Source organism: Canis lupus, chromosome 8 (assembly GCF_003254725.2).
Source record: "Canis lupus dingo isolate Sandy chromosome 8, ASM325472v2, whole genome shotgun sequence".
Classification (NCBI taxonomy): Eukaryota; Metazoa; Chordata; class Mammalia; order Carnivora; family Canidae; genus Canis; species Canis lupus.
In genome coordinates this window covers 54,771,315-54,915,493 of record NC_064250.1, presented here as the reverse complement: position 1 = coordinate 54,915,493, position 144,179 = coordinate 54,771,315, and positions in this window count along the sequence as shown.

Genomic DNA, 144,179 nt, shown 5'->3' with positions numbered 1-144,179 from the left:
CGAGTGGTTGGCTTGTTTTAACCTATTAGGATTTCTTTTTTTTTTTTTTTGTCATTGTTGTTTTTCCACTCTGTATTAAAATAAAATTCTACTAAAAGGGAAAAAAAAGTCAGATAATATCCAATGGTAAATATATTGGCAGACCCTTATTTAAAATTCAATTCTTAAAAATAGAATTGTGAAGAAGTTAAATGCTCTTGACTTCCTGGTCTAGAATACTATTTATGAGATGCCAGTGACTCTTTTTAGAAAATGGGGATATAAATTTTATTGCTTGTCAGGACTGGTAATTATTATAAGACCTAGTATTTTTGATTTGCTAAAAATAAAATTCAAAGATTTATTCATTTAAAAAAATATTCAACTCATATGAAGCTGAAGGTCCGAGTTTGCAACTGGGCATCCCAATTCCGAAGCAGTTATTTAATTAATTTATTTTTTTTTAGATTTATTTCTTTATTTGAGAGAGAGAGAGAGAGAGAGAGAGAGCAAGTGAGAGAGTGTGAGAGAAAACATGAGCAGAGGCAGGAAAGCAGGAAGCCTGATTCAGGGCTTGATCCCAGGACTTGGAGATCATGACCTGAGCTGAAGGCAGATACTTAATTGACTGAGCCACCCAGGCACCCCTAAAATTACATTTTAATCTCCTCTTATGTTTTATTGTTTTTGATGTCACCGTTGACCTCTTTTTGTGTGTTCCTTAATTGATTATTACAATTAGTTATTTTTACTACTTTTGTTTTTTAACCTTTGTATTAGCTTTATAAGTAATTTATCTACTTTTACTGTGCATTTACTTTTATCGGTGAGATTTATATTATTATATAATTTCTTGTTATTAATTAATGCCCTTTCTTTTCATCGTAAAACTTTAACGTTTCTCATAAGGCCAATTTAGAGAATATGAACTCCTTTAGTTTTTTGGTATTATTTTTTAAAAGATTTTATTTATTTATTCATGAGAGACACACACACACAGAGAGGCAGAGACACAGGCAGAGGGAGAAGCAGGCTCCATGCAGGGAGCCTGATGTGGGACTTGATCCCCAGTCTCCAGGATCATGCCCTGGGCTGAAGGCAGGTGCTAAACCGCTGAGCCACCCAGGGATCTCCTTCTTTAGTTTTTTCTTAACTGGAAAATTACATCACTGTTCAGTTGTGAATGATAATCTGCCTGGATAGAATAAACTTGGTTGGGAGTTTTTTCTTTATTTTCTGTCCTTTGACTGTATTGAGCTACTCCCTTATAGCTTACAATTTTTTCACAGAAAAATATGCAGATAGTTTTATGGGGATTCTTCTGTATATAACAATTTATTCTTCTCTTGTTTTTCAGGTACTATCTTTAACTTTTGACATTTTAATTATAATGTGTGTTGATGTGAATCTTTTGGGTTCTTTATTTGAAACTCCCTGGGATTCCTGGCTTTGGATGCCTGTTTCCTTCTCCAGGTTAGTGATATTTTATTTCTTCAAATATATATATTTTTAACTTTCTCTCTCTCTGCTCTTTCTGGGACCCCTATAATAGGAATGTCATTCTGCTTGATGTTATCCAATAGATCCTTAAGCTATCTTCACTTTAAAAAATATATATTTTTAAATTTTTCTGGTCTGTTGGGTGAGTTTCACTGCCCTGTCTTGTAACTCACTGATCCTTTCTTCTGTTTCATCTAATATGCATTTGAACAACTCTAATGTATTTTTTGGTGCAGTTATTGTATTCTCCAGCTCCATGACTTCTGTTTGGTATTTTCTTATATTTTCTTTTTTGTTGATGTTCTCATGGTGTTCATCCTTTCTTTTCTTAAGTTTGGTGAGCATGTTTATGACTATTACTCTGAACTATTTATTAGGTAAATTACTTATTTCTAGTTCATTAAGATTTTTTTTTCTTGAGAGTTTATATTTTTTCTTTCATTTGGAATATATTCCACTGTTTTCTCATTTTGCTTGACTCTCTGTATGCTTCTTTCTGTTAGATGAAATAATCACTTCTCTGAGTCCTGAAGGAGTGACCTTATGTAGGAGATAAACTGCCCTAGCTCATGGTTGTCTCTTGTACCTTTGTTATTTAAGCAGGTTGATTTTTTGATAGGTTGCAGGTATTGAGGGTATGCCAAGATTGCCAGGATTCCAAAGGAGTCTCAGTCAGCACCTAGTTTCAGGGTGATATGAAGTCAAGACTCTCAGGCAGTCTTTTTAAATTATGCAAATAAACGCAGTCCCATGGAACTGCAATTTAAAACCCTGCTCGCCTTGAGACCAGGTGGTCAGAAGATGTCTCCTGGGCAGCAGTAGCAATAGTTGGGGCTTCAGACAAATGTATGAACTCTTTACTGGGAGGTACTGGTGAGTTGTACTGAAGCTAAGGGAGAGCACAAAGATGGTATTTTCCAGCTTACAATCCCGGAGAACAACTCTTTAATCTTTAGCTATGTGGAAAATCTGAAGTCTGCCTCCCACGTTACAGTTCCAGGAAAAACTAATTGTCCTTTTACACAGAAAGACTTGGGATATGTGTCAGTCTACTGTGTCATGCCCAGTGGGTGGTAGACTGCCAAGAATTATCTCTCTGATTGTTACAGTCCCCCTGGGACCCATGAATGCAAGTCCTCTTAGCCACAGAGCCAGTGATCAAGAAGCATCCTCTGTGTAGACTTTATGTGCCTGCTGCTTTAGAGAGATAGTGGGAGAGCACAGGGCTAGGGCACACTTGCCATCTTTAGCAGAGTCATTGGAGTGTGCAAGACCAGGGTACATTTGCTGGTACTATTAAGGTTGAGGGAGAACACAAAAATGTTGTCTACCAGCATCTGCATCCTTAGAGTTTCAACAGGTCCCTGTTCCTCCAGCAGATGCTTTGAGGTTATCAGATGTATCTCCACGTACTCTATGGGTGCTTTTCAAAGTCTATCTTTGTATTGGCCCCCATGGTGAGTGAGTTTGTGCGAGGCTCCTTTAAGGAAAAGTATCTAGGTTCCCTGCAGCCCTTTGTTTTGCCTAGACGTGAGTTCCATTGTTTTTTAAAACCAGACATTTTGGGACTTATTTCTCATCGAAGGCCTCAAAGAGTTGGGGTGCATGATGTGGAGCACAGACTCCTTGCTCCTCAGAGAGAAGCTGTGGATTTTTGAGATCCTTACTGATCGTAGGTTGTCATGCCAGAGTGGTCTTTGTAGTGAGACTGAACCTCTGCCTCTCCTACCATCTCAATGTGGCTCTTTTTTTTCTGTTTGTTTTGAAGGAGCTGTTTAGCTCATTTTCAAGTCATTTTGCAGAGGGAATTAATTTTTCATATGTAGCTATAGATGTGATGTGTTCATGGAATGAATTGACTTTAGAATTTCCTACACCACCATCTTGGACCACCCCTCTGTTACTTTTAATTGGATATTACACATTTTATATCTTATCCTCTTAGGAACTAGATTTTTTAAAATTCTTATTAGTATACTTGAGTTTTGTTCTGAGGTATAGTTATGTTACATGGAAGTAGTTTGATCTGGCTAGAAAAGATGGTCTTACTCTTAACGTTTGTTAAGAGGGACTAGAGTTATCATCACTCTAAGACTATTTTCCCCCAGGACTGAGACAAAAAGAATATGTGGGTTCTATCCAGTGCCCCATGAATCATGAGGTCTTCTAGTCCAGCTGGTGAAATTAATAGTATTCCAGGAATTATGTGAAAGCTAGGCATTTTTTTCCTGCTAAGACTTCCAGGTGGCTCTTTTCTCAGCCTGGTGTAATTTTCTCACATGCAAGTATTGATCAGTATCAGCTGAAAACTCAAGTGGAATGTTGCCTATTTCCAGACTTCTGTCTCTGTTTAGCATTGTGTGGTATGGTTGGATATACATACATCAATTGTCAAAGATTCTTTTTTTCTCAGTAGGGTAATTCCTACAGAGCAACTAACTTAGGATTTAGTATGCTAAAAAATGACTATTTTTAATATGCTATAGTATTTACAGCACATAAACCATCATCGTAGCTCTTAAAATATTGCAACAATGATATCTGCTTACCTGCTCCATAAGCTGCACATCTCATCAGCCACCATCATAACACAACTTTCACCTTAAAAAAAAAAAAGACACTGTATTTCCCCATTATCCTCTTTGTTCAGGTTTACTTAAAAAATTTATTTTGAAAAGCTGTCAGTTGCTTTAAATCTAGCAATACAAAATTAAGAAGCCGCCATCAGACACCTACATTTCAGGGATTTTATAATTTGGGTTAAAAAAGGGAAATGTATTAATATTCCTTCTTTATTTTTTTCTTCAATTATAAATGCAAACATGCCTCTTGTGACAAGTGACAAGTGGTGTAAAATGTATTTCTCTACCCTCAACCTCCCCAGGCTAAAATAAACCAAGTACTCTTATAATGGATATATTTAGTCTGTTATCCTTACACTGTTAAGTTGTAACTATAACAACAACAGAATCCTTCAGAATCCTATGATGTCACCTTTCTTCTGCAACCAGATCCTTTCTGTCTCTAAAAAGCACTTTTGGACCTAGCCATCCAACATGTTGTGCAAACATGCAGGTGATATATATATTATATATTTATTTATCTATCCTCTGAATGTATGGCTTTGGTGGCAAGAGTCTACCTTGATTGAAATAAAGAAAATTTGCCCTCAGCAAAGCCATTAAACTTCTAGCTATACATAGAAACTCAAGACTTGAACCTTGATCTTAGAAGCCATGTTTGAAGCTTAAAAACAATACAGAAAGTCTTTGATTTCTATCTCAATTGTGAGAACTGAAGAAGTCCATTAGTAATAATTCCTGCACTAAGCAAGAAAAGCAGTCACTCTGCAGTGTTTAAATGTTAGAAAAAGAGGTGAATAAGAGGACATGGGATAAAATTTAAGTGAAAAAGAAGATCCTCAAAATTCAGATGTTCTCAGACCCATAAAAGCTCTGTGATGGGGCAGCCCCGGTGGTCAGCTGCCTTGGGCCCAGGGTGTGATCCTGGAGAATCGGGATCAAGTCCCACGTCAGGTTCCCTGCATGGAGCCTGCTTCTCCCTCTGTCTGTGTCTCTGCCTTTCTTTGTGTGTGTGTGTCTCTCATGAATAAATAAATAAAATCTTAAAAAAAAACAAAAAAACTCCGATGCTGCAGAATATAATATTCTTTTTAATTCTCTAACCTATGGTGACTGAAACTTATGAGAATGAGAAATAGATCTTGATTCTTTCCCTGCCACAATCTGGGTCTTTCTTAGTGACATATCTATTTTCAAAAATGTAATTTCTAATATAACAGCCATCAGAAAACAATCCATGCCAGCATGTCTCAATAGGTCTCAAGAATCATTTTCTGAGATGTTTCCTGGTTTAAAAAAAAAAAAAAATCATTGTCAGAAAGGCTTTGGATCATCTGAATGCTAGATAATTTTCTAAAGACATAAAATGCACATTATCAAATACTGAAAGATCTTAGAGAAGTCAACCTCTATTTAACTCTACAATTTTAAATCCTTTTAACCAAAATTATATTTTTCCTATAATGTGTAACTACTATTATTGGACATTCAGGGAATGTTGCCTCAAGTCCTTCTCAGTAAAACCATTTCTTTGTATTGTTTTGTTGTGTTTAGTGTTTAATTAAAAGGAAGCTGAGAGCAAGAGGGAGGTATAGCTTGAGAGGCACTGGTTGGGCTTGAAGGACTCTTGGCTTATTATACTCAAGGCTGCCACTGCTTGACTCATTCACAATCCCCCTGCAGGCCCCTCTGGCCAGGAAGCTGAGGACTTCAGTCCCTGTCACAGCACTGACTTCACTCAGTGATATTCATATCAATAGATTGAGAAGTTTCTGACTCTGAATTATCCCATATCTGCCCCATCTAATTTCTGAGTTTAAAAAAAAGTCAAATATCTCTCTGACAATAATATTGTAGATTCCAATATGTGTTGTCAGGGAACTTGTGGGAAATTTAACCTCTTCCTAAATTTTTAAAAATATGATCTTATGTGGCTTCTATAATGAGAAAGTATAATCTCCTATTTCAGGATATGTGGAAGAGAGGATAATCTATATTCTTAGATTTGTGACTCAAGAAAAAAGTTGTATAGGAAAAAGATATGGGAGAGAAAAAATATAAGATAAAAATGACATACTGAACCTAAATTTTTGAATTTGAGTATCTTGAATGGGACCTGTGCAGATTTTATTCAGGGTATTCAGGGCTTGATGTCTTCACTTAGGTGTTCTAAAGAGCTCAACCTCAACCAGTCCAAAACTGAACTTGTATTTTTCCTGTAAATACTTTGTTTCAAACAGAGGTTCATTCCTTACGGAATAGTACCATGATTTAGCTAACTGAATATGCCAGAACCATAAAGCAGATCCTTAAAACTTTCTTCTTCATGTTCATGCCTCACATCTAGTCCAACACAAAATTTGTGACTATAGCCTACTATGTATCTCATAAACATATCCATGCCTGAAGTATTTATTAACACGTCTTTTGAGTGACTACAAAGTGTCTGCCATTGTAATAGATGCAGAATATACAATTCTTTTTTAAAAATTTTATTTAAATTAAATTAATTAACATATAATGTACTTCTTGGTTTCAGAGGTAGAGGTCAGTGATTTATCAGTCTTATATAATACCCAGTGCTCATTACATCACATGCCCTCCCCAGTATTCATCACCCAGTTACCCTGTCCCCCCACCCTACTCCCATCCAGTGACCCTCAGTTTATTTTTTATGATTAAGAGTCTCTTATGGTTTGTCTTTCTTTCTGATTTTGTCTTGTTTTATTTTTTTCCTCTTTTCCCCTGTGTACCTGTTTTGTTTTTAAATTCCATATGTGAGTGAGATCATATGATAATTATCTTTCTCTGATTTACTTATTTCACTTAGCATAATATCCTCTAGTTCCATCCACGTTGCTGCAAATGACAAGATTTCTTTTCCTTTCCTTTTTGTTTCTTTCTTTTTTTTTTTTTTTTTTGATGGCTGTAGTATTCCATTGTATATATATAGCACATCATCTTTATCCACTCATCTGTTGATGGACATCTGGGTTCTTGCCATAGTTTGGATATTGTAGACATTGCTGCATAAACATTTGGGTGCAGATGCCCCTTTGGATCACTATGTTTGTATCTTAGGGGTAAATACTGAGTAATGCAATTGCTGGGTCATAGGGTTAGCTCTATTTTCTACTTTTTGAGGAACCTCCACGCTGTTTTACCAGAGTGGCTGCACTAGCTTGCATTCCCACCAACAGTGCAGGAGGGTTCCCCTTTCTCCACATTCTCACCAATATTTGTCATTTCCTTTTTTTTTTTTTAAGATTTTATTTATTTATTCATGAGAGACACAGAGAGAGAGGCAGAGACAAAGGCAGAGGGAGAAGCAGGCTCCTCACAGGGTGCTCGATGTGGGACTTGATCTCCAGACCCCGGGATCACACCCTGAGCCAAAGGTAGATGCTCAACTGCTGAGCCACCCAGGTGTCCCTGTCATTTCCTGACTTGTTAATTTTAGCCATTCTGACTGGTGTGATTTCTCATTGTGGTTTTGATTTGTATTTCCCTGAGGCCGAATAATGTTGAACATTTTTCATGTGTCTGTTGGCCACTTGCATGTCTTCTTTGGAGAAATGTCTGTTCATATCTTCAGCCCATTTCGTGATTAGATTATTTTTGGGGTGTTGTGTTTGATGAGTTCTTTATAGATTTTGGATACTAACCCTTTATCTGATTTGTCATTTGCAAATACTTACTCCCATTCTGTAGGTGGCCTTTGGTTTTGTCAACTGTTTCTTTGCTGTGCAAAACCTTTTTATCTTGATGCAATCATTTTTATCCGTTTTCCTTGCCTTTGTAGACATCTCTAGTAAGAAGTTGCTACAGCCGAGGTCAAAGAGGTTGCTGCTTTTGTTCTCCTCTAGGATTTTAATAGATTACTGTCTCACATTTAGGTCTTTCATCTATTTTGAGTCTACTTTTTGTGTATGGTATGAGGAAATGGTGCAGTTTCATTCTTCTGCAAGTGACTGTCCAGTTTTCCCAACACCATTTGTTGAAGAGACTGTCTTTTTTCCATTAGATGTTTTTTCCTGCTTTGTCAAAGATTAGTTGACCATAGAGTTGAGGGTCCATTTCTGGGTTCTCTATGCTTTGGTTTATATGTCTCTTTTTGTGCCAGTACCATACTATTTTGATGATTATAGCTTTGTATTAGACCTTGAAGCCTGGAATTATGATGCCAACAGTTTTGGTTTTCTTTTTCAACAATCCTTTGGCTCTTCAGGGTTTTTTTTGGTTGCATACAAATTTTAGGATTATGTGTTCCAACTCTGCAAAATAAGTTGATGGTATTTTGATAGGGATTGCAATGAATGTATAGATTGCTCTATGTAGTACAGACATTTTAATAATATTTGTTTTTCCAATCCATGAACATGGAACATTTTTCCATTTATTTGTGTCTTCCTCAGTTTCTTTCATGAATGAATGTTCTATAGTTTTCTGAGTACAGATCTTTTGTCTCTTTGGCTAAGTTTATTCTTAGGTATCTTATGATTTTGGGTGTGACTGTAAATGGGATTGACTCCTTAAAATCTCATTCTTATGTCTCATTATTAGTGTATAGAAATGCAACTGATTTCTGTGTATTGGTTTTATATCCTGCCACTTTGCTGAATTCCTGTATGATTTCTAGCAACTTAAGGGTTGAGTTTTTAGGTTTTCCACATAGAGTATCATGTCATTTGCAAAGAGTGAGAGTTTGCCTTCTTTGCTGATATATGCCTTTTATTTCTTGTTGTTGTCTGATTGCTGAGGCTAGGACTGCTAATATTATGTTGAAAATCAGTGGTGAGAGGAGACATCCTTTCTGTGTTCCTGACCTTATGGGAAAGGCTCTCAATTTTTCCCCATTGAGAATGGTCAGAATATACAGTTCTAAACCAAACAGAGTTTCTGCAATCATGAGTGTCCATTTTAGTGAAGCAGAAGTCAGGATAGTAAGCAAATATAAACATATATAAACCGAAGAAAAGTGCTAGTGAAAAACTAAAGTATAATACATATGATAAAGAATGACCACTACACAGGCTCATATAGCAGTAGTCTTCAACCTGTAAATTAGAAGGAAATTAAATCAATTTAGCGGGTCAAGGATAGTATATTAATATATGTGTACAGGCATGTGTTTTGTGTTTAATTTGCAATTGTGTTCTGAATCATTTTTTAAAAAAATATAATTCCTTCCATGAGGAATCAGTAAAACAAAACCAAAAATTGAAAAGAAAAAGACTATATTGAACAGTAATGAGTGAAAAATGCCAACATGTGGGAGAAGAACATTCAGGAAATGGAACAATTTTGTGTAAAGATACTGATACTGTAAAGTGTGTCCTTGGAACATTCAAGATCTTGACAGAGCTATAGTGCATTGAGAGAAGATGAAGAGATGAGAGTATGTGGTTGGAGAGACAAGCAGGAGATAGATCATGAGGGTCTTGAGGCCAGAGGAAGGTCTTAAGATTTTACTCCAAGTAAGTTGAAAGTCATTAAAGGTTTTGAACAAAAGAATGTCACAGTCTTACTCTGTGACATAATATTCTGGCTTACATATGGGGAATAGATGTAAAGAGACTGTCTTTTTTCCATTGGATGTTTTTTTCCTGAGAACTGGCTTGAGACATGATTATATTAAAGTAAAAGCAAAGACCAGCCTTGAAAATTCCCTGAAAAGACAAAACCAGTTTAGTTACACAAATGAAGCTTAATTTAGCTTATTCTGCAAGGCTTACTTGACGGGTCATTTCTTGCTTTTGTCTCAGAAAATCATAAGTAAAACTTAACTGTTTTCAAAGGTTGATATGAGGTAGGCATTGACCAATTTTTATCATTTAATATAATACTAATATTATATCAATCATTGTGAAGAATAGTCACTGCTTTCTTACTATATAAGATGTTTTATAATAATACACCCCTGAGCATCACTCTGTTTTGATTAAACAAAACAACGGTGTATACACTGGTCTTTTTGATGTATGCACAATAAAATTTTACTAATTAACACTTCAGTGAGTCATTGGTTTTATTCTGTAAGTATGAACTTTAGATAATGGTATTTATACAAAAATTAAGAAGCCATTTGATTCTAGTCACATGTTTAAAACATCAACAAGAAAGATTTGCTAATGGATTGGATATGGAAGAGAAGTAAAGGACACCAAGAAAATTTGACCAAAAGTTAGGAGAATGAAGTTTCTATTTACTGAATAACTCTATGAAAGGGCAATTTTATAAGCAATGGGGGAGATTAATGATCAATTGAGAGTAGGTTTTGCATTGATGATTGGGCACATGGACTTAGTATTCAGGAAAGTGATTTTCTGGAAGTCGTCAACAACAATAATAACAACAACAACAAAATAGGTGGTATTTGAAGTCTTGATAATGACCAAGAAGCATGAGAAAGTGTTTGGCAGAGAAGGAAAGAATAGGAAAGGGAACAGAAGAAAAAGGAAAGGGAAAAAAGAAAAAGATCTAAGGATTGATCCTTGAGGTAATCTAATATTTAAAGGTTTGGAAAAGGAGTCAAAAGATCAGCCAATAACAGAAAACAAGACAAAATGAATTGCAGAAACCAAGAAAAAGTAGTATTTTGGGAAATTTCATTCAATTTTTCCAAATGCTGATAGGTCAAATAAGAATGGATTATTTTTAGCGTGAAAACTATTGGTGACTTTGATAGCTATCAGAATATATTGGTGGGAATTAAAGTAGCTGAAGAGAAAAAGGAAGATGGATAGTAAGCAGACTTCTTCTAAAGCTTTGCTAATGAAGGGATCCCATAAATGGAAGGACTGATGGCTAATGGAGGGCGTGGAAAGGAGATTTAAAGAACAGATAAAGGAATTAGCCTTGGGTAGGAGGAGGCAAAGAATACTGCTATTGACTCATGTAATTTAAAAGGTGATGATGGAAGTGGGTACATGTTTCTTTTTTCTTTTCTTTTTTAAAAAATCTTCTCAGTGAAATATAAATCATGGTCATCAGGGTACATGAAAAGGAACAAGGGGGTGATGGAGGTTTAAGAATTACTTATTGGGTTTTTAAATCCTCAATCAGTGTCCACTCTTGTTCCTCATTAAAGTCTTTTCTTCCAATTAAAAAAAAGTCACTCTGATAATGGTACTAGGTAGCTTAAAAACCTAAAAGAGCTCCCCTTTGTTCTTTAAATACATCTACAGTATTTAATTGCCTACAAGCCCCTTCATGAATTGGCTTCATTCCCCTGTCCAGAGACATCTCCTACTTCTTATCCCTGCTTAGGTTTCAAGATAGACTGATTCTGGAATATGATGCACTACTTTTTACCAAGGCCTTTGCAAATGCTACTGCTTAAGCTTAGGAAGCTCTTTAGTCTCAATTGTGCCTAATGAATGTACTCATCCTCTTTAGCTCAATACAAATGTTACTTTCTTGGGAAGTTCAGTTGGGAAGTTCAGAACTTGGGAAGTTCTGAGCACCACCACTACCTTCCCACTTCCGAGACTAGATTAGATCCATCTGTTTTATTCCTTGTTGGCTATTTAAAAAAGAAAAAGATTTTATTTATTTATTCATGAGAGACACAGAGCAAAAGAGGCAAAGACATAGGAAGAGGGAGAAGCAGGCTCCCTTTGGGGAGCCCAATGCGGGACTTGATCCCAGTTACCCCAAGGATCCCAGGATCCCAGGATCACAACTTGAACCAAAGGTAGACGCTAAACCACTGAGCCACCCAGGTGCCCCTCCTCGTTGGTTATTTTGTTTTTTTACCTTTAGTCCTCAACAATTTAAAATTACCTACTTTTCTCAAGAAATGTTTATCATTTCCTGTGGTTCTGTGGGAGCACTGTCCATGTGTCTTGTATTCAACTCTGAAGTCTCCAGTTAGCCTGATATACAGCATTTCTCTTTGTCATTTGAGTTATAAACTGACTGAGAAATAAGACAAAGGACCAAGCCTTACAGAGGAAAATATCACCCATATCATTGGTAAAGATTGAGTTGAAGGACATGGCTTATATCTATAGGCATATGAGCCCTTTAAAACCTACCCCCAAAACAAGGCAACCTCACCCAATCACGGTGGATCTCTCGCCCTCCCTCCCAACACACATACATACACACAGAAACAAAAAGAAACAAAACTTCATGGAGCAAGTCACTCCCAGGTATAATGGAAGAGGAAGAGTCTAAACTATATATACTCATTTTTTCATTCCAGAATCACTAATCAGATTAACTTACTGCTCCTCTTTTGAAAGGAATCATTAAGAGAGGAAGGACCTCCCTTAATGTGGAAGGAAATATCATGAGTAGAGAATCAATATTCCATATCAACATTCACCAATGAATCACTAGATTTTACCCAAATCAGTATTTTGTTCATAGTTTACCAGCAATATAACTTGCATGATTACTGAATCCATGAAAATCAATTTTTGGCTTTCTGGTTTTCAATTTTTACTCATTTTCAAAGTCTTTTTGACATCCTCAAACCCTAAGTCCATTTGTACAATCATCCCAGTCCATATTGATTTGTACTCTCTCGTAACTTAGAACAAAGATGAAAAACTGTTGCCCAAGTGCCGAATCTGACCAACCACTTGTTTTTGCAAATACAGCTTTATCAGAGGACAGCCATGCTTACTGGCTTATGTATTGTTTATGGCTTCTTTTGCACTATTCTTGCAGAGTTGAGCAGTTACAATAGAGATAGTGTGGCCAGCAAAGCCTAAAACAGTTAATCTCTGCCCCTTAACAGAAAGAGTGTGCTGACATTTGCTTTGATTCCATAAAGCTGCCTAGACATGCACTTTTAACTCTTCTTTGTTAAGCATCACTATTCATGTAGCTGAGAGATTCAAACAAATAGAGAAGTTTTCTTTTTATAACTTTGTTTATGATAATGTTCTATCCAATTGTGTTCTTAGTAATAATATCCATGCCAATATCTCTAAAGGTACCTTTTTCAAAGAAATTTAAAAATAGCAAAACAATAAAAGTGTATTTCAGTACACCTATTCACCTAATTATCTCATTCTATAGCAGGTAAGGTGAGTATCTGTAGTTTCTGTTGTAATACACCATATTATTATTTTTTTAATAAAAAATTATCTTGGAATCATTGTTTAAGCCACAGATCATTAATAGTAATACTGGACTTACAAAGTATCTCAGTGCTTTGAAAGGATGTAAATGGGAGTTGCAAACTCAGAAAAAAATAAATAATAGCTAACATTATAAAGCACTTAGAATATTCCAGGTAATTATCTAAGTGTTATCTCAGTTAATACATATAAAAAAAACACACTGTAGTTACCCACATTAAAGATAAAGATAAAGAAACATGCCCAGGACTATACAATCACTCGGTAACAAAGCTGGGAATTAAACATCTTATACCAGAGGCTCTCAGACTTTCTTTGTTCCTAGAGCCCTTGGTGTTCAACTAATTTTTTCATAGTGTCCTTGGTCAGAAGAAATGGAATACACAGTTTTGTTAAGTAGCCATGTACAAGATTTTTACTAAGTATATCCTATGAATTTAGTAGCTACTTAAGAAATAATAAACATAAATTGAAAAAAAAATACTCCATTCTTACATAATTACAATTACCTACTAATAGGTGGTGTACTCCTGTTGAGCATTACCTAGCTTTCCAAAGCTGAGAATCTGGTAGGATACTGCAACGCTAATTTCTGCTCTACATTGATTTTCAGAGAGTGCTTAATTTTTATCTCAGCAACTTCAAAAAAGTTCACAAAGTTATAGTTTCACAAGAAAGGAAGTAGTTCGATATGATCTTGAAATTGTAAATAACCTGGAGCTAACAGTGCTTGTGTGTCCAGAAGATATTGCTGTGTTTCTTTGGGAATTTTAAAATATCCCACGGTGATCTGTGAATTCACCACAGCCCCCGAGGACGCATTAGAGCATAGTTTGGGAACCACAATCTTACATTGTTTTATAGCCTCATGTAAAGTGCTCTCTGCAAAGAACAGAGTATTGAATATCAGGGATCCCAAGGACTAAACACATAGTTCTTACTTTCAGATTATACAGGAAGCTAAGAGTGTGTCTGACAGACACAATAAAAATGGGAAAATGATGGGAATGGTGCATGATAAGGAGCAGAAGCTTGGAAGTAAGTCCTAAATTTGCAGTGAGGCTCTTAATTATACTACTGCTGCTCTAAGCACAAATACGTGTCAATTCTTGCCACGTTTCAGAGGCATAAAAAATATTTATGTTAATAAAGGTAAATAATAAGGGTCAAATAAATGGTAGAGGCTATCAATGATATCCTGCCATTTCCACCTTGATAATAATTCATAAATTCATTTCACTTTGTGCCTTTCCACCATGGTTATTTAACTCAAACACATTACTTTTTGCTCATGTGGGGATGGAATTCTGGGGTCCTAGGAACATAGTTTTTATTACAAGACTACTGAAAATACATTCTGCAGACTACTGTCAGTTTGAAAAAAGTTTGTTACACTGGTCTGTGACAAGATAAGGGCATAAATTGATTTAAGAGTTTAGACACATAAAAAAAAGAGTTTACACACTTTTGTAGCAATTTGGTGAACTAATTTAATTTCTGTTGAATAGTAAAAAAAATGGGGGGGTGACATTTTATATGTTAGCTTTTCAGATTTAATTTCCCCTAGTAATTCATTTTTATTATATTTTACAAAGTGTGTGTACATGGAAGATTGAAAATTAGAGGGCACAACAAAAATGGGTTCTTCACCACAGATAGTTTGAGAAGCACTGGCCTAAAGGAGTATATTGGGTAAGCAAAGTTTTCTGGCCCTGTGGACTTCTGGCCTCATTGGAAGGATCATGACTGGGAGAGGATGACATAAGTGTCCTCTAAAGCAGTGGGCCCTTGGGACGCCTGGGTGGCTCAGCGGTTAAGCTTCTGCCTTCGGCTCAGGGCGTGATCCTGGAGTCCCAGGATCGAGTCCCACATCAGGCTTCCTGCATGGAGCCTGCTTCTCCCTCTGCCTGTGTCTCTGCCTCTGTGTGTGTGTGTCTCTCATGAGTAAATAAACAAAATCTTAAAAAAAAAAACCAAAAAACAAAATAGCAGTGGCCCATGATAGGGCCCCAGACACCCAGGCATAAGGGCTGCACATTTTATGATCATTAACCTCTGATGGGTAACATGATACAACAAAACTCATTTCTGTCTTCTCAGCAACAAGTACTATAACTTGTGCCTTAATGGCACTACATAAATCATATGTAAATGAATAAACAAATACAATGATGAAAGCACTGATGATGATGATGATGATGACGACATTTTCTATAATTTAATTGTGCACTGTGCCAGGAGCTGCATAAAACATTTCATCTAAATTATTTCTGATCTTCACCAGAACTACCAGGATAAGTATTAGGTCCTCCACTGAGAGATGAAATCTCCATTTCACAATTATGAAGAGAGAATGCACTTTTGAAAGAAGGCCTGGGAAAGTAGAAGGTAGCTTTATTGAAAAGAAATATGATTTGAACTGAGTTTTAAAAGATGAACAGAGCTGTTGGAGGCAGAGAGAAAGAAACATCCTGGCCTAAGTAGAGAGAATTGTACCAACCAAAGAATGTAAAGCACAAGGCATACTCGGGGTAAGATGGATAAGAAATACATGAAGAGTCTAGATATAAGATACCAGAGACTGAGGGAGCTTGTGATCTAAGAGAGGATGTTCACTTAAAATTATTCAGATTTATTTTTAAAAAGCAGAGCAAAACAAACAAAAACAAAAACCAAGAGAAACAAATGTCACTTAACCAAAACTCTTACAGGCTTCATGTCACGCTGGTTTTCTGAATTGTTATATCACCTCCGAATGGAATGGGCTTTCCTTACCTCTGATCTGTATCTTTTACATTGTCCTGTTCAAATTCCCTACGCAAAATCTACCACTACTTGATATGCTTTGACGTGGTATTTTCTTGTGCATATATTTATTTAGTTTTGCCATTTTCTACTTGCTAGGCTTTAAATGCAGCGAAATCAATGTTCTTATCTTTTGAATTAATGAATACCTGGTACCTAAAGATAGATCTATCACATGTTTAAAGTATCAACTGTTTTTCTACATAACAAACTAATACTTACCAACAAATAATAAGTGGTTTAACATAGTATTATATTATTAAGATCATCATGACTTAGGGGGTGGAATGGGCAGTTATTCTGCTGGCTTCGCACAGGCTTACTCCCGTGGCTGTGCTTAGGAGGAAAGTTACCCAAGTTGCAAGTCCAAAATGACCTCACTCATGCATGGCAATTGGTACTGAACTGTCAGCTAAGATGCTGCATACATCCTCCACATGGCCTCTCATCCTCCAGTGAGTTAGACTGGTTTCTTTATGTGGTATTCTCTGGGCCACACTCCAAGATGGTGATAAAAGAATCTGTGAAGCTCCTAAAGCACAGCCTTAGAAGTTGTGCAGTATCACTTCTGCTGCAAGAATTGATCAAAGCAGGTTATGTCACAAGCCCAGATTCAAGGGATGGGTAAACCATCTCTACTTTTTAATGGAAGGGGCTGCAAAATATTGTAGCCATGTTTTTAAATCAACCGCAGTGGAGGTTTGATAGGAATGCATTATCTGAACAAATAAATGATGTGATTAAAGGCATAGCCAAGAAATAATATAGCAAATTCTTTAGCTTATAAGCAATGGGTAGTCATGTGGATTCTTGAATATGAAATGACATGATCAAAGTGAAGTTTTAGGAAGATTAATCTGCCTATCGCTGAAAGAGGAAATAAATTGGGGAGAAACTAGATGCAGGAAAGTCATTTGAAGCCTGCCATGATAAAGCAAAAGTAATGAAATAAGGAACTTGAAGATTCATCATAAATTCTACTCCTATTTCTCATTTATTTACTTGGTTTACAGCAATGTATGAGCATGCACTATGCTAAATGATTGCTTGCCTAGGGACAGATGCTTGGGACCTGCCAGTATATGGCAGGAGAATAAAATGCATCCGAAAAAGAATTAGGATGACACTGATATCTGAGTGGCTCCAGCCAATTGTCCACATATCTACAGGTTTATTTTAATTTATTGGCAACTCAAGGTAGTTTGAATAACTCAAGGTAGGATGTGAGATCTGTTCTTCTCAGAAAAAAACTTCCTTGGGATATATTTTTTTTAACTCCTGAAAACATTATATTTGGATGTGGCACTTTGTATGCTAAAGTTAACTTAAACCCTGATGGCCATTTACTTAGAACTCACTGATAGTAAAGAAATCGAAATATTAACACATAACAGCATTTCAGTTTTCCTTGGAGATATCTGAGTTCTGTGTCTACTCCAGTTGCTGAAAAATGAAGAAGCTCATATATTTCAAAGTATTTTCATTCTGGATGGTTGTGCTTGTCAGTACTTCTCCTGTTCAAAGATAGATTTGAAAAGCACCCCATTTTTAGGCATGTTTTCCTCTAGGAAAAAACTATTATTTTCTTTCTTAGAAAGGCAATAGGGAAAGAATTCAAGCTTAACAGAAATCAAGTTATCAGTTTATCTGGAGAATGCTGCCTTTTATATACCTCACCATAAAAAAAAAAAAAAAAGAGGAATTGATTGAAATGTACCTGATTCCTATGCAAAAACATTATGTTTTGGAGTTTGAAAATGTATGTCATTTTAAAAATTTGTCTCAATGCACAATTAACAGAAAATAAAATCTCAACTGTAATATATTGAGCAGCAGCCTAACAATTAAAACACTTTATATAATTATGAACTCTTCAATGCCTAAAACATAACAAACAACAATGGAGATTTTCAATAAACTTTCACTAAATCAGCTCTCAAAAATAAAGGTCCTTAAATTCATAAGTATAAGAATGAGAAGTTGGCTTACCTTTTATGTATTACTCACAATGAAATTCAATTATAGCTCTAATTTGTTCTAAGTATTTTTGTTTTAAGTAGACTTTGACCTTCTGTAATAAAAAATAATGATTCAGGATTTAGATCTTATTTTTTTCCATAATTCCAACTGCCAATTATTCTACTTTACCTGGTTGAATGGGAGAGTTTTTTTGTTTTTATTGTTGTTGCCTTTTAATTATTTTTCCAGAGACCTTTAGGCCAGTGTATCTATAAGTTTGGGTGGTCAAAATCTGTATTGAAATCATCACTGCTTCTACTTCAAACATACAAAATCAGCACCTCCAATTTGTGACTTTTGATCTTTATTTTTAATAAATTATTTAGGTGACTATTTTAAACAATAAAGTTCAGATACCTGCTCTAGATTTGATGCCTAATAATTTGTTTGACATATCTTTGATTTGGTAAAAGATAGTAACTCTTTTAAAATAAAAGTCATCTCTGTATTTTATAACTACTTATTTGGTACTTTCCTTATGCTAGAAAATGCTCAAGGTGTTGGGAATACACCTTGGGAGTGTTAGATTGATTTCCTGTTTTCAGAGAGCTCTAGATCTAGAGAGATAAGGAAATTATAATACAATTAGGAAAATACCAAGAGATATGCCAGGACACATGAGAAATTCAGGGAAGACGAGGCATAGGAATATTAGGAAACATAATATGAAGAAATTAATATCACTTCCTAGTCTTAAAAGAAGGTTCTAAGAGATGGGGAGTTTTGCATTAGTGGTGAGAGGTCATGGTATTTTCTGATTCTACAATTTGTTCTTTATTACTGGAAAAGAAGGTATAAGTAGAAACAAGAGATAAGGAAGAGAAAGAGATAACAGATAAAGCTGAAGAAGGCTACTAGGGTCTCTTTCGAAATTTTTTGTTCTATGTTATTCTATAAAATTTCCTTGAAACTCATTTAGCCAATAGACCCCAGTCTATGAGGGTAACTGATATTAGTCAACTAGATTTTACTACTGTATTTCTAGAAAATATCAGTATTTTTGTTAGAAACATATTGCTACAGAGTATGGCCTTGCTTCTAAAATGAATCTTTTGGTATCTAAGAACAGCTTTTGTCCCCACCCCCCCACCCCCCTTAAAATGAGTCCTCAAGAATTTCTCATTTTAGAAAGTAATCATTCTTGACTGTGATCTTAATCTCATACCTCACATACACCCCAACAACAAATCTTCCTATCTCTACCTTCATAATATATCCAGAATTTGATGCCTTTCACTATTTGCATCATCACCACCTTGCCCCCACCCATTCTGTTTCTTATTCTGTAATTATTTAGAATGACTGAATGGCTTTTCTGCTTTCATCTGTGCCTGCCTATAATTTGTTCTCTATGCAAGAGCTAGAATAGGGTCTGATAAGGCTTCTGTCACATAATAAAGAATAAAGGATAAAGAAGGAAAGTTTCTGGCTCTCAGTTGATTCACCTGAGGGCTTTTTGCTATTCTTTTCCCCTGTTTTGATGGCAAATAAACAAATGTTGCAGGCATGGCCTAAGAAAAGCACGGTGAGTAGAGCTTGAATTCTTGTTAAAGAAGGTCTGTGTCAGCCCAACTATGTAAGTCACACAGATCAACAAAGCAATGAACAAAAGCTGGGGGAAATCTAGAAATTATGGTAAAGGAGGGAACACTGAGAATCAGTTGTGTTCTTATGGCCAGCTTGTTATAGGCTTCCAAACTACATATTATGGGATAGACCGATAACAATTAGTTGTTCTTCAATGTGCCTTTCCTCTATAATAATAGAATTTAAGACACCTACAATAATGAAAAAAAGTATCAGTTTTCCTTGTAGCAAGACAGATATATGACCAATTGCCAATAGGATATAACTGGGTTTCTTATATTATCTTCTTAGATTGCCTTTAAGGTTCTACTGTTGCTTGTCCTCTACTAATTCCCCCATCCCCCCATACCCTTCATCTCTGTCATCATTGAACTGTCTAGGACACAATCTTGGACCATAAGATGATAAGGGTCATATCTAATGTATTGTGAAATAGTCAACTGAAAGGAAATTGGGTCCCTCTGGACTTCAGAGTCCACTTTTAAATTTTTTTTTTTTTTTTTTATTTATGATAGTCACAGAGAGACAGAGAGGCAGAGACATAGGCAGAGGGAGAAGCAGGCTCCATGCACCGGGAGCCCGACGTGGGATTCGATCCCGGGTCTCCAGGATTGTGCCCTGGGCCAAAGGCAGGCGCTAAACCGCTGCGCCACCAGGGATCCCCAGAGTCCACTTTTAAATGCAATAATAGATTACTTACCTTTATTGATGTAGGCAATAAACATACTCTTTCAAGTTTAGGCTATAATTTTTGGTTTCTCTTATACCCAACTAAATAGAATATTAACTAATTTACCTAATTTAGATGTTTAGCAGAGGAGCCAAGTTAATTTGCACTTACTATTTCCTACACTATATTTTCATGCAAAATTAATGGAAAAAAGAAAAATGAAAATAATAAAACTCAAAGTAAATATTCTGTCCTCTCACCCACACCCAATTTCCTAGAACTAGAATTTGCATTTTTTAAAATATGTAATTCATTGGTAGACTGTGCCCTGTTTGAGAATTACTTTACTGAGATCAAACAAACACTTTGGCCCAAACTCCTACTATAAAAATTTATGATAATCTTATCACCTTCATTTTGTTGATGAAGTCATGTAACTCTTGACACAGTATTGATTGAATGAAATATAAAATCATGAAAGGAATGACTTTATGTGAGGGCTATAGCTGGTGGTACATAGAGGAGTGACTCATGCTAGCGTTATCCTTTTCTTAGTACCATGTTGTTTTCCACAAGTCAGGAAAATCCTCAAAATGCAGTCTTAATCTTTGATTCCTTCCTAAAAGGTAAGTAAAATATCACCTGGATATTTAAAAAAGGAGAATGGGAGCAAGGCTGGTCTATATCTTTCTCTTAGTCTTGGAAATGCTACTAACTCACTTTCTCAATCAAAAGTAATGTTTTAAAAATGCAAGAACTTGCCTGAAGCCAAACCTCTGTCTTGACTCTCAGGAGTCCTTAAAGAGCTTAAAGAGTATCCAAAGCCTGGCTATGCCCAAGGCATTTCCCGTTTTCTTTGGTCAGGGACCTTCAATAAACAAGTACCTTTCTTCTTACATTAATATTATTTATAAGGGAACTTGTCGATAAAAGGGGGCAGCCAAATTCCTTCAGGAAGTAACAATCAATATTTGCTATCTAAACAGTCAATGTATTTTATTCTGGCCCTTCTCACACCTGCAACCCCAATCACATTTTCCAAGTTTAATCTTAAGAAAATGTCACTTAGATTCCAAGCTTAAAAGTTCTTAAATTTTTATTTTGGCTCACCATGCATATGGATTTTGGTAAAGTGGAAAATGGATCCTTCCTCTACCTTCTCTCTTCTCTCCTCCAATATTTTTCCTTTGACTGAGTGCCCACCCTAATGACTCAACAATTTGAGCAATGGTGTGGGTTATCTTGCATGATGATAGCATCCAGTGGTGCACATCTTCGTTCTTTCTTGGGGTTCTGCTCTGCTGTCATTACTTTGTTTCTTCAAATCCCTGTGTATCTACATATGTTCACACATGGGTGTGCACACTCAAGCAGAATGATCTGTTTATTCTGGAAACAGTCATAGCACCATATTTGCCAATGTGAGATCACTGGAATAACTTTTGCTGATGTCTTCCACATGTTGGCTGACTATTTGATTCTAGTTTAACTAGTGTGTGCAATCTCTCAATTCCCACATATGCTGAGGAAGGCTCTTATTTAGAAGGCAGAGGAATTGCCAAGCATCTAACGATAGCATTCTGTGAAAATGTTGCTTTATCTGAAACAAAATGTGTCCTTAAGCAATCTGAGATCTCCTATTGTTAAACTAGTCATATGTGAAAGTAACTCGGATCTATAAAAACTTTTCCAGATTTCTTGGATTAGTAATAGGCAAAATTGAATGGAAGAAAATAAATAAATCTCACGATCTAAATAATTATATCATCTTTCCTCAGAGAAAAAGCTTAATGAGACTCACGAGGTATTAATTAGAATAATTCATTGGCAGAACCTTGTTTCACATTTTCTTCTATCTTGTCTCTATTTCTTGAGTAACTATTTCTTCTATTTCTTTCATGGCCATTTTTTTGCTTGTTTGTGAATAATCAGAAAGTGATAATTCTGCATGATCATGCTTCTCTTCAATTGGATTTATCTAGGTTTTGTATGCAATTTAATGTGCCATGACATTGAAATTATCTGGTTTTGCCCATTGGCATATTATTTATAATTTGCTTCAGGTCCATGCCCCAGTGATAAGGTGATTTACTTCAAAATGGGATGGTCACATTATCCACATATTTTAAATAATGTTGAGTTGGAATTTTTAATGTTTGGTATTTTTTTGGTTAAGAATGATACAGTAGAGATCTAGAGCCACATATGGCAGCTGACTCTAACTTCAGATTTTCATTGAACTTTTAATTGATTTTTAGAAATCATACTCAATTTCTTTCTGCCTATATCTCCTCATAACTCAGCTCATGGAAATTTAACCCTTGATCTTATCATTGGTAAATATCTTCTTGTTATATATTCTTGACTTTTATCTGTTAAGTTTGTGCCAAGTTCTAGTTAAATAAATTACTTGATAGAAAAGTGAGATCACTATTAGAAGTGATGTGATCCTAATATTTGGAGACTAATATTATTTATGGTGACCCAATAAACTATAGAAGTTCTATAAAACAGAAACACAAATTGTGGACTCTCTGGGTTATATAAAAATTAAGAGGTTACTTTAGTTAGGGCTATAATGGTCTTGGGTTGTGAGTTCACATACCTACCCCTCTCATTTGAAATAACAATACAGAAATATTGAGCATATGGTAAAGCAAAATGAAATTTATACTTTGCTGTGAATACAGAAGCTACCATGTCAGGGGCTCTCAGGAACTAAAAATACTAAAGTTGAAAATCATTTTAAAAAACAACCCGCTTAAGGTAAACAGTTATTTATAAACTCAACAAATCCACAAATTTTCCCTAAATCACTAAAGTTAAGATTAAATAGAGTATATCCATGTCCAGGACAAAAAAAAAAAAAAATATATATATATATATATATCCATCCTTGATGATAAAGAGCCCTTCGTAGTTTTTTTGTTTTGTTTTATTCTGAAGACACTGGTAGATAGAGGCAATGTCATGGTAGTGTATGGGCCTTTGCTGTATAGGCAACAAATAAATTCTTTACTTTTCTGAGTAACCTTATGTGTAGTCAACTACTCAACCTAGAACATATCTACTATTGATCCATTCACTCAACTCTAATCCCCACTGAGATCATAACGTCATCACTATAGTAGTACAAAGATGGTGGGAATCATGTGAACAGACATCCAGTGTTGACAACAGATGAGTACTATTTTTTTTTTTAAGATTTTATTTATTTATTCATGAGAGACAGAGAGAGAGAGAGGCAGAGACACAGGCAGAGGGAGAAGCAGGCTCCATGCAGGGAGCCTGATGTGGGACTCGATCCCGGGTCCACAGGATCAGGCCCTAGACTGAAAGTGGTGCTAAACCGCTGAGCCACCCGGGCTGCCCCAGATGAGTACTATTGTAAGTAATTAGAAATACTACTCAATTCTCAGTCTCAATTCCAGCATAACAAACACACTAGGATATTTTTTAAATTTTAGTGCACATCAAATATTAATGCTATTTACTAACACTAGTGGCAAAAATAATACTAATAGTGCCATTTAATTAGCATATTCATGTACCTTTGTTCATAAAATTAGTTATTTTCTTAGTATAAGGTTTTAGATATAGAATTGCTGGCTCAAATAAATCATCTGTAGGGGCGCCTGGGTGGCTTAATCATTAAGCATCTGCCTTCCGCTCAGGTCATGATCCTGGGATCCTGAGATTGAGCTTTCTGTTCAGTAGGGAGTCTGCTTTTTCCTCTCTCTGTACCCCTCCCCTTGCTCATGCTCTCTCTCTCTATCTCTTTCTCTCTTTATACTCTCTGTCTCTCAAATAAATAAAGTAAAATCTTGAAAAAAAAATCCATTAACCCTCAAGGATTTTGATACATCTTCCTGATTGTTCTCCAGAAATACACTATTTTATTCTCCCACTAAATACTTGATGCCTGTACAGCAGTGGGCTCAAGATATGCAGAATGCTGTGCTTTGATAAAAATTATTTTGACATCATGTGAGGAAGCAGAGGGAAAATTATTTTTTCTATCTTCCTCATAGCAAATCCCCCACTTATTTCTTGCTTATGTACCCTGATTTTGCTTATCTGTTTCTTTTGCATGGGTATGTACTTAGGGAAGGTTGTGGCAGGGGGTCCTATTCAGTTGAAAAGACAAATTATGATTATTCTTAGTCAAATATGGAAATCTCTTTCCTTTAACCAGTAATTAGTTAGGCATGGCCATGAAATATAATATCACAAAAGAAGAGGGAAGTCTACTGGGGTGGGACTCTTATGAAATTGTTTCCTCCATATAGCAAAGACATTTATGAAGCCAGTTTTTTCTGGCTCTGGATGTATACCACTATGGCAGTTCTTTTGGAAGCATGAAGACCAATCTACTACAACGTCAATATGCTGAGGATAACCAAATGGAAGATAGAAGAAAATCTAGGACCTCAATGTCCTATAACAATATTTTTTCTATATTGCTTAACCAACTTTTTTTCTTTCTTCTTTCTTTCTTTCTTTCTTTCTTTCTTTCTTTCTTTCTTTCTTTCTTTCTTCTTTCTTTCTTTCTTTCTTTCTTTCTTTCTTTCTTTCTTTCTTTTTCTTTCTTTCTTTCTTTCTTTTCCTTCCTTCCTTCCTTCCTTCCTTCCTTCCTTCCTTCCTTCCTTCCTTCCTTCTTTCATGTTATTTGATGCTGAAAGTAACTTGACTCATACCTTACTTTTAGCTTCAAACATCAAGAGTAAATTTGAATGCAGATTTTCTAGATGTCCATATTAAAGTTCAGATAACTATAGCATACTTCTTATTATCCAAGTGAAATACCAATAATATGGTGCAGAATATAAAAGGAGCCCTGGAGGAAATGTGATGATATAAAGTGTTCATGGGCTTTACAAATTATGATAGAGAGTTGGAAATGTGCAAAAGGGTACAGTGTGGCATGAAAAATGGAAATTCCATGATAAAGCTTATCCTTCCCAGATACTACCCACCAACCTCACTGTGTTGAAATAGGGCACTAAAATTCATTTTTCTGTCCTTCCCCATGCTTGTCTCATGCTCTATAGGAGAAAACACATCAAATCCAGATCATGCATCCTCCAGTGAAGTAGAACACATTTTGGTGGCTTAAAGAAGTAGTGTGTGGTAGGTATGGCTCTGTTTTGGGTTATTTGCTTAGTTTAATGCCAGATAATTTAATTATGGATTGGAAGATGAAGGAGAGTACAGAATTTCAGAATAGACATGCAAGTTTACTACCAATTTCTGATAAGCAGAGTTATGAATGGTATAGTTGGTTTCAATAGTAGCAGTTAAATCATTTTACCACAGTACTTTCCAGTTGCCTCATACTATAATCATTATTAGGTAACTATTAGGAGGATTAGAAAAAATGATCCTATCTTAGGTCTATTTCATTATATGGTCTTTTTCCATAAGGATTATTATTTGTTTAAAGATTTTGCATGGCTTAGGTTGAGACTTCTTGATTTTTCCTGGTAATCAGCTACTCAAAAGAATGCCATCTCTCTATAATATTAGGAATCTTATGGTTTAAAATCTGTAAAGCAATTCTTGCTCGTGGGGCCCCAGTAGAACTAAATGACCTAGTCAGTTTGCTTGAGTTTGTCTAGGGTCCTGTCTGAATTTTAGCAGTAAGTCAATCCAGTGGAGGAAAAGTTATCAGCTACATGAATGACTGCTTTGAGTGTTCATTAAATTTGTAAGAGAGGGTTAGAGCCTTTGCTTATATTTCTTCTCTATTTCATGTTGTCTGTGGGAAAGTTAAATGAAGTTTCTGATGAGTGTAAGGAAAAGGCATTCCATGTCAATCTCTCCAGATAGGGGTTGTAGAGGTGCTAAGGGGGGCTGGAGCTCAAGGGGTGGAGTTGTCTTTTCTCATGCAAGTGAATGACTGTGAATAACAATGACCTTTCCTGGAAGGCAGTTATAATTTTGACTTAAAATTTTTTATTTTTACTCCTAACATACTTGTTTCTAACTGGAGTTAAGTTTACTTATACATACATGCACTCACTCATCCCTATTCCTGTCTGGCACACGTTTGCTAATCACCTTTTCCTCTCACTCCATTAAACACAAAAAGAAAGAAAGTTGAAACAATGGAAAATGGGACTGCAGTTCTTTGTCACAGATCTGGCATTAAGTCTTCCAGAATTTCTCTCTTTCCTGGCACCCTGTGCACAGTTCTGTTATGCTCTCACATCCTATTTATTTATCTACTTCCCATCTAAAACTATGAACTTTTTTGAAAGCTGAGCCGGTACATTTTATTTCCAGAAGCACGGTGACTGCTACACAGTAGGCATTCAAGAAAAGTCTGGTAGAATTACATAAAAAAGGAATATTTTGAAGGTATATGAATGGCTTCACCTAAGATAGCCTCATTCAGAAATGAGGATGGTTTCTTCACCGAATAATTTATTCTGACACAATATGAAGAAATAAGGATGGTTTCATTATATTTCATTTGGCTTATTTAGGAAAAGAAACTTTGGCTCCATTGTCTGAGATATAAGTAGAAAGAAGATCAAAACACAACAAAACAACAACAACAAAAATAAAACAGCAACAACAAAACCCGAAGCCTCTGTCTTAATTGACTTTGTAAAGAAAGGAATTCTAAGATTAAATTTTTTTTTGTTCGATTCTTTGAAGGGTCCTGTGCAAACGGGTAAAACAGAAATTTAAAATAAACTCAGGGGTGCCTGGGTGGTGCAGTCAATGTTTGACTCCTGGTTTCAGCTCAGGTGGTGATCCCACGGTCATGAGATGAATGAAGCCCTATGTCTGGTTCCTTGCTTAGCATGGAGTCTGCTTAAGACTTTTTCCCTATCCCTTTGCCTGTCCCCACTGTGGACTCCCCCCATCCCCCCCAAAATAAAAATCCTTAAAATAAAATAAATAAAATAAAATAAACCCAGAGGTTGGACATGACATTTGACGATATGGGTGAAATTGTTTATTTAATTCAAGATGTGAGAACTGAGACAAATATTTGAGCTGTGCACTTTATGAAAAATTCATTTAAAAAGCACTATATCACTATTTGTTATGGAGGACAATCAATCTCACTCAACATAATGTAGTTACTAATGTACCAAAAAATATCGTCATTAAAAGGTAAAAACCCTCTCTGTGATTGTAGCTATGAATGCAACCCAAAGATATTTTATGATAATTGCTAAAGTATTTGAAAAGGTGACTTAATTTACAGTTATAGAATAATGACTAATGAAGAAGGGCTGACCAAAGTAATGAATAAGCATATGTACCTATCTATGTCTGGATATTTGAGTTGACATAATTTTCTGCCATTAACAGTCTGTGATCTTGGGTAGAAAGTATAGCCAATCATTTCTTCATTATCTTTTTTTTTTTTTTTAAAGAGAATGATTTGGATAAGTTTTTATAAATGGCTTTTTGAAAAATATAGTTATGACAAAATCTTAAAAGATTTAATACAATGTGAGTTCTCTGCTTAAGAAAGTGAAACATTTGGAGATTGGAAGATAGCAGTAGAGTAAGATCCTAGGCTTGTCTTGTTCCATGAATACAACTGGATAACTATCAAATCATCCTAAAAACTCTAGAAATTGGCTTGAAGACCAGCAAAACAAACTCCACAAATAAAGATAGAGAAGATGCCACATATAATAAGGTAGGAAGTGCAAAGACACAGTTTAGAAGAGAAATGGATTATGGCCGCTGAGGTGGGGAGGGAGCCATGATCATCAGAGGTGATAGACTATCACTCAAGGGAGCACACAGGGTAAATGAATCTCCATTGAATTTGGTTTGAAGAGTGAAAGTGGCTGAATTTTGTGACATCTGGCAAGCAGTGGGTCTTAAAGCCTGGAGTTTTAAAGGTTAGCAGGCTCTGTTGGGATGGAGCCCAGAGGTCAATCTGCTGCTCTTGGAAAGAGAGAAGACAAGTAACTTGGGGTCCTACAGTGGGGAAACTGACCTGAAGAGTGACTGAGACACAAAGGGGGGAGGTTATTTGCATATCTCAGAGCATGTCCCAAGGGGCAGCATTCAGGGAGAGATCCCCATGGGAAAAAAGGAACTGGCTGGCTCCATTTCCCTCCCTCAATCCTCAGCACAAGCACAGGGTCACCTACAGTAACCAACAATAGTACCCACACTTGCTACCTAACTTACTTATACCAAGCCCCACTTCTCCTCCCCACCCCACCTCCACCCCTCCCTGACTTTGTTGGAATAGCCCTTCCCAGTCTCACTTGCCTCAGTCCCAACTTGGCAGGCCCCAACCCCAGAAGACTGGCTCAAATCCCTGCTCACACTGTGTCTCTCAAATCAGGAGTTTTATGGAGTCTCCATTCTGGGGCTGTGGTGACAGGTCTCATTTCACAAGCAGATGAGAATACACCTAGTTAAAATGCATCACATTCAGGGCAGGAACCAAAACACTGCCCACAACAGTCAAAGAGAACCTTGCAGATGACTGGCCTGAAAGATAAAGTGGCCAGGACGAAACAACAGAGGGCATGCAGTACACATTAGAGACACTTTAGGAAGCACCAGGTTCTGGGGAACAGGGCACAATCCATAGCAGAGCAGTACAGGACCTCTTCTTCATAAGGCCATTACCCTTAAGAACAGGAGATATAGCTGACCTTCCTAAACAAGGAAACAGAGACTTCCTAAAACAAAGAAACAGAGACCTAGACAAAATGAATAGTGAAATAAGAAAGAAAAATTTCTATGAAATGAAAGAACAGGACAAGGCCACATCCAGAAATCTAAGTGAAACAGTAACATGCTTGATGGAGTATTTAAAGCAATGATCATAAAGATACTTACTGGACTTGAGAAAGGAATGGAAGACAAAAGGGAGATTCCTAACACAGAGATAAAGAATAACATAGAAGAGATAAAGAGGTCAATAAATGAAATGAAAAACATGATTGATGTAATAAACAGCAGGCTGAAGAAGCAGAGGAATGAATTAGTGACCTAGAAGACAGAGCAATGGAAAGTAATCAAGCTGAGTACAAAAAAAGGGGAAAAAAACCTTCTGCAAAATGAAAATAGACTTAGGGAACATAGTGCTTCCATTAAATGTAATAACATTCGTATTATAGGGGTCCTAGAAGAAGATGAGAGGAAAGAGGGAAGGACATTTGTTTAAAGAAATAATAGCTGAAAATTTCCCTAATCTAGAAAAGGAAAATATTCAGATCCAGGAGGCACAGAGAATCCCCAACAAATTCAACAAAGGCAGATCCACACCAAGACATAATGTAATTAACATTTGCAAAATATAGTGATAAAGAAAAACTTTAAAAGCAGCAAGACAAAAGAAGACAGTAACAAAGGAAACCCCCATAAGGTTGGCAGGGCATTTTTCAGCAGAAACTTTCCAAGCCAGAAGAGAGCGGCAAGATATATTTAGAGTGCTGTATGGGGAAAATCTGCAGCCAAGAATACTCTATCCAACAAGGCTATCATTCAGAATAGAAAAAGAGATAGGAACACCTGGGTGGCTCAGCAGTTGAGCATCTATTTTGGTTCAGGTTGTGATCCTGGGGTCCCGGGAACAAGTCCCACATCTGGCTCCCTGCATGGAGTCTGCTTCTCTCTCTGCCTGTGTCTCTGCCTCTCTCTCTGTGTTTGTGTTTCTCATGAATAACTAAATAAAATCTCAAAAAAAAAAAAAAAAAAGGAAAAAAAAGAGATAAAAAGTTTAAAACTAAAGGAGTTCATGACCACTAAACCGGCCCTGCAAGAAATATTAAAAGGGACTCTGAGTGGAAAGGAGAGACCAAGAATGACAGTATGAAGGTAGGAAGCCCAAAGCAGTAAAAATAAATATTTCCTTAAAAAAATTAGTTAAGGAACACACAAAATAAAAGGGTGTAAAATATGACAGTATCTACCTAAAATATGGGGAGAAAAAAATTAATAAAATGTGGGGAGGAAAGGAATAACATTCTCCAGAATAGATCACATATTAATCAACAAAATAAGCCCCAACAATTCAAGATTGAAGTCATGCCATGCATTTTTCCTGACCACATGCTATGAAACTAGAAGTCAACCACAGGAAAAATTCTGGAAAAACCACAAATACATGGAGGTTAAGTAATATGCTACTAAGCAATAAATGGGCCAAACAGGAAATTAAAGAAGAAATTAAAAATTACATGAAAACAAATGAAAATGAAACACAACAGTCCAAAACCTTTGGGATACGACAAAAGCAGTTCTAGGAGGGAAGCTTATAGCAAAATTGACCTACCTCAAGAAGCAAGAAAAATCTCAAATTAACAACTTAACCTTATATCTAAAGGAGCTAGAAAACAAAACTAAAACTAAAACTATCAGAAGGAAAGGAAAAATAAAGATTAGAGTAGAAATAAATGATATAGAAACTAAAAAAACAATACAACAGATAAAAGAAACCAGAAACTGGTTCTTTGGGGGGAAAAAATCAAAAAAATTGATAAACTTCTAGCCAGACTTATTTTTCTTTTAAAGATTTTATTTATTTATTTGACAGGCTAAGAGAGAGAGATGGATCAAGTGCACAAGTAGGGGCAGGGGCAGGCAGAGGGAGATGGAGAAGAAGGTTCCCCATGGAGCAGGGAGCCAATGCTGGGCTTGATCCCAGGACCCCTGTGATCATGACCTAAGTTGAACTCAGATGCTTAGCCAACTGAGCCACCCAGGCACCCTGCTAGCCACACTTATTAAGAAAAAAAGATAAAGGACACAAATAAATAAAATCACAAATGAGAGAGGAGAAATAACTCACACTACAGAAATACAAACAATTATAAAAGGATACTATGAACAATTAAATGCCAAAAATTGGACAACGTAGAAGAAATGGATAAATTCCTATAAAACATATCAACTACCAAAACTCAAACAGGAATAAATAAAAACTTTGAACAGATTGATGACCGGCAAAGCAATTAAATTAGTAATCAAAAAACTCTCAACAAACAAAAGTGCAAGACCAATTGGCTTCACAGGTGAATTCTACCAAACATTTAAAGAAGAGGTTATATCTTTTCTTCTCAAACCATTTCAAAAAACAGAAAAGGAAGGAAAACTTCCAAATTCATTCTATCAGGCCAGCCTGATAAATATAGATGCAAAATCCTCAATAAAACACTAGCAAACCAAATCCAACAATATATTTAAAAATTCATTCACCATGATCAAGTGGGATTTATTCCTGGGTTGCAAGGGTGGTTCAATATTCACAAATCAGTTGTGATACATCACATTAATAAAATAAAGGATAGAAACCATATAATCATTTCAGTAGACTCAGAAAAAGCATTTGACAAAGTACAACATCCATTCATGAAAAAACCCTCAACAAAGTAGGTTGAGGGGAAATATACCTCAACACAATAGAGATTTTATTTTTTATTTATTTTTATTTATTTATTTATTTTTATTTATTTATTTATTTTTATAATAGAGATTTTATATGAAAAACCCACAGCAAACATCATATTCAATGTGGAAAACCTGAGAGCTTTTACCCCTTGGGTCAGGAACAAGATAAGGATGTCTACTCTCACTATTGTTTTTCAGCATATTACTGGAAGTCCTAGTTACAGCAATCACACAACAAAAAAATAAAAGGCATCTCAGTTGGTAAGGAAGAAGTAAAATTTCACTCTTTGTGGATGACATGATACTATATAGAGAAAACTTGAAAGACTCCATCCAAATTCAGTAAAGTCACAGGATACAAAATAAATGTACATAAATCTGTTGCGTTTCTATATACTAGTAATGAAGCAGCAGAAAGAGAAATTAAGAAAACAACCCCATTAACAATTGCACCAAAAATATTAAGATACCTAGAAATAAACCTAATCAAAGAGGTGAAAGACCTGTACTCTGAGAACTATAAAACACTGATGAAAGAAATTGAAGATGCAAAAAAATGGAAAGACATTCTATGCTCATTAATTGGAAGAACAGGTATTGTTAGTATGTCTATAGTACCCAAAGCAATCTATAGATTTAACGCATTCCCTATTAAAATATCATCATTTTTCACAGAATTAGAACAAGCAATCCTAAAACTTGTATGGAAGCACCAAAGACCCCTAAAAAAGCCAAAGCCATCTTGAAAAACAAACAAACAAATAAAAAGTAAAGCTGGAGGCATCACAATTCTAGATTTCAAGTTATATTACAAAGCTGTAGTAATCAAATGGTATGGTACTGGCACAAAAATAGATACATAGATCAGAAAACTTAGAAATGAACTCACAACTAATCATTGACAAAACAGCAAAGAATACACAATGGGATAAAGACAGTCTCTCCAATAAATTGTGCTGGGAAAGCTGGAGAGCAACAGGCAAAAGAATGAAACTGGATTATTTTCTTATACTATACACAAAAATAAATTCAAAATGGACTAAAGACCTACATATGAGACCTCTAACCATAAAAATCCTAGAAAAGAACACAGGCAGTAACTTCTTTGACATCAGCTGTAGCAACTTTTTTCTAGATATGTCTCCTAAGGCAAGATAAAAAAAATAAAATAAAATAAATTAAAAGCAAAAAGAAACTATTGGGCCTACATCAAAATAAAGATTTTCCACACAGCAAAGGAAATAATCAATAAAGCTAAAAGGCAGGGCACCTGGGTGGCTCAGTGGGTTAAGCATTTTGCTTTGGCTCAGGTCATGACCACAGGGACCTGGGATCAAGCCCATCAGGCTCCCTGCTCAGTGAAGAGCCTGATTCTCACTCTCTCTCTCTGCCCCTGTCCCCTGCTCATGCTTGCTCTCTTTCAATAAATAAATAAATAAATAAATAAATAAATAAATAAATAAATATCTTTATAAAAAAATTAAAAATAAAAATAAAAGTCAAGCTACAAAATGGGAGAAGATATTTGCAAATGACATATCTGATAAAGGGTTAGTATCCAAAATATATAAAGAACTGATAAAACTCAACACCCCAAAACAAATAATCCAATTAGAAAATGGACAGAAGACATGAAGAGATATTTCTCTAAAGAAGACATACAGATCGCCAACAGACACATGAAAAAAATGCTCATCATCATTTACCATCAGGGAAATGCAAATCAAAACAGTAATGTGATATTGCCATACACATGTCAGAATGGCTAAGATCAAAATACAAGAAACAACAGGTGTTGGCAAGAATGTTGAGAAAAAGGAAAACTTGTGCTATTGGTGGGAATGTAAATTGGTGTAGTCACTGTGGAAAACAGGATGGAGCTTCCCAAAAAAGTTAAAAATAGAACTACCATATGTTCCAGCAATCACACATATTTGGTATTTACTTCAAAATATAAAAAAAATACTAGTTCTAAGGGACACATGCATGTTTATAGTAGCATTATTTACAATAGCCAAATTATGGATTCAGGCTGCATGTCCATTGATGGACGAATGGAATATTACTCAGCCAAAAAAAGAATGAAATCTTGCCATTTGCAATGACATGGATGGAGCCAGAAAGTATAATACTAAGTGAAATAAGACAAATGGCATATGATTTCACTCATGAGTATAATTAAAGAAACAAAACCAAAGAACAAAGGGGAAAAAAGAGACAAACCAAGAAGCAGACTCTTAACTGTAGATTAAAAAATTTTACCAGAGGGGAGGGGGTCGGGGGATGGGTGAAATATGTGATGGGGATTAAGAAGTGCACTTGTGATGAGCACTAGGTGTTGTATGAAATTGTTAAATCACTATATTGTATAACTGAAACTAATATAATGTTGCAAGTCAACTGATTAGAATTAGAAGAAAAACTAAAAAAGAAAGAGAGAACCGTATATAAATTTATGGGTAGAAGCATACGGGAATAGCCTTATGCTTAACTCACTGAAACTACACTGTGTATTAACTGTCAAAAAAAAATAAAGCTAAACACTCATATTTACTGTAAGACCTACTATGCAGTATGGCTCTCTAAGGCAGAGACTACAGTATATAGCTCCAAAATTGCATGATTCTATCTGACATTAAGCCAGTCCTGGTCACTTTTCAACCCTAATTAGACTAATTGTATAAATCAATGTAAAGAAGTACTAGGTTTTCAAAGAGGCTTACAGAGCTCAAAACCTTGCATGAGTGGAAATCATCTTTCATTATCACTTTCAAAACTATCACTTTCACTATCACCCTTCACTATCGCTATCACTTATCAAGATAAAGATAAGGTCGTATCTCCATTTGTTAACAGTTTTAATGAGCTAAAGATAAATTAGGAAAAAATTATTTCTTGAAGGTATAATCAGAGCATTGTTTTTTAAATGCACTACAATTGAATGAGTTTTTCTTCCCCTTGAAGTATCTACAAGACACTGAAGTAGATTTCACTTATTTTATTATAATCTGCAGCCAAATGTCCTTGTTCCCCAATAACATCACAAACTACAGAAAATGCAAAAGACCAGACTTGGTAATTCAGAACATAGGAAACATCTGAGAAGACCAAATACAAATATGTTGACAGGTAAGTTTATGATTTGAGAAGGAATAGTTTTGCCTAGTCTAAAACTCAAAGTGTCCTTCTTCATGCATAAACAGCAATAAATAATGGTTGAACAATGAATTTAAATGCTAGGTACACAGTTAAAATGTTCAGAAAGGGCTTCCTTAAATTTTATTAATAAAAATATAAATAACAGCTTTCTTTTTATGCCCTGACAATAGTGCAGGGGAATATTTTGTAGCAAATAGGTTTCAGTGATGTTTTACTAACATTGATTTCACAGAAGATAGAAAAATGGACTAAAAATGTAGACTAATAGTAAATGTTTAAAATCCAGAGAAAACAGTGACCATGATGAGACCTTGTATATAAAAGCCACTGTCTAAAGGGGCCATTAGTCATTCTCAATTTATAAGTTCCATTTACAATAAGTATAAAATAGATTAGAATTTGCTGTCACAGGAAAGTTTTACATTAAACACTGAAAGGATTATAGAGTAGGATGGTATTTCATTGAAAATAGAATCATTGCTAATAATCAATATTTATTGAATGTCTACAAAATCCATGGCATTAGACCCACAGGAGAACAAACTAACTCTGGCCTACTTTACACTTAAGAGAAATATTTAGTTCACAGTCTTTGAATTAATTACCATCCTCTCCGGAGCTTAAAGAAGGATCTAGATAAATTACATTTCTTCCCAGTTCTGACTCTACAATCCTTTTTTCTATGATTGGTGGTGTTAGCCTCTGGTGCACTATTTTCATTCCAAGGGAGTAAGTTCTTTCTAATAAAATTCCCCTTGCTTGTAGGGCAATTCTTCAAGCATTCTGAATCTACAGAATGGTCGTAAGAAGGTAGTTCAGCAGAAGTCATTTTTCTCCCTGAGTGCTGACTGATAGGATTTCAAGAGCTATGTAGTCTTAGGAGCACATTAGAAACATAGGATATGTTACAGAAAATTCTGTTCTATAAAAATGAAAATAATGCCCTTGTAGAATGATACTTTATAGGAGCATCTCCTCCTATTCCTTCCATCCACTCACTTGTGGAGTAGGCTTTCCCAGTTTTGGTTCCATTCAATATATCCCACTCCATTTTCCTCAATCATCACACTGCAAACATTATAGACTGTTGTTTCAGGCTCAGGCATGAAAAAATGAAAATAGTCAGTAACAGGGTCTTTGAGTTGTTTGAATCTGGTAAAACTGGTACTGTCCTAATGATTTCAGAAAACTTTATTGCTTCACTTCAGGAAATCAGTGAGAATCTAGTTTTAGGAGAGAGAGAAGGGGCTGGATCATTTTTGGGACTAACTTCAGTAAAGTTTTCAATTGTATTTTGGTTCAAACAGAAGTTCACCTCTGTCATGAAAACACCACAATCAACATGCCTAAGAAAGGCATGGTTCTAAAATGCAACCACTTTGTAACAAGTAGACAGATTCAATTAAAAATAAGGAAAGAAACTTTACAGCTCTCTAGTGTCATGGGAATATCAACTCAGAAGACAGAAACTGTTGTTTAAAATGCATTTTTAAAACCTTAGTACAATATGAATTCTGAACGAGTATTACCTAAAGCAGCTATTGCAGTACCCAAGAGACCGCAGAAAACTACTTTGATAAGTAATCATTTGTGGTTCATTGAAAGGAACAGCCAAAGGGAAATTATAGTAAATCTTTAGTTTTATGAGGCCTATGTAACTGCAAAAGAGTAAGGACCTTAAAGATTTCTTTAGGTACAGAATAAACTAGGTTCTTTAAAAATAATAGTTCCAATCATTACTGGGCAGTGGGTAAATATTAAATAAAATAATAATCCCTGTATCCCCTAATTATGCATAGTAACCAAGTTTTCTGAACAAAATAGAAATCCAGAGCTATGAGTGACAAAAATGTTATTAGCTTTTCAGCACATAGTCAGTTCATTATATTTAGTAGATTCAATGATAAAGTTTTTAAAAACATTTTAAAAGATTGAAAAAATAATGATACTATATAGGCTCCATGAAAAAGTATAGAAAAGTATTTTTAAAAACCCAATACTTTACAATAATTTACAGTACAATCACCATCAAAGACAGACATTTCTATTTCCTCTTGCTCTATAGAATATTTTGCATCTTTTCATAATTGATATTATACTGTTTATAAAATTGTATAGCCTTTTTTCACTATAAGATTTTTATCTATTTAAAACTTATAAGCATTGGGGTGCCTGGGGGCTCAGGCAACTGAGCCTTTGACTCTTGACTTTGGCTCAGGTCATGATCTCAAGGTACTAAGATTGAACCTACATTGAGTTCCATGCTCAGAGGGAGAGAGAGAATGAATCCTCAAGTAGAGGATTCCCCAAGTCTGCTTGAGGATTCTCTCTCTCCTTCTCCACCTGCCCTCCCCTCACCCATTCTCTTTCTCTGTCTCTCAAGTAACTATATCTTTAAAAATTTGAAAATAAAAATTACAAGCATAATTTTAATAGCTGCATAGTATTCCATGATACGAGTATGCTGCAATACTTAAATGTTTCCTGTAGAAATAAGCATTTATATTGGGTGAAAGTAGTTTTATCTGTGTATAAATCTTTGAAAAAAATAGTTATCCTCTTCATATTTTATTCTTAGGATTACTGGAACAAAAGGTGTAAACATGACTGTTCTTTATTCAACTTTCTTTATTCATAAAGAATATTGCTGAAAGAACTCTAAGATATATCTAATTCGTGGACGGTAAGCAACTGAATTACTATACTGTCCTGTTTTTCACCAGTTGGATTAATTCTGTAAATAATTGTTTCTCAAGAATTTTATATACAAGATATTTTTTGGATTGATTACTGCTATTGTCTCTAAACTTTTATAAATAAAACATTTTTAATATTGTTAGAGACTAGCAAATTACTTCATATTGCCTTTTGTATTACTATGGTTTAATTTCATGCAATAAAATTTATCCTGAACCTGAAACATTTAATGTATCTTCCAACAGTGATATTTTATTGATTTATTAATGTGAATTTGAGTATATCATGCAAGTTTGTCGCATAGGAAGTAACACCTTTTCCCTGGCACATGGGGAGACAAACACTCAAATGCCTAACTTTATAGAATACTTTGCAGGAGTGAGAAAATCTGAGAATGGAGAAACATTCCAGGTAAAATACAGGCTGAAGGTCAGATCAGCATTTGCTTTCTCCTTGAGGAGCACATCTATAGAAGACCTTAGTGCCAAGTATTCTATTGCTTCTAAGCTTTATTGTTTTAACAATAAAAAATTACTACATTATAGGAGAAAATGGATATTTTCAATATAGAGATGTTAATTATTTTGAGATAATTCCACCTTTAGGTGTATTATTTTATTCTGAATGTGCAGAATTCTAGGAGAGTCCTCTATTATTAAGTGAATAACTAATAATTAAAGTATTTCAACTTAATCACCTAGGCAGTTGGGTAATAAATATTGTTTTAAGCATTAATTTCCTATAAATATGCTCTATTGTCTACTTACATATTTTGGGATTATATTAAAATAAAAAAAATGTTTTGGAAACTAAATATTAAAACTAAGTCAACTGGGAGGATTCTGGGAAGATGGCAGAAGAGGAAGCACTAAGAATTTGTCTTCCATCCAGAAGCAATTGCACTAGAATTATCTGTCTGGTGTAACTGTTTTAGAACTCTGGAATCTGTTGAAGGCTTACCACTTCCAGGGGAAGGAATAAAATTACCTCTGTGGGAGATATCACCTTATATGTAGAAAACCCCAAATATTCCACACACACACACACACACACACACACACACACACACACAAAAACAACATTTAAGTAGCAGGATATAAAGTCAACACACAAAAAACAATTGCATTTCTATGAATAATGAACATATGAAAAGGAAATTATAAAAACAATTTCATTCACAATAGCATCAAAAGAATAAAATACTTTGTTATTAACTTAACCAAGGAGGTACAATATAAACTACAAAACAGTACTGAAAGAAATTAAAGAACACATAAATAAATGGCAACATTCCTCATATTTGTAGCTTGGAAGACTTAATCTTGTTAAAATACCAATACTGCAGCAATTGACCTACAGATTCAATGCACTATTAAAATCCCAATAATATTTTTTGCATAAATAGTAAAATGTATCGTAAAATTCACATGGAATCCCAGTAAATTTTTAATAGATGAAATCATCTTGGAAAAGAAGAACAAAACCAGAGTACTCAAAATTCCTGATTATAAAACTTGCTACAAAGCTATAGTAATCTAATATATATAATATAATATAATATATTATATTATATTATATTATATTATATTATATTATATTATATTATATATATATAATCCCAATGGAGTAGATAGAAAACAGAGTATAAAAATAACCTTCACATATATTGTCAAATGAGTTTTTATAAGAAACAAGAGTGGCAAAGTGCCAAAATTATGCTGTAGGGAAAGGACAGTCTTTTCAACAAATGATGCTCAGAAAATAGGATATCCACATACAAAAGAAATTTGGTCCCTATCTAACATCATATACAGAGATTAACTCAAAATGAATAAAGGATTTAAATTTAAGGCCTAAAACAATAGAACTCTGAGAAGAAAACATAGGACAAAATTTAACAACTTCGGATTTGGTAATAATTTCTTGGATACAACAACAAAGACACAGGTAGCAAAAGAAAAACATAGACAAATTTAAAAATTTTGGTCATCTAAAGACACTATCCACAGAGTAAATAGTGACTCATAGACTGGGAGAAAATATTTGCAAATTGTATATCCAATAGAGGATTAATAACCAGAATATACAGAGAACTTTTAAAACTCAACAACAAAAAACAACCCAATACAAAAATGGAAAAAGGATTTAAATAGACATTTCTCTGAAGAAGATATATGAATGGTCATCAAGCACATGAAAAGATGCTCAACTTCACTAATCATTAGAGAAGTGCAAATCAAAACCAAAGTGATATACCACCTCACACTCATTAGGGTGACTACTATAAAAAACAAACAAACAGAAAGCAATGAGTACTAGAAGGATGTAAAGAAACTGGAATTCTTGTGCCCACTATTAGTGGGTAGGATTATGAAATGATGCAGTCATTGTGGAAAATAGTATGGTAGTCCCACAAAAAATTAAAAACAGAATTCCCATATAACTCAGCAATTTCACTTCTCGACATATATCAGAAAGAATTGAAAGTAGGATCCCTGAGAAGCATTTGTACATTTATGTTCATAGCAGCATTATTATTCACAATAACTAAATCAGGAAAGCAAATCAAGGGGCTATTGACAGATGACTAGATAAGCAGAATATGGCATTGACATATAATGGAATATTATTCAGCCTTAAAAAGGGAGATTCTACAATATGTTACTACGTGAATAGACCTTGAGGACAGTATGCTAATTTAACAGACCAATACTAAAAAAAAAAAACCCAGACACTCTATGATTCCATTTATATGAGGTAGTTAGAGTAGTCAAACAAAATCATTAAGACAGAAAGTATAATGGTAGTTGTCAGAAGCCAGGGAGAGGGGAGAATGGGGAGTTATTGTTTAATGGATACAGAGTTTTAGTTTTATAAGATGAAAAGAGTTATCAGGATAGAAGATGGTGAAGGTTACATAATATTGTGACTATACTTAATGCCACTGAACTGTACACTTAAAAATTATTAAGATAGTAAATGTAATGCTGTATGTTACCACATAAACACAGAGTTCTACTTACTACTTCTATATCCTACTGCTTTTAATTAATTTCTACTACTTCACCACTTTATACAACTTTATGAAACTTTCAATTGCTTTCTAAAATTTACAAGTACTGATTTTCTTTGATCTGAATGATAGATACAAACACATTACACCCAAATTTTAGTTTCCACAACTGTTAAAATACACTGCAGGGAACTATGAAAACACTGTCTACTAAATAAATATATGTTGATGTTTCAAGTGTAATTACTTCCACGGGGACACTAAATATATTCCATAGATTGTAAGGCAATCATAAGTTAGAAGAGGCATCGAGTGTCTAAATAATGTAAATGCTTGTCTTGAGTCATGGGGGAAAACCCCAGGACCATTTTTCTTACCATTATTTCAGCAGCCCCTGCTTTTGTTTGTCTGAGAGGCGAATAATGGGAGCTACCTATGTATATCTGGTTATTTCAGAATCCCTGTGCCCCTGTCCAGATGAAACCACTACACATCTCAGCCCTTATTTATGGGTTTTTGTAATAGTGGAGTTCCAATGACCTTGGGAAGCAGTAACAGTCCCAGGGAAATATTTCTATCCAAAGAATTAATTCACTTTCGGTTATCTTGGTTTTAGTTTTGGGGAGTGTATGTACAAGCAAAAGTATTTGTTTCATGCTGCCAAAGGATTTTGACTAAACTCTCACCCACAGTTAAAATTGAGAAAAAGCAGGCTCTAGCATTTAGAAACTTAGAGCTAGAAAATTCTTTACAGAAAAAAATAGATAATTGCATTGATAAAAAGTAATAAAATATAATCAACATTTTCAGCTCATAATTTTTGTAGGCATTTACATAAAGATGAATAGTTATGTATGATGTAGTATAAGAAAAAAAAGGTGAAGCAAACTGGATTCTTTTTCCTCAATTTGGTCAATAAAACAAATATAAAGTGATATTAGGTCACAAATCAAGGGGTTTTTCTTCCATATTATCTCACTTAAATCATTACGAGTCGTATAGCTTCTTTGTATTTCAGTTACATCATCTGTAAAATATGGAAGAAGCCAGAGACTACGTTAATTTTATTTTCCACTAGGTCCTAAGATTTCCTACTGATAATATATCTATATTCTACCTCAATCCTGAAAGATTTGCTGTGCCTTGTGAAGGTAAAAACCCAAATCACATTTTTAAGTAAGGATTGAACAAGGAAAAGGTAGAAAAAATAAGGCAAGATCAAAGGTAAAGTCAATGCACAGTACTTACATTTTCTTTGTGTATCTGAATAATTTGCAACCTCAACACAGTTACAATGGACAGTTATGTGACATGCATATGCCAATAACTGATCTTTGTGATTACAGAGTGATTTAAAAACGGAATTTTAGGGAACAATTTTAATGTTACTCTTGGCCCTTAACATTCATTATGGCTTCTTCTATTTTTTATTTCTTGTTAATAGATTGCATGAAGGCCTCAATTCTTCAGCCCTCCCGATGAAGTTGACCTTTGCCATGTAAGTTGGTAACACTTCCCACTAAAGTGCCATTTCTCTGCTCCTTATATGAAACTCAATCATATGACTTTTGGCCAAGAGCATGTCGGTTGGCATGATGTTACTAGAAAAAGAACTTCCATAGAAAATAATTGTGCAATTCGACTCACTCTTGTATTTTTGTCATGACTAAGAGTTGGTCATACTTGGACTAGCCTGCTAGGGAGAGAATAAGGGATATAAGGACCAGAACTGCCTAGTTGTACACAGCCTAGATAAGACAATCTCATACTGAAAGCTGCAGATGTGTGAGAAATCAATTTTTATTGATATATATATCACTGAGATTTCCAGTACTTTGCTAAGCAGATTAACATCCGAGTATACCTAAGAGAGCATTATTATTTTTCATAGCTAATGGTACTCCGTGGCTCAGATTCACAGAGAGGTAAGTCAGTCATGTCTTCTACCTTAAAAATAACAGCCAAACTTGGAAACTGTACAGTGTCAAGAATGAAATAAATCTGCTTCCCAGTACTCGTGTTCTACATTGGAACTGAATACACTGAGTTTTTAGAGGGCCCAGCCAACCCACAGACCATTTTTTGAATGAGCTTAATTATAACAGAATATAGGCATGAGAACACCTCTTTATCACCTGCTGCTTTTATTTCTATTACTCTTGCCAGGATTTATGTTCTATTGGGATTCAGACCTACCACCAAAGTCAGCCATGAATGTTTAATTCTTAAATATCAATGTTTTAAGTAATGAAACAATTGAACATGTAGACTTTTTGATCTCTTAGAGTCATGGGAAGTAAGCCAATGAAAGCTAAGCACCTGCTTCTGATAAAACAGCTTTGTAGAAAAGAAGCCAGAGAGAAGCTGGTCCTTCCCAAAGAATGGTAACAATGTGGTTGATCAAAGCCATAACACCATTTTACTCCTTTCTGAAATGGGATGAGCTGATGGTCTACTCCAGCAGAACTGAAGTCCAGAAATAACAAATATCACCTTGTTTGGCACCAACCACATTTCTCCCACCCAGAAGCCAAGAGAATGCTACCACGGGACCAGTGGTGAGGGGACAGATGGCTAACAAATGTGAATGGATTGTTAAATAGTTCATGACATAAGCCATGAGAGCCATGACTCACATAATTTTGTTCTTTGACAGTGTGGAGAAAAGTCACATTTCTTCATGATTTTTTTTTAAATCAAGAGTTTTACTATGTAAAAATTTAACATGTTAAAATGATCTGTGCTCCCCGTAATGTTAATTTGGGTTTATGAAAGTATCTCATGACAAATTATAATTTGAATTTGAGTTACTTTCTAATTTGGCAAAATATTTGGTTAATATTTAATATGTAAGGAAGTATCATGACATTTAGCATCAGGCAAGCTGCAATTCAAATCCCAGATCTATAATTTTCTATATTGACAGCTTGGGTCAATCAGTTAACCTATAAATCATCAGTTCTATCAGCTGTAAAATGTTTTCTGAAACCACCTCACAGGGTTATGAAATATATAAAGATATAAAAAAAGCTTAGCATACTGTTTAGCACTATTTCTAGAATTATCTTAAGTTAAAATATTTAATCTTCTAGATTTAATAATTTACTATTTACTTAAAATCGAAGATGGACTTTACAAGACTTCAAAACATGAGAATTTCGCATGATGTTTTTTACCATGAGATTCAAAGATTATGATGAGTTTCCTGTCTAAATGAAAATCATATGAATTATGAAAGCTCAAGATGGCTAGAATAAATATGACAGAGTAACTGAAAAAATTGTTCTAATTCAGTGTGTTAAAAGATAAACACACTGAATTAGTTAGGTATGTTAAAGATGTTGAGTTTGAGCAAAAATCTATCCAATAAAGGCAGCATCAAAGAGGAATTGGTTAGGAACATTCTACCACAGGACATGGAGGAAAGACTTTTATAGAGAAGAGGTGGAAGCAAAGCAAGGAAATTATTTCATTGGCTTAAGTGGCTCTCTTATTTGGGAAAACATAATTGGCCGTGACTGGTTATCCTTAGGTTTCAATTTCTTAACCTTGAGGCATTTACAAGCTTAGATTTTTGATCTGCTTACATAGGCTCTCAAGGCATTAGAACCACCTCAGTCTAATGGTCTCTTTGTTTAATTAATTTAACAAGCATATCCTTCTCCTCTACTTTTTTCTCCCATGGCATTAATTCATTTCTATCATATTCTTTTTCTGTTGAGTCTATTCATTATTCCCCCTTAGATTCTTCGTTAACTTGATTTTTGTCCAGAAAAACATGTTCATTGCCAGATTCCATCACCCTCCAACACCTTAAGCTAGTACTAATGAAGATACCTTTTTTTTTTTTTTTTTGGAAAAATATTTAGCTTGATAACCTTTATCCCAGTCAAAGGCATTCATACTGGGAAGATGTACCCCACACCAATCACAAAGAATGATACCATGATTATCCATTCTAGTGGCTACAAGATAATTAATATCTAGTGATAGACACATACAAAATTTCATTAATTATATTAAAGCTTTTAATTAGGTTCCAATATACTTCTTCCATTTACAAAACAAACTGAAAGTATTCCCCAGCTCGCTATCTCTTGTTATTTATCTTCCAGGAAAATTTATCAAATGTTATGAAAGTTATGGATCAGAATTAACTTGATCTTTGTTTTCGTAGCTTCTTTCCACCTTCCTACTCCACCAATAGAATATTAATAATGAAATAATTTCATGCATTATTTACAGTGGCCTGTCTTTCATTTTTTGTTCATATTGAGACCGGTATGCTACCCAGTGAATTAAAAGCACAGAGCTAACTATCATCTCCCTCCTGGTTTCTTCAAACTCCCCAAAATAAAAAAACCTCACTCAAAGTTTTCTTTTGATACTTAATAATCATGACCAAATTACTGTGGCACTGCTGCTTGTTTCACTTGGGAAAGAAAACAGAAATACTCTCTGCTAGTTAGATTTACATGATTTCCTTTAGAAGGAAGAGAATAATTTCTTTTTAAGTGAAGTGAGCATTAGCCTAGAGGGCTATGATGGCAGCCAGGCACACAGAAGGTTTTTTTCTTTGCATTTCACACAGCAGAAATGAGAAATGAAGGTGGAGAGTCCTAGACTCTACCTTCCCATTAATGTGCTTTGAAGCTTTGGCCACAAAATGACAGGTTGACCAGAATTTAAAAAAGAAAGTCATTAATTTACAATTTCTTTGTAATGATCAAATAGAAAAAATAACGATGTAGTGGAAATGGCACTAGCTCTGAAGACTTATTATAGCCATCAACCCAAACTATCCATTCAGATATTGGGACAATGAATATTTTTGGCTTCAGCGTCCTCATTTATAAATTGGAAAAATTCAAGATGATGCCTAAATCTAAAATTCTCAATTTCTATAATCACAAAGAGATGAGTTCTTGCTGAATCCTTTAACTCAGAGTGTAGAAGTTGTCTGCTTTCAAGAGATGAATGCCATCCCATTCTCAAGAAAGGTCTCACCTTTCATTTTCTTTCTCAGCTTTTCTTCTTGATTTGTAATAGGACATGCTGTGTGAGGTAGGTGAAACACTGAAGTGATTAAGAAATCAGATTCTGTAGTCAAATTGCCTGATTTCATATTCAAGTTTTGCCACACATTGCTGTGAACTTTAGGGGAGATACTTAGCTGTTTGCTTACTTAGTTTTAGTAGAAAAAAATGGGGATAATCTTAGGGCCTGCCTTTCAGGATCTCTCAGTGTTTTGCCTGTTTCAGTACATGTAAAGAGTTCACCAGAGCCCTTGGCACATAGTAAGTGTTTCACATATACTCATGCTTTTTTAAGGTTAATTTAGTACAAGGACTAATATAGAGTCCTCTTTTAGGAGAAAGTCCTTCCTAATCATTCAAATAAAACTTGGGTAACCATCCCTAATCTAACAAAAGGCATTAGCTAAGCCATCCATCATTATAAAAACAAAAGTGAATTTCCCTTTCTCTCCAGTCCTTTTTCTCTGAGGACTATCCCCCTGGCACAGGTTGAAATGTACAAAATGTCATTGAGTTGAATTATCTGTCACTTACCTCTCTACCTTAATCGAAGGTAGAGACTTATTCTGGGGTGTGGAGTTTTTGGGCTTTGATTTCCCTCTATTTTTAGAAATAGTTTCTGCAAAATATTTATTAAAACTCCACTTTTCTAAGCATATTAAAAGATGCACAATATCATTGGTCATCAGGCAATTCAAATTAAGATAACAATGAGGTACCAGATATATCAGAATAACTGAAATCCAAAAAACTGAAGAGACTATGGAGCAGTAGGAGCTATATTTCACTGCTGTTAGGAATTCAAAATGGCACAATCTTAGGGGGCACTGGTGGTATAGTGGTGAACATAATTGCTTTCCAAAATTGTACACCCTTTTGGAAGATAGTTTGGCAGTTTCATACAAAAATAAACATAGGTGTACCATACAACCAGTAATTGTGTCCTAGGTATTTACTCAGCTCAATTGAAAATTTATGTCCACACACACACAAAAACCTGCTTGAGAATGTTTACCATAGCTTTTCTCATGATCACAAAAACTGGAAGCAACCAACATTAACTTTCAACAGATATGTGAATGACCAACTTGGATACATCCATACAATAGAATATGATTCAGTGAAAAAAAAGAAATGAGCTATCAAGACATGGAGGAAACTTGGATGCCTATTTCTAAGTGAACAAAAAGGCTATACAGTATATAATTCCAAATATATGACATTCCAGAAAAGGCAAAACTATAAAGAGAGTAAAATGATTTGTGGCTATCAGGGGATGAGGGCAGGAGGGAGGCATGAATAGGTGAAACACAGGGGATATTTAGGTCAGTAAAACTATTCTGTATGATCCTGTGATGGTGGACATATGACATTATAGATTTGTCAAAACCATAGAACTTTATAGCACAAAGAGTAAACCATTAATGTATGCAGATTAAAAAAATTCTTTAGGAGGTCAGTAGATCACAGGAAGGTGTGCAGTTATGGTAAAAGAATCTAACTGTATGACAAATGTATGAAATAAGCTCACTGAAAGGGGAGTGGGGAAGAGGTATTGACCTAAGTAACTTTGTAAATGAGTGAAATCTGTAAGACTAAAGGCAAAAGGAACTGCTCAAAAGCACTACATTCTAATTAATAAAATTATGTCCTGGGGACACCAGTTAACAATTCTAGAACTACTACAAATGTATACAGAACTGAAAATTAGATAAATGAATGGTGGAGAGTTGGAGTCAGGTTTCTCACTGTTGGAGAATTTACAGGTAAGCAAAAGAGGGAGGCTACATCACTCATGAAATAATAAATTAGAGTTGGAGACACCAGTATGCATTCAAGTTTAGTTTAATATAGATGCATATGTTTACATATAGGAATATCTATGGATATGTGTATGTAATAGAGGGAAAAAGGTATGGTATATGTGAAATCCTCTGTATTATCTTCTCAAATTTTCTGTAAATCTAAAAAAATAATTATTCTAAAAAATAAGAATACATTTTTAAAAAATTCTGCTTTTTATATTGCCTCCATATTTCTTCCCAAACTAATCCCCTCATCTTCTTCTTTTCTCCTTTCTATCTTATTGGCCTATATCAATAAAAATAAAATCAACATCAGACACATTATATATTTTACTTATTGGCTTATTGTACATAATTTCCATCAGAAAAGAGTATTTGCTTATTTTGCTCACTACTGATTCCCCAAGGTCTTGAATGTTGTCAGATTAACAATTGATTTTTTTTAATTTCCAAATATTACATGAGAAATGTTTAATGGATATTACTTAACAGTAAAAGAAAAATCATTTACTCGAAATTCAAATTCAGTGGAGTGTCCTGGATATTTGTCTTCTGCTTGATTGGTTGATTTGGATTTTGCTTAATCTGTTAACCCTACTTGCAATTTATACAACTATGGAGACTGTCTTATCTCATATAGGCTGCTGTAAAAAAATAGCATGAACTAGGTAGCGTATAAGCAATGAAAATTATTTCCCATAGTCTGGAGGGTGGGAAGTCCATGACCTACATGCCGGCATAGCTGTGTTCTAGTGAAAGCCCTCTTCTGGGTGCATAGCTTGCATCTTCTCTCTGTGTCCTCACATGGTGGTAGGGATAGAGGTCTCTTTGGAGCCTCTTTTATAAGGCACTAATCCTATTTATGAGTCACTCTCATGACTTAACCACTTTCCAAAGACTCCACCATCATCCTTTAGGGTTCATATTTCATCATTTGAATGAGAAGGGGCAAACATTCACACCATAGCATAGATCCAGTTTATAAAAAATGAAAAATTGAAAATTTGTTATATAGCCCAGGAATGGATCCATTCAAATGAGGATCTCAAAACTATATCAGGTTAAGCTTTATTAGCTTCATGGAATATCTGCTTGTCTGTAGGACAACAGGTGCACTTCTTTACTTCAGATGGAAGTTGTAGAAAGCAGATCAGAGCAGCTTTACCACTTCTTTCTGGTACCATTAACAAAAATTTCTAAGAAGCCTTAAAATGTCAATTTTAGAATTATTCTTTTGGAGACTTTGTCTTGACACATTGTAAATTAAGTTCAGCTGTTCTCACCATCAGGTCCATTATCTCTTTGATGACCACTTAACTCCAATAAATTAATGGAAACTATGTGCCACATCATCAGGAGGACAGACCTCCTTAAAAGTCAATTAGGTTTCATAAAATAGATGCCATCTAGTGAGCAGAGCCAAACTGTGATCTCATTGGTTTATACCAAGTTCTCAAATACTGGGAACTACGAACAAAAAGTTTGTACTAGGGAATTTCAAAAGATATATTCTATGTAAGGGGATATAGAAGCAAGTATTAACTTTGCAAAGGATTTCTGTCAAAAGTAAAAATCTCAGTTTTCTGGAAACAGCAACCCAAATATCCTCCAGAGAAGTAACAGCAGCAGAGGATAGGAAGCAAGACTAGGATGGAAGAAAAGCCTGGGGGATAAAGAGGATGCTTCCTAGGCCCAGTGTCTAAAGAACTTGTCATTTCCGGAATGACCTGTGGGAGAAGGGTCTCCTCCCCTCTTGGGTATAAGCCCTCCTCTTGGGGCTATATTAAATCTCCCTAGTATTAAATCTTGCTTCCTTAGCTACTACACAGTTCACAACTGAGAGACTTCCTAATAACCTATGTTCTACATGTTTAATACTGGTGTGAATATAGATTACTAAAACAGTGGAGGTTTGTGTACGTATGCATGTGTAGTTTGTGTGTGTGTGTGTGTGTGTGTGTATTTAAAAATTGTTTAAAATCTGGGAGCCTATTTGAGCTCAAGAAAGAAAGGAAAGAGGTAACTGTGTGAAAACATCTTCATGGGACTGTACACCAAGCTCACTACAAGGAACTACCTACTTATCTGAAATTCAATGTCCATGTTATAGAGTAAAAACTTCAATTTTCTTCCTGGAACTCTTATCCTGTTGTCCTCCTTTTACTTCCTCATTCTTATTTTTTAAAATAACTTGAGAAGATGATCTGAAGTCTTAGCATCAAAAACATAAATCAATCTATTGAAAATGCTTTATCTTTAAATGGAATGTCAGATTGGTTATTTAAAACAAAAAACAAGTAGTGGTTTAAGAGTCAGTCCTTTTTTTTTTTTTTTTTTTAAATTTTATTTATTTATGATAGTCACACACAGAGAGAGAGAGGCAGAGACACAGGCAGAGGGAGAAGCAGGCTCCATGCACCGGGAGCCCGACGTGGGATTCGATCCCGGGTCTCCAGGATCGCGCCCTGGGCCAAAGGCAGGCACTAAACCGCTGCGCCACCCAGGGTTCCCTAAGAGTCAGTCCTATTTCAGTTCTTCAAGATGTTTATTTATTTATTTTTTTAAGATTTTATTTATTTATTTGAGAGAGAGAGAGCGAGCATGAGTAGGGTTGGGACACAGGGAGAGGGAGAAGCAGACTCTCCACTGAGCAGGGAGCCGATGTGATGCCGGGGCTTAATTCCAGGATACCAGGATCATGACCTGAGCAGAAGGCAGTTACTTAAACAACTGAGCCACCCAGGCACCCCAAGTTCTTCAAGATGTTTTTAGTTTTTTAAAAAGGTTTTGTTTATTTATTCATGAGAGACAGAGAGAGAAAGAGAGAGAGAAGCAGAGACATAGGCAGAGAGAGAGGCAGGCTCCATGCAGGGAGCCCAATGTGGGACTCGATCCTGAGACTCCAGGATCATGTCCTGAGTCAAAGGCAGATGCTCAACTGCTGAGCCACCCAGGCGTCCCTCTTCAAGATGTTTAAATTATCATATTGGGGATCATAAATCTTAACATATTTCTTTCTCCTTTTCATTCTTTGGTATTTGGCTTCCTTCTTCGAACTTCAGAAACTGTACCTCCCTATCTGTACTTCCACTTTAACCAATTAGAGTGGTAGTAAAAAGATGAAGTTCATGGTCTTGAAAAATGTTTCCATTTGTTGAAGCTTTCTCATTCTTGGCTTGTTGGCTGGTTCATTCTCCTGACTGGTTCCAAAGATGTGTCTGGGTGACACTTAGAGCCATTCATTTCTCAAATTTTATGAAAATTAAAACAGTACTCTAGAGAGTTCAAATCAGATAAAGAAAATAAATGAGGGCTAAGCCCAGCATCCAATGGGCTTTTTAAATTTTGCGGGTACAAGAATTGTATATATATGGTTACTGTGACTCTGACTTGATACAATCATGTGAGTTCCTATGCATCCAGAGGTAGAGGTCGTGTAAGAAGCTCTACCAGGCTAGAGTCACGTTCCATATAAGGCTAGAGTCCAGACCTGTGAGGTTGGTGAGTTTTACTTCTAAGTCTTCAGCACGCAAAAATGTAATTTCTCCGCCCTGTTCACTTAATGTCATCTTCGCCAACTTTGCAAGTTTGATTACTTCCGTTCATCATAACAATCTTCGTCCTGGCATCCTCATTTAAGACTATCCTCAAGGCAACTAGGCTAATTATTGTGCACTTTAAGCAGCTGAGTTAAAATTAACTGCAGCCAAATATTTACCAATGCCAACCAAACAGATTCTTGTTCTTTTTTCTCCCCATGTATTTTTTTTCTCTTTCTCTCACCAATAGAAAACCGCATGGTATAGTTGAAAACTAAAAATTTATGTATGTACCTTGAAGCAGGGTGCTCTGGTTTTGAATTGCTTTCAGCAATTACTAATTAAATGGATTCCTGGTAAATCACCTAATATCTGTAACTCACTACATAGCTCCTGCTAAATGTTTCAAAAGAGAAAAAGTATCCAGCACTGAGGTAATGTTTAAAAACAATGTCTATAATTCAATCTCTGATGACCCCTCCTTTGTCACCTTCATTCTAGTCTGCTTTAACTTTGATTGCTAGCATTCTTACTTCTTGTTGGGAAGGCATTTCCTTTTTCAAATATTAGTTAAAGGCAGCAAAACTAGAACAGAATTGTGCTGCAAGCCTATCCAAAGGGGGCTTTTGCACCATTTTGGGGCTCTTAGGCTCTGTCTCTAACCAGGTGTTCCATTAGTTGTACTTTTCACTACACTCTTTTTAAAAGCCTCTCACACACAGGCTCCCCTCTGGGAAGCCTGATCTGACAGGGCTGAAATTGAGGTAATAAAGTTTAATTATTATCAGTGATGATGATATTTAATAATTGTGTTCTCACTGGGAACAAATTTCTGAGAGAAATCATCTTGCTTCATTACAATATGTGAATGATGAGACCAATAAAATCTTACATGAGAAATTTTAAAACTCTAGGATGAAAATTTCCCCAATAAATGTTTATTGTATTTATGTAAGTCACAAGGGCCTTTTGTTTTGGTCAGAAGAAGATAGCAGATTTTGGATTTTCTTTGGCACTATGGTCACACAATATACTCGGTTCCCATGGGGGAGTAAAGGGTAGATTGGTGCATCCAAGGGGTCATGGAAACGGGACTCATTTCACCAGAGAGTGAAGTAGAGGGAGGACAGACTTGTATATAAACTAGTCTTAAATTTAGAAAACAGTCTTCAATCTTTGGATTTTTTCCAGATTCCAAATCATTGATATTTTTTTCTCTCTTCATTAGAATGAGTTTTAGTCATACATATAGGGAGTTGGCTGCTCCTCTTTAACATGAAAATGAAAAAGATGCCAACTAAAGAGTATGTCACTGAATCCTATTTTGGAGAAGTTAACCTCATTTCTCAGTAGCAAAATTAAAGCTCAGGTCTTCTTCAGGAAGTAAGATCCAATGCTAGTTTTCTAGCTCGTTCTAGGATTCTTATAACTGATAACCCTAGCATGCTCTGGGAGTGATTCCAAGTGAATGTTCCTTATGTGTGTGTGTATAAGTGTGTGTGTGTGTGTGTGTATAATTTAAAACGACACATGTAAGGATCAGCATGTCAAATTTTGACTTTTTCACATTTTATGTTATCACCCTTGTTTGGGAACTACACTATGTTGAGATGCAGAGATATGTATTCAGATCTTTATCTTAGATTGACATGCTTAATTTTAATATTATTTTTCTTTGAGATGAAGTTCTGAAAGGAATACTTCAAGCATCAGAGCATGATTCCAGAATTTTAGTTAAGATTAAATATGTGATGAAAACATTATCTTAGCCCATTATGGCTCTCAGCAGATGATAGAAAAAAGGAATTACACTTTCAGGTATTGCCACATGATTCTTACTTCTTTCTATCTTTCTCTTCAAACTAAGACAAGGAATGGAGATGTCATTGATAAAATGACAAGGGGGCAATAAATATTTTCTGATGTTGGAAAATCAAGCCCTGCAATGTCATGCTTGAAAAGTGAAGTGTTCCTTCTGAAGTGGAAAAAAAAAAAAAAAGATCTGGAAATCAAAGTCAAGTCACATCTCTAGATAGATGATGACCTTCACTTCCAGGAAGGTCTTTTTGTGGTTGTGAATTTGATGTTCTTTAAATGACACCTTGTAACTTGGGTAAGAGCAGTTTCTCTGTGCACAATTGGTGGCAGCTGGTTTGACAGAAGTAGCTGGTGGAGAATTTCCTCGAAAATGCCTTCCTTGACAGTGTTTCAGTCAAAAATTTTCCCTTAGGCATTCAGGTCTTTATCTTAGATTGACATGCTTAATTTTAATATTATTTTTCTTTGAGATGAAGCTCTGCAAGGAATACTACCACAGTTAGAAAAAATATTTAATAAGTTCCACAAAAAAATGGAGTAGTTGCATGGCCAGTAGCCTTTATTCGCAAAGGAATAAAGTTAGAAATTATTATTTTAAAAGATTTATTTATTTATTTATTTATTTATTTATTTATTTATTTATTTATTTTAGAGAGAAAGAAAGCAATCACAAGCAGGAGAAGCAAAGGGATAGGGCTAGAGAATCTCAAGCAGACTCTGCTGAGCATAGAGCTTGACATGGAGCTTGATATCTTGACCCTGAATCACAACCTGAGCCAGTACCAAGAGTTGGAGGCCACCCAGGTGCCCCAAAGTCATAAATTATTAGTAACAGAAATGGAAATAAAATGAAAATAATTTTAAAAAATCTAAAATGTTATCACTCAGTAATTTAAAAATAAAAAGTAATCTTAAGCATCATCACCACTGGGTTCAAATAAAACTGAAAACCATAATTGCTTAGTATGAATAAAGTGATAATAGTTAAGACACTATAAATCAGATTATATGAGAAGAATAAATAAGGACAAAAGGAAATTTGAGTCTTAAATGTATGTACTAAAAAGCTTGAAAGAACATAAATAGTAAATATCAGACTTCACGGAGTACAGAACCCCAAAAATCTCAAGAAAGCTAGTGGAAAAAGCAATACAAATAAAGACTTTAAAAAAATCTTTAAAACTAACAAATTTCTAAGATCTGATTCACTGAAGGGGTAAAATACAAGAATTCTGAAATAATAAAAGGAACAGGGGAAGAAAGCATAAATATACAATATAAGATACTATAACATTGGAATTCTAAAAACTACAGAGGAATTTAAAAGATCACCAAGGACAATATTCCCAGCTTTATGTAAATCCATTTCAAAATCTGGATGAAATATATGATTTTCCAGGAAATAGAAATTACCAAAATTTACCTTATGATAAACAAAATTCCAAAAACCAATCATTACTAAAGGAGGAATGGAAAAGAAATATGGTCATAAGTCTTACTGAGTTATTTTTCAAACATTTTCAGAACAAATATCTTGAAGTATAATTATTTCAATGAGTAATAATGTAGGAAAATGTGCTTTCTAAAAAACAAGTAGCATAACAATCATACCAAAATCCTACAAAAGTAAAATAACACTGACATAGAAATCCTTAATAAACATTAAGACATAGTTTTGTTTTGTTTTGTTTTTTACAGATTTTATTTATTTATTCCTGAGAGACACACAGAGAGAAGCAGAGACATAGGCAGAGGGAGAAGCAGGCTCCCTATGGGGAGCCCGATGTGGGACTCAATTCCGGATCATGCCCTGAGCCAAAGGCAGATGCTTAAACGTGGAGCCACCCAGATGTCCCAATACATAGTCTTGACATACATCAAATAAATGACTTGCCCTCAGTCAAACTTGTTTCCGAAATGAAAGGTATCTATTGCAATAATATACATGTAATAGATGAATTTGAACATCTTCATCTGTGTAACTATAGAAATGGTACTTGATAAAATTCAGTAATATATCTTAATTTCTAAAAATATTTTTGACTCTTGATTATATGAATATTTTCTATCTATACTCATATGCAGTTTATATGTAGTTTATCCTATGTAGTATATAATAATATACACACGCCATGGGTACATACATATATATTATTTATAAAAATGCTGATCTATTAAATTCAACCAATCAATCAAGATATAGACATATCAACTCAAAGCAAGTATGATGTGTAAGAGGGGAACTGCCAGAAGCATTCCAGATACAGTCATAGAGCAAAGAGGATTTTTATGCTATTATTGCTTAGTTATCCTGGAAGTATCTGCTAAAAAACTTAGAAACAGCAACAAGAGGGTAAATGTAAGAGAAAGATGAAAGAAATATACTCTTGGCTGAAAAAAGTTGTTTGATGAAAACAGACAATTGCTAATCCAGGAAAATAATAAGTTTGAGAAGTGGAAGGGTAAAATTTCTTATATACACAAAGAAAGAATTTTCATATAGTCAAATGTTGAGCAGGGAGAAAATATACTGAAGTAAAAGATTGTATTTTCTATAGCGACTTAGGAAGAGCTGGTGAAATTTTAAAAACCATGCAAAATCTCTTACGACTAAGATTATACTGAAGGACAAAAGACAACATGATCAAATAAAAGACCATGATTCAATAGAAGAAAATAAACAGAATAAACACAATTATTTCTCATAAATCCATAAATCTAGCAACTTCCTTCCAAAAACTACCAAGAAGATTTCAAACTTGTCCAAAGGATCCTAAAGATGATATGGGAAAAAAATAACATGTAAAAACAGCCCAGAAACTGCTTACAAATGAAGGGCAATGGAGAGGAATAGATGGGGACTTGATCTGAAAAGGAATATTAGTATGAATTCTAAATTTTCAATGATTAAAATAATGTCATGTCAATGGCAGAGAAAAACAGATCTAAAGGTACACCCAAATCGATATGGAAATAAAGCACAAAAATCAGTTTCATAATAGGAGAGGTTAAAAGATTTCTGAAAAATAATTTATGGGGACAAGTGGGTAAACATCACAAAAAATATAAAATTTAGTCACATGTCTAACCTTGCAGCAAAATAAATATTTATAGATCATATATTTAAATCACAACAAAATAAAACATGAAATTTAAGAGCAAACTATAGGAAGCTTAGTCTCAGAAAGTGGAAATTTTTTCTATGTAGTGCATACAATGTGAAAGCAGTAACTAATAGGTTAATAGATAAGGCTGCACAAAAGTAAAACATGCAATTTTGCATGGAACAATGTAAAAGTTAATATATATGTGTAAATCATTGCCGAGGAAAAGGAGTAAATTCTATTATAAAGAGTTACACAAATTCTAGAGACAACTTAATGGAAATAACAGTCAAAGGGTATGAAACAATGGTTAATACAACACACAATTTTGCTTATAATGAAAGAAAAGCAAAGTAAAGCCGTATACCATGTTAGTAAGCGGGCTAGATCAAGAAACAGGTATAAAAACATGTTAATGTTAGGATCTAGGTAGTAGTTATATGGATATTCATTGTAAAATTATTTTAACTGCTCTGTATCTTAAAGAGATTTTCATAATAGAATGTTAGAATAAAATATGCAGTACTTGTTTTTCAGCTATTAATTAGAAAAACAATAGAGAAAAAATTAAAACAGTACTAGAGAGCATATGAGAGAATAGGCACACTTACACATTTTTATGGGGAACTTGACAATTTCAGCATTTACAAGTTACATACTCTTTAAAGAATGTCACATTTAGTACCCATTCTATGGTTCACTAACTTAGTTGAAAAATTGCATATATGTAATGACCCCCATTGGGACACTGGATGTAATAACAAAAGCTGTTAGACATTTAGGTTATAGTCAATGGATCAATGCTTAAAAAAGAAAAAAAAAAAACCTATGGTAAAACAATAGATGGAATATTATGTAGTCATTGAGTTTATGCTGTATATATACTTATATGGACTAAAATCCAAGTCTTGATATGGTCTTTATGGCATGCCAACATTTATTAAAAAATAACAATAAAAAGGAATACATGTCCATAAAAATTACATAAAAAGAACAGATATGCTTATAGAATTATATATGACAATATTTCTACAACGGCTTTAGAAGAATTAAAAAAGCAAAAATGACAAAAGCACCTTTGAAGAAATTTGGATATGAGAAATCAGGTAAGTTCAGCACGTGGATGTTACTCCTATAATTTTTAATGAATTCTTAAATATACAAAATTTATATTTCCCCAAATCATGGTGTTAGCCCATTCTATTGCTAACCAAGATATTAAAACAAAGTTTCAGATCTACCATGACTAAGCTCAAACAAGTAGATTCTCATAAATCCTTACATGAAATTTGTTAATTCTCTTGGAGGCTTAAAAAGGCCTATTGGGAATATTTTTTTTTTTCATAACATGACTGGGTAAGAAGCAACAGATACTCACCTATCAGGATAAAAACTCTCAACAAAGTAGGTTTATAGGAAACATACCTCAACGTAATAAAGGCCATATATGAAAAGCTCACAGCCAACCTCCTACTCAATGGTGAAAAACTGAGAGCTTTTCCTCTAAGATCAGGAACAAGATAAAGATGTCCACTCACCACTTATATTCAACATAGTACTAGAAGTCCTAGCCACATCAGGCAGACAGAAAACAAACCAACAAACAAACAAAAAAAAAAAACAGGAAAGAGAAGACATTCAAATTGGTAAGGAAAGAAGTAAAACTTTCATTATTTGCAGATGACATTATACTATATATAGAGATCCCTAAAGACTCTACCAAAAAAATTACTATAATTAATAAATAAAATCAGTAAAATGGCAGGATACAAAACTAATGCATGGAAGCCTGTTGCATTTCTATGCACTAATAATGAAGTAGCAGAAAGAGAAATTAAGAAAACAATCCCATTTACAATTGCACCAAAATAATAAAATACCTAGGAATAAACTTAAGCAAGGTGGTAAAAAATTCATACCTCAAAAACTACAAAATATTAATTAAAGAAATTGAAGATGACATACACAAATGGAAAACTATTAGAAGAACCAATAATGTTAAAATGTCCATACTACCACCCAAAGCAAGCCATAGATTTAATGCCATTCCTATAAAAATATCAACAGGAGGGATGCCTGGGTGGCTCAGCAGTTGAGTGAGTGTCTGCCTTTGGCTCAGGTGGTGATCCTGTGGTCCTGGCATAGAGTCCCACATCAGGCTTCCCTCAGGGAGCCTGCTTCTCCCTCTGCCTATGTCTCTGCCTCTCTCTCTCTCTGCCTCTCATGGTTAAATTAATAAATAATCTTTAAAGAAAGGGAAAAATACCAGCAGTAGTTTTCACAGAATTAAAACAAATAATACTAAAATCTAGAATGACTAAAGACCCTGAATAGCCAAGCAATCTTGAGAAAGAACAAAGCTGAGGGTATCCTAATCCTAGATTTCAAGATGCACAGTAATGGGTCAAGAAATGACATGCAGATCAATAGCATATAATAAGAGAGCCCAGAAATAAATTCATGCTTATAGGGTTAATTAATCTATGGCAAAGGAGGAAAGAATATATAATATGGAAAAGACAGTTTCTTCAACAAACGGTGCTGGGAAAACTGGAGAGCTACCTGAAAAAGAATAAAACTAGATCACTTTCTTACACCATACACAAAAATAAAGTCAAAATAAAGATCTAAATGTGAGATTCCAAACCGTAAGACTCCTAGAACACATACACAGTAATTTCTTTGACATCTGCTATAGAAACATTTTTCTATACATACACCTTCTTAGTCAAGGAGAACAAAAGCAAAATTAAGCTACTGGAACTGGATCAAAATAAAAAGCTTTTTCACTTTGAAGGAAACCATCAACAAAAGAGAAAGACAACCTGCTTAGTGGGAGAAGATATTTGCAAATGATATATCTGATAAAGGGTCAATATACAAAAAATATAAACAACATTCACAACTCAGCGCACACACACACACACACACACACCCCAACCTAAACTGATTAAAATGCATACAGGACGTGTATAGACATTTTTCTGAAGAAGACATACAGATGACCAACAGACTCATGAAAAGATATTCACTATTACTAGTCATCAGGAAGATGCAAATGAAAACCATGATAAAGTACTTACACTTGTCAGAATGACTAAAATGAAAAAGACAAAACATAACAAGTGCTGAAAAGGATGTGTTGAAAAAAATGCTGGTGCACCATTGGTAGAATCTTTGGAAGACAGTTTCAAGATTTCCCCCAAAAATAAAAATAGAACTACCCTATGATCTAGTAATTCTACCACTGGGTATTTACTCATAGAAAATGAAAACACTAATTCAAAAATATATGCATTCTGATGTTTATTGCAGCATTATTTATAATAGCCAAGATATATTTGGAAACAACCCAAGTATCCATTAATAGATAAATGGACAAAGAAGATGTGGTGTGTATAGACACACACACACACACACACACACACACAAACACACACACAGAGGACTATTACTCAGCTGTAAAAAAGGAGATCTTGCCATGTGAGATATATATGAACCTAGAGGATATAATCTAAGTGAAATAAGTCAGAGAATTACAATTGCATATGATATCACTCATATTTGGAATTTAAGTAGCAAACATTAACAAACAAGGGAAAAAAAGAGAGATAAGCAAAACCACAGACTTAAATACAGGGAACAGTCTAGTGGTTGCCCGGGGGTGGTGGTGAGGGGGATGGGTGAAATAGGTAAAAAGGATGAAGAGTACACTTAGCATGATGAGTGTTGTGAAATGTATACAATTGTTGAATCATTATATTGAAACTAATGTAACACTGTATATTCATTATACTTCAATTAAAAAGGAGAAGCAATATATATTTAACACTCATGTGTAGTTCTAGGTACTGTAGAAATAGGAACAGACATTTTGGGTGAAGGACTTTTTAAATTGAAAATACAGAATCAAACAAAAGTAAATATTTTAAATGAAATAAGAAATAACAGTTTCACATTTAAAACTTGATAAATATCATAAACACCCAAAATCCAGAAATATGACATTAAAATCTTATTATAACTGTCATTGTCAGTTTTTTTTTTTTTTTTTTTTTTGTCATTGTCAGTTAAATGCCTGGTACACATCTCTATATTTTCCTATATGTTTTGGCTACTATGTTTTTGCCCCTTCTTACAATGATTTCATAATATTTCTATTAAAACATAGATAATTCAGTCTTCCTGCTAGCATAGTTGATCAAATTATTATTTTTGTTAGCTCTTCTTCGGCTACTCAGTTTTTAGACTTAGGGCAATTCTTCTCAAAATGTCAATCCTCTGATCTTCAGTGGAGCCAATGCCCCACTGGGAGGGGAGGGACAGTGGCAAGAGGAAGTTCCAGAAAAGAACTTCCAATTTCATTTAAATATTAGTGATTTTGAGAAGTATTTTAGGAGAATTTTTCCTTTTACAAAAAACTATGGCTCTCCGCTTCTTGTGATTGTTTTGGTGGTTTATAATTAGTTGTTTGTCACTTCCTTTGATATTATTGAGGATTTAGTTGATGTATGTTGCATTAGAAGGACCTACACTGGCACCTAAAAGTGCTTCTGTGGTTGATGGATTTCATGATTAACTCTTTAACTGATATTGTTAGTCATATAACAGCCAATATAAAGCTCATTACATTTCTGTCCTCTGAGTTTCTTTGTATATCTTCAGTAGTTTTGTGACATAGGGTTAAGACAGAAGCAATGGTACAAATGTGCAGATTTCCTCTTAACCTAATGGGTGTGTTTATAATGTTCTCTGAATATATCTGTGATAAGCAGAAATGTAGGATGATATTCAATGATACTTGGCCTTTGACCTTTTGTGATTCCTAGATTTTAATGTGGATAGAACCTGTGAATATGCTGATATATTCCCATGTGTGTCACATCTATGACAAAAGAGATTTTGCAGATATAATTTAAGGTCCCAAATCAGTTGATGGGGAGATACTACTGGGTGAGGAGGCTTAACCTAATAGGCTTAAAAAGCCTGGAACTTTCCTAATGACAAATATTCAGAGATTCAGAGATTTAATGGAGAAATATGATGTTGATTCTAGAGTGAGAAAATGCTCCGTCATCCCTCTCAGTGACTAGAAATGTTCACTAGTTGAAAAACATGTTTGATATTTGCATTAGTCATTTTGGGCTCCTAAAAAATATCATAGATGGGGTGTCTTAATTAACAAACATTTATTTCAGTTCTGAGGTTGAGAAATCCCAAGATGGGGTGCTGTGATTGTTTTGGTGGTTTATAAGGTGCTGGCAGATTTGGTAGCTGTGAGAGCCTACTACTGGGTCATAGACAGCCATCTTCTTACTGTGTCTTCCCCTGATGTTGGAGGTGACGGAAATCTCTGGTCACTAATCTCATTCCTGAGGGCTTTAGCCACCTGACCTAATTATCTCCCAGAGGTCCTACCTCCTAATATTATCATTTTGAGAGTTAGGATTTCAATATATGCATATGGGGGGAAAGAAGATAAACACAGTCCAAATGTAGACTACAAAGTAGTCCAATTTGTATACCTTTTCTAATAAAAAATGGACTATTTAGAATTTTTTCTCTGATATTCATAAATTTTTAGTGGAGGGTATAAGAGAAATTATTATAGAATTGCTAAAGACTGATGGGACTAGCAAATATAGAGTGACCTCTTTGACAGAACTACTGTAACTTTTCCAAATATTTTGTTCATTAACAGGAAACTCATAAAGGTGGTGTACTGGCTTTTTCTTTCAAATTCCACTTATTTCCTATATAGATCATTGGTTTGACCTCCCCCAAATGCTTCTCTTCTGTTTGGAACTTTCTTTATTTTTTTCCTAAACAGAAATGTATTTGCTGCCTGGTAAATGTAGTGTTTTCAAGGACTTCTAAGCTATTTTGCTCTAAGGAGGAGATATTGGTAAATAATCACACATCTTGTTAAAGAATGAAAATTTTGCTATATTTAAATGAACTAAGACAGCAGCATTACATTCATAAGCAATGTTTTGGAACATGGCTGCTCATTAATAGAGACACTATTCATTTTTAATTTGTGAGAATTTAGAGTTCAGTCCTAAAGAATGCAGATGGTATCATAGAGTTAGCAGGTGATGTTAATTGAATATAATACATTTTCAGATAAAAACGTTTTAGACTCCTGAAAATGTCTAACAGAGTTTTGCACCAACTTGACCACCATCAGATATTTTTTTCTAAACTTTGTGGCAGCTGCACTTAATTGTGTACCTGTGCCTTCTCTGTATTGTTGTTCTTTCTAACAGGAGACACACCAATCACACACTCAACACTTCCCCTTTTGTTGCTCATTGGTCACACTGTATCTTTTAACCCCAGTGGAATCCTCAGTTTGGAATCTATAGGCATGTCAGTTAGAGTGAGGGAATAACGGGCTTACATGTGAAAACACATGATGATACACATTTTTGTCACTTTTAAAATTAAAGATTATGAAGAGAAGAAAATGAAAGATGAAGGGTTTATTAACTTTAGAAGCTGCTTCCTAAATAAATTGATCAGTGAACGATCTTTTCCTCATGCCAGCACGTTTGCCATTAATATGAACTGTATAAAGAGCAGCATTCCTAATTTGAGAGGAAGATGACCATTGTTGAGAACCTGAAGATTTCTCCCTCTTTTCCAATAAATAATATAGTTATGAAGATCAAATTTAAGCATGGATTGCTGGTGATCAAGTAAACAGCAAGAAAAAAAAATGTCCTTAGCTTTGTATACAGATTCTTAGCTTCCTATCCTCAGGGTGTGACTCTACAACCTGTCTCTAGTCATTCTCCTTCTCTTTCCCACCTTCCCTCTTTCCTGACTTCCACGGATTTTATGTTAAAAAGTAGAGGCTCCAGGTCAAGGCACTTGGTTGTCAACTCTAGCTACACAACATATTGCATAATTAGTTTTCCAAAGGTGGTCCCCATACACATTTCTTTCCCAAGCTCATATTCTTGTATAACCCTCTTGCACACTGGGTCTTGTCTGAGCCTTTCACAATTGAATCTATTAAAGTTCCAGGATTAAGCCTTAAGAAAGTTTGATAGCTTCTGCTGTTGTGCTTTTGGGAGTCCCGAGTTAACCATGTGAAAGATCTGGTTCCTCTGCTTGAGAGACCATGTGGAGACATCAACTGTAGGGAGAGGCCACTTGGAGCTGAAGAAGCCCTGAGAAGGAGGCCCCACCTTGCAGCCATGCCCACAAAGACACCAAGTATGTCAGTGGGCCACCTTGAACATTCTAGCCCACTCACACTAAATGGATTCTCCTGCTGAGCCCAGTCATGCCACAGAATCATGAAAGAAAATAAAATGCTTTTTTTTTTTTTTTTTTAATTTTAAGCCTCTGAGTCTCAGGTTTGTTTGATAGCAGGAGATTATTGAAAGACATGCCGACTGTGAAACCCTGGGAATTGCTTGACCTTATTGATCTTTTCATTAGTAAAATCGGATTTCTAATAATAATACTTGATTCACTGAATTGGTGTGAGCATTAAATGAGCAAGACATGCAAAGCCCTTGGATCTATTTCTAGCATGTAGTAATCCTCAATTAAATATTTGTTCTTTACTGGCTTTTCCTAGTTCTCCAAATTTTGCAGACATTTTGCAATTTTTCCTTTACTCCTTGAGAACTCTATGCTTGACTTGGTCTTATCTTCCTTCTCTATATATAGTGGTTAGGAGATGAAGAATATCTGTGAAATCCTGAGTTTATATTCTGACTCAGCCATACACTAACTGTTTAAACTTGTGTGGAAGTTTCGTTGATCATTTGTCATGGCCATAGTGACATCTGTCTCTGATTCCTGGTAGGAGGTTTGAAAATAGTAATATATGTCAGGGGTTTATATATATTAGTAACTTAAGAACAATAGCATTTATTAAATAGGCACAAGTATTATTCTTGGAATAAATATCACCTCTATGGTGAAGTCTCTCTAGATTATTATATGCAGAATTCTTTCCTTCAACCTCTTTGACTCCAAAGTAATCTGTGAAAGTTCCTATGATCTATACAATAGTACATTTTGATTTGTTGGTGTGTATGTCTAAATGAATATTAATTTCTAAAACAGGGGCATATTTTAGTGATTTCTGAATAATGTGTCCATGTTATAGACTGTTTCTAGTAGTTGATAGCTGCCATTTTATTTATTTATTTTTTTTTTTTGGTTGATTTTTGTTTTGGCTGCCTGGGATGTGATACTCTTCTGCTCCTGGAGAATCAACCATTGATCAATCATCGTATGAATCTTGGTTCAAGGCAGAACCTCATTTCTCATTTTAAAAACCACAAATGCCCTTTATTCAGTCTCCTTAACTCTTGGCAGTGAAGGAATAAACAGAGCTTGACTGGTTGGATACTTATATCCATGATTTTAATTTTGGACTAAGTGACCCATGGAGGAATAAAAATTCACTTCTGTGCAAGGAACAGTGGTGCCTACAGCAGATAGGGTCTAGAGTAGCAATGCAGTAGTGACTGTCATGGACTGGGGATCCAGTGGCTCAGACAATAATGTCCCAACCTGACTGTCTCTGCAAGTGGTGGGGGTGTGGTGCTCACTATCTCAGGCCACTGAGTCCTTTCACAGCCTGATACTCCAGACCTCCCTGAACCCCTGTGAGGTCTTCATTTTTCTCTCTTAAATTCTTTTTCTACTTAACTTCATAGAACTGGCCTCTGCTGTTTGCAGCCAAGAACCCTGACTATAGTACCCTTGACAAGAGAATCCTTGGAAGACTGGTTATAATAAGAATCCCTAAAGGAGAGAGCTGGTGACATGTTGGCTAATGAGAAAAATTGAGAAGAGAAAAGATAGTTATGGCAGGATGAAAAACTAAAGGCTATTGCCTCGCACAAATCCAAAAAGGTTTTTTATATTAATCCATGAGGTTTTTGGAGAGCAAATAATTCAGCTGGAAGAAAAGTGTGGCTCTTTATGTGGTCTTCAAATTTTGAGAATGTGATTAATGGAGGAAATCACAGCAAGGGTTCCAGAAAGGCAGTCCTAGCAAAGAAAGCAAAGGTTCATGAGTAAGAAGTTTTCTCATCTTTAAATATCTCAAAAGCAGCCAGGATCATGTCACTAGTAAAACTAGAAGAAATACAGTGGCAAAATTCTCAGATTGATTTTTTTTTTTAGCATTTTTATTGTTTAACTTTACTGAAAATATTAAAGAGGCTACCAAATCTGTGATCTATTTCCCAAAAGTCCTTTATGGCAACTGCACAATGGAAAGGTGAGTCAACAAACTGCTTGATCCATGTACACTCTATTGCTAAATGCTTTTATTGCTTTTCTATTAACGGTCTGGAATATACAAGAAAGACATGGAGGTAATCCCTTACTGGAGAGTTTTTGGTTTGGTCAAGTCAAAACCAAAGTTCAGTGAAACTGAGATTTTTAGGTGTATTTTAAGAGGCATATGAAAGTAAGAATTGATAAAAATCATGAATATATGAATTATTCTGTTACAACTCACAAGTGTTTTTCGAAGTTAAATGTTCAGACCCACTGAGAAGAATGGTATATAGAGAACTGTGCTTATAAATATCTTTGTTTTCTTCCCAAAGATTCAGGGGGCCTGCGGGGTGTGGGTGAAAGTGCAATGAGGGAAAAAATTACTGAGTCACAGCATATATACATTTCTTCTAACCCCAGAGAGGACATTCTTCACTCTGCTTAGCTTATTGATGTGATATTTTTTCCTGCTTTGACTTTCTGGAGCCCATGTCGCTCTTATTAATACAGAAGAGAGCATACAATACTGTGATGATTTGTTTATGTTTAATGTCCTCAGGCTCTTGATTTAAAATGTTTTTATCATCCAATAGTACAGGTAATAAAAAAATTACACAGTAACGGTGTTGTCTTACTAATTGACAAATTTTTGCCAAGAGTCAGAAAAAATTTTTTTTATTAAAAGATTTTATGCCTTTACTTGACAGAGAAAGAACACAAGCTGGCAAAGTGGCAGGCAGAGGGAGAGAAACAGGCTCCCACCAAGCAGAAAGTTGGATGTGAGACTTGATCCCGGGACTCTGGGATCATGACCTGAGCTGAAGGCAGATGCTTAACCCACTGAGTCACGCAGGCAGCCAGAAAAATTGTTTTTAAACTCAATTTAAATATTCACCTCTCAGGGTTTAGAAGTACTTGCAAAGTGATAGGCAATTTGGAGAGGAAGAATGGCATTTAAAGAAAATTGTCACTTTACTTACAACAGCTAAAAGTTTCTGTAGGCTGATTTAATTTTTTTCTATAACTCCAGTTAACAGGAGAAATTATATGTCTACATGGTCTGTCTCTAATTTAAGAGATGCAGCATTTGGCCATATTTGTTTTCCCTTGCCTTTAAAGCAGTTGTCTATGTTGGTTGTGATGAACTGTTTAATATCAATAGTGGACAGCATCAAAAAAAAAAGCATTATACAAAACCACCTTGAGCCAAGGCCTTTCGACTTTGATGTTACAGAGCCAAGTACATTAATTCAAACACAATAGGCACTTAATAAATATATGTTCGTTTACCTTGCAGCAAATATTACTTCAGATACTGAATATATACACTGTTTTAAACATAAAAAAGAAAAAGGAATGGATTACTTAACTCTTTTTTAAATGATGCCATTTCCCCCCAAATGAAATAATCCAGTATCAAAAATGAACAATTTTCTACTTTATTCGATTTTAGTAAATAAGAATGTTCTCCTGGCAACAGAATGTCTCCTAGTTATTCATAATTTGATCCTCGTCTGGTCTATCCTGATGTGAAAGACAAATGGAGATTATGCAGGTCCCTGGGTTCTCTATTGCTTCTTGCTGTAAAAATGCTTATCATGTCCACAATTTGAAAAGCGATGGGGCATCACCACTCCATTTTTTGGAGGTCAAACTAAGTCCCTTTTAGCATGGTTCAGATTAAGTAGAGTAACTTCTTTTTCCATTATTTCTTCATGTTAAATGATCCAGACACCATCTAACTTCAAGGACTGATTATTTCTCAGTAATACAAATGAGAACTGTTACCCTAACTTGGCTAAGAAGCAATTGAGTATTAGCAGCTGGTGGTTTTCTAAAGTATCACTCCACCATCCATCCCTAAATTCCTGTGCTCCAGGCAGAAACAAAGACTGTTGAATTTCTTATCAAAGGAAGAAAGACAGACAATGTGGCAGGTATTTGATATATGAAGGTAGGAACTCTTTTTCACACATATATTGAGGGACATCTCTGACCAGCTGGAAGAGTAGAGAGTATGTAAGAAAGAGACATCATGATCATTGTTGAATAAGAGGTGTTTTTTTTTAAGATTTTATTTATTTATTCATGAGAGACACACACAGAGAGGTACAGACATAGGTAGAGGGAAAAGCAGGCTCCCCATGGGGAGCCTGATACAAGACTCAATCCCAGGACTCCAGGATCACAACCTGAACCAAAAGCAGATGCTCAACTCCTGAGCCACCCAGGTGCCCGACAAGGAGTTTCTAAGACTAGCAAAAATAGAAAAGTAGGCCTACTCTGATGTCCCATCCTCCTCTACCTCCTTCTCTGACCAAAGTATAATTTAATAACTATTATGGTGGCATAGTGTATTTGCTCTGCCCTATTATGAGTTGAATTTTGACCCCCCCCCAAAAAAAAGATATGTTGAAGACTTAATTCCCAGTATCACATAATATATAAATAGGGTCTTTACAGAGGCAATCAAAGTGAGGTCATGAAGGTGGATCCTAATCCAATAACTCTAGTGTTGTCATGAAAGGATCAAAGTGGACACAGAGACAGACACACAGAGTGGAGACGATGTTGACAGCCTGTGATGACAGAGGCAGGAATTGGAATGAGGCAGCTGCAAGTAAAGAAATGCTAAGGACTTATGGTTGTCATCATATGGGAGCAAGAGGCAAGGCAGGAGTCTACTCAGAGTTGCAGAGGGATTATGTATGTGCTGGCCCAATGGTTTTAGATTTCTTTTTTTTTAATATCTTATTTATTTATTTATTTATTCGAGAGAGAGAGAAAGAGAGAAAGAAAGAGAGACAGGCAGAGGAAGAAGCAGGCTCCATGCAGGGAGCCTGACATGGGACTTGATCCCGGGTCTCTGGGATGAGGCCCTGGGCCAAAGGCAGTGCTAAACCGGTGAGCCACCCGGGCTGCCCTGGTTTTGGATTTCTACTTCCAGAACCATGAATACATTTCTGTTGTTTCAAGTCATGCAGGTATCGTTTAAGTCATGGCAGCCCCAGCAAACTAGGAAAGAATACTACGCTCTAATTTAATGCTCTCTTTACACCATATGAGTAGATGAGAAATGAGGTTACTCCTAGATACTGGGATCCGCAAAGTTCTCAAGGCTGAAGTAGATATTTTTTAGGTAGCTGCACACATCTTTCTCTCCAGCACATGGCTTTCCAGTTGTTTCTCAGTGATCTCTATTATGAGCTTTGTAGAACAAGGATTTGTCTCCCTTTGGTACAATTTCCCAATGCTTTGTAGAAGCATCGGTGTGCTATTAGGTAACTGTATTTGGTTTCTGATATCAAGATACTATTCTTGACTTCAAGAGGCAGCTTGAATACAGAATACTGTGTTTATGTTGCTGTGGACGTTCAGCCACTGTGTCCTGTCATTCAGTCGTTAGAATTTCCTAATCTGCCACATTAGAAGAAACGCAAAACAAAATGTCAAATAAGTTATAAACACTTGTTTCATAAGTCAATACGAGTGTGGAATATTAAATTTCATCTCCCCAAAAGATTTAATGGAGAGAATTCCAAAAGATGTCAGGGTGGCAGTAAGGATCCTCTAGTTGTTTGTGTAAAAATGTAAAGCGAGGGCTTGGAAGTAAATTAATGTAAATTAATGTTTCCATCTTTTTGATTAAATTAAATAGATATTTAACCAGTTTCTCATAATTACTTTTTATGGGCCTTGTTTCCTTATCGTTATCAAATGTCAATGTCATTTCACTTCCATGTTTATTCTTCCAGATTTTACTGTTTCAAAACTTATAATTTGGCAGACAAAGCCACATTGCAGTTACAAGACTCAGCTTTGGAGAGAAAGAGGAAAGTGTTAAATACTAGATGAGTTTATTTTCTAGCTATGCCATCTTTGGCAACTTCATTAACTTTATGATGCCTCAATTTCTTTCATCTGGTCATGGGAAATTCATATTTACCTTATGATAATTTTAATACGGGTTTTGATAAGAATTAAATCATGTAATGATCATGTAATAATACTTATTATCACATAATTCGTGAAAGCTCTTATTTTCTTTTTTTTTCATTTTCTTTTCTTTTTTTTCCCCTAAGAGGCACTTATATTTCTCCAAAACAAAACAAAACAAAAAAAAAAAGTTTAGAACTTTGGTGTGAAGCTCATCCATAGGGTATTGCAAATTCCTAAAGAGACTGATTAAAGTTAAAGAAACACTTTCATACTAGAACTTTGATTGCACCTGATATAACTCCTTAATTCATTTTCTATAGATACAGCCTAGATTATTTTTTGTGCATAAAATCTAGTAAGGATGGGATGAAAATGCATGTATAATGATATCTAGCCGTGTGGACCCCTGAAAGCTTTTCCATTATATAATCCCTGTTTTCTTTTCCCATGAAAGGCTCTCATTACATCATGCTGTCTCATTCTTTGAGTCGTTCCAAATCAAACATACTCAGTTTACAAGTCAAATAATTTCCTCACATGCCAGAGGCATAAACACTGACCTTAAATTAAAACAAAAAATCAAGTTGTTATTATTCTGTCTTTGAAAATCAATGAGTTTAGTATTAGGAATTAGTTTTTCCTTACCACCAGTACCAAAGAATCTTGTCAGAGCTCTTCTAACATGGTTTTGATGTTGTACAAAGCAGAAGGGAATCAGTTCACACCCCTGCGGCTATTTGGCTCTGCTTGGATACCTGGGGAAAATCATGGCTCTGTTAGTGCAACAATTAGAGAGCTCTCATAGGGAGCACCTGGAAAAACAGTCTGAAGCTGTTTTGTCATTGTCACTAGGTCAAATATTAGCTCCCTCTTGTACCTCAAGACACATAGACAAGAATTTATCAACAATTCCATATTTTGCAATACAGAATCTGTAGCATCCTCTGGTGTAGGGAGGAGGAGTGGTTTGCACACCAGCCATTTGGGCAAAACTCCAGGGACTTCAGGCAGCCATCCTGCTGGCTGTAAAATCACAGGAAGACAGAATAGTCAAATGCCAGCCTGTCAACCTCCTTGAAGAAGATGGATGGAACTATCAATAAGCCAATAAAGCAAAGGCAGACTGATGCAAAGCAGTGGTGCCTGTGACAAGGAGCTAGCTGGAGGAGTGACAAGGAAGAAGTCAATAAGGCAGCTTATTACAGCCAAAGCTGATAAGTGATATCATCGTCAATAAGTAGAGATTGAGCCACCTGGGAGAATTCATGTCCCTTCAATCAGGAAAGTCAGAATGGGTGGCAGATGCAGCTCTGTGTCTCATCCTAGGAAGGGTGTGTAAACTCTTTCCCTATGCTCTGTGGACAATGCTTGTTCAGAGAAAGGAGTATAGAACATATACTTCGAACCAAGGATTTCTCGACTCCATGCTGCAATGAGGGCTGGAAGAAGTGTTGCCTGCGGGTGTAGCATCATGTCACTCTCTCTAGTGTACTGCCAAAGCAATGAAAATTTTATTTGCTCAAGATTAATTATTTTTTAAGAAGTTTTTACCTAAGAGCACAAGCTGGGTTAAAATGCAATCCCTTTGCAATCTATTATAACTTACATGGACTTGTCAGAAATCATTAACCTATCAGTGAATGATGATGACAATATCTCATCGTCAAGATGCACAAAATTATTTCACACGTGACTATGCATGTCTTTCTGTGCATCAAAGGATAAAAGTAAGATCAGCAATAACTGAAGAAAGGTTCATATAGGTTGTGTGAAGTCAAGATCACTATGATCTAGACATGTTATTTCTTTGAGATCTCAAATGATTCTAATTATAGGATAAAACGAGACCATATAAAATATTTTCAATTATGTAATACACATATATTTGTAGATGACCTTTCTATTGTGTTATGTAGCTGAACACACTGAAGAGATACCTAGGGAGGAAGCACATGTCAACACAGCATTTTCTACCATCATTATTAAGAAATTATTTTATAAAACAGAGTTAGGTAATTTAGGTTCGTTGATATATTGGTAAAGAACTTTTTCCACAATCAGAGGATTCAGACAAATTTGTTTCCAGAGAGAAGTCTGTATTAAATTCTATAACTCTGCTGAATATTTTATTCGACTAATTCTAGCCAGCATCACCAGGTTTACCCTTCTCTAGGACAGTAAGAAAATCTCAAGAGATTTAATGTCTCCCAGGCCATCCCAGATTACTAACCCCTATAATCATGAATTAACAGGAAGGAAGGGATTGGTTGAAAGTAGAGTTGCCAACAAATATAACATAGGACTCATAGTTAATTTTGAATTTCAGATAAAGAGCAACTTCTTTGGGCACCTGGGTGGCTCGGTGGTTGAGCAGCTGCCTTTGGTTCAGGTCATGATCCCAAGGTCCTGGGATTGAGTCCAGTATCCCGCTCCCTGCAGGGAGCCTGTTTCTCCCTTTGTCTATGTCTTTGCCTCTTTCTGTGTGTCCCTCATGAATAAATAAATGAAATCTTTTTTTTAAGAGAAACTTCTTTTTTATGTTTAAGTTTTTACTTGAATTCTAGTTAGTTAACATATAGTATAATATTAGTTTCAGAAGTAGAATTTAGTGATTCATCACTTAGATATAACACCCCAGGTTTATCACAAGTGTTCTTCTTAATACCCATCAACCACAAGTAACTTCTTAATGTAAGTATGTCCCATGCAATATATAGGACATACTTATACCAAAACATTACTATTTATCTGAGATTTACAGACAAGGTGCCATAATTTTATTTGCTAAACTTGGCTACCCTAAAGCAGCTTTCTGACCTGCCAAGCAAGGGCAGAAACTTTATTTTTCTGATTTGGGCTTCCTGCACTTGTCTTTCACAGACCACTTGAGAATTCTCTAATTCCCAGCTCTCCTGACCCACTGCACATAGGCACTTTATGCAGTTTCAATTGCCTCCGTCAATCTTGCCTCCGTCCAGATTTAATTTAAACCTCAGGCTACACTGCAGCATTTGTTCAATTGTTCTCCTTCCCGTATATAAGTCATTCTTTGGCACGTTGCTCAGTGGAATTCCAGGTAAAGATATATATGAGTATAACCCAGGATTAGGTCAGTTATCCTCTGAGCTAGTTATTTCCTCATTTTCTTCCCGCTCTGAATCTACTGCAATGTGAATACAATATTAAAATCTCGAGCATCATGTGAAACCAGACCAGCAATAAAAAGAAAACCATCCATCTAATAATCTGTCCCATTACAATAATGGAATGAGATCATCCAAACAGTAACTTTTAATGGGATGTTTCAGCGCTCAGCAGCTACATCCCCCATTGCATTATGTCTGCCAGAACTCGATGTTAATTTCCACCTGTGGCTCAATTCACTTCACTCGCCTCCCTTTTGCTTTGTTATCCTCACCTGCCAAGGCCTGACCAAGTGCCCAGAGCCGCTGCCACGGATAGGAACTGGAAGCCTAGATTGTACTAGAAAACAAAAGGCAATACTAGAGCTCATCCTGTTGAATACTAACACTGTTTTGCCCCTCCAAGCTCAGAAGAGATTCCTTGCTTATTGTCTGACAAACTGCCTTTCCAAGTAAAGTTTGGATACAATATATCATGGGCCTGTTGCTCAGAGAAGTCAATAATCAGATGAAAGAATGCTTTAGCACAACTGGTTAATATTTAAGGAGAAAGGGAGTTCAATATTTTTCATTGAGTTTTTTAAGTTAGAAAACTGTGATCATGATTCCGTAGTATGAATTTTGTCTTCCATTAAATGCTCATAAAATTGTTGTTGGCCTTTTTCATTTATGGTTTGCAATTAAAAAACAAAAAGTAAGCCTCGAAAAAAAATGTTCTCAAATGAATGTGGTCTTCAAATATTATAATATCCTGGTCATTAATAATTTATATATATATATATTTCTCTTCTAAAACAAAATATCCTTGGGGCACCTGGGTGGCTCAGTGATTCAGTGTCTGTCTTTGGCTCAGGTCTCAATCCCGGGGTCCTGGGATGGAGTCCAGCATTAGGCTCCCCGCTTGGAGCCTGCTTCTCCCTTTGCCTATGTTTCTGCCTCTCTCTCTCTCTCTGTGTCTTTTATGAATAAATAAAATCTTAAAAAACAAAAACAAAAAACCTCAATATATTCTCTGCCTTTTAATTTCTTTTCTCAGAAAACCAATTATTGTTTCCAAAAATGAGGGATACTATTTTCTGTCAGTATTTTCCAAATTCCTATAGCTAAAGAAACAACAAAACAGGACTCTTAAGAACTCTGTAATGTACAAATAAGAGCTGGAGTAGTATTTTCAATATTCCAAAAAGTTTTGCAAAACATCAAGAAATGAACCCGACATAAGATTGCCTACAACAAATTCTTAACTTTAAGCTAGTATACCATCAAGTCAAATAGCTGCTACCTAATAACTATTTATGTATATGCTTTGACTAAAGTGGCTATCCTAACAAATGGCTGTTGGTCATAAGGAAAGAAAGCTTTCCAAAACATTTCAGTAAAACAGAAATAAAAATTACATCTTTACACAGTACACTAAAATCAATTTAGGTACTATAAATACTAGAGGAATCTATATGTGAGTCTTATAGAAACATGAGGATGTAAAGAATTTTCTAAAGGTGACACCAAGGCAGCCTGGGTGGCTCAGTGGTTTAGTGCTGCCTTCAGGCCAGGGCCTGGTCCTGGAGATCCGGGATGGATTCCCACGTCGGGCTCCCTGCATGGAGCCTGCTTCTCCCTCTGCCTGTGTCTCTGCATCTCTCTATCTCTCTGTCTCTCATGAATAAATAAATAAAATCTTTAAAAAATAATAATAAAGGTGACACCAAAGGTAGGAACAGTAAAAAAACATTAATAGATTGACTGTATTTTACAAAAGGATTATTTGACAAAAAAAAAAAAAAAAAAAGGGTCTGTGAATAAAATTAAAAGGCAAACAATCACAGGTAAATGCAAAATGACAAAATGTTAAGACAACACAACATAAAGAATTTTTATAAATCAAGCAGAATGATATCAACAGAATAGGAAAATCACAAAAAAGGCCAAAAGCTGTAATTTTCAAATATAGCTCATCAGTACCAACACAAATTTAAAATGAAATTCTTTTCCTCTGATCAGACTAGAAATTATTTTTAAAAGTGATCATGTCTGTATTTTGGGGAGTAGGTGATGGAGGAATGTTCTCCATTCTGGGGCCAGAAATGTTATTTTAGAGGGAAAGATAGCAGCAAGCATCAAAATTGAAACAAAACAAAACAAAACAATGCAATTGAAACCTTGCTTTAGTAGCTTCACTTTCAAAATTTCTCTTAAGCTAGTAATCAGGAAGGTGAACAAATACAGAGACTGCCTATCACATATATTTGCAAAAAATATTCATAAAACCATTTTTTATAATGAAGAAAATTATATAATCTGAGTGTCCAAGAATAGGAAAGATATAAACTGTACAAAGATCAATGTGTTTATTGATGCTGTGCACATCCATAAAAGAAGTATTTATATCAAAATTTTCTAGATAAGACTTTTGGTGCCACCCAAGCTGGGAAAGACCCACTACAGCCTCTCAGTGTCACTGATCTAAAATCTCTGAACAAAAAGCAATTATCTTGGAATCTGAAGAGTAAATAATAGTATTCAGAATGGACATAGATGCTAAACTTGATGGCCTTAACAGGTGAAATTACTTGCTCTATTTGCCCAGATTTTACCTAAAAGCAGCTCTTCTGTAGTACTCTACAGTGAGTTTGGACAACAACCATATCCATGTATTCTGGCTAGAGAACCTGGAAAAGGATTCTGTAAGCAAGAAGGATTAGAGGACCTTCCCTTTCCTTTTTTGTTTCCTTTCAATTCCATTCCATTTTGTTTTATTTTCAGTGTAATTCAATTTATTATTTCTACTTTTTCTTTCAGGCCTACCCTGGTGTCCTTAGTCGCAGAGCTGCTTTTGCAGGGGAACGTAAGCTGTGGTATAAAACCCAGAAGATGAAGCAAAACAAAACAAAACATCTTCCTGTACAGAGAACTAAAACAAACACAAAAACAAACAAACAAACAAAAAACGTGACCAAAAGAGTGCGGGATGTCTATTATTTTGGTCCTTGTCCGTTACACTGCATTGTCCAAATGACAGTCACAAAAACTGAGAGACAGTGCTTAGGGATACAGCTCTGAGGGAAAGAAACAAACAAAAACCATACAAATAAACCCCCCCGCCATTAGAGGCAGAGGCCTAGGAAAAGTTAGCTCTGAAGGCAGATATTTTTGAAAGAATACTGAAGCAAAGAAACCTGGAAATGGGGTTCCCTGATACTGAGTATGAAGCCACCTAAGTCCTGGGTTTCTGACTGAGCTTCAAATATGGGGGGAAGGCTTAATGCAGCAGAACAAAGGCTTGGAAAATTGAACTGACGTTGAAATGGCCACTCACAGGAGGCAAAACTGTTTAAATCCAATGGGCATGATAGGAATAAAGATGGAATCAGCACTCTGAAAGGATCTAGAGATTCAAACATAAAACTAAACACATCTAGGGCACAATATAAAGTTGCTAAATATACAAAGAAAAAGAAAACTATGACAAATTCTCAAGGAGAAAGATAATGATCAGGTGCTAAGCCAACCCTGAGATGATGCAGATATTGAAATTATTAGTCAAAGACTCTCATAGCTAAGATAACCATGCTACATGAGGTAAAGATAAATGTTCTTGAAACAAATGAACAGAAAGAGTTTCTTGGCAGAGAAATGGAAGCTATTTAAAAGTAACCATTGGATGTATTAGAAAGAAGAATTATATTTGAGATAAAACAATAATGACAACAAAACCCCACAAGAATGGTCTCAACAGTAGAATAGAGAAGACAGGAATGAGAAAAAATATGATTTAAAATAAAAAGAACAGAACCTTAGAGACTTGTGAAACAACTTCAAATATTGTACTAGTCATGTCAGTGGAGTCTCCAAAAAGAAAAAAGAAAAATTGATGCAGAAAAACATTGGGGTAAATAATGAACTTGCAGGGCACCTGGGTGGCTCAGCGGTTGAGCATCTGCCTTTGGCTCAGGTCATGATCCCAGGGTCATCAGGGATCCCTGATCAGGCTCCCTGCAGGGAGCCCGCTTCTCCCTCGGCCTGTGTTTCTGCCTCTCTCTCTCTCTGTCTCATGAATGCATAAAATCTTTAAAAAATAATAATAACTTGCAAATATGGTGAAAACATAAGTGGACATGGTGAAGGAGCCCGAAAAACCCTCATCCATTTATACTATAGTCAATATGCCCAAAATCAAAGATAAAGAAAAATCCTTGGACAACTATAGAAAACTAGTATCTTACATGCAGGGGAACAAAAATTTTAGTGACTGCAGATTTCTTACCAAAACAGTAGAGGCCTCAATTTTATCAACCTTAATATAAGGATTATTTACTTAATAATGAAATTGGCAGATACTACATGTTGATGCTTAGAAATTTCTAATATAATGCTTGGCAATTAAGAAATGCTTAATAGATGTTTGGTATTATTATTATCATTACTATCCTAAACAACTACAAATATAAAAGAATGTATTTGTTTAATTTCATGCTTATCTGAAAAGTAGGCCACTCTCAAAATGGCATGAATGCAACAGATTTGTTTTGCTATGATCTCCTCTCATTCAAGATAGTAGTTATATTTTTCAAGTCACCTATGATATTTATTTTGCAGAGACCAACCTTGTGATTTATTAAGCAACATAATTATGGATAAAATATAAACTAATCCCCTTTACCCTCTTCATTTCTCATGATTTCCAGAAAGATATGAAACCGGTTCTACATTTATTCTGAGAGGAAACGGTTTTAAAATAAATCTAGAATTTCAGCACAATTTGTTTTCCATACATTTCACTAAGTTGAGTAAAGATGTGTGTCTTAGAGTAGTATCTTATTTAAAAGGAGTACTTTTGTCCACCGAGAGAATCAGACCCTAAGTACTAAGAAAGTCCAATTAGTTGCCTCTGTCATCAGAGAACTTTACCCAAGTACACTGGATCCTCCAAGGGCCCCTAATAGGGTAAATCCCCTTCAAAAATAACCTGGAAGTGTAGTAACCAACTTAAGGCAATAGCTCATGGAGATCAAATATTGGATAGAGATTCTGCAGGGGAAATTTAGGAAAGTTCAATGTAATTGTCCTTTTCTGAATATTCCTAGTGTGTTGACTCTAGGGTAAAAATCTCCTCAACACCTTCTATATCCTCTCCTAATCCAAGTGACTAGTTTATCTCAGTCCATTTGAGCTGATTTTTCAAGTTCGTTTCAAGAGAAAAGAATCAAATGACTTCCCCACAGCTCAGTTGGAGAACCACTGTAGTAGAGAAGACAGTGATATACAGTTTTCTGGGAGTTAAGGACAATCTTTGAAATGGAAAGTGATAGAAGAGGGGAAAAAAAGAGCTAAATAATACCCACGTAGCATGTCTACTAAAAGGAGTTTTATCTTTAGCCAAAGGGTTGGTCACGATGTGAGCTTCATCTGTTACAATAGCTATCTCAAGAGAAATAAAAATGTACATGCAGTAGAATTATTTTATCCTATCTTCCATTTGCACAGCAAAAAACTTATCCACCCCTTGGTAGAAAATGAACTTTAATATCAATCATTCTAACTACCAGCTGTAACCTAAATCCTACTGTAATTAATTAGTCTTAGAATATTAAATATGACCAAATTTCTTTGGAATTGTTTCCTGTGGGAATAAAAGCCTGCAGATTTATCCACATCAAGGGCAGACAGAAGCATTTGGAATCTTTGCTCTTCTGGCAGAAATTGTCAAATGACAATAATCTTGAACAATATTGCAGCCTTTTCTCATCTTGCAGGGTCAAAGTTACAGGAAAACTATGAAAAGTTTAAAATCATTTTTAAGTTTTTCTTCCAACAGCTGAAAGGCAAGTAATAAGATCACCGTTGGTGACAAAACAAAAACCACAGCCTCATCCAACACTTGCTTCTGTCCTGTTTAACCCACAATATTAAAGGTAAGAGAGCTGCTAACTTTAGAAGTACAGCATAACAGCCATTCATTAGATTCTGGAAATACAGCTGGGCTTCTGTCAAGGTGGGTTAGCTGGATCATAAAAGACACTGACAGATGTGTCAGTCAAGTGAAATTGCAAAGATGAGTTCTAATTCTTTCCTCCACCCGGAGACCTCTTTTAGTATTAAGGTCACTGAGCAGTTCTATCTCTGGATGAGAATTACCAGGTTTTATTCTGTCTCTTGGAGGACCCCTCACCTCCTGACAAGATTTGGCTTTAACATACGTGATGTTAATGTTTGTCTTTTTTAAGGTCTGTACTCGGTTGAAATTGGATGTAACGCTCAATGGATTTATGATAAAGCTATGTTTTTTATGACTAAGAAGAAACAAATACATTGAAGATATCAGCAGAAGACTAGCTTGTTAATAGAAGTTTGTAGGGAAAATTCAAACACGTCACACCTACAGACGTGCACACGTGCACATATATGTGCACGTGCACACACAGCCCATGCACTTGTCACCTACTCCATATCCGGTCCGTTCTTCCATAAAATGAGAGGCTAATATGTCCATCATGCTTCTCTGTCACAGACTTTTGTCAGAATGAAGAATATCACAGCTGGATGTGATTGATTATCCCCTGAAGTACAGCTGTACTTGGAAAAGTTACTTGAATAGCTTGATTCTCTTCCAACATATTTTATTAAGTTGATGTTTGGGGTTATATCTGGACAGTTTAATGACATAAAGCCATTTGTGCTGTTATCTGAGAAGAGCTATTGGTTTGTCTCTGGGTTTCAACTGACGGCATTTGCAATGATTTTTGGTGGTAGACTTTGTTTCTTGATACTCTTAATTTCTGTTTAATTTCAAATAGTCTACTAGAATTCATTTATTTTCCATAATTCTCATTTCCTTCATATTTTAATTATGATTGAATTCATCTCATGATTTGTAAATTAGGCAATGAAAAATTTGTCTTATTTAGAAAGGAAAACAAAATTAACTAAATTATAAATTTTATATTAACTATTTCCATCACTATGTAGTGCACAGTAGCAATTCTCTGTTCAAGAATATAGCCTCTCTTTTGTTGAGGGTATTCACATAAAAATGAACATAGTGCTCTCATAGCAAAGTAGACATACTCTAAGTTACATATGGGGAGGATCAGACAAAAAGGAATCTCAGGCAAGAGAGAAGTGTTCACCCAAGAGTAACACCATTGGACTCTAATTACATCCCTTATAGGAACTGATGTAAATATACATATATTCTTTTTTGTTAAGGTCTATAGAATCTCTTCAAGTGTTTCAATTTAATGGAATTGAGAAACTTTCAATTGTACTGTAAGCTTTATATATTGAAGAAATGTTTATAAGACAAATGAATTATAATTGAAGAAACAAAGAATAAGTTTCTTGTTCAAGCTTTACAGCTAACTAGTAGCTGTGCTGATATTGGAAGGGGTGTGATTTTTTCCATCACAAATAGGTATTGTTAAATTGTGTTTTTATATATTAACTTGTGTTGCTTTATGTAAGCAAGGATAAAAGACACATGGTGTCTTCATCTTCTCTAAGTACCCTCAGAATCCAATTCTGTGTTTTTGATACAGTACTATTTAAACACTTACTAAATATGAATGACTGGCTAAGTGGGTTAGGTTAAGGCTCTACCTTCTATCAGTATATTGAAACAATCCTGTTCCTCTGATAACACCTTTAAAGTGGCAACAAAGTAAGAGTATTTTTCATGTCTACAAATGTAAATATTTGAAAAACATTGTGAATTCTTGAGTACAAAGCTAGCATTGGTCTTTGGATAAGTTCCTACCCATAGCAGCACCAGTAACTGAAAGAACACCTTACTTTTAAAATTTTTTCTGTGCTAAAATAATACAAAATAAAAACAAATTACCTGATACATTCCATTTGAGAGAATTTGAAAAGCTGAATATCATTGTTTTATGTGAAATTAGATGAATTTTAATTTGTGTATCGAATTACGATTTCCTTTGATTGCGTTGAGTGGCCTATAAACTGCTTTCTGCAAAGTGCTTACAGAGTATAGGTGAAAGATGCAGAATTAAGATTCGTAACTCACTTGAACTAAAGATTGACCTGATTTACGATACACCTTACCACAAACTGCAGTACAAACAGGAATCATATTAAATTTGGGACTTCTGACCCAGCTCCACAAGGTGAATTTGTACAGTTTTGCTATAATCTTTCATGGATTTGGCTCTAAGTTGTTAATTGAGTTACACAAAGAGGAATACCTCTCAGCTAAGACCTAAATCTCCACTTTTAGGTGCACCTTAGGTTTACATGGCTGCCTTTTTAAGAGTAGCAGGTAGAATCAAGAGTATTTTTAAATGAATTACTATTTTGTGTAACAAGTGTGCAATTTAGAGAAAACATTTTGTATCTATAGTTCCAAAATACATGCCAAAGCACACGAGTAATTTATGCTCCCTCAAGTGGCATATCGGTAATGGGTTCTAATGTCACAAATGTTTGTATCATTGCACATATTTGTTTAAAAAAAGGACAACAAGAATTTATTATCCCCTTCACTTCCTCTCTCCTACTCCCTCTAAATATATATATTTAAATATATTTATATGTTATATATTTTTACATAAAATGTACATAAATGTATGTGTGTGAATTTATATAGTATGTCTCTGACTTCCTTTGGTTGATATGTTCATATTCTGGGAGACTTTCATTCAAACGTTACAATGATATTCAACAGAGACCCAGAGCCATCATCTTTTCAGCATTTTTTTTTACATGAAAGTTTTTCAGGACAAAGAATAAGTGATTGATCTGGGAATTAACAGCTGTATCTTTACTTCTAGTTTACTCCCTATTTTTATTCCTAGTTTTCTGCTGAATATTAGCCAATTCTACCCTTTCTGTTGGAGATCTTCTTCTCAATAAAGACTGACATGGATCAGATGTAATGAAAACATTAGCTTTTATATTCCTCTATTTCTCGGCTTGCTGAATTCCCCATTTGCCATCGGGCTTGCTGAGTAACTCTCAGGAACTATATCCTGAACTTCATATATCCTGTTACTGTAAGCATATTCTGTTCCATCTGGACTTAATTACTAGAACTTCACCTGATCATAACCCAGGATTGTTAATCATTAAATTTATCCTGCCACTTTCTCAAACAGTCTAAATTTCACTCTCTTCTTCATTAACTGTTCCACCTTAGAGTAACATCCTAAATTATCATTTCATTTGTTTTTTTGTTTCTTGAATGTTTATAGCATGCTATATAAAATAAACACTCAAATTTAAAAGAGAGTACTTTCAGGAAAAGTCATTTAAGATACAAAGCCTTAAAAAACATTCTTTTTATAAGAGCATGATGCTGAAGAAAAAAAAAGCAAACAAACAGTAGCCAGAAGGGGAAAAAAGATAATAAGTGCATGACAAGAAATAACCAGGTAGATTTTAGAGAAAGAAAGGGAAATGACCAAAGATATCCCAAGTTGTAGGTATCATTTTTTTTCTAAAGGGCAGTAGCCTGAAACATGTAATTAGGATAATGTAGCTTTGTAAGTGGGCCTTACCACAACCTATTACACTCTGACACCAAGCATATCAGATTAAGCAAAGGTGACACACCTTGTGGGTAGGAAAACTGGACTGAGACTGACCCTTGAGGATCTTTTAAGTTCCCTTCCTAGAACTACTATCCATAAAGGATGAATTTTGTCCCGCATAACCATTTCCAGTCTCTCACATGAATGTGTATTTCTGGGGTCATATTCTGGACTATAATGGCAGAATTAAAATCACTAGAGATATCAGCTTTCCACAGAAAACTTTTTTTTTTCTGTCTTTCACAGAAACACACACACACAAAATTAAAATGGATAGAGGATATACTTGGATTATTTAATTTTTTGTAAAAGATTGGAATAAAGGTGTCAAAATTTACACTGAACCTGTAATAGAAGATCTCAATCTTGGGAAGAATGAATAGAGTTCAAAAGTATTCCCATAAATTTTATGGAGAATTGAGGCAGGTGACAGATATAACCTTAGAAGGATCATGATTGAAAATGAGGTTTTCTTATTGTTGTTGTCCTCCATTTTCATTACTTTACCTCAGAAGGTTTCATTCTTTTTATGCTTTCCCGAAAGTAATAAGGGACCACATGTTTGAGTTGTATCTACTAATAAAACAAAGTGCAATATCTGCGGTAGAGCAGAAGCTCATTCTCCAAACTTTATTCAACTACTGGCCTCTGTAAAGCCACCGAAGGGCCAATTAATGTCAAATAGGAGAGAGATACACGGACTTCTGGAATCAGAACAGGTCAGTTTATTTGTCAAGCCATAATTGCCAAACAGCAATTGACCTTTAAGCATTGTGCGGCTTTGATTTGAACTACTAACACAGGGTGAAGGCTTCGAATATCAATGTCAATCTCATTTTCTCAGAAACCTCCATATTTCCTGCATTAAAAAAAAAAAAAAAAAACACCTAGTATGACTTCATAGTATCTCTATCAGCAATCTGTCATTGTTGTGAATCTTTATTTTATATGTGAAAAGACTCTGTTAATAAATAATAATCATGAATTGCCATTCTGCAAAGAAGGTCAGATCCCCAGGGGAAAGAATTTCACATGCTGGCCTAGAGTGGTTATACTTTATTCCCAGAATCATTACCATGAAATGACTTAACAATTGCAACGAAATGTATGATTTTTTCTTCAAAATACTGGTGAATTTTGTGTTCTGCTTTGTTCAGGAAAGTAGGTGGAAGGCATAATTTGTGGCAAAAAGAAAAAATCCTTTAGAATTAAGGTTCATAGAAAACAATTTAGATGTTACAATTTTGACATGAACTTGAAGGTGCAAACAAATTGCTTGAAAATAAATACAACCACAATAAGATTCTTTGACTAGAGAGATTACAGATGGAGATTGAAAGGCAAAGAGAATTAGCCAAACACTTTAGATGATTAGAGAGAAAAGAAAATCAGAGACACAACTGATTTAATGAAAGATAGTAGGCTTTATCACTCATGACAACCTTTTCATTCCATAAACTGAATGAAATATTTTGATGGCCTTCATTGCATGTTTCAGGTGGATATTGTCAGAGTGAACACTCAGTCTTTTCTGTGTGGTCATATTTTGAACAGTAAAAGAAAATGCACAATAAAGTAGAAAACAAAAATAATACTATGTTTTTAACTTAAATACTTTCCAGAATCTCAATTTAATAAAAATCAAATGACAGGCATACAATGAAAAAGCAAATGCCTGATTACTGGGTATACCAGGTTAGAAAATAAATATGAAAATTTTGATTTGATTAATTAAATGTTAATGACCCCCAGTATATCTCTTCTATTAAAATAAAATATGGATGCATATTAACATTGACCTAGCAGGGATTCATCAAATATTCTTCTATATTCTTATAGATATTTCTTAAACCAATTGTATCAATATGAATCACTACCAACAAATCACTGTAATTACTGTGCCTTAACACATTCGTTTTTGCTTACATGTTCTTTGGGTAAGTAGGACAGTTCTGCTGATCTGGGCCAGGCTTGGGTGTTCTTGGCTGAACTTATTCATATTCTCAGGGTCAGCTTGGCGGCCATCTGCTGGACAAGGATGGCCTTACTATCATATCTGGGAAGTGCTTGTCAATGAAAATGATGGGGTAAATAGGCAGTATGTTTCTCATTGTACATCAGGCTCGTCCCAATTTATTTAGGCTGGATTCCAGGAGACAAAGGGAAGCACGTAACTGTTTGAAACCTAAGCTTGGAATTGACTATCACTTCTGCTTCATGCTATTGGGGAAAGGTCAAGAATTAGGGCAAAATTGTTAGGCAAAATGAATTTGTGACTATTTGGTGAATAAAAGGAAATGTTGATATTCTTATCAAAAGGTAAGCTTATCTGTCTAACTCAGGGATGGGTTATGTAACCATAATTATTTTTCCTGTATGGATTTGGCCAAGTACTAGAACCAGATGGGATTTTGGGAAATTGGCAGATGAAACCATTTGAACCAGCACCACTGGAGTTATTGCTTCTAGACAAAAGCTACACAGGAATTCTGACCAAATATAAAATGGTCCTCTGACATTTTCATGAAAAGGACTAGCATTATTTGAAATATTCTTGCAATTTCTGCATAGAAGATTTTATCTTTTGCCAAATGTGCCCCAGCTGCTTCATTTGGATGCTGAGCCTAGCTTTCTTGTTCACATCCCTGATCAATTTAAAATTTGTTATACACAATTAGGATACAAGAATCTCAGCCATCCAATTTTTTCTCAAGATAATTGTATAAAAATATTTGGAAATATCTATATAAAATTGCTATGCTGAAATATAATTAAAACTACACCATTTTCATGAGGGTGTGGTAGGCTGGATAATATCTCCCTCCTCAAATTCATTTCCACCTAGAACCACAGAATGTGATCATATTTGAAATAGCATCCTTATTAGATGTAATTGGTTACGATCGGATGAATTGGGATGGGCCCTAAATTCTAAAACTAGTGTCCTAGAACATTCAGAGAGAGCATGATGTAGCTGATACCTACCTGACTTCAGACATCTAGCCTCCAGAACTATAAGAGAATAAATTCCTATTGTTTTAAATTACTAAGTTTGTGGTAATTTGTTATGGCAGTGCTGGTAAACCAACACAAGGAAGGTAAAGTAACTAATAAATATGCTTGGCCTTCTCTTCCATTAGCTTCATATCTCAGATTTTTAAAGTTAGTATATGTTTTATTGAGGTATAATTTATGTATAGTAGGAATTACTCTTTTATGATACAGTATTAGGAATTACATGCTACAGTCCTGTATTCACCATGAAATCAAGATTATCCAAACTTATTCTATGGTGCCCCTTTGTAGTCATTCTCTCCAACCATCACCAAGCACCAGCAATCCCTAGTCTATTATCTGTCCTAATGTCTTGCTTAGCCCATCATGTAATATGAAGGGAATCATACAGAATACATGATTCAGGCTTTCACTTAGTACATTGCCTTGAAATTCATCCATTATTGTGTATATTGATAATGCATTCTTTTTTTGCATTCTTTTTTATTACTGCATAATATTCTGTTGTATGGGTATAAAACACTTTATTTATAGGTTGAAGAATAATTTTGATTTGTTTCTTAGTTTGGAGACTTTATAAATAAAGCAATTGTAAGTGTTTTGTATACACGTTTATGTGAACATATATTTAACTTCATTTGAGTAAATACCCAGAACTGAGATTGCTGGGCCATATGTAAAATATTTGCTAGACTTTTGAAGAAAGTATTAACCTGTTTGCCATATTCTCTATACTCTCATTCTTACCTGCAATATACGAGAGTTCCGGTTTCTCCACTTCCTCATTATTACTTAGTATTGTCAGTTTTTTTTTCTGTCTTTCTTTTGTTTTTTTCTTTTTAAATGTTTTAAATTTATTTTCTTGTTGTTTACAGGAAACTCAAATATTTTTAAATTTTTTTTATTTAAGTTCAATTTAGTTAACATATAGTATATTATTAGTTTCAAGGGTAGAAATCAATGATTCCTCAGTTGCATGTAACACCAAATGCTCATTACATCAAGTGCCCTTCTTAATGCCCATCATACAGTTACCCCATTCCCCTCCACCCATCACCCCTCCAGTAACTCTCAGTTTGATTCCTACAGTTAAGGATCTCATAGTTTTCTTCCATCTGTGTTTTTATCTTATTTTATTTTTCTTTCCCTTCTCCTATGTTCATGTGTTTTGTTTCCCTAATTCTCATTGGTAATAATACAATAATAATAGCAGGCTTTAACACCCCACTCACAGCGATGGACAGATCATCTAACAGGAGATCAATAAGGAAACTAGGGCTTTGAATGACACACTGGACCAAATGGACTTAAAGATATATTCAGAGCATTTCATCCTAGTCTTTTCTTCTTTTAGATAACAGGTGATAAGAGTATCTGTTGTTCACACTAAGTTGCATTTATCTAATCACTACTGATGTTGGGCATCTTATCGTGTTTATTTGCCATCATATTTCTTTTCCAGTGAAGTGTCTATTCAAGTATTTAGATCATTTCTAATGATTTAAAAATTTAAAAAAATCATATTTGAATGCAAACTCTTTTTCAGATACTTTACTAATATTTTCTTCCAGTCAATGGAATGTTTTTTCATTCTTTTAGCAGTATCTTTTTTAATAATAGATTTACTGAATTATAATTTTTACACAGTAAACTGTACATATTCAGACAATTTGATAAGTTTTGGCATATATATACATCTGTGAAACCATAACTACTATTAAGATAATGAACCATTCATCATTCCCAAAATTTTCCTCATGTTCAGATGTTATCCTATCTCTCCTGGCCTTCCACACTGCACTGCACTCCAGTCCTATCCTTAGACAACCACTGATTAGCTTTCAATTAGGTCCAGAATGGCTACATAACCATATGAAACAAAAATGTACTAGTCAGCTCTGAAGCTTATGTTTCTTAATTCAAAGGAATGTTTATATTTTAATTTTAGAAAATAAGCCTACATATGTTAGGTTTAGTCAGACTTAGATACCTGTGTCATTTCTGGATTACACTCTAACAGAAGTAATTTAAGCAGAGAAACTGTAGCACGGGCTTTGGGATCAGATGGAATTGAATTTGTATTACTTCCATCAGGTCAGTAACGTGGGACCTCAAGCAAGATATGTAACTTTCCCAAGCCTTTGTGTTTGTGATTCAAATGGGGATAATAACGGGTTAACAGTGTTGTAAAAACTACATCATTTAACAACCTGATTAGAACATGGCCAGAGACTTTAATAGACACCTCACCAAAAAATTATCCAGGTAATACAGGTGACGAGAAGTATATGGAAAGGCGTTCCACATACTATGTCATCAGGGAAATGCAAATTGAAAAAAAAAAAACAATAAGATACTACTACACACCCAGTAGAATGCCCCAAATCCAGAACACTGACAATACCAAATGCTGATGAGGATGTGAAGCAACAAGCAGCAACACTCATTCACTGCTAGTGGGAATGCAACATGGTACAGCCATTTTGAAAGATAGTTTGGTGGATTTTACAAAACTAAATATGCTCTTCCCATGTGATTCAGCAACCACACTCCTTGGTTTTTACCTAAAAGAACTGAAAACATGTCCACAAAGAAACCTGGAAACCTGCACGTGATATTTATAGTGACTTTTTTCATTATTGCCCAAACTTGGAAACAAACAAGATGTCCTTTGGTAGATGAATAACTGTGGTACACCCAGATGATGAAATATTATTCAGCATTAAAAGAAATGAGCTATATCAAATGATGAAAAGACCTGAAAATTCTTAAATGCATCTTACTAAGAGAAAGAAGCTAATTTGAAAAGGGTACCATACTGTGTGATTTCAACTATATGACATTTTAGAAAAGGCAAAACTACGGAGACAATTTTAAAAAATCAGTGGTTGTTAGGGGTTAATGGGAAGAGGGGAGACAAAGAGGAGGAACACAAAATATTTGTAGGAAAATACTCTGCATGATATTATAATAATAGGTATATATCATTTCACATTTATCCAAACCCATAGGATATACAAAACCAAGATGAACCGTAACACAGACTATTGACTTTGGGTGATTGTGATAGGTCAATGTAGTTCATCAGTTGTAACAAATGTACCATTCTGGAGGATGTTGATAATAGGGGAGGCTATGCATGTTTGGGGGCAGGAAGGTAGAGGATATCTCTGTACTTGCCCTTTGAATTTTTATGTGAACCTAAATCTCTTAAAAATTTGTCTTAATAAAAAAACTCACCCTCTGCTTTAGGTACTGCATCTCTGAATTATGCAAAGCAAGGTTGAAATTTAACAAGCATTTGCTACGGTCCTGCTTTATAAGTTACCATCCATTAAAGGCACAGTAGTTTTTTTTTTTTTAAGATTTTATTTATTTATTCATGAGAGACACAGAGAGGCAGAGATAGGCAGAGGGAGAAGCAGACTCCTCGCAGGGACCCCGATGTGGCACTTGATCCTGGGACTCTGGGATCATGTCCTGAACCAAAGGCAGACACCCAACCACTGAGCCACTCAGGCATCTCAATTAAATGCACAGCAGTTCTGAAATGAAAAAAGTGCAATCTTTGCCTTAAAAATCTAACAGTTGGATGGGGGATTTTTGGAATTAGAAATACATCTTGAGTTGTCCTCAAGTTTTTATAGCCATTATGATGATGCAAGCAAGCATTCAAAAAGGCTTAATGAAGAGAATGTGTAATGGATAAAGGTGTTAATTCTGTTTTTTTTTTTTTTAAAGATTTTATTTATTTAGTTGAGAGAAAAAGAGCTTGAGAGTGAGTATGAGCCAGGGGAGGGTCAGAGAGAGAAGCAGACCCTCATTGAGCAGGGAGTAGAGCAGGGCTTGATTCCAGGTGTTAATTCTACTTAAGAAAACTCCAGCCTTCAGTTTCTGTGATCCAAGCTGTGTAAAATTTTTAAAAATCCCCATCCTTGAACTTCTACAGTATTTGATTTCAAATTTTGGACACTATGAATTCATTTCTTTACATTAAATGATAAAGTCACTTGCCCCTTTCCTCTTTTCTTCCCTCCCTATTGTAAATAGCTCATAAGCTAAAATCTAATTTCATTATCTGAATATGCAGTTACCGAAAACCATATATAGTGGAAGGATGAACCTGAAGCCTCTAGTCTGGGGAAACATTGATTTTGATCTCAAGTTTACAGAGAACAATTAAGGAATTCCATATTTATCTGGCCAAGTGGGATTGATAAATAGGCACTCAGGGAATGCTCAAAGATTTATAAAGTGTCTTGAAGAAAATGTATTTTTATCTCAAATTATATTTCTTTTTACTCCTCAACTTCACCCTGTTGAGTTTATATTTACACACTTCCTGATGAAGTCCCCTGGTGGGAGTCTGTTGTGCCAATTAGTGAATAAGCATTTTGGGAAAAAGAGAGAAGCCGTTGATTTTTCTCATGGGATTGTAAATGTTCGTTTTTATTGTTTATTGCTGAGTGTAGAGCACAATGTTTAAAACCTACCCATTTTCTTTTGTCATTTTTTTTTTATCTCTTGGGGTATATTATTTAAATTAGATCTAAACAGACAGATCTAAGAAATACATGTAACTAAAGGAGGAACATTGATTTGGCTAATGTGGCGCCTTGAAATTCTACATTTAATCCTAGGCTTTAGAACAACTGATACTGGATAGTTTGTGCAATAAACTTCTTGAGGTAAATTAGGGACAGACCTTATCTATCTATCTATCTATCTATCTATTATCTATCTATCTATCTATCTATCTATCATCTATCTTCCTTATTTGTTTGAAGCCAGATTAACATAAAATATCTATTAATAAATACACTTCAGTGGTAGCAGAAATAAAACCAAGAGACACAATTAAACATGGATAAAGGTTATCTTTTTCAACATAATATATTGTAAGGCTATACTAACAAGCTACTTAGCCTGGTTTCTGCATCTGGAAAATGGGGCTGTTAATAGTTATTAAAGAGAATAAAATGAGATAATGAACATAAAGCTTCCAAATATAATATACAATGAATATTTTCTTCTATACCATTTTGCATAATTTCAGGTGATTAGAAAATAATAAAGTTTTCAAAAGAATAAGGAAATATTTAAAATATTGTGCAATGCTATGAAGAGTTTATTTCATGAAGAATCATAAAATGTTAATCATATATGATCTGGTTATGAATGATAATTCAACTATATATAATTAAGTCAATAGTCAGTTTGAATTTCTCTCTATAGAAGTTAATTACCACTCACCTCTAAGTTTATTCTATCAAGAATCATAAATAAGGTGGTTTTAGAAATTTTGACTTTAATGATGGCCATGGAAGTGGGGCTATAATTTATATAAATACATTTGTCATTTCATTTATCTGTGGTACATGAAGAGGCATAAAATAGAATAAAATTGTAAAAATAAATTTCAAGGGATAGTTTGGGGGATTTTAAAGTGGACCTGTAACAACAGAACTCTACTTTTAATAATGAAGGTAAAATAACTTAATGGCATATATGGTTTAAAGAAAATGAATAGGGCAAAATTAAATAAAAGGAAATGGAAATTGTTTTTTACTTTTTATTTTTATTTTTTAAAAGATTTATTTATTTAGACAGACAGACAGAAAGAAAGAAAACACGAGTGGGGGAGAGGAAGAGAGAGAGAGAGAATCTCAACCAGACTCCTTGTTGAACACAGAGCCCAATATGGGGGTCCATCTCACAACCCTGAATTCATGATCTGAGTCAAAATCAAGAATTGGGCACTTAACTGATCAAGCCACACAGGCACCCTGGAAACTGTGTTTTAGATTTCCAGTTTTTAATAGATGTTCCTAATCAAAATGTCTGATCATCTTCCATGTAAAATGATGGACATGTCATAAAAGCGATTTTCATAGCCTTTCCACAGTATTCATCTCCAGATAAGTGTTGTGACAACCAAGTCTTTTTAAGATAACACCCACTATAAATAATTGCTATGAATTTTCTCTACCTTAATGAATATTCCTTCAAAACAACTAGTTTTATTTTAAGGTTTATCAAAACACCTCTACTTTTTCTTTTGTATATTCAAGAAGCTCTTGGTCTCCAGATTCCATTTTTTAAGAATCTGAATTTAGTGTAAGAATCTTGGAAAACTTCACCTTTTTGATTTAGAAAGCATTTGTTTCATCTGTACTCCTTCTATCCTTGTTGTAAAACAGTATCCATTTCCTTCATTTGTCACCAGGTACTCTTCTTTCCGTCTTTTTATCTTCATTCACTTAATGCTACTTTGTATATATGTGGGTTTTTTAACTACTATTTTTAATAGCTATATCTGCATATATCACGTAAATAGCTCAGAGACAATTTTTAATGTCTCAATGACTTATTTTGTTGATATTCTTTAAACAGTCTTCAGAAGATAAAAGCTATTTAATAGTCAACTAGATGCATTAAAACAATCTCTTCTTAGTAAACAATGATGCTATATAGGAGGGTAGGTATCTTAATTTCTTTTTACATAATAACATATTTGCCCATGTCTGGAACCTCATAATAACATGTCTGTCTAGTTTCTTATATTCCTTTAACGTGGACTTTGAATAACATGTAAATATCACCATGATATTAATAATTATATTCAAAAATACTTGGAAGCCAGGGTGCTTATTAAATATTATTGACATCTTATGGTTTGCCAGGAATTTGTACACTTGGGTGTATTTGACTTATCTACTTTAGCTTAACCTAAATACAAATCATCAGATAATCAGTCTTAAAATATGCCACCACATTGATGAACTTTCTCTCTAAATAGAAATGTGTTTTAAAATAATCTCTCCCCTTCTACAGAACTAAGAAAGCAATCAACAAAACTAAAAGGCAAACTACAGAATGGGAGGAGATATGCAAATAACACCTGATAAAGTGTTAGTATCCAAAATATATAAAGAATCGATACGACTCAATACCCCAAAAACAAATAATCAAAATTAAAAATGGACAGAAAACATGAACAGACATTTCTCCAAAGAAGACATACTGACAGTCAACTGACACATGTAAAACACTCATCATCATTTACCATTAGGGAAATGCAACTCAAAACTGCAATGGGATATCACCTTATACCCTCTGAATGGCTAAAATCCAAAACCCAAGAAACAACGGATGTTGGCAAGGATTTAGAGAAAAAAGAACTCTCATGCATTGTTGGGTGAGAATGGAAACTGGCACAGACACTGTGAAAAAAGTACATAAATTCCTCAAAAAGTTAAAAATAGAACTACCTTATGATCCAGCAATCACACTACTGGGTATTGACCCCAAAAATACAAGAACAATAATTCAAAGGAAAATATACCTCCCCCATATTTATACCAGCACTATTTACAATAGCTAAACTATGTAAGCAGCCCAAGCATTCATAGATTGGTGAATGGATAAAGAAGATTATATATATATATATATATATATATATATATATATATATATATATTCATATATATATGAATATTATTCAGCCATAAAATGAATGAAATCTTGCCAATTGCAACATCATGGATAGAGTTAGAGTATAATGCTAAGTGAAATAAGTCAGAGAAAGACAAATACCATATGATTTCACTCATATGTGTAACTTAAGAAACAAGCAAAGGGGAAAAAAATAAGAGAGAGACACAAACAAGACTCTGCTTTCTGAAGAAACTAGATTAAGATAGCTGGTAAGGGTAAAATCTGTATAACAGAATCTAAGGACAAAAAGATATCGCTTGTGAAAAACCAGTATTTGTGCATGTGTATCACTAGAGATAAATGATAATGCTGATGAAACATTTGTTATATATACATAAATAATTTCTCTATTTATACTGATATTTAAAATACAGAAAGTGAACAGAACTAGCAGAGATGAGCAGTCTGCACATTTCCTAAATCTTTTTACATATGATTCCAAATTCCTATAAGGGAAAGAGAGAGAGAAAAAAAATAATAAGATTTTTGCTTTATGTCAGCATCTGACTAAAATGTGATAACTTACTTTAGAACCAATCTAATAACATTAAAAATAATAACAGTACTATGAAAAATAAACAGCATAGGTAACACCAACCAACTCATTATATAAGAGAAACAATCTCTGAGTAATACACCAGCTGTCCACATTTTCCTGCTGTCTACTTCCTCTCTGAGAATAGTATGGAGGAAAATGAATATAACCTACAGCTCTCCCCTATTAGATCTGTAGGTTTCACTCCCAACCTTTGATTTTCCAGTTCCAACCCACTCCAACCTTGTAGTTGAGGAGTTTTGAGGAGAAGATTTCTGTTTTCCTTTGAGAGGGAGAAACTAACTATACCAATTGATCAGTCCCTGAGAATAGCATTAACCAAAGACCAGGAAAGGAATGAAACAATGAGAAGGCTATAAGCATTTATGAATAGTAGCCATCCAACCAATGGGACATACCTCTTTCTCTTATTTTTATAGGCAATGACCCATTCAAACGTACTTTAAGTAACACAGAAAAGATGAGAAATTTCCTTGATCAAAGGAAATATATATATATGTATATATATAATACATAATATATAATAATATATAATAATATATAGGCACTGACATATTTTAGTACAACATGTCTTCTCCATGTTCAATGGAGTAACTAAGATTATTTAATTATTAGAAGATACCAACATGAAAAGATGTGAGCCACACTAGTGGTTAGTCTACTGCAAAGATTTATGAAGCTAGACCTGGCATGGCTAACTCAAAAGAGAATGCCTTGGGGCATTTGGCTGGCATTTGGCGACTCTTGATCTCAGGGTTGTGAATGTGAGCCCCATGTTGGAGGTAAAGATTACTAAGATTAAACAAAATAAAATAAAAGTGAATTTAAAAAGAAAGAGAGGATACCTTTTTGGATACTATGGCCAGAATGTCACAAAGACCCTTCCTAAAGAACTTTACTGCCATTAAGCTTTGTGTTGCCACTTCCCAGAGCTCAAGTTGTCTTTATAAACTATTAAGTCTAAACTGGGAACCTGGACTGAAGTACTTCCTTTATCGGATTATTGGTATTTGGGAAGCAATATAGATACAGGCATGCACAGATAGCCCAAAATAAAAGAGAATTTATTCTGAATATAATCAAGATAAGATTTCCATTTAAATAGATCAAGCTATTCATTTGAGAGTAATTTCTGCACACCGAGTCATCAAAAAATCCATACCAAAAAACAAAGTCATTTAAAAGTAATATAATTCTTTAGTGAATACCTACCTAAAGGAGTTACAACAGTTAGAGCAATTTTTTTTAAAGAAAAGTTTTAAAATTCCTTTTTGTATATATATTTTTCTTTCCCAAATTCTGTACCTTAAGGAAGTTGACTTATATGATACCCTTTAAAAATCAAAATCAACTCACTTCTCCAAACTCCTTGATCAGAGCCACTAACTTTCATAGTACCTTCAAAAACATGTATTTAATTAGTCACTTATGACTTCTAATTTCTTATGCAAGACGGTAAATTTCTTGAGGACAGAGGTAGTATCCTGTAGTAAAAAAAAAAAAAAAAAAAAAGTAATAAATTCCTAACTACAGCATAGGCTAGGTAATAAAGAAGTTATCTATTATTAAATAAAAGATAATCTAAATTTCTGATTGGCATGGGATTTACATTCCAGGAGTTGCAAACACTTAGAAATAAGATTGGGTCATATCAAATTAATGCCACTTATTTTTTTTTTCTGATAACTAATATAAAATATACATGTTACTGAATTAGATTTTATAATTTTTTGAATGTTCTCTATGGAAAACTTGGCATTAGTGGTCCACTTTTACATGGGAAGTTTTATTCAGTAAAATACAAAGCACTAGAAGGAACAGATGGAAAGCTATAAGAGAAGCTTTCTCCTAAGTAGCCAGTTCCATCAAACACATACCAATGAACAGTGACATGCCATATTGACATGAGAGTTCTTTAGAGTGGTGTAGCATTTTAAGAAATTCTGTTCTCAATTCTGATAAGATGAAGAACTGGTGCCATCTGGATGGATTTATATCTGAATAAAGGGTTTTATCCAAAGAGTATAAATTGTGTATTAAATTGTATATGATTTCATCTAAAACTATGATCTCTTGAAAGAATTTTAAATTATAGATTAAGGTAAGAACTGTTAAAATACTGACCAAATTTTTGAATGATATAAAGGTAGAAGGACTTACCAGAATCCAATAAGACCTTTATCAAGTAAAATTATGGGTTAAACTTTAAAGATAAATAGCATTAATGAGAATATTTTTTAGCCCATCCCTGATCCACCCTTCACTATCATCTAGTAGTGCTGCCTTTGACATTCCACAATCAAATTTCCAATTCAATATGGTAGAACTATGGCTTAGAACTATGTGAAAAAGACTTATAATAAGCTTCACATGAGTGAAAATTAGATATTTTTATGTATTTTAAATATTTATATATTTATATATACATTTACAATTATATGAAATATATAAACAAGATACATTTAAATAATTTACATTTATATACTAAAAGTGTTAATGCAAACAGACTACTTCAAAGAATGAACACATTCTGTCTTCATGAACAGACATTTCTCTTTGCCACAACGTATAATGCACACAGAATAAAGTGATGACTATTGAGAAGGAAATCAACCCCAATGTATGAGGAATAGGTGGAGGAACCAGAGCTTTAAACCAGAAGGGCGAGTTACAGGGAAACTACAGGGTAGCCCATAAATGCTGATGGAGTTGTCACTGAAAGAAAGTTTAAATATGTACCCTTTGGACATAAAGCCACACCTAGCATTAGGACAACCATTTAGCATAGGGTTTTACTTCTACATAGTTATACTTTTACTGAGCACTCTGGAAGTGTTCAAACTCAACTGAAAATTATAGAGGACATTTAAGCAATGAAATGGTGGTTTATTTTAGGTGACCTCCAGAGTTTTAGTCTATCTTGAGAATCTATTGTTCTACATATTTATTTCCTACTTCCAAAGCTCTGCAATAGAGATATTTTTTCAAGCATGGATCAATAAATTATTGTTTGGGATAGCTTCAGGTTTATGTGCTTATGATTTAGAACTTCTTACTCTTGGCAGAAGGCTAGAATAGAGAACATCTTGAATTAATATTCTAGACCAAAGATGATTGCAAGTAAAAATAATCTCAAACTCATGTAAAGAGTCTAGGTTAAATTATTTTTAGAATTATATAGTGGAAAAAGGAATATATGTGCTTATAATTCATCCATATTTCTACTCATATATATGATGATTTGTAAACCATCCATAAACTGAGCTACAAAAATATATCAAGGGAAATATGCAAGTCTACATTTTATGATAGGTTTCAGAAAGCTGTAAAAACCTCAAGTGGCTCCAGAGATCAACATTTGACTATATTTTGTTTACAATACAGTAGTAAAAAGTCAGCCACTAGTAAGACAGCCTAGGCTGAGATGAAGCAAATATTACCATTTGCACTTAACTGACATCTTTCTCTGGCTGTTCAAATATACTTGATCTTATAAATATTTCTATTTGCCATTGTATGGGAAGTTAAACAGGTACAAGGCATAGCTTAGAATATCTCTTCTTTCAATAACACACCAGTTCATTATTTGCCTCTGAAAAGAGCAACATATTCAAATGGGAACTGGAATGAATTAACAAACATATGAAATGCTATGTTTTCCCCTCAGCATCGCATGAGAAGAGAACAATGAAATTTTCAGGCCATTTGAAAGAAATACAGAACAAAAAATGTGTTAGAGAGAGGGAAAAGGTTGGCCAGGTAACTGGCTTCCTGAAAAATGGAATGACATAAAACCCTAAGAGAAATAAATGTTTCATAAGAGCTAAGTGGGATGAGCAGTGTGTGACAGTCACTTGTGGACAGTTCAAAAGAACACTTCCTTTTCTACTTCCTCTTAGATTGTGGCCACTGAGAAAACTTCAAATTAAAGCCTGAGTCCTACTACGTGGACAAAAAATAATAACAATTCATTAAAGAGGCTCAACAGCAAGAAAAAAAATTAATCAGAAATGGCAAAAAATATATATCAGATTAGCAAGGACGTTGAGAAGGAACAAGACTAAGGATGCCTGAGTGGCTCAGCGGTTAAGCATCTGCCTTCCGCTCAGGGTGAGATCCTGAAGACCCAGGATCGAGTCCCACATTGGGCTCCCTGTGTGGAGCCTGCTTCTCCCTCTGCCTATGTTTCTGCCTCTCTCTCTGTGTGTCTCTCATGAATAAATAAAATCTTAAAAAGAAGAACAGGAATTAAAATTGAATTAAAACTAATAAGAATATTTAGTAATATCATTTTTATATACACTGGTAGGAATGAAAATTGGTAAACCACTTTAAAAAACTGTTTGGTGATATCTTCTGAAAGTAAAAGTGCCCATCCTCAACGGTCTGGCAATTTTACTCCAGAATTCCAATAGCACATATGTGTTCCATAAAATATATACAAAATTTTCAGCTTACTCATAATAGCCCAAAACTTGAAGCAACATGGGTGTCCATAAATATTAGATTAAGTAAATGTTTTATTGATGTATGGTTTATTAATGCAATTGAATAATATACAGAAGTGATAAATTATTGCAATGAAGAACAACATGGACAAATCCTGCAAACATAATACTAAAAGCCAGACAGAAAAAGAAGTACTCACTCTACTCTTCTATTTATAGGAAATTTTAAAAATCAGATAAAGTTACTCAGTGGTGGCTGGTCAGAAAGGTTGTTTTGGAAGGAGGGCGTTGACAATGTGAGAGTATAATGGAGGCTTCTGGGATAATGATTCTATATATTAATCTTGTATTAATTATAATTTGGATATATATGTAACATTAATTTAGTGGTTTAAGATTATGTGCTTTCTATGTGCTATACTCCATGGCAAGGAAAGAAGGAACAGACAAGATGATTATAGATTTTATTTTATAAATATGCAATATTTATATTAATTATATCTATATTAATGTATCATAAATATAGCTTCCCCTTGTCCTCTGTAAAAATACCTCTTTCTAGATAGAGTTTAAAACCTTATTCATTATTAGAGCATTTTATTGGATGGTTAGAAAGGAATATGGTTAACCTCAACACAAAGAGATAAAAATCATGAAGAAAGTAAGGTATCTCGGATATGCCTAGCATCTCTAATAGGCATTAAAAGGATTTAGGAAGTGGGACACCTGGATGGCTCAGAGGTTGAGCAACTGCCTTTGGCTCAGGTCATGATCCTGGAGTCCTGGGATCGAGCCTGCATCATGCTCTCCTCAGGGAGCCTGCTTCTGCCTATGCCTCTGCCTCTCTCTGTGTGTCTCTCCTGAATAAATAAATAAAATCTTTTTTACAAAAAGGTTTAGAAAGCTCCGGAGTCCTGGCAACTTTTTTAACTCTAAGGAGAAAAAGAAACAGTTTCAAGCGGAGAAATGAATTAGATTACAATATTGGAAATAAGAGGACAGAATTTATATCTACAAATTATTTATGTCAAAATAATCTCTCGCTAGGCTCTTTCCAACCAACATATTATCTATCTGTCAGGACAAAAAGAAATGTTTGAGGTCACTCTGCCTATTCAACTGAACAACAATCAGGTGCTTATAACTGCCTCTCAGGTAAAATGCATTGGGAAGAATTGATCATTCTATTTACTGAGCACCTACCATCTTCCAGGATCTTCCAGAACTTGGGTAGTCGTTTTCACATGCATTGCATATTCATTACAGCAAGCCCCCCTGCGTCGTTGAGTTAAGTAACTTCCTATATTTGTATGAATATTAATTTAGGAGGCAGGGATCTAAGCCAGATCTGCGTAAATTCTGACCCTGAGGACATCTTAGCTCTTGCCCTTCCCCACCAAACATCATACCCCACTGCTGATATTTCCTTGATCATTTTAATACAGGCTTCATTCCCTGATGAAATGCTGAAATAAAGTTATCACTGAAAATGATGATCTTTTAAACTCTTAGCTATTCTTTCCTAAGGGGGACAATGGGGGAAAAGAAGAAGTAAACAACAGATTTTGATAGGAGGGCATGGAAAAGATATGTATTGGTAATAAGTCTAGGAAAATCCCATCCTATGCTTTCAGTAGAGTAGGATTCCTACAGACAGAGAAACCCAATGTGTCCTGAATCTTCTTAATGCCTTATTTTCCACATGTTCCATGGTCCATACTATCCAAATTCTTTGTGTGACTAACCAGCAATTGTTTCTCAAAATACAGATATAACTGTTGCACTGAACCTAATGTTGACCAACAAATACAAATTAGTTGTGTTATGGAAATAAAATTATAGTTTGGGTGGGGAAAGGGATGACACATTTTTCTCAGTGAATGATATATTAAACAGTAGTTGAACCTAAATAAAAATATATTTGAGAGAAGACACAGGGAGCTTTCAATCATCATTCTGCAGCTGGAGCATTCGCAAAACACATAACAAGTAATTAGGCAACAAAGACAATTTATCTGTGGAAGAAAGGCTGTGAATCTTTTTTAAAGTTGAGGTGAAAAGACTTACTATGGGCTGGCCATACAAGAACAGGACTCTTTTTATCATCATCATCATCATCAACACTGCCATAGCTGCCACCACCAGAGCCACTGTGACTGCCACAACCACTACCACCACCAGAGTCTTCTCCATCCTCCTTCCCCTCCTCCTGAAACCTCCTCCTCATCCTCATGCTCATTATTTCCAGGAAACTTAAGGGAAAAATCATTCATCTTGTTTGTTTTTTTAACTCAAGCATGGATTTCAAGCATGAAATCTCCCACAGCAGTCACTACTTATCAGAGGGATGTGTGATGCTGCCATGTTGCATGGGTGTAGGGCTCTCTTCCTAGTTTTCCTCAGCTGTCCCAGATCTCCCATCGCCTACCTCCTCAGAGATCCTGGAACTCTATCTAAAATGTGTGCATCTTCACATTTAATCCAGGTTTCCTATAACCCTGCTATCTCTTCTTCACAGGCCAATTTTAATCATTAAATTCCAGGAACCAATCCAAAAGAACGTTAGTAAGAGACAAATCTCAATAGTATTGGGGTTTGCTGCTGGAGAATGTGTTCTATTTTTTTCGTTATATTTGGTGAAAGAACTATTTGAAAATACTTTGAATTTTATAGTTGCCTTCTGCAAAGGCAATCTGTCCCAAGTACATTATCCTATTAATTTAAAAACCAAATATGTATTTCAAGGGAAGTTTTACCTCTATGTCTGTGATTAATTCATACTAAAGTCATCAAAATACAGTCAAGTGAGAGCTATTTGATGTCCAAGTGCCCTTTTATGAGGCATTTCAATCCTTCTCCTTTAATCGAGAAATTAAAAAAAAAATTCAGCCATAAATAAAATTCAACCTCTAAAAAGCCTTGGCTTTGCCTTGAAATGTAAAGCCTTATAGAATCAGGGAGATTTCAAGTATGTTCTTTTCTATCAGTAATTCTGATTATTCTCTGAAATATAATTCAGTGTTCTTAAGATTATAAAATTGGTTCATTTATCTTGAGGGTAAGAGAATTAATGAGGTGATACCTGGCCAAGCAATTTCAACTCAGAGGCAGACTCTAAAAGCGTGATTCATATTTGTCATTATTGCTGGTTGTTGTATTTGCTTTTATAGGTACGATGAATCTGGTTTTAATTTATTATAGTAACATTGACTGTATTGCCATACTGAATCATTGGGACAGATATTGCCATATGATCCGCATATCTCTGAAACTCTGCCTTTTTATTGACCAAAGCATGGTAAATTCTTAGATTTATTTTTTAATGTATATGGGGTATTACTCCATAATTAATTTTTACTAGTTACAATTATTGAGAGCCATGTGCCAGCTACTATATTAACTGCCTTAAAAAACACTTTTTTTTAACTTTTAAAATTACTCCTGATAATACCTCCATTCTTGCAAGCTAGATACTTTCTTTTAAACTTCTTTAAGTTCTACATTAATTCTCTTGTCTTAGTCACTTACTTTGCCTCTTCTCTCATACCTAATAGGATATTTTTAATAACAATATTTGAAAATTGGAAAGTTTTACATAAATATAAAATACTTTCCCACCTATGTAAGATTTTATTTATTTATTTATTTATTTATTTATTTATTTATTTATTTGAGAGAGAGAGAGAGAGCATTTGCACTAGCAAGCTGAGGAATAAAGGGGGAGGGAGAAGAAGGAAATAATCCCAAGTAGATTCCACACTGAGCATGGAGTCCCATGTGTGGCTCGATCTCACCACCTATGAGATTATGACCTGAGCAGAAGCCAAGAGTCTGAGACTCAACCAAATCAGCCACCTAGGTGCCCCCCTTACCTGTATCTTTATTTGAATATTTAAACTGTCCTTTTTGAAAGACCAGAAAGAATATTATTTTTGTATTTTTCTAAAAAAGAAACTCAGGTTTACCAAAGGCGAGTCACTTACCTACATATAAAAAAATCAACAACAAAACTAAAGTGCAAATCAAGACTTCAGGTGAATGAGTAGTAATCCTGCCACCATATTCTACTCTCTGGAGATATTATCTTTTTCCTTAACTGTACTTTAATGATATCTCTCTAATAAATATACTAGAGTATACTGTATACTACATCTATATCTACATACTTATATATAGTGTTCTACACTGATTTACTATCATTCTATATTTGAGTTAACTAGAATACGCTTTTTTTCTTTTTTAAAGATTTAACTATTTATTTGAAGTTGGGAGGGGCAGAAGGAGAGAGAAAAAGAGAGAGAGAATCTCTAGCAGACTCTCTGCTGAGCTTGGAGCCCAACATAGGCTCCATCTCAGGACCTTGAGATCATGACCTCAGCTGAAATCAAGAGCCAGATGCTCAACCAACTGAGCCACCTGGAATCCCTGAGTTAACTAAAATATCTTAAAAATAATGATAAGGACTACAGAAATAAATACTTTAGTTCTTTATTATCTGTCAATTTCTTTGCTATATGACTTATGTAACATTTCTAATAAATCCCGTGAAGTACTGTTCAACACATAGGATGCTAAGGACCAGAGAGGTTAAGTCATTTGTCTAAGGTCACCAGGACAGTAAGAAAGGATATAACATATTTATTCCTTGGTTCTAAAAACACTTAACATTTTATGAAAGCATATTTTATATAATTTCTATCTTTTTGTAGCAATTATACTAAATGTTCCCTTTTGGTTTGAAGTTTTGCTAGAGATAGTAAAGACGAATTATTTTACTTAATAGATCTCCTTTCTTAAATTTACAGAGGTTATATTTGTGTGCCTGACAATTAAAAAGTCAATGTTCATTTTTTCCTCCTGTTTCCCAAGGGGCTGTGCTTGGTTTGGCAGTACATATGCTATTTCCCAAGGGATATGTGCTTTCATTACTTTCATTATCTTTTTTTTTTTTTTTTTTAGACAGGGGAGAGACAGGGGAAGAGAGAGATGGAGAAAATCTTAAGCAGGCTCCACACCCAGCATGGAGTCCAGCATAAGGTTCATCTCACCACCCTAAGATCACGATGTGAGCTGAAATCAAGAGTCAGACCCTTAGGTGACTGAGCCACCCAGGCACCCCAGTATCTTTTGTTAATCTTTAACTAGGCTCTGCTGCAATTAGACTCAAAGTAGATAAACCCAATATCTTCCATCCAGTATTGCCTTAGAAATGTAAGAGATGGCAGCTGAGAAGTGATGTTTGTGTTCTACTGGGGACCCATCCCAGCTCACCGCTGCTCTCACCATCACACACATACACCCATACACTATATTTCACACCTCCCACAACTGAAGAAAGCATGATCATTATCATATTGATTCTGGCCAGGGTTGCACTACAGAGTGAATTGGCCATTAGATAACCTTGATTTTCAGCCTTTGTAAACTAATTATATCTATTAATCATGCAAGCTCCAGAATTTGTCTCTTCCAGTAAAACGTTCCCAAAGAGCATTGTTTTTCCAAAGAGCAATTTAAACCTTTTTTTAAATCTCATTTTATGTTTATCAATCCAAAGTTTCATTTGCCTAGTTTTCCTGAGTTAAACATTTCAAAAACAATTATTCATGAAGGATTCAGAATGAATACACTTGTATTTATTTAAGCACCTTAAAAGTTTTTAACAGCAAAAATCATAAAAATTTAAGTTTAACAAAAATAAGAAAAGTTAGAAATACAGGTTTGTGGTGAAACAGAGATAAAATTAATGCATCTATATGATGCTTTGCCTTTAACCCGAGATATTAAAATTTCCATTAAAATGACCCTTATAGGTGTTTCCCCAAGATGTCTCTTTCTCTTTTAAGTAAACTCTACTCCCAACAGGGGGCTCAAACTCATGCCCGAGATCAAGAGTCACATGCTCTACTGAATGGGCCAGCCAGGCACCCCTCACCAAGATGTCTTTTAAGTAGTATTGACAATAATATTTGTGACAATGTTTATCTTTCATTGAGTTCTTACCAAAAGATAGATATACTTAATCCCTGCCCTGAGATACTGTAATGCTTGTGATTCAGAGCCACATCAAGAGCCTTCAGAACCTTTAATCTTAACCTCCAATACAAATACAATCATGAAGATTTCTAGAATGGCCATCAAGGATCATCACAGATGTAATTATGTCCCTTCTCTGTGAACCTCTTTATGATCTAGTGACTAAACTTTCAATTGAGAAGTTTTCCCCACCTCAACTCCACTGTCTAAAATTTTAAGTGCCCTTTAATTTTAAATGATCTAAACTATATGGCCCAGTATGGCAGCCACTAGAAGTATGTCTCTTGAACACAGAAATTAGCTTGTGTAATCAAGCAACTAAATTTTTCATTTATTTTTTTTCAAATCATAAATTTTACTTTAAAACTTAAAACATTGAAAAATGCATTTTATTTTAAATACAATTTTATTGTTTTGGTAGGTCTTCATTTCACTTTAACCATTACATCACCAAGGACATCATGTGGTACTGCTGTGTAAGTTAGGCACTTGCATCATATATAGTTTGCACAAAAACACATCATTGATCGAGCCAGTGTTTATGGATTGATTCCATCAAATAAATTTTCCTGTATACTGATATAGTACTGTAAACTGTTTATTTGTATAATTTATACAGAGATCTTGAGTTGTAATTAATTTATGTAATTTTTAATTCACATTTAAGTTATAACATTAGTTTTTAATTATAATTATTTTTCTAATTTAAAAAACAACTATAGGATGTGTTTAGTAATAGACCATCAAAATATATGAAGCAAAATTGACAGATTGAAGGGAGAAATAGGCAGTTCTACAATAATAATTGGAAATATTAATACTCTACTCTTAATAATGGTTAAAAGAACCAGACAGAAGATAAAACAAAACAAAACAAAACAGAACAGGACTTAAATAACACATTGAACCAATCAACAGACATATACAGAGTGCTCTGTGTAACAACAGGATACACATCCTTCTCAAGCATACATAGTCCATTTTTCAGGAAAAAAACATATATTAGGCTACAAATTAAGTCTCAATATCTTTAAAAAGATGTATATCATACAAAATATCTTCTCTGACCACATTGAGATGAAGTTAGAAATTGATTAGGAATTGATAACAGAGGAAAACTGGAATATATCACAGAATTGTGGAAATTAAAAACACACTCCTAAACAACTAATGGATGCAAGAAGAAGTAACAAGGGAAATTGGAAAACACTTGAACAGGAATGAAAACAAAAATAAAATATATCAAAACTTATGGGACACAGCAAATGCAGTGTTAAAGGGGAGATTCATAGCTATAAGTTGCTTATAGTAAAAAACTAGAAAGATCTCAAATCAACAATTTAACTTTATAACGTAAGGCACTATAGAAAGGACAAGCTAAAGCCAAAGCTAAAAGGGAGGAAATAATAAATATCACAGTGGAGATAAGTAGAATAGAGAATAGAAAAATAATCGAAAAGGTCAATGAAGTTAAAAGTTGATTCTTTGAAAAGATCAGTAAAATTGACCACTCTGGCTAGATGAACTAAGAAAAAAAAAATGACTGCAACTGCTAAAATCAGGAATGAACATTTCTACCAATTGTACAGATTCAGAAGTACTATCAGAGAATTTTAAGAATAATTTTTTGCCAGCAAATTTGTAACTTAAATGAAATGGACATATTCCTAGAAAACAAAACTTAGCAAGAATAGGCAAAAAGAAATAGGAAATGTGAATTAATGAGGAGACTGAATCAGTAATTAAATATATCCCAATAAGGAAAAGCTTTGGACCTAATGGCTTCACTAATGAATTCCAACAAACATTTTTAAAAAGAACTAATACCAGTCCTTCTCAAACTTTTCCAAAATATTAAAGATGAGGGAACAATTCCTAACTAATTCATTGAGGCCAATATTACTCTAATACTAAAACCAAATCAAGAAAACTACAGACAAATATCTCTGGCCAACACTGATGCAAAAATCAAAACAAATTACTGGCAAACAAAATCCAGTAGCATATTAAAAAGAGTTATACACTATGGCCAAGTAGAGTTTAATCTCAGAATATAAGAATGGTTCAACATACAAAAATCAATCAATGCATCACACTACATTAGGAAAATGAAGTAAAAATAAGAACAAATACACAAAATAAAAACAAACATAATCACCTCAATTGATGCAGAAAAAATATTTTCAAAAAATTCAACACCCTTTCATGATAAAAACATAATGAATTAGAAATAGCAGTAAATTATTTCAACATAATAAAAACCATATGGAAAGCAGAGACCAAACATTCTACTCAACGTGCAAGATTGAAAACTTTCCCTCTGAGACCAGGAACAAGGCAAGGATGCCAACTTGTGTCATTTCTATTCAATATAGAAGTTCTAGCCAGAACTATTAGTCAAGAAAAAGAAATAAAATGCATCCAAATTGGAAACAGAGAAATAAAATTACTTCTGTTTACAGATTATTTGTACAAAATCTTAAAATTTCACAAAAATTTTTAAAACCAAAGTTCTCAAATTTCTAGATATCTCTGAATCTTTTACATCTTTCTAAAATAAAAATAGTTTTATCACAATAGACTGAAGTCTGTCTTATTGCTTATTTCACTGCATCATGCATACTGAAAATATTTTTCTTTTCAGTTTTCTGCAACAAATTCTAAGAAAACTGTAATGGAGATAATTGTTAAGCTGTTAAGAATATAGGTGAAAATGCTATGAATGCTGTGGAATTATTGATAGAAATAAAATGAATTAAGGATTTTGTGCTCTGAGAGAATGCTTATTCAGTGAATCATAGAAGAGTTTTACAAAATTACTGTTAACTAAATTTCAAATCTTTCTTGAAACAAAAGAAATATTTTCTCAATATTCAAAAATATTGCACAAAATGGCAGTGTGAGTTATATTTTCTCATTGATTTTAGGTGACATATTAAGTGAACTAAACTTGAAGCTCCAAGAAAAGGAAAATCTTCCTTATGAGTCAGCTGAACAGGTAAGTGAATTAATTTACATATTTTCTAATAAGAATCAATATTCAGATTTTGATTTTAATCAACATTGTTATGCAAATTGTCTGAAGAACTATAAAAAATTCATTGATATTAATAGTTTTAGACTTATTTTCTAATTTGTGCAATAATAGTCTATCAGTATTAGTGTTATCGAACTGACACAAGAGTTAGTACATTTATGTATTGTAGACAGATGAAAGTTTGAAAATAATAGGCTGTTGATTCAAAACTAAATCAAGTAAAAAAGGTGAACCAGTTTTGTCAATGTGGATAGAAGCAATAGCATAGAGACATCTGGGTGGCTCAGTGGTTGAGTGCCTGCCTTCTGCCCAGGGAGTGACCCTGGAGTCCCAGGATCCAGTTCCACACCGGGCTCCCTGCATGGAGCCTGCTTCTCTCTCTGCCTATGTCTCTGCCTCTCTCTCTCTCTGTGTCTCTCATAAATAAATACATAAAATCTTTAAAAAAAAGCAATAAAGTAAAATTTTATTATTATTTTAAAGATTTTCAGTTTGCGTGTAACAGTTTGTGTGTACCGGCGTGACAGTGGGGAGAAGGGAGAGCCCAGAAGAAGGACTTGATCCCAGAACCCCAGGATCACAACTTGAGCCAAAGGCAGATGTCAACCACTGAGCCACCCACCCAGGTGCCCCAGGAAAATTATTTTTTGAGCAAATTTCAGTTCCTGGAATACTTATAGAAGTGTTTAGAACAGCCTGAATAGGTGAATCTAATTGTTCCAATCATAATTTTAAGAAATCTAAATAAAGATAAAGTGTTTTCAATAAAAATTTAGAATCTGAATTGTAATGTGCTATAATTATAAAAGGAATATCAAATTTAAAAGACTGGATAAAAAATGTAATCTATAATTTTATACTTACTACATGTCAAAACAGTATGTCAAATAGTTTGTGTTAAATAAATTTTTAAAATTAAATTCACTCTTGTTTTACTTTTTAATGTGGCTTATAAGAAAATTTTAAATTACATATATAGCTTCTGTTATATTTCTATTGGACAGCACTGTTCTGAGAGTTGTTTTTTTTTTCTGTCGTTGTTGTTGTTCCATGCAGAAACTATTATGAAGTCTATACAGTTTGTTTTCCTGCTCTCCTGATAAGTTGAAAGTTTCTTGAAATTCTATAATGCACTTACTATTTGCATATCATTAAATTAACATCAAATTCAATTAAGAATTACCAAGTAGTGAATTTGTTGAAATATTTTCTCTAAGAACTTTTGGTCCTAGCTGCAGGATTCTACTGTCATTGGCTAAATTATGCAAACATTTTGCCTACTTGTGCCCAATGAGCTGATTCACATTTTGCCTAATCCCTATGTTCTATAGAACAGGTTGTAAACACCCCTCAGAATCCCATATATAAAAATTATTTCACAAGTGGAAAGTAGATTTCATTTTACTCTGTCAATGCTTTTCTAAAAATGTTAAGGGCAATATAATTTTCTTCTTGCTAATGGAAGTCACACCATTAAAACAATCATATAAAAGAGCTATCACAGCTTTTTCCAAGGTTAATGCATTTCAGCCATAAAGTAATTCTTTGTTGTTCTCTATAGTGTCAAAGAAAAAGAAGAAAGGGAAAAAAAAACTAAAAAGGAAAGAAGAAGCTTGAAATCTCTCTATTGGCAAGCACCAAGCAAAAATAATACTTTTTAAGGCAAATTCCATCAAATAAAAAAATTCATGCACAACAATGTTTCTCCTAAGCAAAAAACCTAGCATATACAATTTACTTGCTACCTATTTGTGGAATGAATTAATGTCTTAGCCAAGTATTTCAAACAGAAATATTCCTGATAATGCCTTAGATCTTCTCAGTCCTACAGATTGAATTTAATAGACATTTCTAGCTGATATATTTAGAATTTAAGATATTCTGAAATACAACCGTAGGGCAGTGATGGTCAATTAGAAATAAGTAATATTTTATTGTCATTAGATAATTTGTCAGGAGTAGAATCAACTGTGAGTGTGCCTAATTTCCTCAAATGCAAAATGGGGAATATAATAGTTTAATTTTATGGGGTTATTGCTATAAGGATTAAGTTAATAAGTAGATAAAGATGAATGCAAAGTACCTGATAGAGGGTAAGCATTCAGTAGCTATTACCTACTATTAAAAAAAAAAACTTTTTTTAATTTTCTAATTTAAATTCAATTAATTTACATATAATTTTAGTTTCAGAACCATTACCTGGTATTATTAAACAAATTTACCCCATCCTTCAAGGCCTGGCATGAGTCTCATTTCCTTCATGAAATCATCCCACATTCACTCACTGTCTTCTTAGACAAATATGGTTGGGTTTTTTTTGGTCATGTTTCCCAGTCTAGATTTTAAGTTCCTTTAGAGCAGGTTTGCATCTTCGATTTTGGTGAGTGGTGGGTTCAGATCTAGGATCTACAACTTGATACCTTTATTCTTATTTGAGTCTCAGTTTTCTTTTTGCATAAAATAGAGATAATAGAATGTCAAATTTTGAGGGGGGGATTGGATACAAATATAGGCAAAGTACCTAGAATAGCACATGTAGCACATGTTCAGTAAATGTGTAATAATTTGCACAAACAAGCTTTCACATGGCCAGTCATCAGTATCACATGAATGTGATCTACTTCTGCAGTTTTTCCTGAAAGCAACCACATGTCTACTACTACTCTTTAATATATACATTATAGTCTGCCAAAATACTGTTGTTTTTTTTTCATAAGCCTTCAATTCATACTTGACTGCATTTTTGCTGTCCTTGTTCCACAAAGATCTTTTTTCCCCCTGCCAATTTCCCAAATTAATTAGGATAGTGTTCACTCACTCACTGGAATATACATAAAAGAATATTTGTGCAGAAATCCTGGCTTCAAGTGTAAGGAATTGCCAAACTAATTAAAGTTTAGCATTTATGACAGAGGAGCAGAGAAGGCAATCAATTACTTTTGTGGATGATTAAATGGTGAAAGTTTAAAAGCTGAGACATTTGATTAGGACACGAGTCATTTCGTTGAATAAATTGATTATAATAGACAAAACTAAAGAAAAAAGCAGGCATTATATTTAAAGAAAGAAATTATTTTTCCTGCTTGTTGAAAATTAAAAAAAAATACTATGGTAATTCATAGAAACCATCACATGGCAAGGGTGTGATCAACATCATCACTCGTATTAGGAAAACATGGTGGTATTTAACTAAAATGCATTTATGTTGTCAAAATTTATTTACCAGGACAATTATTTCTTTCTAGTTCACTATTAACACTAGTGTAAACACAAAAGAGGGAATCCCTGGGTGGCTCAGAGGTTTGGCACCTGCCTTCCACCCAGGGCATGATCCTGCAGTCCCGGGATTGAGTCCCACCTCAGGTTCCTTGCACGGAACTGGCTTCTCCTTCTGCCTGTGTCTCTGCCTCTCTCTCTCTCTCTCTGTGTCTCTCATGAATAAATAAATAAAATCTTTAAAAAAAACACAAAAGAAACATAATTGGGACTCTATAACTCTGATGTGAACATTACAGACATTTGTCTTATAAGTGGCTATATTAAATGGTCATTGTTTCTTTGTACATGTGTTCAGAGACACAACAGGCAGAAAAGAATGCTACATAAACTTAAGTATGCTTTGATCAATGGACGGATTCCATCATTCTGCATGCGTGTTTTGATTGATTATGACATCAAACTCTGCTTTACAGCTCCAGATATCAAGGCCTAAAACAGTAAGGACTCTGCTCTGGTCTAAGAGAGATAATAAGTAAACAAATGGATACGTGCTATAATTTCAATGTGTATAGCAAAACACACAAGACATGGTAAAATACTAGAGAGTGTTTTGGGAAGTGAGGTGCTATTCTAATTAGGCTGGAGTAGATATTTGGGAGAAGCATTCATGAAGAATAAAATTGCTTGAAATGCTAGGAGGAGAACATTCCAACAAAGAAAGAGGAACTGCAGAAATTCTCAGTTGGAAATGAGTTTGGCTTATTTGAAGACTAACAGGATGGCCATGGTGGTTGAAGCAAATAAACTTGAAAGACACTGGAAGAGGAAGACTCAGAGGTAGAGCTAGTCAAGGGAGAGGAGTATAATATCATTCTAAGTGTGATGGGAAAAACTTTTGACTGGAATATGCATGTATATATCCCGAGATTTTTTAAAAATCCTATTATAGAAGAGATTTATATCATTTTTCTCAGAGATTTAATGTATTTATTTGGAAGAGAGAGCATGGTGAGGGGAGGAGCAGAAGGAGAGGGAGAGGGAGAGGGATAAGCAGACTCCCCAATGAGCAAGGAACCCACTGCCAGACTCAATCCCAGGACTCCAAGATCATGACCTGAGCCTCATGACCTGAGCCAAAGTCAGATGCTTAACTGACTGAGCCACCCAGATGCTCAGATTTATATTATTTTTAAGCCATTATAATATGCATTGTATCTGTAACATTCTTGTGCATTTTCTTTGATCCTTGAAACCACCCTACCAAATAGCTACTATCTCTATCTTATAGTTGAAAGAACTAAGATTCAAAGAAGTTAGTCAACTTTCAAAAGTCAGTGTGGAGCTTCTGTCACAATCTGAATTTGTGTGACTCCAATCTGCATTTTTTTATCCTTTTAGCTATTGCACACTGCCCTCCAAAGTTACAATATGTCCCTGCATCTACTAGAAGAATTTTAAATGTATGAAGTCAAGTTAAAATGGAAAAATACTTTTGTAAGGGAGCTGATATGATGTCGGGGTTTCCATATTCATTATTAATTTAATTCTCACTAAAATTCTGTAAGATGAGGGGCATACTTTTTTCTGTGTCATAGGGGAAACCAAAGATTGTATACTGTATATAATCTAACCAAGGTCACATACCCAGCAGAGTGAACTCAGAAGAGAATTGTTGATCTGCCTGATTTCCAGGCTCATGCTGCTTCACAAGGAGATAAGGAATCTACAAAACATACAGGAATGATGACATCCTGTCCATTAGGTACACTTCTAATAGTATTTGCACTGTCTGGAGTGAATTGCTATAACAGAGAAAAACTAAGTACCATTGCTAAAGTAAGAAGTTGTCAGATCTGTGTTAAACTCTAAGCTTCTTTGAAATGAGAAGAATTTTGTGCTGAGTCGGTTCAGAATTTCCCCAAAGGGCAGTGAAGTTATGGGTTGGAGACAGACTGAAAAAAGGAAGGACATTTAGAAGCTCTTTTGAGAACCTTAGCATTGTAAATATTTGCATGAAGTACTACTTTGTCCCTTATGGAAATTAGAGATTGGACAAAGCTCTCACTAGACTGATAACTAGGAAAGTATGATCTTATCTTGTCTTGGGCAAATCAGAAGGAATGAATTATTTTTATGAGATAATCTCTGGTTCAGTGTGAAAACTTTCATTATATCCGAATAAAGCTTAAATCCTGAGTGATTTCTAATATTCCATATATTTTAGTAAGGAGTTCTCATTTTACATGTAAGATGGTGGGATTTTATTGCCACTATCAGCAGCATCAAAGATTACTTTCCTGTTTCAGACTTTGTTCGTGTTTATCATATGCTTCATTCTGTCTCTGATATTTATCACTTGCATTTCCCAGAAAGAACAAAGAAACACCATTATCTGGCATCTTAGTGCTAAAAGCCCAGCTTTTTTTCTTTCAAATCTTGCTGAAACATTCTTCAGTTCTCATGTTTTCTTTCCAAAAATGTTACAGTTAAAGTGAAACATGAGACTTCATTGCAGAAGTCACTAAGGCAGTTTCTACAGCAAATCAGAACATTGCAAAGACATAAATCCTGTTATTTTGAAACCATGAAGGAAGCAAAGGTCACTGAGAAGTCTGAATATTTTGCCTATCTGCTTGGAATTAGACTCAAAGGATTGGGGCTAAAATCAAAGAGATGTGCTTTAGGATATAATAGCAAGCATTAATTGTGATGCCCCCTCCCACCTCCCTACCTCCGGGAGAATAAATACTGAAAATAAGATGAATACTTGAAAAGACTGTCAGGCATACAATGTTTATAAAGAGCATGTAACTATTAAAGGGTCAAGCTAATCAACCTAAAACACTCAGATAAGTTACACTCATAGGTACTTTTGGTAAAGAGGTCAAAAATAAACAGTGAAAGTGTACATAGGTAAAATTTCAAAATAAGAAATTTCCAAACAAATATTGAATTTTGGGGAGGCACCTGGGTGGCTCAGTCAGTTAAGTGTCTGCCATCAGCTCAGGTCATGTCCCAGGTTGAGCTCACAGTTCTACAGGGAGTCGGCTTCTCTCTCTTCCCTCCTGCTCATGTTCTCTCTCTCTCAAATAAATACATAAAATTCTGAAGAAATATTGAATTTTTAGTGGCATATGTCAGTGATTTATAATACTTCAAAACATTCTTATAAAGTAGAAAAAGAAAATCTAACTATTGACCAAGGAAAAGTGCATCTCTTTCTATATTCTTACATTTTTAATTGTTCAAGATTAGTTGTCTAGTTAAAGAAAATGGAGGCTGGACAAAAGAAGAATCATGAAAAATAATATAATGTGGTGATATGGACATAAGAGCCAACAAGTCTTTTCAAGGGCTAACTGAGGCAGGAAGAGAATAAATAGAAAATATGAAAAAATCAAAATGTCAAAAGCTGTAGGATCCCATTACTCAACAATACCACTCTAGGTATATACATAGACATTTCTCTTGTGATAAATGAATAGATATGTCCACCAAAAGATACCTACAAGAATGTTTATACATTGTAGCCTCAGACTAGGAACACCCCAAATGTCTATAAACAGGAGACTCAAGAAAACAAATTGTGGTATATTTATACAATGGGATAGGTTGCAGGCATATAAAGGAAAAGCTACCAACACACAAAACATCTTGGATATGTCTCATATGTACTTTGTGGCATCAAAGAAGCCAGGCACAAACAATACATACTGGAAGAAGTAAAAATTGACTAATGTTAGGAGTCAGAGTAACAAGGTTACCTCGGCCTGTGGCTGGGTATTGACTGGGAAGTTAGGAGTCTGAGGGGATAGTTGTGAGTGCTCAAAATGCTTCCCTTAATCTTGATGGTGATTATACATGGGTGCAGACAAACAAGAAACCCACCAAGGGGCACATGGGTGGCTCAGTGGTTGAGCATCTGTCTTCAGCTCAGGTCATGACCTCAGGGTCCTGGGATCAAGTCCCACATCGGGCTCCCTGCAAGGAGTCTGCTTCTCCCTCTGCTTGTGTCTATGCCTCTCTCTTTACGTGTCTCTCACGAATGAATGAATAAAATCTTAAAAAATAATAATAATAATAAAATAATAAAAATAATAAATATATAAATAATAAAAATAAATAATAATAATAAAGAAACCCACCAAGTGTACATTTGAGTTCATTTTTTGTACTTTTTGCAGAAATTTCAATTTTTAAAAGTAGGAAAACCTATGAGAATGCTTATATTCAGAAAGAATGACATAGAGGTCTATACCTCCCCAAAGCAGCATGTCTATAAGCAAATGAAATTCCCCAAAGCAGCATGTCTACAAGCAAATGAAATGGTGTTCAGGGTCAAAAAAAAAAAAAAAAAAAGAAATGGTGTTCAGGGTCTATAGAATCCCTGTCCAATGATCCTTGGGATCCCTGATCCTTAAAAGGTGATAAAAGCATTTGATTATTTTGCAGCTAGTACATTTCCATGATACAGCTTCCTCCCTCAATCCTGCCTCGGACATGGATTGGTCTTTGTCCCAGACACCAGAGCTAGAAAGGACGTAATTATACAGCGCCCAGTGGATATGCTCATAGCGTGACTCGACATGCAGCTAAATATTTTTTCATTCATTCACTATTATTTAGCACTTTCTGCGAGATAGGAGAAAAGGGTAAAGCAGAGATTGAAGCATGGAGGCTTTATGGGAGCTAAAAGCTCTAGGATGCTATTGAAGAGTTCTAAGCAAGTGATGGAATCAATCAGATTTGTAGTTTAGAAAGAAGACTACACTGGCAAAACTGTGGGGGATACCTTTGATGGGAAGAAACCATGGTTAGGAAGATCATGTAAGAGAAAATGACAGAATTTCCACCAGTGAGTTGTCGGGGCCTGGATCAGAGTGTTGGCAGAGGAAATTTAGGAGAAAAATAAGTTACAAAGTCTGCAGAGTGGAGAAAACATCACAGGACACCCCCACCACCACCCCACTTATATACGGTACAAGATACGTGTAGTTCAAAACTAGGTTACTCTGGGCTCTGATTAACTAGCAGCTGTCTTAGTGTTTTCTATGGATTGAATCTTTTTACCCACAAGCAACTCTGTGAAGAAAGCACTAACACCATCCTTGCGTTATGAGGGCACTGAAACACAGTAAGTTTAAGAAACTTAGCAGTTGAAAGTAGCAAAGTTTTTACCTCCACCAGCCACCCCAGGTCATGTGGTCACCATGACTTAAAGAAACCTCCTGGTCTAGACCAAGAGGGGAGTCCTGGTAGATCAGGGAAGGGACAGAAAGAAACAAGTAATGGCCTGTGAGCCATCTGGCAGGTGTAAGAACTAATGTTAATTTGTTTTGCGTGGAGCACATGCAGAAGAGTGAGGGCTGCTGGGAATCAGAAGAGACGGTACTGATGATGGAGGAGCCTTTCCCATCACTCCAAAGCCGTTGGGCTTTTCCACAGAGAATGAACATAGCCGGACGATTGACATTATGAAGGTTTCTCCAAAAGACTTTAATTTCTAGAAGATTTCGAGTATCTACACTGCCCAATAGGATACTGGGCAAGTTCCGTAGTCTCTGATTTCACTAACTTGCTTTCCAAGTGGAGGCAGAATTAAACATAAAGGTCTTTGTCAAAGCACAAACTGTCAAAGCATTCTCGTTATATATTTATACTCTGCCTTTTCCTAGAAAGGATCCGTGGTATGAGATTATTTATGAAATACATATAGTACAAGACAAAAAGTGAAAAACAGGCAAAAGCTTGTTATTGTTGCTTATGCCACCAAGAAAAAACACAAGGATTCCTTGATATCAGGCACAAATCTGTAGCTCTCCTTTGCTGCATATTTTGCCTCTTTAGTTCCAACTCCAGAAGCGCTTTATTTGCCATTCCCTTCTGGATGTGATGTAGGAAGGATTCACAGAGGGAACTTTTTTTTTCCCCTTTGGAACAAGAAGCTGGAATCCATGACCAGTTAGAGATGAAATAAAAGCAGATGCAGAAAGTACTAAGACAGGAGGCTTGCAGAACAAAGAGTGGGAAGCAAGCAAGCTATACCCCAAGAAAATTTTTTTTTAAAAGTGCTTTTGACTTTCAATTTCCTTCAGGAGGCTGAAAATAACGGAACCACTAAAATCTTGCAAAGCCTATCTGATCCCACAGGGAGAGTAAGTTGAGTTTGTTCTCTCTGAACCTCCTTCACCAGAATGTATTGACATTGTGATTTTAGGCAGGTGCATAGTGATGCTCCCCTAGAGTAGCTCCAGTGGAGCAGGCGTGAATGGTGAGGTTAAGAGGAAGCAAGTAGAGGACATGCATCTCATTCATACCATTGGTGAGTAATCTTGGATCACTCAACAGTATATTTATCATTGGAACTCTCTGATAATATCAATTTGGTGCAGAGTAGTTCATGCAACTGTATAAGCTACTTTGTTTTTGTTTTAATGGACTAAAAACACTTCCAGGTTTAAACTGGTACTTCTTTAAAAATAAATAAAATAAAATAAAATAAAATAAAATAAAATAAAATAAAATAAAATAAAATAAAATAAAAAACTGGTACTTCTTTCAGTTTTAAACAGGTACTGCTTATACACTGTCAGTGAGCAAATAAACCGGGTCCCCGTACAGACAATCTGTTTTCTGACCAATAAACTGCCTACTGCAGCCAAATTGTATTATGCAATAGTTCTGTAGACAACCAAACTTAACAGACTACAAGGTGTATTTTTTTCAAATATATGCATAATGGCCACTTAATATGTTAAATTGATCAGTACACCATGCTGATATCTTTGATTGGTAAATCGCTTGCAGGACCTGTGCATTGTTTTCCTTCCTCTTTGCATCTCTTTGCCTCCCTTGCACTTGCTTAGTTACTCAGGTTTTCCTTCTTTTCTCATTCTTTACATTCCCCTGTGCATGGAGGCATGCAGACATTCAACACGTCTAAGTGCTACATTTGTTGGTTTAATATCATACTGTGAGACAGGCAGTTGGCAAACAATGCACCAACAAGACAGACAAATCATTTGCTTCAAGCGCACTGGGACAGAGGGGAATGTTTCCTTAGGCAGTCTTGGGGCTGGGGTGGGCAGTGTGTGTACAAAGTTGTGGGGGATCATGTTAAGGGAAGATGTAGTCTGTAAGGTTTTTTTTTTTGGTTTTTTTTTTTTTTTTTTTTTTTGCAATTTCCAAGTCACTGGCTGAATTATATTTGCCCAACGTGGGCCTAGACAATTTTGCAGTACTTCTTCTATGTAGATCAATACAATTACATCCTTAAGCAGAATCCTGTTAGCAAAGACATTCGGCAAAATGAATGTTTTAGTAATACAGAAACATAAATTATATATTTCAAAGACTCTAAGGAAGAACTCTCCTTGGTAAAAGTGTAACAACAAAAAAAATCAAGTTTGCATATCTCTTACTTCATATTCATTTTGATCCAGGTTTCAGCTGCCATTTTGACAGCAGAGGGCTGCAGGGAAAGAATCTGTCTCTGCTGTCTGAGTATCGAACATTGGATGAATTCTACATCTTATCTCTCCAGCTGGAGACCTGGATATTGGCAGGAGGGGACGCAGGAGAAATTTTGTTTGCTGCAGCTATCTTACAGTTCATTAGCGCCTACTGACTAGTAATCTCACTTCATTAAATGTGTTTATTTGGTAGTGTCAGCTTTCTTTTTGGAATGCCCTTAAAAAAAATTAAAAAAAAAAAAAAAAAAAAGAAAGAAAAAAGAAAAAAAGATCACCGGTCCCTTTAAGGCTGGTGCTTCACCAAAGTGAAGAACAGAGCTGTGCTGCAATAGACAATGGTACCCCAAGTGTTTTCTTCTAAACTGAGTGAACCAGGGCCATTTGGATATTTCCGATTGAGAGATTAAATCTCTTATCTCATGCTGTGAAATGTAATGCAAAATTTGCAGGCTACTTTTTGAGAGCTCATTTCTGATGGATTTTTATGACTCGCTAAGCCAAGGAAAAGGTCCCTTATTTTTATTTTTTTTCTCTTAGATTTAGTAATAAGCCCATGACATCAATGGTGAGAGTAAGGTGAGAATAGACACATTATAGGAAAATAAAAGCAATGATTGGTAATCTCTGCCAGATGTTATGTAAAGATGTATGTAAAAAAGAAAAAATAGATACCACTCACTCACTTGTGAGCATTTGCCTTCCAGGAACTCAGAATATGTGAAATTATCAAATCCTAACACTATAGTAAAAGTTTAGGGCTCATTGTAATATGATTCCTATCCCCTCTCTGATAGTGGAAATTCACTGTTTTATGATAATTATTAATTATTGACCTATATTCTCAAATAAAAGGTAATATAACCAATACTAAAGCATGTGCTTACCCCCAGAGACTCAAAATGAAGCTCAAATTCTTTGGATTTGTGTCAGGACCTGGTAATAAACATGGCATTAGATTTTTTTTATTCTTTTAGTGAATAATGTAGGTCCTAGTCGATCTCTATCCTTGATTTCAGTCACCTCAAGGGGAATCAATTTAACTGATACTTTTCAAATAAAAGCATTTCAGGAGGTAATTTTCTCTTCTGTTTTCTGCTGCAGTTTATGCAAGGTAAAAATCTATCAAGATATTTTAATAGAAATCAGAAACTAAACTACTTCTGTATTATAAATGTGTTATCTGACAGAATGTATTTACTGGTATTTTAATTTTATCTTCTCATCTATAATTTACTCAAACTCAGATTTGGTAGGAATATCACCAATCATTCTGAATTATATGCATACACACACACATACAGAGAAATTTATAATTTCAGAAAATCTCTGGTAAGTACATCTAACTCCATAGCAGCTTTTGTCTTTTTTTTTAATATTAGTAATAGGTTGAGATAGGATAGTGATGGAATATCTCCTTATCATAACAAAAAAAGTTAGCATTGTAAAGAAACTAAACCCGTATTACCAAAAAACGTTAGGACATACTAGTGACATAATATATAGTTATCTAGAATTAAGTTGACACATTCAAAATAAAGATGACATATTTTAATGGACCTGTCTGTTTTGATGGAAATATATTGGCTATTCATTCACTTAGCAGATAGTCAGTGAGGGTCCACTATGTGTGAACCACAGTTTATAAGCTGAGAATCAGAGAAAGTGTTAAGACAACCAATAAAATCCTTGATCTCATATGAAAAAAATATATATTGAGGGAAAACTTCTTGTGGATATATGTAGTACCTAGTGACAGACCAATGTTCCTACTGAGAGCAACCACAATAAAAAACCCAAATAAAATAAAACGAAATACTACATGGAATACAAAAATATCTGTTTGAAGAGCAGAAGGATACAGATATAACCAGAACAAGGAATAGGTTGGCCTGAGATTCCAGAAAGGGAAGAACCTCAAAAATGGTGACCTTTTGTCCTTCAGGCATTTTCTGATTATGAGAACAGATAGAAAGCTGAAAATGTATTCACTGAGAGTTGCTGCTGTTATTTAAAATAAAAGAGCAAAACTTTGGATAGAGACTTGGAAGGGTGAGCTCAAGAACGTAGCAGGCTGTTGCCCTATTGGTCCACTGGTCATATTCTGAAGTAGCATGGGTTGGAAGACTAAAATTCTTAAAAGAAAGACTAAAAAGATGAATGGAGATTTCAATGGTTTTCTGAGATAAAGGCTATAATTTCATACTTATTGAGCTTTAAAAACCCTAAGGAGGGATCCCTGGGTGGCGCAGCAGTTTGGCGCCTGCCTTTGGCCCAGGGCGCGATCCTGGAGACCCGGGATCGAATCCCACGTCGGGCTCCCGTGCATGGAGCCTTCTTCTCCCTCTGCCTGTGTCTCTGCCTCTCTCTCTCTCTCTCTCTCTCTGTGTGACTATCATAAATAAATAAAAATTAAAAAAAAACCCTAAGGAAAACAGACTATTGAAAATCTGGATGGCTGAGTGATAACAAGAAGGGTACTAAGCCTTACCAATAGAACAAGTTAGTCACTATGTGACACAGTCTCTGGCTGGATTAATGGAAGCAGTCACCAATGTATGAGTATGTAAATGGAAGGCTATCTCCTTTCTAGAAGATCACCTTGCCTACATGTTTTTTTAATAAATGATTTCAGATTTAATTAGAAATTACCTCACTTGTCACAACACAGGCAACATGTCTAAACTCTAAGATAAATATCAGACAATAGAAGCAGATTCACAAAATTCCAGATATTATATTTAATCATGAAAGATAGTATAATTATGATTAAGATGTTAAAGAATGTGGAAAAAAAGCTTGAAGACAAAGATGAAATGTAGAGAATTGAACTAGGTAATTGCAATCTTTGAAATAATCAAATGGGAATTTTAGAATGGAAATATTCCAATATTTTAAAATTAATATAATTCAGCATATCAACACACTAAAAAGAAAAAATAGAGATCACCTCCAAAGATGCAGAAAAAGGGGCACCTGGGTGGCTTAGTTAAATGCTCGACTCTTGAATTCAGCTCAGGTCATGACCTCAGGGTCTTGATTGAGCCCTGCATTGGGCTCCACACTCAGCTCAGAGTCTACTTAAGATTCTTTCCCTCCCTCTCCCTATCCGGTCCCCCTGCTCATACATTTTTTTGCTCTCTCTCTGTTTCAAAAAAAATATGCAGAAAAAGCATTTGGCATTATTATTCAGCATCTATTGATAAAAATTCTCAGAAAAATAAGAATAAACCTGAACAAGGGAATCTATAAGAACTTACAGCTAACATCACATATGAATGTAATGAGATAATGATAGATCCTCTCAACACTTCTAAAACATTATACAAAAGTCTTGTGCAATGTTATAAGCCATGAAAAATAAACAACATGTAGACAGATTAGGAAAACAACAAAAGTTTCTCCATTCCATACCTATATAAAAAATTCTAGGGAATCTACACAAAAGGTACTAGAACTAACAAATGATTTTGCTTGGTCATAGGCTATAAATTATTTACCCAAAAATCAATTCTATATATATATCTACCTATAATTCTCCATTTGTTCATTACTAATATATATGTATATATGTATAATATGTATACATAGTATATATGTATATATATTAGTAATGAACAAATGGAGAATTATTAAAAGTAGCATTTACAATAGCTCCAAAAAAGACCATAAAATACATACATGAGATCTAACACAATGTGTGTGGGGTTTCTATTATATAACTACAAAACATTTGTGATAAACATCTGTAAAAGAGAGATATACCTTGTTTATGATATCTCTTGTGTAAAAGAGAGATATATCTTGTTTCTCAATAGAGAGGCTCAAGATTATTAGAATGTTATTTTTTTCCAACTTAACCTTATAGATTTAATGCAATCTCGATGAAAGCTCACCCAAAATTTTTATATTAAAAATAGTTAATACTGAGCTTTATATGAGAAGGCAATAAGCTGAAATACCAAGAACAGTCTTGAAAAAGAAAATGAAACTTGAAGGACTCACTATACCTAATTTAAGACTTAGTATAAAGTGACTGTAAGACCATATATTATATTACATTATATTAATATATAAGACTAATTAATATACAAGACCAAAAATTTATAAAACTGTGTTAAGATAACTTAAGAGAATGGTGAGATATTTTAATCAATAAAAGAAGGTACAAAAAGTTTAACTGCTAGAAATAATATTAGATCAGATGTGTGTATATTTCTTTTTTTTTAAATTTTTATTTATTTATGATAGTCACACAGGGAGAGAGAGAGAGGCAGAGACATAGGCAGAGGGAGAAGCAGGCTCCGTGCACCGGGAGCCCGATGTGGGATTCGACCCCGGGCCTCCAGGACCGCGCCCTGGGCCAAAGGCAGGCGCTAAACCGCTGCGCCACCCAGGGATCCCTGTGTGTATATTTCTTAGAATACCAAAATCTTGGCATATATACAATAAAAAATGTTAAATTAAAATTCATAAAAAATAAGAACTTCTGTTGGTTGAAAGACACCATCAAGAAAATTAAAACAATCCAAAGACTGAGAAAATATTTGCAAATGACATATCTGATAAATAATGGTATACAGAATATATAAAGAAGTTCTAAAACTCAATAATAAGAAAATAAATAACCCATTAAAACAATTGGTTTACAATTTAAGAACAGTGTATATATATATATATATATATATATATATATATATATATACAATTGTTCACTGTATACAGTGAACAATTACAAAAAAGTTTCTCAATATTATTAACCATTAGGGAAATGCAAATTAAATCCAACATGATACCAATACATACCTATTAGAATGGCTAAAACGAAGAAGAAAAACAACATATGCTGACTACACCAATTGCTGGCAAATTTGCAAAACAAATGGAACACTCTTATATTTCTGGAATGAATGCAAAGTAGGTAAAACTACTTTGGGTAAACATTTGGTAATATCTTAATAAAGTAAAACCTAGAGGCACCTGGGTGGCTATGTTGGTTAAGCATCTGACTCTTGATTTCTACTTAGGTCATAATCTTGGGTAGGGAGATCCAGCCTGTGTAGAGCTTCAAGCACATTCGGAAGTCTGCTTGAGATTCTCCCCCTCCCTTTCTTCCTCTCCTGCCGCTCATAAGCCCTCTCTCTCTACAATAAAGAAATCTTAAAAAAAAAAAAAAAATAGAGTTAAACCTATTCTTATCACAAGACCTAGCAATCCCACTACTAGGTAGTTACTTAAGTAAATTGAAGTTGTATGTTCATACAAAAACAAGTATGTGGATATTTATAGAGATTTTATTATTTGTTATTAGGAGATATGGGTAATGAGTGTGCATGAAAAAGGATGGAATCTATTGTATGTAAATGGTATCTTAATTTATAAAATAAATCAAACCACTGTATTTCACCATTTTGTAGAAAAAAAAGAGACAATAAGAGATTTGAAAGAATTCAATATCCATGAAAGAATAAAAATTAACAAACTTCTTAACATACTATAATTAGAAATGAACTTTCTTAATTTATAAAAAGCATCTACATTGACTTTTAATAAACATATGACTTAATGGTGAGCTACTGTAATCAATGAGAAAGAAATAGAGTTCAATTATTAGAAAAGTAGAAATAAATCTGTCACAATTTTCATTTAATATAATGTATACAAGTAAAAATTTAAAGAAAAGATGACATTTAATAAGTAATTTTTTAAAAAGATTTTATTTATTGTCTGATAGACACACAGAGAGAGGCAGAGACAGGCAGAGGAAGAAGCAGGCTGCCTGCAGGGAGCCTGCTGTGGGACTGATCCCAGGACCCTGGGATCAGGCCCAGAGACAAAGACAGATACTCAACCACTGAGCCATCCAGGCATCCCTTTAATAAGTAATTTTTTAAATAGTAATTTATAAAGATTTAAAATTACAGTGCAGATATGGACAACTCAGCTTTGTTTTTATATATTACTCACAAAGGGAATTTAAAATTTTAAGGAATATATATAATTTATAACATCATCAAAGGATGTCAAATATTTGCCAATGAATCCAATAAAAGATTATAAACCCTCTATATAAATGATCCAAATCTCTATTACAGACTTTAAATATCTAAGTAATTAAAGAAATACAGCATGTTCAGGTAATGGAACACTCAATTTTGCTAAGAAGTCAAATCTCCACTCATGAGTGATGGAGCCAATCTACTCCCATTTAAAAAAAAAAAAAAAAATCACAGCTTTGGAGAGCCTGGGTGGCTCAGTTGGTTAAATGTCTACCTTAGGCTCGGATCATGGTCCCAGGTCTTGGGATCAAGGCATGCATGGTGCTCTCTAGTCAGTGGGGAGCCTATTTCTCCCCCTCCCTCTGCCTGCCACACCGCCTATTTGTGTGCACTCTTTCTCTCTGTCAAATAAATAAATAAAAGCTTTTAAAAAGTCACAGCTTTTATTTTTCTCTTTTTCTCATGTGAAAATTAGACAATTGTAGAACTTGTATGAAAATAGGCAAGGCCCAGATATCCAAAAAATCTTAAAGGAGAATAAACGTCAAATAACTACATATAAGATATAGTCTTTATTTTAGATGATGTCAATTAAAGCAGTAGAAATACAGCAAAGTGAACATTTAATAGACACTGTTCCACATGTATATAATAAACTGAGGTACAGGAAAGAATGAATGGCCTTTTTATAAAATGATGCTGGGAAAATTGAATTTCTACCTAGACTGCACATCTTACATAAAAGTCTATTTCAGGTGGATTATAAACATAAATGTGCAAGGTTACACAATAAAGCTTTTAGGCTAAAACATAAGAAAATATTTTTATGACCTCAGGTCATCAAAGGCTCCTTGCAAAGAACATGAATGCTAACAGAGGAAAAAACAACAAAAGATCAATGGAAGCTTATTAAAACTAACAACATCAAAGGACAACATTAAAAATATAGAAAGTAAATCATAAATTGGAGGAATATATTAGTACATCACACAGTTGAGAGAGGATTGTGTTTAGAATATAAAAAGAAATCCTGAGAATCAGTATTTAAAAAGCAGACTAACCAATGGATAACACAGGAACAACTTAATAGGTAATTCATAAAAAATAGGATATATAAATAGCCAATGGGCACATTAAAAAAAGAAGTTCTTAAAATAACCATCAAAAGGAAATTCAAACCAAAAAAAGTTACTTTAAATTCCAGCTAGGATGAAGTCATTGAGATAGCTTTGCCTTCGTACTAGAAATGACTAGAAATCTGAAAAAATATATGAAGTGACTATTTTCAACTGTTGGACAAGACATAGCACAGGGATGTGATTCCTGAAAGGCTGAAAACATTAAAAGTGCACACTATGATCTTTGCTTTCTGTTGGAAGGCAATTTCTAGTCCACAGCACAAGGCAGGGGATACTCAAACAAGACTTGACATAAAGACACCTGAGAGGAGGTGAAGTATCTGTAATTTGTGGGCAGAGTACCAGAAAGAAAGAAACTCCACAGAGAAAGAACTCCAAAAATCTCCATAAGCTTCCCTTGTCTCTGTAGCTGAACACTAAATTTTGTGTGTTTAGTGTAAAACTGAATGAGGCTAAACAGAAAGCTGAACTATCCCAAGACCGGACACAAGCTTGGGAAAGATCCTAAGTAGCCAAACTGGAGAGACCTCATTGAACACCTGGGGTCTTCAGTACAGGTTATAGAAATGTCATAGCTAATCTAGCTTTGGAGCAATTCCTCAGCCTTGTCACTATTAACATATTGGCCAGATAATTCCTTTGTTATTGGGGATTTCCAGTGTATTGTATGGTGCTTAGTATCAACACAGTCTTCTACCACTGTCTTCTACCACTGTTACAGCAGTAATATTTCTCAGTTTTCAAAACCAGCATGTCTCTGGACATTTTCAAATGTACTTCATAAAAGCAGAATCACGACTGGTTGAGAACTACTGTCCTAGAGTAAAGGTTACCTTAGACCTAAAAAATAAAATTTTATGCCATGACCCAAAAAGATCAAGCTCAACCATCAGAAACTACTTGCCATTAAAACAAAATTAAAAAAAATAACATATGTCGAGTGACAATGTAACATTCATAGGATCTAGCATTCTGTCCAAAATTACTAAAAATGTGAAGAAGCAAGAAATGTTGACCAGTTGCCAGAGGAAACAGGAGTCAACAGAAACAAAGCCAAAAATCATAGTTACCTTTAAGAAATCAACTATTATAACTTTAAAAATAATGGTAAACTACCTATAACATGAAAACTAGCATTCTAATGATTTTTAGGTATTCAGTTTAGAGTCATTTAGGATATGCATATTGCACTACAGTCATCACCACCATCCATCTCCAGAACTTTTTCATCCTCCCAAACTGAAACTGTGCCATAAACATTAACTACCCAACCCATCATACTCTCAGCCCATGTCAACCACCATCCTTCTTTCTGTCTCTGTAAATCTTTCTTTTTTTTTAGGGATTTTATTAATTTATTTGAGAGATACAGAGATAGCAAGAGAAAACAAGAGCAGCAAGGAGAGGGAGAAGCAGGCTCCCCATTGAACAGGGAGCCCCATGAGGGGCTTGATCCCAAGACCCCGGGTTCAGGACCTGAGCCAAAGGCAGGCACCCACTGACTGAGCCACTTAGGTACCTCTGTCTCTGTGACTCTGACAGGTACTTCATATAAGTAAAATCCACAATATTTGTAATTTTGTGTCTAGCTTATTAAAAAAGTTTCCACTTACATAAATCAGAAACTGACAGAACTGAAAGAAGAAATGGACAAATCTAGTTATAGGTAGAAATTTCAAACTGTTATCTCAGTAACTGACAAAGTAAAGAAAATATCACTGGGATATATAAAACCTGTACAAAACTGTCAAAATTAAAAAAAAAAAACCTTGATTCCAAATTTTGCAGAAATTATTTTTCAACACTTTGTTTTTTCAAACCATATGAAATATTCATCAATAAACTCTGCATGCTAGTCCAAAGAAAATACTTCTCAATGCAGAGTATTAATATACACAGGGCATATATTGTACCCTTTAAAGTAGTTATTCTGAACTACAATGGAATTATATTAAATCAGTAATATAAATATATTTGTAAATACATGGAGATGAAACATTTCTACATATTACTTTATAAAGTATATGAGATATTGTGACACAATTAAAATTAAACCACAATATCAGCTATGGCAGTGCTCAGGGATAAGTTGATAACTTTATAAAAAGAGAAAAAAAATCTCACACTAAATCTGAAGTTCCATCTAAAATATTTAGGAAATACAAAATAAAATAAAATAAAATATTTAGGAAATACAAACTTGAAACAAATGAATAGAAAATGGACATAAAATCAGAATAAATTAATGGAATCAAAGATTATTTTTTTAAAAAAAGCAGATGAAAATCATGAAGCTCTATCCAGGCCAATGAGAGACAGAAAGAGAGGAAGAAAGGGATAAAAGAGAGATATTAATTGTTTAACAATATCAGGAATAAAAGAAGAGATATCATTATACTCCAATGGACATGAAAAGGATAGAAGGAAAATATTATGAATGGCTTTTTCTAAAAAAGTTTGACAACTAAGACAAATGGAAAAATCCTTAATAGGCACAAAATACCAAAACTGAATCAAGAAGAAATGGAAAAACTTAATAGTCCTTTATCTCTTAAGTAAAACTTTCTCACAAAGAAAGTACCAGGCCCAGAATGTCTATTTCTGGAGCATTCTATTGAGCATTTAAGAAAAAAAAAGTCAATCCTGATAAGTGCTTTTATAAAACAGGAGAGAGAGAGAACATGTGATAATAAATTGGATAAGGACATCATCAGAAAAAAAAAAAAAAAAGACTCCTGACCAATTTTCCTCATGTACTTATAGGCAACAATCCTTTAAAAAAATTAACAAAGCAAATACTTTAATCTGTAAAATGTTGATACAGAATAGCCCACTAGAATTTACCACAATAAGACAATCCATGAAATTCACAGTATAAACAGGGGAGAAAAAAATCATATGACCATTTTAATAAATATAGAGAAAACATTTTATAAAATTCAATACCCATTCATGATAAAGAGTATGAATGGATAAAAAAATTCTATAAACCCTATAGCTAACTTAACAGCTAAAAATGAAAAAAAAAAATCAGTGTTTACCCCATAAGGTAGGAAATATGGCAAGATTGTCCACACTCACTACATCTATCTAATATTATTCTGAAAGCCTTAGGTAATGCAATAAGGTAAGGAAAAGTAATAAATGAAAAATAGACTGGAGGAGTGCCTGGGTGGCTCAGTTGGTTAAGAGTCTGCCTTCAGCTCAGGTCATGATCCCAGGGTCCTGGGATCTAACCCAATGTGGGGCTCCATGCTCAGCACGGAGTCTGCTTCTCCCTCTGCCTCTGCCCCCTTCCTCCATTCATGCTCTCTTGTGCTCATCCACACTCTAGCTCTAATAAATAAAATCTTTAAAAATATATGTCTATTTGTAAATACCATGGTCAAGTAGATGGATCTTCATATATATTTAGATAAGAGATATTAGAACTAATTATTTAATATAGCATGGTTTTGGAATATAAGATCAATATCCAAAATGAACATATCTAGATACTGAATAAATATATTTCTTTATACTATCAACAAAATATAGTGAAACAAAAAAATGTATAAAAGTTCCATTTACAATAGCATGAAAAATATGAAATAGGGCAAAATTTAATAACATTTCTACAAGACCTATATCATAAAAGCACAAATTTAAAAATAAATTTTAAAAGACTAAACAAATAGAATAATATAACTTATTTATAAGGCCGAAAAATTCAATCCTATTAAGACGCCAATTTTTCTCCAAACCATTCAATTTATCCTGCATAATTCTGATTCAAATCATAAAGTTTTTATTTTTATTTTTACTTTTTTTAGTTGTAAGGTGGATCTTAATTTTATGGAATTGCAAAGCATTTATAATGGACAAAATTTAAAAGAAAATTAAAGGACTTGCAATATCTGACCAATGCTGTAACCAATGTGGTATAGTATGGATGTAAAGATACATGTATCAGTACAAAAGAAAAGGGAGCCCAGAAATAGATTCATACAACCTACACATTTATTTATTTATTTAAAAACTAGAAATGTGTTTTATTTTGGAAATAAGAGATTGCATTGTCTGGGTATTTTTTCCAAATTTAAACTTTTATTATCTTCATTATGTTCATTTAATTGTTATGCTTTTTTCTTTTGTTTTCTAAAGATTTTATTTATTTGAGAGAGAGAGAATGATCATGAGTGGGGGACGGCAGGATAGAAAGAGAAAGAGAAGCAGACTCCCTACTGAGCTGGGAACCCCAATGGGGGGCACGATCATGACCTAAGCTGAAAACAGACACTTAACTACTGAGCCACCCAGGTGCTCTGTTCATTTAATTCTTGATCAAGGTGCCAAAGCAATTGATTAGGGAAAGGAATGACAGTTCCATACAAAATGGTGCTAAAACCATTCAATATTAAAACAAACAAACAAACAAAAAAAAATAAAATACATTGAAATGCATCACAGTTTTAAAAGGGCTAAAACTATAAAATTTCTAGAAGAAAATATAGAATAGACATCCTCACAATCTGTAGGTAGGTGAAGATTTCTTAAACAGACACAATATACATATTTCATCAGAGGAAAAAAAATTAAAATTCATCAAAATTAAAAAGTTCTCTTTGAAAAATACTGCTAAGTCAATGAAGAGCAAAGGCACAGACCTAAGGATTTTCAGTTCATTTATCTGACTAAGGATGTTATGTCCAGAATGTATAAAGAAATTTTACCGTTCAATATTTAGAACACAGTCCAATTGAAAATAGGCAAACATTTGAAAAGTTACTTCATAAAAGAAAATATAGAAATTTCGGTAAATAAAAAAATATTTAATGGGATGCCTGAGTGGCTCAGTGGTTGAGCATCTGCCTTTCACTCAGGGAGTGATCCTGCAGTTCCTCCTTGCATGGAGCCTGCTTCTCCCTCTGCCTCTCTGTGTCTCTCATGAATAAATAAATAAAATATTTTTAAAAAGAATATTTAATAATAAGTTACTTTATAAAATAATAAAGAATATATAGATATTTATTAATATTACATATAACAAATGATTAATATAATTAATAATATAATAAAAGGTCACTTCATAAAATAATAATTTAAAAATTCACTTAATACAAGAACATATGCAAATGATAAGATGGTCAATAGTTTTCATCATGAGGGACTATGATGAGAATATTTAAATATTAAACCAATTAAGTCAAAATTATATCAAATCTATTCAACCATTAAGTTTCAAATACTTACCATACTAGGTGTTGGCAAGTATGTTCACCAACTATAATTCTGATATACCGTTTTTAGTAATGTAAAATAATACAACTAACTTTGAAAAAGAATTAGGCACTTTTGGCATTGTGTTAAAGGATGCATAAATTTTTTAACATACAACCCAAATATTCATTGACAATTGAAGAACTAAGCACAATATGTAGTATATCCTTACAATGGAATATCACTCAGGAATACAAATGAATTATTTTACATACACAAGGGATGGATATCAGAAATTTGATGAAGAAAAGGAATGCAAAATTATATACTTCATAATTTTATTTTATATAAAACTTTAGTAAAGACAAAGTTCATCTGTAATTATGGAAAATGGTGTAGTGATCTGCACTAAGGAAGAGGTGACTACAAAGGGCATGGAGGAATTTGAGAAATTATGGGGAGGTTCTATGTCTTGATTATGGTTGTAGTTACAGGGGGACATGTTTCTATGCTGAGGGAAATAAGTTGATTGGAGAAGGACAATCATCATATGGTTTCACTCATACGTGGAATATAAGAAATAGTGAAAGGGATTATAAGGAAAAGGAGGGGAGCTGAGTGGAAAAAATCAGGGAGACAAACTATGAGAGACTCCTAACTCTGGGAAACAAACGAAGGGTTGCGGTAGAGGAGGGGGGCAGGGGATGGGGTAACTGGGTGATGAGCATTAAGGAGGGCACTTGATGGTATGAGCACTGGGTGTTATACTGTATGTTGGCAAATTGAATTTAAATTAAAAAATAATTAAAAAATTAATCAAACACTGTACTTAAAATAGATACAACTTATTTTATGCTAATACTTTATTAACAAGCAATCAGAAAGGTTAGATTTATGAAAAATAGCACTCTCAAACTACTGGCAGGAGTGTAAATTGATACTTGGGAAATATGTCATAGTATTTGCTCAGCCTAAACACATGCATACCCCATACCCTCATACTTCTATTTCTAGGTAGATCCTCAACAAAAATATTTATGTATGCTCATGTAAGGTCATTTATAAAAAGGCTGACAGCAGTAACATTTGAAAGTACTCAAATATCCATCAAGAGTAGAATGAATCATAAATTGTAGTGCATTCATTAAATCAAATCTATACAGTTTTCTAGGATTGCCATAACCAAGTACCATAGAGCAGATGGCTTAGACATCATAAATTAATTTTCACACATTATGGAGGAAGGAAGCCAAAGACTGAGATGCCAGCAGGGTTGATTTCTTCTGAGGTCTTTCTCCTTGGCCTGCCATGCTGTCTTCTCCCTGTGATTTTGCATGGTCTTTCCTATGTGGATGTCCTAATCTCTTAAAAAGGTACCAGGCACATTGGATGAGGACTCATCTTAATGACTTCATTTTACATTAATTATCTTTTCAATGATCCTATTTCCAAATAGGTCACACTCAGAAGTATTCAACCTATGAATGGGGGTGGGGTACAATTTAGCCCATAATAAGAATGTAGATTTTTTTTGGGGGGGTGGAGAATTTTTTAACCTACTACATAACATCCATTGTATGTAACAAATCAATCATTCTTCTAGGCATCTGGAATAGCCCTAGTTTTTACCTTCCTTGAGAGCATTAAGAACACAGACATTCAAATCATGACTAAAGGTGGTCACAAGGTACAAACTTGAGGCACCTGGGTGGCTCAGTCAGTTAAGCATTTGCCTTTGGCTCAAGTCATGATCCCAGGGTCCAGGGACCAAGCCCCATATCAGGATCCCTGCTCAGCAGAGAGCCTGCTTCTCTCTCTCCCTCCTGCTCATGCTCTCTCTTGCTATCTCTCTCTCATAAATAAATAAATAAGCAAACAAATAAATATATACACACTCTCACAAATAAATAAATAAACAAATATATATATGTATATATATATATATATATACACACACACAAACTCACAAACTGCTGAGGAGCATGAGTGGCTCAGTTGGTTAAGTGTCAGACTCTTGATTTGGGTTCAGGTCATGTTCTCAAGGTCATGAGATCGAGCCTGCTTGAGATTCTCTTCTTCTCCCTCTGCCTCTCCTCCAGTGCCCCAGCTTGTGTGCACTCAATCTCTTAAAAAAAAAAAAAAAAAATACAAACTTCTAATTATAAAAGAAATAAGTCCTGGGGATGTAATGTACAGTATGGTGACAGTACTGTATTATACATTTAAAAGTTGCTGATATTAGTTCTTAAAATTTCTCATAACAAGAAAAAAAATTGTAACTATATGGGGTAGTAGATAAAAAATCATTTTCTTTGTTCTGTGGTTGAAAGGAGTGACAACAGTTTGATCTCAAGATTAGGATGCATAAAGAAAAGGTGTTACAGATGGCAAAGGTCATATTGTAATTGTGAAGGTGCATAAGGAAATTGAAGCACAAACAGGTGATACTATTTATTTAAGGGAACAGAACTAGTAAGCGGCAGAGCCAGACCTTAAACCCAAAAGTCTGTTTTTTAACCACCATACTAATGACACCTGCACACACCTAAAATCGCCAGAGATTGATTTGCCTTATGTAATTGTCTGCACTTGGATTTGATCAAGACTGTATTTCCCAAGGAATTCCTGTTTAACTTCAAGCTAACAGTTCTATCTGTGTTGATTACATTTGCTAACGAGATAAGGCTGCTACCTCTTGTGGGGTATCCTGAGAACACAGTACCATTGCAATGTTTTCCAAGTGGCTGCCTGTTATTTGACTGAACTCATCCTTTATTAAATATGACTTAAAGCAAGCCAGCATTTCATTGAGGTTTTGAGTTACTTTTTACTTTCACAAAGATTTTATCTTCCCAGTGTTGGTATATGGGAAAGGGATTTTACTGTAATGGTAGTTTATTGTTATATTTATTTAAATTTCAATTGAGTTTAAATGAGAGGAGATTTAAATCTTGCTCTAGGAAGTATAGTTGATAAGCAATACTACTTTTTATACTGAGGTCGGTATAATGGCATGGCTAACTCCTATGGTTTGGATAGAAACAAACCATGAAGTGTATCTATACAGAGGAATCTAATGTTTAAAGCAAAGGATCATTTTCTAAGAATTATTAGCTACTTAAATAAGCCCCACAGAGATTTATTTTGAACAACTCTGCCTCACCAAAATCAGAAACAGAAATAAATAAATAATCACTCTTATTCAAAGGAAATTCTAGACCAAACCACACACCCAGACAAATTTTTGGTAGTATGAGTAATATTGCAATGCACTGGGGTTGGGGGGATGATTTAAGTAGCTAATTTTTTTATCCACTTACTCTTTACATCTATCTTAACAATTTCAAATGTATGATAAGCAAATAGCTTCAAGATTTAGCTGTTACTTTAATTCAGTTTTAAGTATAATTGTTCCAATTTAATGCATAATTTTTGCAATTAGATTTTGAGTAGGGTTAATTTTTATTCTCTGCATCTTTTTATTGGTTTGTTTTGTCTAGACCTACCACACATCTTCTGCAATAAACATCTGAGTTTGATTTCTAATGCTGAGATGTTTACATCCTTTACAATGTCTTTGTAATTCATCCATCATAATAACATGAAGTTAAATTTACAGTCCCGGTGCTACTTCTGGTGACAACGTCACAAAAACAAAATTAACCTCAAGAAATCCATTGTTGGCAAAAGAGGTAAGACTGTTCCCTGTTCAGAAACTATTCTGATAAAATTTAATTGTCATAAAATCTTTTCTGCATTGATGTCATAGAAATGTCTTGTCTTAAAGCTATAGGAGTATCAGGAGTGACTGCCCAATATCTACTTTTCCAATAGTTTTTTTTTTTAAAGGGTAGATGAATTGGGCAGCCTGGGTAGCTCAGCGGATCGAGTCCCAAGTTGGGCTCCCTGCATGGAGCCTGCTTCTCTCTCTGCTTCTTTCTGTGTGCGTCTCTTATGAATAAATAAAAAAAATCTTAAAAAAAATAAAGGGTAGATGAAGAACATGAAAGGGAGTTACACATAGCTGATTTAATATAAATCCTGAAGCTTTAAAGGCAATTTGAATTAGATATTGGCATTTTTTATTTAAAAACTCGTCAAGAACTTATGGTATTAATTTTTAGATTATTCATAACAAAAGATCTCCAATTATTTAGCAAATTTGAAGATGGTTTGAAGGCTTTGTCTTTAATCTGGTGATATTCCTGTAACTATCCTGCTTAGAAAAGTATAGCCTGTACTTGTCCACACTAAGATGGAATATTATCTGGAGAGAGAAGTGAAAAAGCCACCTGATGTGTTCATGTAAGAATAGGACTATCCCTCCTACTCCTGTGACCCTGTTTCAAAAAGATCAGTTATTGGAGCAGTTTCCAAAGACTAGCTTTTTTTCACTTGCCTATAAATCTCACAATTCTGTTTACAAAAGATATTCCATTATTTTAAATATCAATATTTGCATTTTAAGAGGAATGGTTATTGGTTTGGCAATGGGAGGGGGTGACAGCATGAAATGGATTGGAAAGCCTATAGGAGAAGGGATATAATATAGAGTAGAATGCTTCTGGGATGCTTGAACATGAAATACAATTTCTGGTTTCATAAGTTCCTCATTAAAAGAAAAACATAACAGCAAGAATGAAATAGACTGGATTGATTTTCTTCTATTTTTTTTTTTTGAAAATAGTGCTCACTCATAAAAGAAAGTTTTTTGAAATAAAATGAAGTTAAGAAACTCCATTCGAGCTAGTTTGCTATCTGATCAATTTAATCCACACACGGGCACTGGAAAGCATGGGTTGAGCAGAAAAACATGAGGTTACAAACTGCATGATATTTGGTAGAATTTGTAACTAGAACAAGGACAGATGTTGAAACAATGGTACAAGAGAACTTTAAAATTGTGTTCATGTCTAGCACATCACACAGATAGCAGGTGCATATTATTCTTGGTATTTGTGTATTGGTTTTCCATGAGAAACTTCCTGAAATTAAAAAAAAAAAAAAAGGAGGGGTAGGGGGACCGTTTTGAGTTAGAACAATAAACTGTGCAGATGAGTAACTTGTTTATTGAAAGGCTTTAATTGGCATCTGGGTATTGTACACAGTTATCAACAAATAACATTCATCTTTCTCTATGTGAGACCTTATGCCAGATTTTGTGCGGGACTTAGAGACAAATGACATTTGGCCTCTCCTCTTGCTGAACCTGCACTCTGCTTTGGGCCATGAGTCATACTGAGATTCAAAAAAGAAGTACCATATCTCCTATGGGATATTAGAAAAAAGATTGATCGTGGTGACCTCAGCTAGTGAGGAAAGGCTTTGTGGAGGAAATCAGACTTGACCCAGATCATAAAAAAATGAGCAATAAATAATAATAATAACTCATAAGCTATATAATGTGTTATTGGTTTGAAAGCATTTTACTTAGGCATTACCTCATTTATCGCTCACAAGTGAAAGAACAGTGAGCAAGCAAATTTGTCAGGGCAGGATGCAGCTGCTGTTAGGAGAACAAGAGAGTGCCAACATTACAAGGAAATCTGGGTCTGAAATCCCAGAAGCTATAAGTTTGGACTGTGGGTTTTATGCTATTGAAATTTTTTAGTGCATTGTGTGTGTTTTCTGTGTGTGTGTGTGTGTGTGTGTGTGTGTGTGATTTGAAAATGGGGTTGAGTTTCTTTTCCCCCTTAGGTTAATTGAATTATTCCAGTTCTTTTTAAAGCCCAGGAAAATATAGAACATTGAGTGTATCCTTGCACAATTGCCTAATCTGGAAAGTTATCTAGGATTCTTCTCATAACTGGCAATTTCAAGCTGGAAGTAGCACTTCATCCATATGGTTTTTTCAGTTATTACAAATTCTCCCACAAACAGGGGTCATTGTATGTATGAAGTATTTAGCTGGGGAAAATAAATGATCAAAAATCCTCTTGGGCTAATCAAGTATGTGCACAATAAAGAAATACACAGGTGACAAAAGGTCTAGGAGATTGAGGTAGTTCCATCAAATGAGAAAACCGCAGACTTAATTCGAATACTCTTCTTCAGAACTTATTTTATTCCAAAAATATATAGTGAAAAAGCTGCCAATGGAGTTAGGAAAGTCACTGAAAAATTAATGAAATGACCTCCACTTGGAATAAAATGAAAAAAAAATAAATGGCACCTATTAAGAGCCATAGATAATTACCCAAACTTTTCAAGACTTGACAAGTATATATGACCCATAATAGCAATGTCCAGTAATGTAAGGGAAAGAAAGCTTCTGTCTTCCAAGAGACACAATTAGTCCAGGCCTTTATAACTCTACAATTTTTTTTTTGCTATGGTTATCACTTTACATTGCATAGATGATAAATATTATTTGGGGTTTACATGATACAATACCTTTCAGAGTCTTAAGACATCAACCCTCATCTTTGACCATGTTGTAAATGCTAATTACATTTTCCAAATAATATCCATATGATGTCAATATAATTTATCATACATACATACATTTATGAAAGATTAAAATAGAAGAAACTTAGTTATAGGAAACTTTAGTTATGAAACTTAGTTATAGGAAACTTTAGTTATGAAAACCCATGGCAAAAAAAAAGTTGCTTTCATATAATTGAAACTTCTGGATGGGTTCCAAGTAAAATCAAGAAAAGGAGGTCAATCTTAAATAATCATACCCACACTTTTTATTGAAGAAAGGAGAATCAAAATTTATTACGTATGCATTGTGTTCCATGTTACAGAAAACAATTTTTGTAAGCACTTTCTAGAAACTTTATTTAGTAGTCTTCCCCCCCTTTTATTTGAAAACATACATTCATATCCCTATTGTAAAAATGGGAAATTTAAAATTCAAAGAGATTTGATGACTTACTCCAATTTATACATCCAATTAGTGATGCCAAATCAGTGTTCTTTTTGGACATCATGTTGCTTTCTTGTCCCTTTTTTATAGTCTTCCTTTGTCCTACTAATACCAGACATTTAGGGTCCTCATGCTGTTCCCATGATTCCCTATTTTTAAAAAATATCTGGATTAAAGTTCTGTTAGGCTTTATTTCAGTGAGTGGTAAACAGCTGCCAACTAATCATACGTGCCCTTATAGGAAAAAGGAGGTTTTAATAGTTGGCCCAATAGATACTAGAGAAATAGCTTTTAGTAGAACTTATGATTTTGGTAATATGCCTTCAAAGAGGTTATTCCAATTTGTGAAAAGGCATTGCTGATGACTCCTCAACATATATTGAAAAAGCAATTTCAATTATTGAAGAATATCAGTGTGATTTTGCCTACTACACATGACCATGAGACAGGAGGTTTCTTTTTTGGGGAAAAAATATGATGTTTTATGTAGTGTTTTATAATTTACCAAGTCTTTTCAAGACATTTTAAGATTTGTAACACAATAGTCAGGTAGGTGTTCTTAATTTTTCCTCATTTTTTAGAGAAAATAAGCAAACAAACAAACAAAATTCCGATGGTAAAGGAACGGGCCCAGGTGTGCAGGTGGTGAGCAATACAGCCAGATCTTATTACTCCATTTCTGGTTCTTTCTGACTAGGACACTTCTTAATGCTACTCATCTTTTCCCTACAACTAAAATTAAAAATGAAGAAAATACTGCCCTTGTTTCTTTTGCTTTTGCCTCTGAAACCATCAGCACATTCACGTTCTTTCATGGTTATAAGGATTTGTTCTGATTTAATTTCTACCTAAGATGGCAAAGAGATCATTGTAAAATGCATTCAAAATTATTACATCTGAACTATTGAATGAGCAATGTCAGGGGGATTGAGTCAAGGTTAAATAATTTAGCTTGGTGTATATGTAAAATTTCAGACTAAAAATCTTGGGAGATTCAGGAGTTAAATTTTAAACAAAACTATAACATCTTTTCCACATTTCATAAAAGCATTGTATACAAAGTAAACAAGGTCCCAGGGTCATTTTGCTATCTTTGATAATAGGATAAATAATTATTTATGATGTGGAATTTAGGATATTTTTAAAATCTTACTTTCTGTGCCCAGAACTTGGGTCAATGTTTTATTGTCAGTGACAGTATGCTTCATTTTTAGAGAGTATTACTAATAGATGTACATATCTTCATTTCTTATTTGAATGGCTAGAATGGAACCACTTGTTTTACAAGGTATAATGAGGCTATTTTGTGCATATGGAGCTATTATAGGCCAATGGCTTCTTTCTGTAGCTATTTTAACTCATTTTAATCACTGCCATGACTGCAGAGTCATTAAAGGCAGCTAACTGCACTGCCTATAGTAATGTTTCTCCAATTCAAAAGCAGGATGTATGGGTTTGATTTGTGAAAAAGTAAAGGTATCACAGATTGAAATGAAAAAAGATTAACTTCTGTATTATATAAAAGAAAAAGCTCACTGACTATGGGAAAGAAAATGAAATTAAGAAAAATGAAACCCAAAATATAGATTTGTTCTAGGATTGAGACTTTTCCACATTTTTTTTCCAAAGAAACTTTGTGAAGAAGGGATGCAAGATTCTTCCCTTTAGAAGAGTAATGTGTATTGAATGTTAAGTAAAGCAAATCACCATTGTCAGTCATATGTAGCTATAATTTATAGGAGATTCTTGGTTATTTTTAGGTTTAATTCATTCTATATAATAAATATATATATATATGTTTAAATTAAAAATTTAGACTTTTTTCCAAATATAAAAACAATGTATACTTATATTTAAGATTACAAAATAAATTAAATATAAGAAAAACAAAAAAATTCACTATCCCACTAATACATAACCATTTGAAACATTTAAGAATTTTATATATATATATATATATATATATTCAAGGATTATATGGTTTATGAAGACTACTATTACTTAACATTACATTGTTAAATGTTGTAATAGAACTTTTTCAAAGTTTGAACCTTTTTTCCTTTACTTTATCATAAATTAATCATTTTTAAAATTTACTTTATCTTATACTATTTTAAAAATAAAGTAATATGCAATCACTGTGAAAATCATTCAAATATAGCAGAAAATAACACATATATATTTTTATACCAGAAAGTAAAACTGTTAATAATATGTGTGTATGTGAGGTGGGATATTAAAATGTAAGTTTCATCTGAAGGGCCGAGATACGAGGCAACATTCCTCAGTGAAGTGAAGGATTGTGATGCTGGATTTGCAAAGGAGATGTTCAAAATCCAGTTATGTGTTTTTTAACCTTCACTAACATCAAAAGTAAATAAGGTGCAGAGGCTGAAGATTAGCATTATTAGATTGTTGAGATTACATATTGTAATGACATATAATCAACCTACAGTGTTACATTAGTTTCAGATGTACAACATATTGATTCAACAATTCCATACATTACTCAGTACTCAGGATGATAAATGTAGTCACCATCTGTCACCAAACAACATTATTACAATATTATTGACGGTATTCCCTATGCTGTACTTGTCATCTCCATTATTTATTTTATAACTGGAAGTTTGTACCTCTTAATCCCCTTTATCTCTTACACACATTTCCCAACCCACCTCCCCTCTGGCAACCACCAGTTTGTTCTCTGTATTACAGATCATTAGAGAGAGCTCTTGGTATGCTCTGAGTGCTGAGACAGCTCTTTTTCTTTCCTTTCCCTCTATTTTGACCTCAAGTCAAAGAGAGAAGTTTTTGAGAGTTCCCTTTGGAGATTTTTATGTGAATTTTCCCCCACGGTGTCTGACTTCTGTCTAGGAAATCTAATGTTGAAAAATAGGTGAGTTATATGCTGATGTTGAAACAAAGAGAAAGGTATTTGTCTCAGGCCTATGCTGCAAGCTTGTTAGGGCAAAGATTGTGTGAATGTGTATCTTAGACTAAGGGTTGTCAGACTTAGAAAACAAATTTATAGTGGCAAGTATAATTTGCATTTCAGATAAAGAATATTTATGTTTAATATGTCACATATGACATTTGGGACCTACTCATAAAAGTATTTATTGCTTTTCTGAAGTTCAAATTTAACAGATTATCCTGTATTTTCTATGTGAGTCCTACTTGGACAAAAGGAGAGTCATTTGTGAGAGGTGGTTCTAGAGCCTGTCCAAAAGGGCTCTGAGAGGGCTAAACAGATTTGATAGAATGACACTGAAAACATCGTTGAATGTCTATGGACTGACTGACCCATGGGTAAAATTTCCTGAGAACTGACCTCCCTTCCTTATCAAGCAAGCATCTATAAGGCCAGGGCTTACAATAATATGGAGAGAAATAATTGGTTCTCTGGAAAATCCATGGAGATGCTTAGAGCAAGGTAAACTTTAAATATCTGAGACACCTGTCAAGATCAGAGAGCACCAAAATTGAACCTTCATGGGTCAGCCAGACAAATAAGAACCTTCCTCTCCTATAATCCAAGACTGAAGAATCAGAAACCACTATTAATAAGATAGGGCTAGGGCAGCCCTGGTGGCTTAGCAGTTTAGCACCACCTTCAGCCCCAGGCGTGATCCTGGAGACCCAGGATCGAGTCCCACATCAGGCTCCCTTCATGGAGCCTGCTTCTCCCTCTTCCTGTGTCTCTGTCTCTGTCTGTCTGTCTGTCTGTCTCTCTCTCTGTGTCTAATAAATAATAATAATAATAATAATAATAATAATAAATCTTAAAAAAAATAAGATAGGGCTAGAGGAGTAGAGATACTTAATGGAGGTGGAAGAAGAGAAGAGTCCTCTTTGAACCTACAGACTTCCAATTATACCGTGTCTGAGCTTAGGAGGATCATTATAACCTAAATCAAAGTTCATGTTTTCATAATTACAAAATTGATCATTAATTTTTTTAAAAAAACTTTTATTTATTTACTTAACAGAGAGAGACAAAGCAAAAGAGAGAGAGAGAGAGAGAACAAGTGGTGGAAAGGGAGAACCAGACTTCCGGCTGAGCAGGGAGCCCAACTTGGTGCTTGATCCCAGAACTCTGGGATCATGACCTGAGCTGAAGGCAGATGCTTAACTGACTCAGCTATCCTGGTGCCCCCAAAATTGGTCATTTTTAAAGGTTACTAAACCCATTTAAAGGTTACTAAACCCAAAGTCCTCTAAAATGACCTGAGAAATATTCACGTTTTATAAAGTATTGACAAGATTTTACAAACTGATATTACTTCAAAATGGAAAATTAGAAAATAATAAATAAGAAAGCAAAAAGGAAAGTTATATGCCCATCTGTATTTTTACTCATGGGGCAGAGGAAAAAAAATCTCACTCCAAGTAGATTTAAGGATCATGAGAGAAAAAAATATGATGGGTCTATGATTAAATCTCTTGAAATATGTTTGTTCAACAAGATAGCTCATACAGACAATGACAGACATATACTAATATCTATCACCTTATCTTTTTCCTCTCTCTGTTTATCCCTTCATCCCTATGCCTTCTCCTTCTCCCAGTAGGGCAGAAATGCACACAAGAATAAAACAAAGCATCACAGTAAATATTGACTGATGTATAAGTTTAGCTTCAAATCCCTATTGTTACAAAATCCATTTTAATATGTATGCATGACTAGTAGATGAATTTTCTCTAAGTTGGTAGGTATGTCTAATATAATCAGGATTCCTGAGTTTTTCCAAAAATAATTGATTTTCTAATGTATGCCATATACTGTGATTTACATTAGACCAATGGCTATTTGTATGTGTACAGCAGGATTCTTCTAAGCCATATACAAAAGGTCAGTACTTTATTCTAACTATAAGGGAAAAATGTAGTATGTCATTTTTTTCAACAAACTGATGAGAAAATAGAGCACAAAAGAGAGATCGTACTGTTTTTTCACATTTTTAGACAGTTTCATTTTCAACTCAACTTATATATAAGTTAAAGAAAAAATATACATAGTAGTTCTCAAAGCCGCAAAAGCCATTTTGTAGAGATGCATAAATGAAGATGTTCATTTTACTAATGATAGATTAATCTACTGAATTTCCAGGGAAACCAAAGGTTCTTTTTTTCAAGTAGATAAACTAAGATGGGTTGATTGTGAGTCACAATTATTTATTTTTCAAATACTTCTTCAGATAAAATTCCTTAGATATAACTGCTAAAAACAATGCTCCCTCTCAGAGGGTCCATACCTACCTAACAATATTGTCTATACTGCTAGAATGACACTCATCATAATGGGATACCATTAACTGTGCACAGTTTTTTTTTTTTAATATGAGTTGAAAATAGTTATAAAGTTCAGGTGATGCGTGATTTGCATTTTAAAGGTTGAACAGGCATCATCCAGGTGGGGATAAAGGAAGTGTATTTTAGGTAGAGGGAACAGAAACTGGAGAGACAAAATTCAAGATGCTTATTGTGGTTGGATGACAGGCTGTCTTGCTGAGTGGGTAGGAGGTATGAAATAATTCAAGATCACACTGGGAGGGACTTTTGTGAAGGGAAACTGCCTACATAGTTAATTTCAAACATGGTGCAAAGCCCAGTGAGGGTTTCAGAAGAAATAAATGGCTAAATTTGATTACCTAGAGAAATTGCCAGGAATTGATAAGTAGTGGCCTTTATCCCTGAGGGTAGTGTTTGGTCAATGCTAGATTATTACCTAGAGAAAATGCCAGAAAATGATAAGTAGTGGCCTTTATCCCTGAGGGTATTGTTTGGTCAAGGCTATATTTTAAAAGATAATATAACTAGGCAGTAAATATAGAGAAGTATAACACAGACATCTTTGAGCTGCTTTTATCAGGCACTTCTGTTTCTTGCTGGCCCCTACCTACTTCTGAGTTGTGACTCTTAACAGAAAGTGAACTAGAGCGGGTGGAGATTAGTATCTATCTCAGCTTCTCTACTTGACTGGCTGTGAGACCTTCAGTTTTCCTATTTCTAGATGGGGATAAAAATATTACCTACTTCATGGGGTTGCTCTCAGAATTAAATGGCATAGTGCATGTAAATGACTTAGCCTGGAGGCTGGCAAGTAATAAATACTGAATAAATGCTATTATTATTAATATGAATAGATCAGTTAGGAAATTTGTGACAACAATCCATTCCAGAGATGCTGAGTGCTTAGAGAATGGGGCCAGATTAATTATAGAGGTATTTATAAAATTACAATGGATAGAATTCTGTTTAGATATAAAACTAAGCACAAAAATACATTGAATTTTAGATTGGTTTTATGCTCCAAACACTGTAATGATGGATTGGTAATCAGTCAAGTTGGGTATCTTCTAGAAGAGGATCTTCCTGTGCTCTGCCAAATCATAGAATATAAGTAGCTGTTTCTCTCTGTTAATACTTGAGGCTCTCTGTGTCTGTCTCTGTGATATAATGATCTTATCTCTGCTTCTGAGAACCATGGATGTATTTGGGCTGAAATCTTATAGTAGAACCTCATACTGTAGTTTAGAACCATGGCTTTTTTTTTTTTTCTTTTTACTTTCATGACATGCCATTGTGACCAGAAGAAGAGGACATGAAGTCCCAAGGTGTAGGTGTCAGATTAAGTATTTCCTGCTACTAGGCTCTCTGTTAAATTTGTTGTTCTTGGTCAAAACTATCATGGGTAAAAGGAAAATCCCTCACTGAAATCCTAGACTCAGTCTCCCCAGTGCTATTCTGATGCTAATGATGCTGGGCAGGGCAGGCTAAGAGGTGGTTGTTTCCTAGCCCCATGTAGACTATCAACCGCCTACAGGTTTTATCAACTGCCTTTTGTGAAAGTAGCATAATTAACTTCCATTTTTTTTTTAATTTTCTTCAGGAAACATGAGGATATTAGAAGAATTTCACAGCCCAGATACCTATTAAATTAACACCAAACTCCCACTCCCATTCTATGAATAGAAGAAAAGTAAATAGCTTTGAAATTAGTCTTATCCTGTAATGTAGAAAAGTAAAGTAAATGCTGTCATTTAGAAGTTTCTATACAATTTCTAACCACACAGAGAAGTGAAGAGCTGCACATGATGATGGAAAACAATTATGTTTTGATTCCCTAGACACCAATCTTCAGAGGTAGACTCCCAGACATTGTCATATAAATAAAGTATTTAAAGATAAATGAACAGTTTATACAGTATCTGACTAAGACATTACAAGGTACAAAGGGTTACCAAATTGGGAAAAATAAAATATCAATTTTAAGGTGGGAAGCTATTTTAGAATTTATAATTTTCTCAAATGTCTGAATAAATCTTAGGATGACATATAATGAGGAAACTGCATGGCTGTTTATACTTGCCTAAGGAAGAATAAGTATCCAATGACTCAGATATATTTAGATAATAAAGAACATAAACTTGAAGCATGAGAATTTTTCCCTCAATTACATGTTTTGCCTCTTAAAATCTTTAATATGATTCATATTTTCAATTAATTTTATGGATGAATAGTTATTTCAGGGTTATTATGTGTGTAATTCATGTGGGTGAGAACATTTTTCTATGTCATAACTATTGCAGACATTATTAGTCAATCACTGCATTCATTCACACAGAAGCAGATTTTAGCCTCAGAATTCTTCCCATCAGACAGCAATTAGCTACCATTACCACTTAAGTAAAGTTGGCTCCGTTGGTGAAACCAAACTACCAATCCATTCTATAATTTATCAAGTCTAGGAGAAGATAGCAGAAGCTAGAATTCTTCTATATGAATAAAATCTCTACAAAAGCCTTGCAGTGCTCCTGTGTTCCAATGCTCTGAGGCTCAGGATGTTTCCCATGAGTTCAACATCCTGAATAACCTCAGTATTGAAATTCACAACATGACTTTGAGAAATTGTTGATCCTGTGATTCTTGTTCTCAGAGGTGCTGCACGCTGATACCATTTATGTTTCCATTTGTTTGCACATTATGAAATTCTGAATGATTACTACA